General features: G+C 34.8%; 1 protein-coding gene across 1 annotated transcript; it reads right to left on the bottom strand.

The window, feature by feature from the left end:
* Positions 1-26,029: 26,029 nt before the first annotated feature.
* On the bottom strand, positions 26,030-138,418 carry LOC309859795 (uncharacterized protein; the record flags this gene model as incomplete). Its single annotated transcript, XM_082720908.1, has 4 exons — positions 26,030-26,168; positions 38,205-38,267; positions 137,898-138,127; positions 138,371-138,418. 4 exons carry the CDS (start codon positions 138,416-138,418, stop codon positions 26,030-26,032), a joined length of 480 nt encoding a protein of 159 aa, XP_082577034.1.
* Positions 138,419-144,179: the final 5,761 nt, after the last annotated feature.

Below are 144,179 nucleotides of genomic sequence, written 5' to 3'. Positions count from 1 at the left end.
CTAACATTTATTTATAACAATTTACAATTTCTCAAATGAATATTCCTCTAAAATTGTGTGTTATTAAATCATATACTTGTTTTAAAAAAAAGAACACAACAGCAAAGAATAAGGTTTTTTAAACTCCCTATTACAGTTATTCCTAGTCAAATATGTTGTATTATATATACTAAAGCATCTAGACAACTTGATTTTTTTTATAAATCTGAACAGTTGTCTATCTAATCATAAGCTAACCTCTGCAATAGCCACCAAGAAAAATTTAAGCATTTTCCCTCAAGCTCTCTGTAATGTTTAATATCTGCTCAAATGTTTTTACAGTTTATGATAGTCATTTAAGACATCTCCAGTTGAAAAAATAAACCTGTCTCTCCAGATTAAAAGTACTATATTTTATTCTAACACATTGCAGAATGCCTTTGACTATAACAGTAAAGGCAGCAGCATAGAAATGAGAACATAATTATTTTTATTTTTCTTAGGATATAAAACAAGCTACCAATTAAACCTTTAGTTAATCATATTATATTTAATAAGTTCTCTTGAAAGGATGGCAGCAAAGGTATTAAGCAATCAACAAAATCGCAAAATGGCTATACTCCCTGAGGGTTTAAACTTAAAATTAGTAAAGAAATATAATGCAATTAAATAAAGAAACTTCAGCTTAAGTGTTATGCATTTGCAGGTATATACATGAATATAAACTATCTTAAACTATGTGTATATGGTATGCATAATTTGTAAATAGAAATATTTAGATATTTCTTCCATTTCTCATGTTTATATCTTAATGTTAATGGAACCCAAAAGAATTCTATCAATAATCTATCAGTGATCTAACTCAAAAGCAAATACATCCATAAAATCAAAATCATTCACATAATTTTCTTTCTTAGTACTTATTTCCAAGTTTTATAATATTTTATTTGTATATCTGCTTCTTTAATTTCCACCTATTTTACTAAACAATGAGTATCTAGCATTGAATGATGGTTATTTCAACACTTTAAACCCACTGCCTATCTCTGTGCTTAGCACACAATTGGCAAAAAATAAATATGAATTAAGGATTGAATGAGTAAGTGACTCCATGCTGAAATACATACCCAACTTTTTTGTGTGCACTATCTCCCTCCAAAAAGAAAGAAATAGGAAAAGAAAAGAAAAAAAGGAAACGAAACAAAAAGAAACTACACAGCTTGGTTTGCTTTTAAGTTTTTTTGTTTTGTTTTGTTTTGTTTTTTCGTTTTATTTTATAAAGCATGTTTACTTTCCTGAAGAGCGTCTGAGCTTATCAATTCTGTCAAAGTATAAGGTTGCTCTCCTAAAAATGGTAATGTGTTTGTATCCATTTTCATGATACTAGAAATAGAGAAAAGTTGAAAAAAAAAAAAACAGAATGCATATGAAAACACTGTATAAGTGATACAATTTTATACAACATTATGGATGCAATAAAAATTTATCAAATTCATATGAAATTATTTTAAATTCCCTTCATTTGGAATTTCTTTTAAAAAGCTTGTTAGAAGGTGTCTAATGCAACTCAGAAAAATATCAATTGACACAACTTAGTTTGAAGATGAAAAGAAATTATGTAGAAGAAACTACCTAAGCAAACATGGAAATAATTCAAAATTTATAACTCAAAAGTGATTATACATCCTCCAAAAAAGTACTTTATTTCACAAAGATAATTAACTGTCATAAATTCTAAGCCTTGTGATTTACTGGGTCCAGCTTGCATTATTAGCTCACAAGACCTGACTGCGCTCATTTCTCCCCAATCCTGTGTTCAGTGATGTCACATTGGTAGCTTGAAATTAGCCAGGCAGGAATGTTTAAACCATGGAAATCAGCAAATGTTACAAAAGTGACTCCAGACTATAACATGACAAATTAGAAACCTACCAAGCAAGAGGTCTCACAGATTTGAAGAAACAGAAAATAGTGTTTGGGGAAGATAGGAAAAATAGAATTTGAAGGCAGAGTAATAGTTGATGGAGCTACACAGAGAAAAAACCCTATGAAACTGCACAGGGAGCATCTGACTCATTTGTTCAATAATAAGCTGTGCACATATAGGTGAAACTCTATGTGGCTGAGCAAAGAACAAGCAAGGCAAGCTGTTGGCAGAACAATTCCCAAAGTTCTAACTAGTCAGAATATAGAGATATCTTTGAAAACCTCAGGCATTCAGTTGAGAACCCAAAAATATCATACCATAGCAGTAGAGGTAAAGCAGCCTAGAATAAACTATACTTTAAACCTGTTTAATACCACTTATCTAATTTAACTGCCTGACAGACAAAATTCAACAATTTTTAAAACCACAAAACTTGAATTAAGCAGTGTAACACAATCACTTAATCAAGTTACTAAACATGCAAAGAGGTAGAGAAATGCCCTCCATCACCAGGAGAAAAATCAGACAATAGAAATCCTGAAACAATCCTGAAATGACAGATATGATATTAGTAGACAAGGATTATAAAACAACTACTGTAAATATGTGATAATAATTACAAGGATACACATATTGTCACAATTCATTGAACTGCACACTTAGAATGGGAATATATAATTTATTCTTCAAATAGGTGATTTTTTAAATTTGGTCATGTATATTTTTTAATTTCTATACTAACAAAATTATTAATTTCACACATTTAATGATTCTGCTTGGACCAATACCTGTTTCTTATTAAAAGGAGTATTTCTTATAGAAAATTATATACAAATAAAATTACTCTTCACAAATATAATGTGCAGGTAATGTGTACTTTTCTGCAATTTTTGATAGCAAATATTACAATCCTTTCATTTTTTTACTATAATTTGTAACACTCATGAACTGTATATGAGTAAATAATGGTGGCATATATTTTGATGACTAAAATTGTAAAAAATTCATCATTAGGAAATAGAGATAATTTACATTCCCATATATAACTGAGAGTGTATGAGAAGGAGAAGGTGAGAAGCATGCAGTGGGTGATTATTTTTTATAAGCAAGATGTTGAAAACGTTTCAGTATAGATTTAATTATAGTATAATTTAAAAGTATCCTATATTAAGACTAATTCAGTTATATCTTGGAAAATACCCTTTTTTTTGGCATTTAAAATTTTTCTTTTCTTTTTTTTTTTTTAATTTTTTATTTTTTATAAACATATATTTTTATCCCCAGGGGTACAGGTCTGTGAATCACCAGGTTTACATACTTCACAGCACTCACCAAAGCACATACCCTCCCCAATGTCCATAATCCCACCCCCTTCTCCCAAACCCCCTCCCCCCAGCAACCCTCAGTTTGTTTTGTGAGATTAAGAGTCACTTATGGTTTGTCTCCCTCCCAATCCCATCTTGTTTCACTGATTCTTCTCCTACCCACTTAAGCCCCCATGTTGCATCACCACTTCCTCATATCAGGGAGATCATATGATAGTTGTCTTTCTCTGCTTGACTTACTTCGCTAAGCATGATACGCTCTAGTTCCATCCATGTTGTCGCAAATGGCAAGATTTCATTTCTTTTGATGGCTGCATAGTATTCCATTATGTATTTTTAAAAAAGAAATAATTATAATGATGATTAAGCCCACAAGCACTTTCAGCAATTGTGCCCAATGTTACATCTTATGGGAATACAGAAAAATAAAAATCATAGTTCCCACCCACATGAGCTTACAGCCTAAATGAGATGACAAGACATATCCTAGAACAGATGTATTCTAGAAATATAGATACATGACAGAGCTAATAAAGTCACAGAACAAGTTACAGTTTTGCTCTTGGAATTGCTAAAGCATGATTTTCTACATGCCTCATCTGTCAATTAATCAAGTATTTTCCTGCCACAATCCTTTCCCACTATCTTCTCTAGTTTTGAACTTTCATTATATCACTTATTATAACTAAACTTTTCCTATATACATTAAATGTCAGCACAGAGACCATGTTTCATGACAGGCGATGTGGTATGGCAAAAAATTCCATCACTGATTTTTTAAAAAAATGAGTTTAAATCTATGCTATTCTACTAACAAAACTTTCTTGAACCTCTAAAAATGATGCCTTCTAGTAACTCCTAACACCTAAGCTGGTGATCTTTGAAGAGCATGTATTCAATTCAAATGTGCATCATTAACTAAGTTATTAACTTGGTGTGCCAGTAAGTAGAACTTAGTAGTGATGGAGAACATAAAAAATATAAATTAGTCTGTTTCTGAACATTAGAACAAATGAATCTATTTGTTTTCCAAAAGAAGAAATGGAGGCTCCTAATAACATAAACACTAAAATGCACTCACAGGTAGACACTACCTACACGTCATAATTCCAATATTACATAAAGTCATACTTGAAAATGGCTATAAACCCCTATACTCAACCCAGAGAAATAATACCAAACAAACATAGTGGGAATTTTCACTTTATAGTTCACATCATATAGTACAGTTTATGTAAACTTCAAAGGAAAATATACTCAGAGGATGCAAAAATCTTGCAAGTTTCCATTTACTAATAATAATGATAATAAAATTATCACAAGTTCCATTTCTTGGAAAAAATATTTGGCAATAGGAACTATGTAAGATTCTTTTCTTTAATATTTACAGAAATACAATTATCCTCATCTTATAAGTGACAAAATTGGCATTCAAAAAGATTAAACAGTTGACATATGGTCATATAGTTTATTTGTTTATCTTTAGGCAGAAATATGATTTAAAACTGCCTGAGTCATTTGACTACATCAGATTGTCTGCTGATATTATTGTCAAGTTTGATAACTCATTTAGTATTACTGCATCAAGTACTTAAGATTCTGGAAATAAATGCAAGTAAAGGTAATACTTGGAATGTATCAGAAGTAAAACGTAGTGAAATTTGCAATTTAATTAAGCATAAACAAGATAGACTAGGGAAACTGCTCTAATCAGATGTTCAGTGCCTGATGTCTTAGTATAATAAAAAAATTGACATTATGTACTCTATAAGAAATAATACATATCTATTTTTTAATTGCTACAATAACTGTTTAAAAATGTCATGCAAGGAAACCACACATTCATTTTAAGTTAATGATTCTTTAAACTTATTTAACTCCTTACTTTAAAAATACATACAATATAAATCTTTGTATGATTTTATATTTTGAACTTTACCAAAAATATAATAAAAATCTTAATAACATATAAACTGTCATAGCTCAGGTCAAACCAGAATAGTATCAAATTATTTGTGTCATAACCTATCCTAAATACATATATTTCTGCCATGCCAATCTTTCATTCTGCCATGATGGCCAAAGGAAATATAGTATGTACTAGTATGACATGCTCAGTTCTCAAAACACTGGAAATCAGATGGCTACTGGAAGTTGCATTAACTTGTCAGCATCTTATATGTACCTATGAGAGTGGATTTCAGGGAGGGTAAATCCTACTGTCAATAAAACATGCCCTTCGTTTTGTTGTTTTGTTAAAATTAATAACTATTGAACACTATAACAGACTCTCCATTTCATTTCAGACTTGAAATGAAACCAAACAGAACTTCTAGAAATTAAAATACAATAGTTAAAAATAAAACAAGAAGGATGTGTCAACAACAGATTACACAGAACTAAATAAAGAATCAGTGAAAATGAAGACAGAATTGAAGAAACAAAAAGCAAACAAGATTAAAAAGAAAAGACGGGGAAAATGAAAAGATATAGAAGACTGAAGGAGAAGACCTAAGATAATTTTAAACAGAGAACCAGGAGAGAGTGTAGAGGCTAAAGAATCTGTATTTGAAGAGGTAATAACTAAAAATGTCCAGATAGTAAAAGCAAGTAAATGAATCCACAATGAGGCACACTACATTGAAACTGGAGATAAACAGGCTAGGGAAGAGGTGAAAAAAGCAAGTCAAATCCTCAAAAAATGAATAGCAGTCATACTGGAGCAAAGTACTCTACATCAATAATGAAAGCAAGGAAACTATAAAATAAAATCTTCAACATGATAAAAAGTATATTATCACCAATACAGAACTATGTTTGAATAAACTTTCTGGAATTAATGTAAATAAATCCACATGAATACCATCTATATATAATGATAATTACAAAATTGCAGACATTTTAAAATCTAATTTAAAAAAATGAAAATTAGAAGTAAATCAGAAGGGTGATCATATCAAAGTGTTCTAAGATCCCAGTCCTTAATTATCATTTACTTTACATTTTAAATATACATGGTAAAGCTCAAGAATAACCACAAAATAAAAGTTCCCAACCAGAGAAGGAAGAAAATGGGATAAAAAAACAAACACACACTTCATCAATCCAACATAAAGCAAGAAAGAACATTCAATTGGCTAGAAATATATAACATATACAATTCTAAATTATTTGCACATAATTTAAAAGCTTCCAAATATACAAAACACAAGCTGAGAAAAACTAAATGAGAAATTAGCAAATCAACACTATTGAGAGAGACTGACATACCTCATTCAAATAGCAATAGGCTAATTAAAATTATTAGTGTCAGAAATTTGTAACAATAAAATTAGCAAAATTAATTTAATCAAACCATTGGACTCTACAATCAACAATTAGAGAATACACATTCTTCTCAAGCACACATGGAATATTAACAAATATTTACCACAGTCTAGACCCAAAAGTAAGTTTCAAGAAATTTCAAAACAGAGCACCTTCACAGATTGCAGTGAAATTAATTACAAGTTTGTAAAAACAAGCAAGACAACAAAAATAACATACATTCTGGAAACCACAATTGAGTAACTCATTGAGTAACTAAATCATAATGAAAAGTATACTGCATATAGTAACTTGTAGAACACAGCAGACTTATTATCAATAAGGACATCTGTAACCTTAAATGCTTATATTAATCTCAATTAAGTTTTAGTTAGGCACAGTTCCATAATTTAATCCAAATAAATCTTTCTAATATTCAAAAGAAAGCTTCCCAGATTCTTTGGAAATAAGATTTCCTTTATAAAATTATATTTGTATTTTTTATTAACATAATAATGTATTATTTGCCCCCAGGGGTACAGGTCTGTGAATCATCAGGTTTACACTATTCACAGCACTCACCATATCACATACCCTCCCCAATGCCCATAACCCCGCCACCTTATACGTACCCCCCCAACCCCCAGCAACCCTCAGTTTGTTTCATGAGTTAAGAATCTCTTATGACTGTCTCCCTCCTGATTCTGATAACATATTAGAATGTTTTAATTTTTAAACTATCATGAATTTTTAAGAGTATATCCTAAATTTATTACGAAAATTTTTCTTTTGAAATCTTTGCTATATTGCTGTAAAGTATATTCCATGTACCTACAAATATCTGGAAAGAAATAATAAGCATGCTAAAGATATGCTCTAGTGCACCAGAAAAAAATGTTATAACTTAAGCATTTATAAACAAGAAATTAATTGCAAATAGATAAAAGACTCGATATACAGACACACTTTCAAGTAAAACTTAAGGGGAAAACTAGAAAATTAACAAAATAATTTCAGCCAAAAAAATGTACTTATTTTATACATCTTGTTAAATCTGCTTTAAAAATTATTTAGTCATCATATAAATAAAGCCGTTCTATATTAAAGCATGAACTACTGAGTTATGCAGAGATGTGACTTAGTGCTTGTGTGTACAATTTAATTAAGTGTGAAGATAGATTAAGACACTTTGGAATTATCACCTAGCTTCAGAAGGGTCAAATGGTGAATATTTGTAATGAATACTATAAAATGACTTCATAACATGACTAAACTATATATGATCTTTAAGTGTGTCAACGTTACAGAAGGTCTCCTTCTATCCTTGATATTCTGTCATGAGATGCCAAACAAGACAGCATGTTCCCATCATCACTGCTTCCTCCTGCATAGATACAGCAGGCATTACTTATACAGACTCCAAAGAGAACAGCACCTCTGAGGTGTGCAATATTGTGGCCTTACCAACAGGCAACTATGCAAAAACACTACAAATATATTATTGATTTAAAATAATAAATAAAGTGGAAGCATAGAGGCCATAAATATAAATTTAAAATTAAAGTTCTACTCAAGGATGTCGGTCAAGATGGCAGAGAAGTAGCAGGCTGAGACTACTTCAGCTGGACGGAGATGAGCTAGATAGCTTATCTAAAGATTGCAAACACCTGAAAATCCATCGGCAGATTGAAGAGAAGAACAGCAATTCTGGAAACAGAAAAACAACCACTTTCTGAAAGGTAGGACCAGCGGAGAAGTGAATCCAAAGTGACGGGAAGATAGACGCTGGGGGGGGGGGGGGGCCGGCTCCTGGCAAGCGGCGGAGCAACAGCGCACAAAATCAGGACTTTTAAAAGTCTGTTCCGCTGAGGGACATTGCTCCAGAGGCTAAACCGGGGCGAAGCCCACGCAGGGTCACAGAAGGATCGGGGGTGTCTGAGTGCCACAGAGCTTGCGGGTATTGGAACGGGAAAGCGGGCTACAGAGATAGAGCTGAGAGTAAGCTCACAGCTCGGGGTTACCTTGAACCGGCCGCAGGCTCGGTGAGCTCGGAGCGGCCGGAGGTCAGGCAGACGGGAGTAACTGGGCGCTGTTCTCTGAGGGCACACTGAGGAGTGTGGCCCTGGGCTCTCGGCTCCGGGCCGGAGACCAGGAGGCCGCCATTTGTATTCCCGACCTCCGGAACTCTACAGAAAGCGCTCAGGGAACAAAAGCTCCTGAAAGCAAACCCGAGTGGATTACTCACCCCGGCCCCAGCTAAGGGCGGTGTAATTCCGTCTGGGGCAAAGACACTTGAGAATCACTACACCAGGCCCCTCCCCCAGAAGATCAACAAGAAATCCAGCCGAGACCAAGTTCACCTACCAAGGAGTGCGGTTTCAATACCAAGGACAGCAGAAGAATTCCAGAGGAGGAGGAAGCAAAGCACGGAACTCATGGCCTTTTCCCTGTGATTTTTTTTAGTTTTGCAGCTAATTTGATTTTTTTCTTTTTCATTTTTTGGTTTTTTTTCTCGCCTTCTGGTAAATTGGTTTTTTTTTTTTAACTTTTACCTTTTTCTTTTTTAACATTTTTTAAATAGTTTATCAAATATATATATTTTTTTGTTTTTATATTTTTCTTATTTGTTTTCCTTTTTTTAATTCTTTTCTTTTCTTTTTTTTTTTTCTTCCTTCCTTTCTGAACCTCTTTTTATCCCCTTTCTACCCCCTCACGATTTGGGATCCCTTCTAATTTGGTTAAAGCATATTTTCCTGGGGTTGTTGCCACCCTTTTAGTATTTTACTTGCTCCTTCATATACTCTTATCTGGACAAAATGACAAGAAGGAAAAAATTCAACACAAAAAAAAGAACAAGAGGCAGTACCGAAGGCTAGGGACCTAATCAATACAGACATTGGTAATATGTCAGATCTAGAGTTCAGAATGACAATTCTCAAGGTTCTAGCCGGGCTCGAAAAAGGCATGGAAGATACTAGAGAAACCCTCTCGAGAGATATAAAAGCCCTTTCTGGAGAAATGAAAGAACTAAAATCTAACCAAGTTGAAATCAAAAAAGCTATTAATGAGGTGTAATCAAAAATGGATGCTCTCACTGCTAGGATAAATGAGGCAGAAGAAAGAATTAGTGACATAGAAGACCAAATGACCTAAAATAAAGAAACTGAGCAAAAGAGGGACAAACAGCTACTGGACCACGAGGGGAGAATTCGAGAGATAAGTGACACCATAAGACGAAACAACATTAGAATAATTGGGATTCCAGAAGAAGAAGAAAGAGAGAGGGGAGCAGAAGGTATACTGGAGAGAATTATTGGGGAGAATTTCCCCAATATGGCAAAGGGAACGAGCATAGAAATTCAGGAGGTTCAGAGGACGCCCCTCAAAATCAATAAGAATAAGCCCACACCCCGTCACCTAATAGTAAAATTTACAAGTCACAGTGACAAAGAGAAAATCCTGAAAGCAGCCAGGGGAAAGAAGTCTGTAACATACAATGGTAAAAATATTAGATTGGCAGCTGACTTATCCACAGAGACCTGGCAAGCCAGAAAGAGCTGGCATGATATTTTCAGAGCACTAAATGAGAAAAACATGCAGCCAAGAATACTATATCCAGCTAGGCTATCATTGAAAATAGAAGGAGAGATTAAAAGCTTCCAAGATAAACAAAAACTGAAAGAATTTGCAAACACCAACCCAGCTCTACAGGAAATATTGAAAGGGGTCCTCTAAGCAAAGAGAGAGCCTACAAGTGGTAGATAAGAAAGGAACAGAGACCATATACAATAACAGTCACCTTACAGGCAATACAATGGCACTAAATTCATATCTCTCAATAGTTACCCTGAATGTGAATGGGCTAAATGCCCCTGTCAAAAGACACAGGGTATCAGAATGGATATGTTGCCTCCAAGAAACTCATTTTAAGCCCGAAGACACCTCCAGATTTAAAGTGAGGGGATGGAAAAGAATTTACCATGCTAATGGACATCAGAAGAAAGCAGGAGTGGCAATCCTTATATCAGATCAATTAGATTTTAAGCCAAAGACTATAATAAGAGATGAGGAAGGACACTATATCATACTCAAAGGGTCTGTCCAACAGGAAGATTTAACAATTTTAAATATCTATGCCCCCAACATGGGAACAGCCAACTATATAAACCAATTAATAACAAAATCAAAGAAACAAATCAACAATAATACAATAATAGTAGGGGACTTTAACACTCCCCTCACTGAAATGGACAGATCATCCAAGCAAAAGATCAGCAAGGAAATAAAGGCCTTAAATGACACACTGGACCAGATGGACATTACAGATATATTCAGAACATTTCATCCCAAAGCAACAGAATACACATTCTTCTCTAGTGCACATGGAACATTCTCCAGAACAGATCACATCCTCGGTCCTAAATCAGGACTCAACCGGTATCAAAAGATTGGGATCATTCCCTGCATATTTTCAGACCACAATGCTCTAAAGCTAGAACTCAACCACAAAAGGAAGTTTGAAAAGAACCCAAATACATGGAGACTAAACAGCATCCTTCTAAAGAATGAATGGGTCAACTGGGAAATTAAAGAAGAATTGAAAAAAATCATGGAAACAAATGATAATGAAAATACAACGGTTCAAAACCTGTGGGACACAACAAAGGCAGTCCTGAGAGGAAAATATATAGTGGTACAAGCCTTTCTCAAGAAACAAGAAAGGTCTCAGGTACACAACCTAACCGTACACCTAAAGGAGCTGGAGAAAGAACAAGAAAGAAACCCTAATCCAAGCAGGAGAAGAGAAATCATAAAGATCAGAGCAGAAATCAATGAAATAGAAACCAAAAAGACAATAGAGCAAATCAACGAAACTAGGAGCTGGTTCTTTGAAAGAATTAATAAAATTGATAAACCCCTGACCCGACTTCTCAAAAAGAAAAGAGAAAGGACCCAAATAAATAAAATCATGAATGAAAGAGGAGAGATCACAACTAACACCAAAGAAATACAAACTATTATAAGAACATACTATGAGCAACTATACGCCAACAAATTTGACAATCTGGAAGAAATGGATGCATTCCTAGAAACATATAAACTACCACAACTGAACCAGGAAGAAGTAGAAAGCCTGAACAGACCCATAACCAGTAAGGAGATTGAAACAGTCATTAAAAATCTCCAAACAAACAAAAGCCCAGGGCCAGACAGCTTCCCGGGGGAATTCTACCAAACATTTAAAGAAGAACTAATTCCTATTCTCCTGAAACTGTTCCAAAAAATAGAAATGGAAGGAAAACTTCCAAACTCATTTTATGAGGCCAGCATCACCTTGATCCCAAAACCAGACAAGGATCCCATCAAAAAAGAGAGCTATAGACCAATATCCTTGATGAACACAGATGCAAAAATACTCAACAAAATACTAGCCAATAGGATTCAACAGTACATTAAAAGGATTATTCACCACGACCAAGTGGGATTTATTCCAGGGCTGCAAGGTTGGTTCAATATCCGCAAATCAGTCAATGTGATACAACACATCAATAAAAGAAAGAACAAGAACCATATGATACTCTCAATAGATGTTGAAAAAGCATTTGACAAAGTTCAGCATCCCTTCCTGATCAAAACTCTTCAAAGTGTAGGGATAGAGGGCACATACCTCAATATCATCAAAGCCATCTATGAAAAAACCACCGCAAATATCATTCTCAATGGAGAAAAACTGAAAGCTTTTTCGCTAAGGTCAGGAACACGGCAGGGATGTCCATTATCACCACTGCTATTCAACATAGTACTAGAGGTCCTAGCCTCAGCAATCAGACAACAAAAGGAAATTAAAGGCATCCAAATCGGCAAAGAAGAAGTCAAATTATCACTCTTCGCAGATGATATGATACTATATGTGGAAAACCCAAAAGACTCCACTCCAAAACTGCTAGAACTTATACAGGAATTCAGTAAAGTGTCAGGATATAAAATCAACACCCAGAAATCAGTTGCATTTCTCTACACCAACAGCAAGACAGAAGAAAGAGAAATTAAGGAGTCAATCCCATTTACAATTGCACCCAAAACCATAAGATACCTAGGAATAAACCTAACCAAAGAGGCACAGAATCTATACTCAGAAAACTATAAAATACTCATGAAAGAAATTGAGGAAGACACAAAGAAATGGAAAAATATTCCATGCTCCTGGATTGGAAGAATAAATATTGTGAAAATGTCTATGCTACCTAAAGCAATCTACACATTTAATGCAATTCCTATCAAAGTACCATCCATCTTTTTCAAAGAAATGGAACAAACAATTCTAAAATTTATATGGAACCAGAAAAGACCTCGAATAGCCAAAGGGATATTGAAAAAGAAAGCCAACGTTGGTGGCATCACAATTCCGGATGTCAAGCTATTACAAAGCTGTCATCATCAAGACAGCATGGTACTGGCACAAAAACAGACACATAGATCAATGGAACAGAATAGAGAGCCCAGAAATAGACCCTCAACTCTACAGTCAACTAATCTTCGACAAAGCAGGAAAGAATGTCCAATAGAAAAAAGACAGCCTCTTCAATAAATGGTGCTGGGAAAATTGGACAGCCACATGCAGAAAAATGAAATTGGACCATTTCCTTACACCACACACAAAAATAGACTCAAAATGGATGAAGGACCTCAATGTGAGAAAGGAATCCATCTAAATCCTTGAGGAGAACACAGGCAGCAACCTCTTTTACCTCAGCCGCAGCAACATCTTCCTAGGAACAACGCCAAAGGCAAGGGAAGCAAGGAAAAAAATGAACTATTGGGATTTCATCAAGATCAAAAGCTTTTGCACAGCAAAGGAAACAGTTAACAAAATCAAAAGACAACTGACAGAATGGGAGAAGATATTTGCAAACGACATATCAGATAAAGGACTAGTGTCCAGAATCTATAAAGAATTTAGCAAACTCAACACCCAAAGAACAAATAATCCAATCAAGAAATGGGCAGAGGACATGAACAGACATCTCTGCAAAGAAGACATCCAGATGGCCAACAGACACATGAAAAAGTGCTCCATATCACTTGGCATCAGGGAAATACAAATCAAAACCACAATGAGGTATCACCTCACACCAGTCAGAATGGCTAAAATCAACAAGTCAGGAAATGACAGATGCTGGCGAGGATGCGGAGAAAGGGGAACCCTCCTACACTGTTGGTGGGAATGCAAGCTGGTGCAGCCACTCTGGAAAACAGCATGGAGGTTCCTCAAAATGTTGAAAATAGAACTGCCCTATGACCCAGCAATTGCACTATTGGGTATTTACCCTAAAGATACAAACGTAGTGATCCAAAGGGGCACGTGCACCCGAATGTTTATAGCAGCAATGTCCACAATAGCCAAACTATGGAAAGAACCTAGATGTCCATCCACAGATGAATGGATCAAGAAGAGGTGGTATATATACACAATGGAATACTATGCAGCCATCAAAAGAAATCACATCTTGCCATTTGCGACAACATGGATGGAACTAGAGCGTATCATGCTTAGTGAAATAAGTCAAGCAGAGAAAGACAACTATCATATGATCTCCCTGATATGAGGAAGTGGTGATGCAACATGGGGGCTTAAGTGGGTAGGAGAAGAATCAATGAAACAAGATGGGATTGGGAGGGAGACAAACCATAAGTGACTCTTAATCTCACAAAACAAACTGAGGGTTGCTGGGGGGAGGGGGTTTGGGAGAAGGGGGTGGGATTATGGACACTGGGGAGAGTATGTGCTTTGGTGAGTGCTGTGAAGTATGTAAACCTGGTGATTCACAGACCTGTACCCCTGGGGATAAAAATACATGTTTACAAAAAATTTTAAAAAAAAAGTTCTATTCAAGCCTAGGTATCTTACAGTGCTATTATGTCATTTGTTTCTATAGCTTCACTGGGAAATATGTCTTAAATTTCACAAATTTTTTTTTCCTGAGCCTTTTGTCTTAACTTACTGCTTCCAAATCTCTTAAATCTACTATTTCAAGTGATTCAAAAATATCACCATTTCAGTAGTATGACTGTAAGGCTACTTGTATTTTCAATTCCTAACTAATTAACATGTTCTTTCATAATCTCAAAGCACCAAATTTGTATGAATAGTTTTAATCATATAACTTCAAATTAGTGGTACGTAAAAATCCTCCTTTATAGCTAATAGTTGATAGCTAATAGTTAATAGTTAATAGTTGAGTTAAGTCGAGAATTATAAATGTAACGTGTTAAATATGGTACTGAAACGATAATGATATAATTCCAAAAGATAGAGTCTTGCTGTCAACATAAAATAGTCTCAGTATGGAATAGTTTTTCTATGCTCAATTAAATGCATCTTTTGAAATAATTTAGTAGGTACTTTTTCATACCAAAATTTCAGTTACAGTGCTTATTTTCCATGTAGCTTTATAAAAATATTTTCAAAACAGGAAAATTATTAAGGAAGAATTTTCCAAAATTGTAAAAGAAATTTGAACAAAATAAAAGTTTCTAAATGCATTTGAAGAGCTATGCTTTAAGTCCAACTAACTAAAAAGAAAAATGTCGGTACAGGATATATAAAGCATTAGAAGAAATAATACAATAGCACCATAATTCTCTTTCATTTACAAGAACAATTGAACACATTTTCCACCAGAGTGGTTACTGATCTTCACTGGAAATGGCAAATTGCTTTATTTTATTCTATCATACGTTTTTCTTTGAAATGGTGCTGTTTGGGAGCATCTATCTCAGTGATGGTTTGAACAGGGACAAAGGGAGATATTTCTCTGTTCTAGACCAGAATGGTATTTGAAAGTGGACCAGGAGACCAAGTGAAATTTATAATTTACCCTATAGCCTCCAGTAACCTGAGAAAGGCAGAAAGAGAAGAAACTGCTAGAAAAAGGCAGAAGCTAATGTCCTAAAGGAAAAGGATAAAATTTCTACAGCAAAAGCCAGGTCCCAGGGGAACTAGAGCACCAAAGCTAATTATAAAAAACATTAATCAAAACATAGTAGAATATTTGAATGGAGAAAGCTTTTGAGAACTATGTTCTCAAAAATGCTTGTTGAATGAGAGGATGATATTGCTTCAAGTTCATATAACTATTACCCTTCTAATATTTACTGAGCCATTCCTATGTTCTAGTCACTGAAAATACATGAGAAGAAATCAGTATTATGTCAGTCATGCTCAAATATATTTTTTTAAAGTAAGTATCTACCCTCAAAAATCATCCGGTTGAGTATTTAGAACCATATTCCATTAAGCTCTAGGATATGTTAGCTGTGCAGACATTTACAGATTAATTATTCCTTCTAAGTTACAGTGCCTTTCCTCTGTTAAATGGGAATTAAATACTTGTCCTGTCACCTTTCATATGTATTGTCTTTAAGACTATGCAGTCCATGACTTAATTTCTCCCTTTGAATTTATAACATTTAAGATACAACTTTACATTTACATGTGAAAATTATAAAAGTAGGAAAAATCAAAACAACGGAAGCCTCTAAACCTCGTCTATAATAAATCACCTTTGGGGGTCAGAGAAAAAAGCAATTAAAAAGGATCCCATTGATACATATAGACTAAGAAACAAATCTATATAAAACTCACTCTGCTCTATTCTATTTAAACTATTCTATATAAAACTATCCTAAATAAAGCTGATTCTAATAACTGGAGATTTAGGGATTATTTCTTAAATTACCTAGTGTATCTTGCTAGTTAAGAGAGAAGACATAGAGGGGCGCCTGGGTGGCTCAGTGGGTTAAAGCCTCTGCCTTTGGCTCAGGTCATGGTCCCAGGGTCCTGGGATTGAGCCCCGCATCAGCCTCTCTGCTCTGTAGGGAGCCTGCTTCCTCCTCTCTCTCTGCCTGCCTTTCTGCCTACTTGAAATCTCTCTCAAATAAATAAATAAAATCTTTAAAAAAAGAGAGAGAGAGAAGACAAAAAGGAAAACGGGTTTGCTCAAAGACATAATGTGTTAGTGGTACAGATGGAATGTGGATTTTAGGAGGGTTCCCACCATTCTCAGAACTAAAAACAATGTTCACTGTGCCTCAACTGTATAAATAATATAGTTTACGTGATTTCTCTGAGCAAATCATCAAACCAAGGGATGATAATGGCATCCTCCTGGCAAAAAGACAATTAAAAAAAAAAACACATAAAAATGGTGCCAACCGGTGGTGCAGATTCCTTCAGACTCCTACCACCTGATGTTAAGAGATTAGTTTGTGACTGGGAGAAAATGTTTCTCCATAAGAAAATATGACAAATGAGAAAAAAATCCATGGCATATTTACTGAAAACCTAATGAAGACGTACCTTCTAAAGAATTCTACTGTAATAAAAAAATTTACAACATAAAAAAGCAAATTAAGAAAGTGATCCCTAGAGTTTAAAAAGATACCTCACATTTTAACATAGAAATCCTACTTATATTAATCAAACACAAGAACAGCCTAATAAACCCTTGCGGTATTTAAATAAAATTCAGGAGATATTACATGAGAGGAAACTGCTAAAAATAATTTTCTTACATTCAATGTGGCAACATTCATAGCTGCTGAAAATAAACGTTGCATATTTTAAAAGTCAATACACAAGGTTTATGTTGCTTATAGATCTATAATTTCATGTTGGTCAACGATTAAGAAAATTGAGTTTCTGTCAGCAGGATAAAAAGGCCAAAACAAAACATAATTTGAAACATGTTTAAAGCATCGTTATTAATATTTAACACGCATAAAAATATGTGGCTTCAAAGGTTGTTTTTATAGTGTAATTAAAGATTGTTATAGAATCAAAATATATTTCAATAAAGTGCACTATAAATTTTAAAATCTGTGAAAATTATCCAATTGGTAGATTTTTGCTTTTCAAAAATAAATACTCGAAGAAAGTGCCTTTCATCAATATTACACTATCTTTAATATAAATTTTTTTTTAGAAGATTTATTTATTTATTTGAGGGGGGTGTTGGAGGAGTGGGTGAAGATAGAAACACAGAGAGAATCTCCAACAGCTTGTGTGCGAAGCGCCCAACACAGGGCTGGATCTCACTAGCCCTGAGAATATGACCTGAGCCGAAACCAAGAGTCAGAGAGGCTTAACCAACGGAGCCACCCAGGTGTCCCTATAAATTATTTCTTGAGAAAAAATTACACAATTGTGTAGTGATTTCCATATATTAAAACAGGTTAACTGTCAGATGTGAAAGTGAGATGATATTTTTAAATACTTCTTTTTTAACGATGGTAGTGCATTCTTTTTTATTTAAGACAGGAAAAAAAAATTTTTTTTAATAATGAGGAGCTACCAAAGAAAAAGGAAATGTTATCTATTTGTCTAATGATTTTAAATATTCAAATAAGAATACTGAATTGTAAGGAAAAAAGAACACAACTGTAATACCTGCTAAAGAAGTAAGAAAATTCATCATCAATCTCCTAAAATATTCAGATTCTTTTCTCATAGAAGGACAAAACACAGCAGCAGAGAGAAAACTCACGTAGGTGGTACATCATACCTTTAGCCTCAATTGCTACAGACTCCTTTTCCTGACACCCAAACTAAAATTGCTCACAATTCCATAATGAATGCAATCACCTATCGCCTTACATTTTATTATATTAAGAGAAGATCTAATTCAACAGTTACCTGATGACAAATGAGTTAAACTATCTGGAAGAAAGAGTGCTATAGAAGTGACAGAAAAAAGTGGTTACATACACTCTAGGAACATGAAGTGGATTGGGCTTAAATAAGAGAAGGCAGGAATTCTCTCTAGTTCCTTTTTATTTGCCTCTTGAGTTTTTCTATCAATCATCAAAGTCAATCCCTTCTTCAAGAAATCTCCTATTCAACCATACTTATTACAGTATTCAATCAGTGTAGCACACACTATCTCTCTCTCTCTCTCTCTTTTTTTTTTAAAGTATGTTTCCTGGTTAAGATAACAGGCATTGAAGCCATAGATACTTAGCTTTTGCCCCTATCCCTAAGTCTCAGTTTCTTTATCTGTAAAACAGGATAATCACTGTAGTCTCTGTATCATAAGTGACAATGCTTCTAAAACATGTAATTGGAAAGTGGTAAACCCTAAGCCTATGGTTAGCTGAGAACATTCTCATAGCCATTGTATTGTTAAAGAGCAGCCCAGAATAAATTCTATTTGCACCAAAGGGTAGAGACACAAGCTACAGCTATTGTGATAGCAATAGACATAGAGACAGAAATAGAGATAGAAACATAGAGCATCTTGTTTAGATGAAATCAAACCATTATGGTATTGGAAGGAAAAAATTATATATATAATATTATTAATATATATATCATATATAAATATATATTATATATATACACACACATATACACTTATATATATTTATATATATACACATATATGTATATACACACACACACAGTGAAGATGAGTCTTCTCTAACCATGTTACCAAAAGGAAATAACGTAAATGAAATATTAAGAGATTGACTATGTAAAAATAAAATTTTGAATTACAAAAAGCACCATAAATATAAGCATATAAATTGGTACAATCATTTTGGAGAAAAATGCAACAAGAGTTTAAACACCTTAAAAATGTACATATCTTTTGACTTCTTGACCCTGCTTCTAAGAAGTTAATGTAAATGAATGTGTTCATAGATTCTGCTGAAAAGATGTTTTATGATATTTTAATGGCAAAAAGAGAGAGAAAGAGAGAGAGAGGGAGAAGGAGAAAGGGGGGAGGAAAGGATAGAGGAGGGGTGAGGAGGAGAAGGAAAAGGAAGGGAAGGGAGGGGAAGGGCGAAAAAAGAGGGAGAGAAGAAGGGAAGAAAAGGAAGAAAGGAAAGAAGAACGGAGAGAAAAGAAAGCTTCAATGTTCAACAAAAAAGATTTTTTATTAATTTATATATTAAATTTATTCACAGTATATCAATTAGATTTCAAGTATTAAATTATGTTATAAAAGAATATTTAATAATATTAAAAGATATTAACAATATATTAACTGAGAGAGAAAACCATGAAAGATATGATATCATTTATACAGAGAGATGGTAGGATAAATAAGCATAATGGGTGGCAAAAGAATGGTTGATTTTTCATTTTTTCTTTAGTTTACTAGACAACATATAACTATTTTTAAAGTATTTGTAAATTAGGTAAACTAGAACATGATTGTTACATGCAGTTATAAAATTTCATGAACTATATCAGTTTACATTATTTTATAAGCACAGAGATTTCTACTTTACATGTAAAATATAGCAAGGTGGGACGCCTTGGTGGTTCAGTCCATTGAGCATCAGACTCTCGGTTTTGGCTCAAGTCCTAATCTCAGAGTCCTGGGATGGAGCCCTGCCTAGGGCTCTCTGCTCATCAGAGAGTATGCTTGAGATTCTCTCCCTCAGCCCCTACCCCTCCCATGCTCATGCATTTTCTCTATCTCAAATAAATATATAAATCTTATTAATAAATACATAAGTGGGGTGCTTGGGTAGTTCAATGGGTTAAAGCCTCTGCCTTTAGCTCAGGTCATGATCCCAGGGTCCTGGGATCGAGCCCCACATCAGGCTCTCTGCTCAGCAAGGGAGCCTGGTTCCTCTTCTCTCTCTGCCTGCCTCTCTGCTTACTTGTGATCTCTGTCTGTCAAATAAATAAATAAAATCTTTAAAAAAAATACATAAGTAAGTAAAACATAGCAAGGAGAACATTATTAGTTAAATTTAAATGAACAAATTTAATAAACAGTCTTCACTATTATTTGACAGAGAACTACTTAACACTTATCACTAACACCATTAAATGTAAAACAAACCAAAACAGGGACACCAGGGTGTCTCAGTGGGTTAAAGCCTCTGCCTTCGGCTCAGGTCACGATTCCAGGGTCCTGGGATCGAGCCCCACATCGGGCTCTCTGCTCTGCAGTGAGCCTGCTTCCTCCTCTCTGCCTGCCTCTCTGCCTACTTGTGATCTCTGTCTGTCAAATTAAAAAATAATAATAATAAAAAATTTTAAAAAAATAAAAATAAAAATCACCATTACTGAAAAGAATGTACTTAGACTATTCAGACTGCTAGTTTCCTGAATTAATCACAAGAAATAGAAAATGACTCTGGTTCCAAACCACAAGTTTTTCAGAAACAGATGAAAGCAAAGGAAGAATTTTATCCCTTTCTTAATGTACTACCTAAAGTAATATTGAGTTAAATGTCCTAGATGAAGATAATAACATCAAATTCAAAAATATTATTAAAACTAATTATTTCTAAATCACACCTAAACATAAGTGGAATGAAGTAAAATAGAACTAGGTTTTCCATTTTCTAAACTTAATGAATATATAAGCATTTCCATTAAGCACCAATAGGTAATTATATTATCTTAATAATTATTTCTTATCATAAATTTTGGCATATTGTAGAGTGCCCTCATTACAATCCATACTCCCTTTAAGAACAAAAATGCAGTTTTTCATAGCATTAGATTCTAAGAAAAATACGGTCACTTCTAGTTTTCTTCCACATAAACTGTAACACCTTTTAGGTTTCACTGACAAAATATACAATCTAAATTTGTTTTCTTTTGCTTTCTTCCATGTCCCACCATACTTGACTTATGTTTCCAATTATTTTAAAAATTATTTTTATAATTACTTTCCAATTATTTTAATAATACCTTCCATTTTGGCCATTTATATGCATTTTTGTCTTACTTCTACCCACATTTTAAAATCAATAAAAGCAAAGAGCTTGCCTAGTTTCTTTTTGCATTTCTAACAATATTTATCCTATACATTAACAGCTACTCAGTAAATGCCAAATAAAATAAAATTTAGGTCACTCATGTAAAACCTGATGTGCAAAATCTGTTACTTGAAGACACAAAATTCTATTCTTTACTACCAGTGTCACCTTCAGGAAAAAACAGTCTTTCAGGACCTCAGGTTCATCGTCTGTAACATCTATATTATAGATTCCCACCTGTCACTATGCGTGCGTAAGTGAGTTAAAGCGTGTGAAAACACTATGGAATTATAAATCACTGTGCAATTATAAGAATTATCCAGTTCTAACAGCTTTATATATTACTGATTTTTTTAAAGTTATTATTTATATTCCAGTTAATATACAGCATAATATAAGTTTCAGGTGTACAATACAGTGATTCCACACTTCATATAACACCCAGTGCTCATCACGTCTTCTTTATCCATTCATCAGTCAACAGACACTTGGGTTGTTTCCCATAATTTGGCTATTGTAAATGATTCTATAAATATTAGGGTCCATGTATTTCTTTGAACTAGTATTTTTATGTTCTTTGAGTAAATACCTAGCAGTGCAATTGCTGGATCATAAGGGAGTTTCCTTTTTAACTTTTTGAGGAACCTCCATACTGCTTTCCAGAGTGGCTGCACCAGTTTGCATTGCCACCAACAGTGCAAACTTGAAAAAGTAAAGCAAGGCTAGTGGCATCACAATTCTGGACTTTTAAGTTATATTATAAAGCTGAAGTGATCAAAACAGTACAGTATTGGCACAAAAATAGACACAAGATCAATGGAACAGAAAAGAAAACCCAGAAATGAACCCATACCTATATGGTTAATTAATCTTTGACAAAACAGGAAAGAATATCCAATAGAAAGTCTCTTTAACAAAAAGTGTTGGGAAAACTGGACGCCACATGCAAAAGAATGAAACTAGACCACTTCCTGATACCATACACAAAAATAAATACAAAATGGAGTAAAGACCTAAATGTGAAGAGATCACAAGCAGCAACCTCCTTTTTGACATCAGCTGGAGCAACTTCCTTTTACATAGGTCTCCTGAGGCAAGGGAAACAAAAGCAAAAATAAACTATTGGGACTGCATCAAAAAAAGAAGTTTCTACACAGAGAAGGAAACAACAAAACCGAAAGGCAACCCATGGAATGAGAGAAGATATTTGCAAATGATCTATCTGATAAAGAGTTGATATCTAAAATATATAAAGAACTTACCAAACTCAACACTCAAAAAACAATCCAATGATAAAATGGGCAGAAGACTTGAATAGACATTCTTCCAAAGAAGACACCCAGATATCCAAAAGACACATGAAAACATGCTCAACACCACTGACAGCCAGGGAAATACAAATGAAAACTACAATGAGATATCACCTCACATCCGTCAGACCGGCTAAAATCAATAACACAAGAAACAACAGGTGTTGAAGAGGGTGTAGAGAAGGGAACCCTCAGACATTATTGATTTTTAGTAAAAACTAATACCTGGTTCTGCTAAACATTTATTCATGTATCTATCTATCTTTCTAATAAAAACTTAAGGCCAAATAAAATACATTTATCACCCAGAATGTGAAGTTAGTAGTTATTAATAAGAAATTTATATTTTAGGGGTGCCTAGGTACCTCAGATGGTTAAGGGTCTGCCTTAGGCTCAGGTCATGATCTCAAGGTCCTAAGATTGAGCCCCACAAGGCCTCCCTGCTCAACCAGGAGTCTGCTTCTCTCTCCCTACTCCTGCTCTCTCTCTCTCTCACTCTCCCCTCAAATAAATAAATAAGTATTTAAAAAAATAAACTTAGGTTGCACCTGGGTGGCTCAGGTCATGATCCCAGGGTCCTGAGATCAAGCTCCCTGCTGAGCAGGGAGCCCGCTTCCACCTCTCTCTTTCTGCCTGCCTCTCTGCCTACTTGTGATCTCTGTCTGTCAAATAAATAACATAAAAACCTTTAAAACAATTTATGTTTTATAGTAAAAAGAACAGACAACTTGAAATTAGAAGTTTCAAGTATTCCACATCACTTGGCATCAGGGAAATACAAATCAAAACCATAATGAGATACCACCTCACACCAGTCAGAATGGCTAAAATTAGCAAGTCAGGAAATGACAGATGCTGGTGAGGATGAGGAGAAGGGGGAACCCTCCTACACTGTTGGTGGGAATGCAAGTTGTTGCAACCACTCTGGAAAACAGTATGGAGGTTCCTCAAAAAGTTAAAAATAGAGCTACCCTACAACCCAGCAATCGCACTACTGGGTATTTACCCTAAAGATACAAATGTAGTGATTCGAAGGGGCATGTGAGCCTGAATGTTTATAGCAGCAATGTCCACAATATCCAAACTGTGGAAAGAATCTAGATGTCCATCAACAGACGAATGGATAAAGAAGATGTGATACACACACACACACACACACACACACACACACACACACACTGGAATACTACGCAGCCATCAAAAGAAATGAAATCTTGCCTTTTGCAATGACATGGATAGAACTAGAGGGTATTATGCTGAGCAAAATAAGTTAATCAGAGAAAGACAATTATCATATGATCTCCCTGGTATGAAGAATTTGAGAGGCAACATGGGGGGTATGGGGGATTTGGGGGGTAGGGAACGAAAAAATGAAACAAGATGGGATCAGGATGGAGACAAACCATAAGAGACTCTCAATCTCACAAAATAAACTGAGGGTTGCTGGGGGGAGGGGGATAGGGAGGGGGATTGTGGTATGGACATTGGGGAGGGTATGTGTTAGGGTGAGTGCTGTGAAGTGTGTAAACCTGGCAATTCACAGACCTGTACCCCTGGGGCTAATAATATATTGTATCTTAATAAAAAATATTTTTTTTAAAAAAAGGAAATTAGAAGTTTAGATTCACATTTTTACTTCATCATTTATTAGCCATATCAATGAACCTTCCTGAGTTTTAACTCCCTCAGTTGAATATAGGAGATGCTAATAATAATAGTAAGATTTCTCTCAGAAATTTAGGATGAAAGATTAATTATGTTATATATGAAAGTGCTCCATCCTCTAGAAGGCATTAGAGAAAAGGTGGCATTATTAACCTTTACATAGTTAATCAATGTAGAATCAGTAATCATAATAGCCTTCACTAACATAGTGACTATAATGTGCAAGACACTAAAAAATTTTATGCATATTTTTTTAATTTTCAAAATAACTGTAAAAGATAAGTATTAGTGTTCTCATTTTACAAAGGAGAAAACTAAGGCTCAAAACACTTAAAAGACTGATCCAAGTATACATTATGTGGCAGTGGGAGAATCTGAACTGAGGATTATGGATACCAAAGCCTATGTCTTTTCCACCATCTGAGACTTTCAAAATAGACTTCACTGGATGTCAGTTAATACTAAGCTCCTGAAAATCAGACACGAAAAAGATAAGATTTTTTCCTGCTGCATTAAATAGGAAATATTAGTATGTGTTCCACATTAACCCCAATATGCAATATATTTCATAAAACACAGTAAAACTGTAAGTGGCAAGCTATCATAGTAGCATAAGAACCGCTTAAAACATTGATTCCTGATTTCCAGGTGATTAATACAACAGTTAGCAAACAGTTGATTTGGATGCAATATCATGGCTCCTGAGCATCAGCCACACCCAAGAAATACATCACTTCTGTTAGCATGTTTTGTGAAGGGAATAAACCTGATTCTGATATTCTAACAATTATATCCAGGCCTTTCTCAAAAATCATGTGTTAAGTTTAGATAAATATAAATTTTTCCTATGTAAACATAAGCTAAAAGTGTATTTGAAGGCTATGCAAAAGTCCTCAGCATCTAAGAGTTGATTAACCATGCACTACAGATACATTAAGCTGGGAAATATTTAACAAGGAGTGCCTTTTATGTCACACATCACTACACAAAGTCCGTTGTCATTAAGTAATGCACTAACAGAAAACTGAATGAACTTACTTCTGTTTAAAGTCAAGGGCAAAATGACACATTTAGACTTTTGTCAAAAATTAAGTATGTAACGTTTAAAACACAAACAGGCTATGAAATCCTGTATTATCCAAGTCATGGTTTCTATAAGCAACCGTAAGTTAATAGATAAAAAATAAAGACTGCCAAACAACATTCATGTTATCACATAAATTTTATGATGACTTAAAATGTTGTAAAGTATCTATTGGATTCTCTGCTTATTTAAGGAAAAAAGTAAATGTTTGCCCCAGAAAGATGAACAACATAATAAAATTTACTTTTTGAAAAAAAAATTGTTCAATTGGAAATGTTGCAAGCATACTTTATACACTTCTACCTCACAATTAAAGACTTGGTAGATGACTGCCTTTACCCTAGGTAACACAGATAATGATCTAAAGATTGTCAGTGTTTTTAATTGTCTTCTTTACATAAACTAAATTTCATTGAAATTAACTGTTTTTTTTTTCCTTTAACATGGTAAAAAAGAAAAAAGAAAAAGAAAAAGTACATACTTAACAAAGGGGATGAAGTATTTCAGCCAACAGAAAACAAGTCAGTGGCTTTAATAATTTATAACTTTTTTTAAACTCTGATGCAGGATGAGACCATTAGAAAAATTTCTTTCTTTGATAATGTAAACAAACTACACATGAGGCAGCATCACAACTGTGAGAAGATTACCAAATGGGGAAAATGGCATCACATATGGGATTTGGAAGGAACCAAAGTAGGTGATAGGTTTGAGGCAGATCAGGAGTTGAATTAAGAAAGTCATTCCTCACAATACTGAGGCCACTTACTTGGTCCATCTCATTCCTGTGAATAAAAGTGCAAAATCATCTAAGTGAAACCTAAAAAATTAAAGTCAAAAGCTCCCCTCCAAAATTATAAGCTAACAAACATAATTAATTATGAATCAGACCCAACATAAAATTCTTTAACTTATGGGGGCTGATAGAGTCAAAAATAGAAAACTGTATCATTTAATTTAATTTACCAGATTATATATCATTTAATTTACCAGATTATATAAAGGAAGCTGTGCTAAGGATGGTCGTTCTCTCTGTCCTTAAGCACTACTTTTACATTGCTGCTTAATAGCAGCAATCTGCCAAAATTTCATTATATTCTATAAAATATCAGCCAATAGGTTTTATAATTTCATTTTTAGTAAAATGAGGAAGACTCTAGTCCTTAGATTACTTAATAAATGTTTACACAGTGATTACAGAAAGAAAATACACATTTCACTTTTTGAATATTCAAGAACACAGTGTCTACTGCCTACTCTTATAAGAATTATTTAGCCAAATTACGTGTGCTTTGAATTTAAAAATACATTTTTAAATCACCAACCAAAAAAAGTTTGTCATTAAAACTGTCCACAGAACTGGTAATGCTGCTTATAACATTTCTATTCTAGAAGAATTTGGTATAGCTGAGATTCATAAATGTGCAAGCAATGTCTAGATCCAACCGTTTTCATTTCATTTCAACATCATGCATGTATTAATTGTTATTTCCTGAAGATTTTTATAGATTATGCAAAGGGAGCCCAGGTGTTTAAAATCACTGTAATTAGTAATTAAATTACATAAAATGACTGTTTACCTAAAAAATAGTTTAAAAGCTAGACCAGTATTAATTACAGGTAATCAGGATGATTTTCCCTTTACTGTTTATTCATAACACCCAGTTATACACCTTGAACTTTTCTCATACATAACATTTGTCACGAGGAAACCTTTAATAGGTTTTTTACAAATATTTCAGAAACCAGTTCCAATTTGCGTATGAATCATATTAAAATTACACTGTAAATAAAATTGTATAATAACTAGGAAATGTACATTGGTGACAAATCATATTTATGATAATCCAATGATGAATTGTTGAGGTATAGAAAATGGAAGAATATAGGTAAGAAAAACAAAAAAAGAATAAAAAGGACAGAGGTCAGCTCCTTCTCCTAAATTAGGAAATTCTTAAAGACAATCTAGTGCAGAAAACAGAAAACATTAGCACAATCCCCAGATGATGATATGATCATAGGGGAGAACCAAAGAAGCCTTAGCTTCACTCACCCTCAACAGCAAAAAGACCACAGAAAGTTTTTCGCTTTCCTTTAAGTGTTTTTACAGACTATACACTTTTATTATTACTAAAGTAATACATAGTTCATAGTTATTTTAGGATATCTGGAAATTACAGAGTAGCACCAATGAAAAAATGTAAATTGCCAATAATTCTAGAATCTAGAGACAAATACTGTGGGCACTTTGGTATATCTTCTTCCAGCCTTTTTTTCTATACATATGTACATGAATTTTAACCTACTCTGCACTGTACTTTGAGTACAATTTGGCATTCCACTTTTTCACTTAACACACCAGACATTTCCTTATGGTATTTTAAGTACCCTTTGAAAGCATCATGTTTCAGATCTAAATAATACTCCAAAATATCGCTTCCCCATAACTTATTTAAAAGTTCCCCCAGGGGCGCCTGGGTGGCTCAGTGGGTTAAGCCTCTGCCTTCAGCTCAGGTCATGATCTCAGGGTCCTGGGATCGAGCCCCACATCGGGCTCTCTGCTCAGCGGGGAGCCTGCTTTCTCCTCTCTCTCTCTGCCTGCTTCCCTCTCTCTCTCTCTCTGCCTGCCTTTCTGCCTGCTTGTGATCTCTCTCTCTCTCTCTGTGAAATAAATAAATAATATCTTAAAAAAAAAAAAAAGTTCCCCCATTGTAGGAATTTAGGTTGTTTTTAATTTTATGTTTACATATTTAATAATGGACATAATTTTGAAGATTTATCTATAGTTTTATCCATACCTCTATTCTCCTCCTATAGAAAAAATTTCTAAAATTAAAGGTCAAAGTCAGAGGCATCAACTTCTATTGATATGTATTACCAAACTACTTGCTCAAAAGACCAAAAAAATACATTTTTTTATTTGACTCTGCAATTTATGAAGGTAATTCCTTTTCCACTTCTAGCTTTATGCTTCAAGAATGTGGTGACTTCAGTACAAACTTGTGAAGCATTTCTAATTCCTTTATAATTTACTATTCTAATATTTTGTTTAACTGCTATGAACTGAAAAGCTTCAGAGAACATTTCAAAATGTACTTACACTCAAGTTAAATTAGTCGTAATCCACAGTTTAAAAAGTTGTGACTGTCTTCACCAAATTTTATCATAGTACCACCTGATTCAGAACTCAGAAAAGAAAAAAATTAGATTAAGCAATGATATCTTAGAAAGAGTGTGAGATTTTGAGCCATATAAACCTGACGAAGAAAAAGAATATTGCGCCTAATGAAATAGGTAACCTTGAAAAACTGTTTTATCCCATTTGACTCTGTTTCTTCAACTCTGAAAGTGGGAATCATATCTACTTTTCTGGGTTGCTACACCCTGTGTGTGTGTGTGAGAGAGAGAGAGAGAGAAGAGAGAGAAAGAGATTGGGTACTAAAAATGAAAAAGATTGCTTGTCACCATTTTACACATTCTATAGTGAAGCTCATCAGGAAACAAACTCCACCTAAGAAGCATACAGTTATTAGCGTTTAGTATCTCATTCTTAAAATAGTCCTTTAGAGATTATTAAATATGTGAGGAATGCTTCTAACATAAAGAAGAGTAAAACAAATAAACAAACAAATAAATAAATAAATAAAAATAAAATGAAGAAAGTGGGAATCAAAAGGAAACAGACTGTGCAGAGTAAAAAATATGTTGACAAAATATAGTGTTCCATAAAACAAGAACTGCATACCATAAAATAGGAATGATCACAGAATAAAAAGTTCTTAAAAGTTATAAAAATTATAATTAAAGACAAATTTTAAAAACCACCAGAAATGAAAAGAAATGGAAAGTAACAAGAAAAAAAAAGAAAAATATCAGAAAATTAATCCAGGATAACTAGCATTTTTTTTTCCAATACGAGTTGCCGAAATAGAGAGAAATAATAATATAACAAAGACAATAATAAAAAGAACAAAAAAATTACCAAACTTAAGACTTAAAGGCAAGTTTGAAAAAGCAAAAAGGGATCATAAAATTTCCTACGAATAGCAGCACCAACCATCAGAATGGCCTCTGACATCCCAACAGAAACACTACAAGATAACATAGGCTTGAAAATTCTGAGAGGAAGCTGCCTATGTTCACCAAAACTACCAATCAAGCATGAAAAGAGAGTAAAGATATTTCAGATAAGTGAACAGTCAAAAAATTTTCCCAAGCACCCTTTCTGAGAAAGCCACAGGAGGCAGGAACGAGATAAAGGTAACATAAGATCCTAAAATCAAAAGCAGGAGAGAAAAGTTGTAGGATTACAGTGTACAGGGCCCGGAAACAGCAGTGAAAACCGATGCAGGAGGATGAAGGGACACAACAGGAGTATTTCCAGGACAAAAACAAAAACAGTTTGGTGTAGCTAATAGATTATTTCATGAGTTCTGCCTAAATCCATTCCCTTCTTCACTCCCAACCTTTCTCTCTTACCATCAAGCTCAAAAGGAATTTACTTTGTTGGTGTTTCAGAAGAACACTTTTTCTAGTTTCCTCTGGGTTCTGTCACTACTCTCATTTCCTAAGGTAAGGACCAAATTCTTCACTTGGGCTTCTGCTTTCAATAATAAAGGCATTAAAGGGAACGCTTCCCTAAGAACAACAAAAAATCACTTTAAAATAGTATCGATAGGCATTTAATAGACCTGTCATAGAACACTGGGGTGAACAAATACCAACAGATATAAAGAAAACATAGAAAAAAAAATTGTGAGAAAGAAAAAAACAAAAAACAATCTTCATACATGTACTGGTTCAGAAATAAATGATACTCAGTAATTATAAAGGTAAAAACCAATAATTTAACAAACAACTGTGATGTAACTTTGTATTTAGAATGGAGGATAATTTGGATGGCTGGGATGTGATCTTAGAGAAATACAGTCTCAACTAACAAAACAAGAAGTCAATGGATAATAACAATTTATAAATTAAGTCAATGGATAATAACAATTTATAGATTGTTATTATAAGCATAGAACTATCAGAAGAAAAAATCATAACAGTAGAAACTCATCTCTTAGAGAAGTAGGAATGGAGAGAAGTATTAGAAGATAGATATTTTTCTTTCATTTTAAGCCTATATAATTTTTTAAAAGATTTTATTTATTTATTTGACACAGAGAGAGAGATCACAAGCAGGCAGAGAGGCAGGCAGAGAAAGAGGGGGGAAGCAGGCTCCCTGCTGAGCAGAGAGCCCGAAGCAGGACTTGATTCCAGGACCCTGAGATCATGACCTGAGCTGAAGGCAGAGGTTTAACCCATGGAGTCATCCAGGCGCCCCAAGCCTATATAATTTTAAGACTGTTTAGATAATACTTACATAAAATGATTAATTAAAAAAATAATTTAATTAAATTCACCCTAAAATTTTGTTCTTTTAGAAGGAAAACATGGAAAGAGATGACAGAGAAAGAGAGATAAGGGACAGAAAGAGAAAGGGAGAGGGAGAGAATGAAGTAAAAGCAAAAAACAGACATTGTATTGAGAGGACCTATAAAACACCTTGGAAAATAGCTTTCTCAAAATGTTTTTCATTAAATGCAAAAGAAGTAATCAAAGTAATTTAACCTGATTGCTAATTACTGTCTCTGGAATGTGTTAATTATTGTACTATATTTGTAAATAAGAAATAAGCATCAGTAAAATATAGTTTAATTACTTACACTGTATTTCTTCATTCACTCCCCCAACATACCCGCACACAGCCTACTCTTCTTGCACACAGATATCCACAACTCCCCTAGCCAACCATTCTGCCTCTAATCCCAGCCTAGGTTCCCTTCACAGAAGACCTGTCTTCATAATGACACTCCCAGCCCAAAAACTTGACAGGGTCCATTGTTTAGATTTAAAGGACGGTGCCTAGCTGTGAAGACCTTCACCCTACCTACTTCTCCTCAAATCCAGTAACTGTCCAGGACAAATCCTCTGTTCCAGTCACTAAGATCTGCTTCTTGCATTGCCATTCTCCCTAACCTTACCTGCAAAGGATTTTTGTAGTTCACACTGTTGGTCACCCCAGCAAGGTTTCTATTTACCTCTTTCATCTACTCAAATTCTCCCCATCTGTCACAGTCCAGTCAAGCCATATTGGCTCTAACATGCCTTCTCTGAAAATTCCACAGCACACATATTTAACCCTTCTCTAAGGACTTTGATAAACATGTTTTCACCTCAAATTAGCACTTATTTAAATATGCTCTTATTCCCTAATTGTATCCCTTTTTTTCAGTGCCAATTTTGTTTTCCTACAATTGTAGACAGTTCCGCAGCAGGAAACATATTTAACTCTACATTCCATAATACCTAAAATCATAAATAGAGTCCAGTACAGCTTTTTGAATGCTTAAAAATACATTTCATAGCACCCCATGCATTTTTATACACATGCCACATAATCAGGATATGCTAAATGGCTGATTGATTAACCCACTTTAAATTTACCAAGTAAACATATTTTACTTTTACAGTTGTCAAGTCCCTAAACTATTAACCTTCATGCTACTTAATTATTGCCTTTCATCTTTTTGACCTGAATCTCGGCTTTAGCATATATCAATCAATGTTGGCACACGTTCGAATTTTCTAATTTAGAAGAAATTAGACCAGTATGTTAAAATTTAACAAAAGATTATTCAGATATATGGTAATCAAAAATAATCTATTACAAAATTCTTCACTAAATCCTCTTCATAATTTTTAATTTACTTCATTCTGAGTTAAAATTAAATGGATTTTAAAACAAATGGAATGTGTAACATGGTGTACATGATATTGAGAAGAAGAAGCCTCTGAAAGTTTTCTTTGAAATTTATGGTACCTGAATTTTAATATTTTAGGAACAAATATTCAATAATATTTAAATAAAATTATAAATAAAACTAATAAGAGTTTGGAATTATAGCGATACAGTAAGAGAGAGCAATGTGAGAAAAGTTTCAGTTCTACTGTGTACAAAACCCTGCTTCCAGTAGAACAAATATGTGTCCCAGAAAAAAAAACACATTATTCCTGTTTTGAGAGAAGTTTTATTTTAATGCTCCCCTTCCATCTCCATATGGCACATAGATGGGTCACAATTACTTAAAAGAAGAAAATTCTATTGAATTTTCCATAGAAAAAAATCAAAACACCTATTATTAAGAAAACTCACATGTGAGATCCCTAGTATCCAGGCAACAAGTTGTCATGTGTCTTGCTGTATTGCTGGGAAAAGACTTTATCTTAATACACACACACACACACACACACACACACCTGCTTTTGTCTCAGTTCCTGAAAATCTGCATAGCTATATTAATGAAAAAGAGAAGCCAAATTGGGCATGTTAGCATGAACAGCCCTTCAATAAACAGCAATGGCATGGAGGAGATTTACAACCCTTTGTCGAGACAATTAAAAACAATTAAAGTTTTCCTTGTCAACAGCCGGCTTTTAATATCGTGTGTAAAATTCACAAGAGGTCTTCCTGCCAGTGGGATGTGTGACTATCAATAGCTTCCACAGAAGACTGTTTTGTTTTGTCCTGCTTGCTCTGCAAGGTTTTTTAACAATTGCCTTTGGTAACTTAAAGACAACATTTGGCACAGAGACTTTGTTAAAATGTACATAAGGCTGCCTGCCAAGGTAATGGGATAGAACAGGTGCTGTCGGAGTTGGAAGGTGGAAGTGAAAGAAGGAAACCAACAGACAAAGCGAGCTTAGGAAATGACCCGGAAACCCAGCCGCCTGGGCTTCGGGCTGTTACCCCAGCCTGGCCCTGCCAGAAGCCACCCTCTGGCCACAGGTCCAGCCTGTAGCTGTTCACCCATCCCCCTGGCAGGCCTGGCTACACCTTCTGCCTTTTTTTTTCCCCTGCTTAGTAGAAGAAATTCTATTTTTTGAACTTTGTATTTCATTCCCTATTCTGAATATATAAGGAGTTGGTTATTTTTCTGATTTGTTTGATCTCTTATTTTACAGCCAAGGAAATCATCATTTCTGTCTTATCAGAAATTCTTATTTGTTGTTAAAAGTGATATAGATATATATACATATCTCTCTCTATATAAAATAAGGTATTACGGATAGGGGGCTGACATCTTTGGGCTCTTTTTTACATTAAAGAAAGCACAGATTATCCCTGACCTACTACTAAGTCTCAACTTAAAATATTTCAACTTTAAGATGGTATGTGAAAGCAAGCCATACACTTTCAATAGAAACCATACTTCAAATTTTGATTTCTAATTTTCTTCCAGGCTAATGATATGCTGTATGCTACTCCCTTCTGATTCTGGGCAGGCACAGCAAGCCACAGCTTTTAGTCAGACACGCAATTGTGAAGGTAAACAATCCATACGCTTACAACCGTTTTCCACCCATATGGCCATTCTGTTTTTTACTTTCAGTATTTAATGAATTACATAAGACATTCGACACTTTATTATAGAATTTAGTTAGATTATTTCGCCCAAATATAGATTAATGTAAATGTTATGAGCACATTTAAAGCAGGCTAAGCTCAGCTACGATGTTTTAGGTAAGGTGTATTAAATACCTTTTGAACTTAGGATATTTTCAACTTATTGATGGGTTTGTTGGGATGTAAACCCATCCTAAGTAGAACCATAACTCAATCTTTATTTTATATATTAGAACCCTATAGCTGTTAAAGACAGAGGATCACTTTTGCTTAAAAAACAAAACAAAACAAAAACACATTTTAGAGGCATTATGAGGACATTTAGAATGCCTTTGTGGTTCACCATTAACTTCCTCATTGTTAGTATATTTCACTTGGACCAGGTTTAGACCAGAGGCAGGACTGCTAAATTGAGATCAGGTAACAAAAGTTACCTTAGATCAAGTGCTGACCTAGGAGGTATGGAGAAGAAATTCCTATGCTAAACACTCCTAAAGTGGAATCCGTAATACTTGTGTCTATGTGCTATGAAGCCCGAGGCTTCAACTGTAGGGCAGAAGTCTTTTGCCCTCTACATGTCTGAAGTTGGGGGCCAGGGCCCTGTAAATGAGGCTGACAAAAGAGAGATCAAGAAAAGAAAACCAAGAAAAGTCCTTTAGCATGTGCATTGGGTGTACACAAGGGAACACTCAGAGATGAGTAACTCAAAGGGGAGGTTAGAACTTGAGGTCTATGTACTTAACTCACGTAGGGAAAAGGAGAGGGAGAAAGGTCTGCTATGGAAAAGCAAATCATTTTTTGGAAAAATAAAAGGGCCTTGAGAAATATAAATGGAGGATATGATAGTATTGTGGTAATATCTGTTTGGGTGTGGTAAGCTTAGAGTTGCTTTGTAGAAAGGGATGTAATGACTTTTGAGTTCTTTCGGAAGGCTCTGCTTTTAGGCAGATAGGAGATTTCAGGAACTCAAATACCTTCAGCTCAAATTCTTATGCCAAAGAGGCAAATTTAGGGACAGCATATCCTGATCCCCTTCACAACATTCCCAGTTTTATTGTTCTCATTTGTTTCTTTTCTACTCATTTACTTTTTTCCTTTCAATTTCTACTCTTCATTTTATTTGTTTTAATGTGGCTCTTTTTAACGTGTATTTTGATTGATAGCAAGCCTGATGAATGCCCACTATTCCATAACACTAGGCAGCATTTCTTTGAGAACTGCCTCTTCTTCATTTTGTAAAATACTGCCATTACCTCATGGACAACAGATTATACTAAGGTTGACACTTTGTAAATGGAACCTGGTATCCTTGTTTATATTTTCTTTATTCCTTAAATATCCTATATAAAAAGGTTTTGTATTTTTTAAAGTTTTTTTTTCATTTTGGAAAAAAAAATAATTTAAATGTCATGCCAAAATTATTGGGTTTATTGAAACTACCAGTTTGTATTTCTTTATCCTTAGGACACCAAAAGACATGAAAGCTGATCTCCTAATCTGTGCAGCTTTGCGTGAGTGTTCATAGTCCTTGCAGAATTAGATGTGGTCACACACAAAAAAATTCTCAGGAATGCTTCACTGGTCACAAGGACAATCTAGCAGAAAAATGACCATAAGACCACACACTTAAAGGAATAATGCCAGAAAAGCTGGTCAAAGGAAAGTGTCTAAAAGTGGTAAGAATCTACTTTTATAACTGAATGCAAGATGTCCATACTATACAATAATATACAGTTGAGCCTTGAACAACATATGTTTGAAATGGCTCACTTATATGCAGTACTGTAAATATATTTTCTCTTCCTTATAATTTTAATAACCCTTTCTTTCATATAGTTTACTTTATTCTAAGAATATAGTACATAATACATATACAAAATATGTGGTAATAACAGATTTTACATTATCTGTAAGGCTTTCAGTCAATAGCAGGTTATTCGTAGTTAAGTTTTGGGAGAGTTTAAAGTTCACACACATATTTTCAACTGAGGTCTGACTCCCCTAGGCCAACTTCACACTATTAAAGTAATTGTGTGATTTGTTAATTGACATATTTTTTAAAATTATTTACATAAGTAATCTCTATACCCAACGTGGAGCTCAAACTCATGACCCTGAGATCAAGAGTTGCATGCTCTTCTCACCAGGCCAGCCAGGTGCCCTAATCACCATAATTTTTAAAGTCCCCTCATTAAATTATTTTGCTTACATAGGAAGTAAAATTTATCTTCTTGATACATTATCTTACAATATATGATTCATAAAATTGTAGTTACCATTCATCTCTCTCATTCCAAAAGAAAGCTTTTTTAATGTATTTGACTATGTATTTTCTAGAGTTAAAATATAAATAAATAAAAATTGGATATATTGTTATTTCTTTTACTAAAAATCATTCTCTTCACTTATTCTTACTTTCCTCCAAACCTTTTTTAAAGAGAATTTATTGACATATTTTTTACTTACAAGTTGACATGTTGTTTATTGTAAAAATTGTTTTTTATATTGATTTACTTTGATGGAGTCTCTTATTCTAAATCTAAAAATGAGGAGGAGATGTGGAAAAGAATTCTGCCATTTATGACAAGTGATCAGGGAAAGAAGAGGATATGATCATAAGTATTCAGTCTTTGCTGGAAGCCTCTGGTAGATCAACCTGTCCATTTTCCAGACTTTTACATTCAATTTTGTTATCCTACATCATAAATATTGACAGCCTACTATGTGAAAACCACTACAACAGATACCAAGAAAACAAGGTGAATTAACCCAGGTTCTCATTCATCAGACCTTCTATTCTAGGAAATATATCTTATTTATATAGGTGTGAAGGAGGAAGAATGGCCTGCCCTCCTTTATTATAAGTAATAAGCCAGTGCTGTGAGAACTTGACCAGCCTGATTTGAAAAGAAGATCTAATATGAGATGAAGTCTTTCTAGCCTAACTGCCACTATTCACAACTGTATTTAAATTCCTAAGTATGGGTCATGAGGACATTCATGATCCGCCTCTTTCATAATTCTTCAGACATAGCTCCCTATCTTTAACACTATACTTCAGACATCACAACTGCCCTGCAACTAAAATGTAAAACTCCGGGCGCCTGGGTGGCTCAGTGGGTTAAGCCGCTGCCTTCAGCTCAGGTCATGATCTCAGGGTCCTGGGATCGAGTCCCGTATCGGGCTCTCTGCTCAGCAGGGAGCCTGTTTCCTCCTCTCTCTCTCTGCCTGCCTCTCTGCCTACTTGTGATCTCTCTCTGTCAAATAAATAAATAAAATCTTAAAAAAAAAATAAATTAAAAAAAAAATAAAATAAAATAAAATGTAAAACTCCTCCATCTTCTACTGCCACATCACTCCCTGAAAATTCAGCCCTAGTCAGGCTTAGATGTTCATTTCATTTCTCCTACTGTACTTCATGCTTTTCCCTATTGTTTTCATTCATCACACTACATTGTACCTGTCTATTTTTTGACAGCCTCTACCTCTTAAAGTCTTGAGAACTACATACATATTCTTCACCATCATGTCTTCAATGTAAAGGGCACATAATAGGTGTTCGATAAATATTTGTTAAATGAATGATTACTTCAACTTCTGTTTTCCAAGAGAAACAGAATATTACTAATTGGTCCATTCCATGATCTTTCAAGTAGAAAGCTAAATAATCTCAAATGACGGCACAATCTATAACTAATTATACTGATTAAAATCTCTTAAAGTATAATTATATGAAGATTTACTTTCCTTTAATTTAATATCCATAATAAAAAATGCTGCTAGCAATTTCTAATTAGTTGCTTTTTTTTCCAAATCCATATTAACTTAGGATTCAAGTACCACTGATACATTTATATAAGATAATTTGTATAATTGCTTAGCACAGTATGTGGCTCAGAATAAGACCTCAGTGAGGTTAGCATGATGGCAGTAGTGTCAGTGGACTGTTTCATGGTGATGGCAATAATGAATGTATATCAAAAATGTTATATAAAAATCATATGAAGGACATACGTATCCAAGAGAATATAAAAATCTAGACATCTATTTCAAAATATGGGAAATGTATAACCATATATCTTCTTTAAAAGTAATCTGGTTATTAGCATTATTAGATAAACATGATAACAACAAACCATTGTACTGAAGAAGAGAATGTGAAATATAATTGCATAATTTTACAGTGCTTTGTAATGCATGGAATAATTCTCTGCAGTGTTCAAAAGTGTAAGTAAATGATATTGACATCTGAATACTTTTTGACAAAAACAGCAGTTACAGAGAGAAAGAGGGGGAGAGGTTTTTATATTCTCTAACTGTTCAAACAGTTTTACTAATATTTGTAAAAGGTCACCGATAGAGGGCTTACCTGGGGTCAAATGAGTGAAGACCTAAACCATCAAAAGTTATTTCCAATGTCCAGCTGGGAGATCTAAAACAGAGAATAACAAAGACAGTCTGTGACAAAGCTGACACACAGTATTCTAGAAGGAGTGAAATCAATTGTGACATTTTTCATTTATTTGTAAATGCCTCTTTGGCAGGACACTCACTCAAAACGACAGTTGCTTCTTATGGAATAGGGGAGGTGATGGTAAAATAGAGAAATCCTGACAGTTGCTTTAATGAGATTCTGCATTAGGGCTACTCTAACACTTTCCCCCAACAAGGAGCTTGCCCTTCATTTTCAGTATCATAATTCAGTAATTTGGAAAATGTTATCTCTATGAAAAACTAAACCAGCCCAGTTCTTAATAGCTACTGCCAAGTTTATTCTCCTCTTATCTTTCAATTAGAAAAAAAAAATTGCAAAGAAAGCATCTAAATAAATGTCAGCCATACAGACCAATTATGTCTTTTTATTAAAAGAGTATTGTTTTTATTAAAAACAGCATTATGGAGTATGACTGAACAAGTCAAGGTACACTCTCCAATAACTCAAAATTTGTTTGAAGATATTAGGGAGTGCCATTTAAGCTACATCTTAATAGTCTGCAATTTTAATATATAAGTTCTTTTTTTTTTTTTTTAAATTTTATAAACATATAATGTATTTTTATCCCCAGGGGAGTATTTTAAGTTCTTAAGAGAAAGGAAATTATCAGCAAAGTAGTTTCACTAGTCCTTATAATTTGAGCAACTCTAAACTAAGCAGTCTAAATTTTCCATTTCATTTATCCATTCAATTGTTCTTTGATCATATGCACAGTACTTAGCATAGCTACAAAGCAACTGGAAAAATACTTCTAAAAAATGCAAATTATAATGTGCAGGGAAAACTCAATCCAATCCAGGGCTACCCAGCATCTATTACCTACTAGTCAACTAACAGGTATTTACTGAACTGGGAAGCTGTAGAAAATCAAATCTCTGTGAACAGCAAAATAAAAAGAACATGCATTTTGGCATTTTATATGCCAATGCAACCCACGGCATCATGGATTCAAATTCTAGATTCCAGAGAAGTGAACTAATTAAGAGACACTGGAGAAGTAACAAGCTTTCATTTTCAATTTTGTTATCCCTAAAGTAGTTAATAATATTTATTGCATGTGATTATTGCTATGATTAACAAATGTTTGGGAAAGGGATAAAGCACTTAGCACAGTTCCTGGCTCACACATAGTAAGTTGTCAATAAGTGGTATACCTATTATAATGTAATTGTATCATACAAATGATACCTTTCTCAAATACAAGAACATAAGTAGCAACACTAAATAGGAGGAAACCCTGGCTATCAGGATACTACTGTAAGAACTTTAGTTCTACCTCTTCCACTAATAGCCTCTTGGCAACTCAGTTCTCTCATCACAAAAATGGGACTGACATTCCTAAATAAAATTAGCTTGGCTAGGAAAGCTATCTGGGTACTTTAAGTACCCAAACTGTATACATTATTGGAATATGGCCAGTGAATATGGCGGAGAGCCCCATTTAAGGTTGGCAAATTAACTGTGGTCTAAGATTTCGGAATGGTAATTTTACCCAGCTGGACAATGTTTAATTTTCAGATAATCTTCAAGAAAGCCGAAAAGCAGCTTGAGCAGATCAATGTATACACAGACTCATGAAAGTTTCTGTCTCCTTACTCCATCTTCAGTTTGCCTATAGCACAGGTTTCCAAACTTAGCTATACATTTAAATCACCAGGGGCATTTTTTGAATGCTAGTATCTATGTGTAACCCACACCAATTAATAAAAATATTTTTTAAAAGCTTCCTAGGTAATTCTAATGTGCACCCAGGATTTAGATGCACTGGCCTAGAGCTGGATACTGTTTCTCCAGTAGACTCTGTTAGCTTTTTACCCATTTTTCCTCTTTTTTGCTAAGCAAAGCCTTTGATTCACCTTAGGTGTCTTTTTCCTAAGAAACTCTGAAGAGGATGCTTATGCCCAGATTCAGCACAATCTTGATTTAGGCTCAGTGAATCACAGTAGTGCTAATTGCTTTGCCAGTGATTGATTTACAGGTATATATAAAATTATCCATATTGAGCCAAAGACAAAAAGAAAGGTGTTCTGGAACCTAGCAAAGTTACCATCCTCCTAACAAAATGTTTTTTTTCCCTGCTGCTATATATGGATATGATGCTTAGAACTGATGTAGTCATCTTGTAGGAACGAAGGAAGTTAGTCCGATGACAAAGCCAACATCTTGAGGATGGCAGAGCAGAAGGATAGAAAGAAACAGAGCCTATGATAATGTCATTCAGCTGCTGAATTAACTTGTTCCACTTCTGGACCTGTTATATGAAATAAATTCAAGTAGCATCAAAGCACTGTAAACTTACATAGCATCGCAAACAGTATTAAACAAACAAAAAGAGGCATATCCCAAGCCTAAATTTAGGTAAAAAATTTCTTTCATTGCTTATATTTTAAAATACTTTATGAGCTAAACCAACTGGTGAAGAACATCCCAATTTTTCTTACAAACTAGACAATTCTTAGTTTTATTTAAATAGCTTTATAACATTTATTTTTACTAAGAAATACTGTGTAACATGTGATATAAGAAATTTATTTTTCAGCGTAACAGAATTCATTGTTTTTGCACCACACCCAGTGCTTTGATATAAGAAATTTAATAGCAGATCCTGTCAAACACTTTTTTCAAAAGTATTAATTTGTTCTAGTTTTTTATACACAAACAATGTACAAAATTAAAATATATTTTTCTGCAGCACATATGTACAAATACGTGCATGTGTTTGCTTTTTTTAATTGTTGCCAACCATATGGTGTTTAAAGTGAAGAAAAAATGTTTTTTAATATCTAACCACAACAATCACATGATTTCCTAATAACTGTTTTTGCTTTTAATGGATTCTATATGTAGCTTTCTTTTTTTTTTTTTTAGCTTGTATTTTTTGAATGTAGTACATCTTATTATTAAATGTCCAGATCATAATTTTGGTTTCAAAATGTCCTCTCTTTTTCTAAAGTAGTAATTTCCTGACCCAGAAAAATACTAGGGATACTTTAGAATGATGCTTTACTGTCAACCACACAGTTGGAACAAGATTAAAAGGGATTTGTTCCAAAATCTACTATGAAGGTTTAAAGTGACATATACTGTAATCACTATGCTTCAATTTGACATTTTAAATCTGGATGCTTCCAAAATCTCTAAGTTCCTTTGTGTTGCTTCTCCCTCTCTTCATCCCATCTGCAATTTCTGTATTATTTATTCAACAATATGAAAAAATCACCAGCAATCTTGTGGGGAAGGGGGAAACCAGACTCTCCTTGATAGTCTTTGCTAGACAGAGAAGAAAACAACGTATTAGGAATTTGAACTTTGGGGAGCCGTCAGAAATAATGAGACAGCAGAAAACAGGAAGTGGAGCTGACAGAAGTCTCCATGATGTGATCTCTTCCCACATAACCCACCAAATCTTCAATTAATTTTAAATTTATAATTACCATGGCATGTATAATGTGATGAATTTCTTGCAAAAGCCAATGGGGGTTATAGTTTGGTGCAGGACCAAGTGTAAAAATGGTGAAACTAAGTGGGTTCAGTGAAAAAGGGAAAGAGTACTGGGGAAAAAAAAAAAAGGGAGAAATTCTGAGAACATTCCCTCCCCCAGAATAGATTACAGTGTGAAACGTGTTCAAGGCATTTTTCTCTCAGTACAGTCTGAGAAATCTTATTGTATAGTTTTGTCTCCCTCACAATTCTATGAGCTCCTAAGTACAATGCTATCTTGTACTGTCTGAATCATAATAGAGCTCAATAAATGACGAAATTTGATTCAAGTGGGAAAGCTCCACCAAAAAAAGGTATTTTTGCCTACTACCAAATTTAGGCAATCTTTATACCCAACTGTCCTTTCCTACAGAAAATTTTAATAAGACTAACTTCTCAATAGTGTTAAGAACTTGGCAGAACTGAAAAATCTCATGGGCAAGTTTGATTTGGGGTCATCCCCATATCACTTACTACTTAGCAGAGGCCCAAGAAGAGCAAGTACATATTGTTTAGTGTTTTTATTTCTATTATAACTATCCTTAGATAATAATTTCATTTACTTTTTGGACCACTAAAGGACAACCATTAGAATCAGACATTTCATTTCAGCAGTATAAAATTAGCATTGGTTTAAAAGTTTCTACAAATGTTGTAAAAGGAATTTAATATTTTGCAGTTTATTTCTGGAGGCAAGCCCTTATTTCTTGTGAATCCCATTTCATTCATAGAAATATATGAGATGTCTTAAGAACCATTGGTATTTCAATTGTAAATATTAAGGAAAGCTGCATTACAATGCAGACAGGTAATCCTGAGGCCCAGCAGAGCAATAATGATTAATAACACACTCTAGAGGGAGTATAAATTTTAATACTATCTCTCATAAAATCCATGTTTCAAAGGTTACAAAACAGAATCAAGTTTACCAAAAAGTAAATAAATCACCTTGCTTTGGGGTTTCTTCTTTTATCTCTGATTTTTAAATAATCAGCACCATCTCCCCAGAGCAGATAAACTATACTTACCTACAAATGAACTAGAAGAAGTTCTGAAATCCTTACAGAGGACTAACTCTCATCAGATTCTGCTTCTAGTAAATTCCATTCCCAGTGTTTATTCAAATTTACATTTAAAAAGAGAAAGGAGACTTTAGGGAAGTGGCCTTCATAAGGGTTTTATTTGCTGATTATAATGATGATGCACAATGCCTCTTCACAAGATTGCAGGGTTAGAGGGTAATCCCACTATCACTTGGGCACTGATGAGAGCTCTGTTTGAGTTCTGATCTCACATCTGGTCTCCAAACTAAGACAGAACTAAAAGAATCCAAAAACTATGCAGAGTCATAGAAATTATGACTAAAAACGCTAGAACTAAATGAGCAAAAGTGAAAGAATATGTGATGAAAATTGTGATGAATTCTGAGAACAAAGCAACCCAGCATACAAACATAAGGCCAAATAAGCACAAACATCAATAGCTTTATTTTTAATGATGCTATGGGGAACTAACTAGATGACGTTCATGATAGCTTGTTTATTTGTTTCATTGCTTCTTAATACCCATAATTTTATTCTTTTCATAAATTTACTTCTTTTCAAGTCACAAGAATTATCTAAGTCAATGTGCTTAACCTCAGTAAATTGCTTCAACAAATCAGTTAAAAGTTTCACAAAATAATATGATCATATGAGAGATGAATCAATTGTCCCATTCAATATATTAATAGCCACATTTCCTATTAACTATGTTTGTAGTATCTTATCTTCTATAAAGATATTCCTACAATGCTGAACATACTAAAGGAGTTTAAAATATAAATGAAAGGAAAAGAATAACAAATGAAACAATAGACACTTTCAGTCAACACAGCTGATGCTTTTAGTAAAGTCTAGTGAGGACAGGTCATCTTCCCCACAGAGAAAGTATGAAACTTCAAGCTGAAATAAACTCTCATGGGTATATTCAGATCTGCCTACTTTACAGATTAGCAAATTTTTTTTGCAAATGTTCGGATAGTAAATATTTTTGGCTTCGCCGGCCTTCTCTGTTACAACTATTCAGCTTTGCTGCTCCACTGTGAAACAGCCATAGACAATATGTAAGAGGACGGCTGTGTGTGTTCCAACAAAACTTTATGAGAACAGCTGGAGGGCTAGATGTGGGCTGCGGAACGTAGCTTGACAATCCCTAGTTAGTTCATCATTTTAAGAAGTGATGGAGCCCATTTTCCATATGAAATAGAAAGCAAGAAAAGAACTGAGATCAGTTAGAATTTTCACAGATACACCCTGAAATCCCTTATACTTCCAAATTTAGGAAGCATCAGAAACACTTATATTTAAATATAATTTTTTTAAAAAACCTAATGGGTGCTTTCATTGGCTATTGTTTTATATTAACCAAACAAATTTCTCCCACCAGTAGGACAGATTCCTTGGAAGCCACCAATAGATAAAACTCTTCCTGTTGTTGAATTTCCTTGGCAACCAAAATAACTTTGACAAGTCCACGCATCAAATTCTGACAATTAAAAGCTTAAGTACACTTAAAAAGATAAAAATAAAAGACGTTTTTGTATTACTCACATGTGCCCCAATTTTCTACCCCTTTCCTAGAAATCCAGATATTTCGCTACATCAGAAAGTAGAACAGAACAAAATTATTATTAATCAAGTACAAGTATCCTTAAGCATCATGACAATTTCTTCCTTTCAATACACCTTCAATCACAATACACTCAACTTCTGAACAGAAAATGTTAGTAATTATACTATAGTCCTCAATTATTCCAGGGATAAGCCGCTAATAAAAATGTCAATGTTATAAAATAACACTAATACACACTAGCTATTTAAAAACTCAGCCTACTAAGGGGCACCTGAGTGGCCCAGTGGGTTAAAGCCTCTGCCTTTGGCTCAGGTCATGATCTCAGGGTTCTGGGATCAAGCCCCGCATTGGGCTCTCTGGTCTGCGGGGAGCCTGCTTCCCCTCTCTCTCTGCCTGCCTCTCTGCCTACTTGTGATCTCTGTCAAATAAATAAGTAAAATCTTAAAAAAAAAAAAAAAACTCAGTCTACTCAGACTTACTTCACTATTGTTTCCTACAGAAAAGTTATAAAAAAAGATCATGACCCAGTTTTCACAAATAACAATAATAAATATTGATAAATTATTATAACCTAGGCAGTATTTCAAATACTATACACTTATTAAGTCATTTAATACTCAAAATCAATCCTCTAAAATGCAGATAGCATTATTATTCTCATTATAAAATAAAGAGAAACCTACCAAAGAGAAGTTCTATAGCTTGTCCAAAGTCATATGGCTTTATAGTCATAGTAGTCATGGCTACTAAGCAGCAAAGCTAGGATTTGAAAGCAAGTGATCTAGGCTCCAAATGCTAATGAGGTCAAGGCCATGATTCAGTGTCCAAAGGAAGGCACAGCCAGTATGCTCTACCCTCTAGAAAATGTCACTACTGGGAAAGATGATGAAACAAGAACTGGAGGTAAATGCAGGAAAGTATAAGCCAAAAGAGGTAGATGGTGAGAGAGAAAGAACCTCATGAAAGCTTTTAACTGGAGACACAAAATCATTTATCCAACAACTGCTATGGGTCAATAATTCTCCTTATAGACATGACAAACACATTTATTTCTGGCTTTAGAATCAGCCTGTTTAAATCCTAATTCCACACTACTTACTAGGCCATTTTTCCTTTTATTATTTATAATTTAGGAAACTCAGACTCCTCCTATGTAAAATAAGGATAAAAATCAGAATTGTTTCTCAGGGATGTTATGAAGATTAAATAAGCTAATAGGGGCCTGATATGCAGTTGGTGCCCCTGAAATGGTAGCTGTTATTATTAATCAGGGTTTTTGTTTGTTTTTAATTATAGAAGTGGCAAACAGTAGTTATGTTAAAAGATATCTGGGTAATCTGGATTATCTGGATAAAAAGATAAAAATAAATCCAAACATTTAAATGGCTTCTCTATATAACTTTGAGTTTCTCCTATGTGCTAGAAATCACATGTGAAAAAAATAAACCCAGTTATGATTAGTCATAAAAACAAACTCTCTAGAAGACTGAATTTTTCACTTTCAACTGAACATATTACTTGTATACAACTAGTAAGCTATTTCAATTCACAGAGCTTTCTACCTTGTCTGTGACTACAGTAAGTTTCCATAATCCCTTCAGTCTTCTGCAAGCCTTACAGGGCCAGGCAGGCTGAACACCCCTTCCCTCCCGCCATCTTCTTACTTCCAGTTAAAAGCAAGTTCCTTCTTCCATTTTTCCCAAAGTGCCATAGAAATTATTATCATTTATCACTATGTGTACACCAAAGATAGAAAAGAATTGTATTACTGAATGCCATCTGAGATATTTGTGATTAAATAAGGAGGTGGTGACAAACATATTTTAATGTAGCTAAATCATATGCTACTAAAATTTTTAACATATTAATGATGTAACATTGGACACAATCACAAAGAAGCCGATCATATTTCAAAGAACTTTGGTTAATTCAAAAGAGAGGAAAAAATAGAAAGACATGCATATGAACAAAAAAAGGAATAAAGAGACCAATCATATTCATAGAAACAAAGTCTTTTTGTTTTGTCATTTTCTCTTATCAGAATGTCCAAATAGATAATTTTCCAAAGAATATGTGCAAATGGCCATGGCCAACAAGCACATGACAAGAGGCTCAACATCACTAATCATTAAGAAATGCGAATCAAAACACAGTGAGATTATCACCCCAATCCTGTTAAAATGGCTATTATCTAAAAGACAATAAATATGTGTTGGTATTTGGAGAAATAGGGAGAAATAGTAAATGGAGAAAAGGGAACTCTTACACATTGCTGCTGAGAAGGAAAATTGGTGTAGCCACTATGGAAAGCAGTGTGGAAGTTCCTCAAAAAATTAAAAGTGGAACTATAATATAATAAACATTTTATCCAAAGAAAATGAAAACACTACTTTGAAAGGACATATGAAATGACATATGCACCCCCTACGTTCACTTTAGCATTTATTTATAATATCTAAGACCAGGAAACAACCGAAAAGTCCATACATAGATGACAAATGGATAAAGAAATATACATATATACACAGACACACAATGGAATATTTTTTAGCCATAAAAAAGAATGAAATCTTGCCATTTGCAACAACATGTATTGACCTTCAGGGCATTATGCCAACTGAATTAAGTCAGACAGAAAAAGATCAATGCCATTTGACCTCACTTATATACGGACTCTTAAACAAACAAAAATAAGGTTACAAATATAGAGAATAGATCAGTGGTTGCCTAAGGTAAGGAGTAGGAAAATGGGTGAAGGGGGTTAAAAGATACAAACTTCCACTTCTGAAATAAGTAAGTCATAGGGATGCAATTTACATCATGGTGACTGCAGTAAATAATACTGTATTGCATACTTGGAAGTAGCTAGGAGAGTGGATTGTGAAAGTTCTCATAACAAGAATAAAGAATTTTGTAACTATGTATGGTGATGGATGTTAACTGGATTTACTGTGGTGATCATTTTGCAATATACCAAAATGTCAAATCATTACCTTGTACATCTGAAACTAATATAAAGTTGTGCCAATTATATCTCAATACAGAGAGAACAAAGTACATATTGTTCTTTTTTTATTTTGTTCCCAAACTAACTTTGAAAAGAGAGAAAAGTAAAATAATGGTACAGAATCATACCATAATGATGACTAAAATAATAAGAAACATAATGATATTGTTATATTTAAGCCCAAGTTGGCAGTGATCTGTCAACATAAGAGTAGCAGAGTCATAAATAAAGAATATCCCATAGATGAGATAAATAGGCAGCATAAAGCCTCAGGTGGGTTAGAGTTAATGTGATTAGTTCCAGCGCACAGCAAAATCCCATAAGACAGAATTTGTCTTTCATCTGTTTTCAATTCATCCAGCTAGCACTAAGCAGTTATTCTTCCTGTCACTCCATTTTTGTCATCCTATTTTAGGTTCTGTTTTTAAACTCAAACCAACCTGTTACATATCTTTGTTACTGGACAGCTTAAACAAAGTACTTTTGCACAAGAGAGAGGTAGACAAAAATTCTAGAATACTTCATTAGGTGACCATCACTGATCTCCACCTTTAGGGAGGTTACTTTTGACATGCATTAAGCCAAAATTATACTAAAATGATGGAATATGAGTTATGACTATAAAAAATTGAATTTATTAGGTATAACCAGGATTTATGCATATGAATTATTTGTTTTCCTCATGGAGACTCTACATTGATCCCAATGGTACTGCTATTGTCAAAGCATTTTTTTTTTTTGCCAAAGCATTTTTAATAAAACAAATGAGTTTGTTAAATATCAATCTCATCACCTAACAGAGTTAGTTGCCTCTAAGTTCACAATTAGTGTGATATGACTAAATGGACAAAAGCAGTCCATTCAAACTCTGGCTTTATTAATATCAGGACAAAGTAGAGGACACATAATAATTCCACGGCATTCTATGGGACACACAGAATGCCACTGTACATGGCATTTTTTGAAAGGGACACTGAAAACAGGCAGGTAAGAGACAGACAATGAAAGAAAGACAGGAAACAGAAAAAGAAACAAACAAAACCTGTCTTAAATTCACAAAATTTCAACAACTTGCCAAGGGCTAATCTTGATCTTAATGTTGAAAATTCTGGATGATCTTGTTTCAATAATTTATAAGGAAATTATTTGCTTTGAAAATGTTATTCTTATGTTTAAAAATATACAATCTCTAAGCTCTCTCTCCAAATGTTGGGGTAAGCCATGATTACTGATCCTAATCAAACTCTCATTAATCTATCTTTGTTTGTCAATTTGTTGGTGGGTTGTGTGGCATGTGTGAAAGAGACAGAAACAGAGAGAACAAAGAGAAGAAGAGAGCTACCTTGCTAACTCAAAGATTATGATATGCCTTTGTGGAGTCAGAGATTTTCCTACTCTAGATAATTCAAATCACTAAGACTTTGCCTTAAAAAAACCAGAATACGGGACGCCTGGGTGGCTCAGTTGGTTAAGCAGCTGCCTTCGGCCCGGGTCGTGATCCCAGCGTCCTGGGATTGAGTCCCACATCGGGCTCCTTGCTCAGCAGGGAGCCTGCTTCTCCCTCTGCCTCTGCCTGCCATTCTGCCTGCCATTCTGTCTGCCTGTGCTCGCTCTTTCCCCCTCTCTCTCTCTCTGATAAATAAATAAATAAATAAACCCAGAATACAGAGAGACTTGTCATGTAAGGACAGCATTTCTTAAAATGTGTGCTTTCTTGAAATGTCTGCTTCTTAAAAAGATGTCCTGTTCAGCGTCTGGTCTTTGAAAGAGCAACTGGAACAATCTTTTGTCACCTTTTTTAATCAACTTTTTTTAATCAAGTGCTCAACTTTTTTAATGTTTTATCTATCCTCTCCCTTTGCACATCAATTTGCTGCAGAATGGGTACAGAAAAGAGGCCTAGGTTAGAAAACTACATTTATAAAGACCTATTAACAAAAGAAAACATAAATATTGATGGAATTCAATCTGTTTGAAACATGGAATATTGAAGAGGAACGGCAAGAGATGAAGTTAGACATGTAATCAAAAATCAGAAAATAAAGGGCCCTGCAAGTCTTAAGTTAAGATGATTAAATTTATGCAGAGGTCAATGGAGAATACTTGAAAGATCTGAAGTAGGACTGTGATTTACTTTATAGTTAGGCCATTTCTCTGTTTCAAGTGTGAAGAATGGATCTGGAAAGACTACAAGCAGAGACAACAGTTAGGAAACAGTGGCATCAAACAGATGAAATAGGATGGTGGGCTTAACAAAAGTAGCTGAGATGGATGTGGGGATGGATGTCAGCTCTGGAAATGGATAACAGAGCAAACAGATATGAAAGATATTAAGAAGACAGAATTAGCTAGATATGTTGATTAACTAGTTTTGAGGAATAAGGATGGCACAACACATTAGAGGCACAAAAAAGGAAATGGACTTGTAGATGTTGAAGGAAGAGAGAGATGGTCTCTAACTGGCCGGCCATCCAACCTACCAAACTTGGGCCTGGTTTATATTTAGATAAGTTTTAAAAGTTGGTAATCAAATGTGTTTTTAGGGGAGGCTGAGTGGCTCCGTCGTTAGGCATCTGCCTTCAGCACACGTTGTGGTCCCAGAGTCCTGGGATCCAGCACCGTCGGGCTCCCTGCTCTGTAGGAGGCATGCTTCTCCCTCTCCCACTCCCTGTGCTTGTATTGCCTCTCTCATGGTCTCTCTCTGTCAAATAAATAGGGTGTTTAAAAAAAAATGTTTTTAAAAAATCACTTTGCATGAAAAAAAATAAAACTAAGCGTAAACCATTATTAGATGGAAAGTCTTATTATTTTTTTAAAGATTTATTTATTTAATTATTGACAGGCAGACATCACAAGTAGGCAGAGAGGCAGACAGAGAGAGAGAGAGAGGAAGAAGCAGGCTCCCCGCTAAGCAGAGAGCCCTCTGTGGGGCTCGATCCCAGCACCCTGGGATCATGACCTGGGCTACAGGCAGAGGCTTTAACCCACTGAGCCACCCAGGCACCCTCGGAAGTCTTATTTTTAAAGACAAATCTTTAAATGAGAGATTCAAAAGCAATTAGTTCATAGGTAGTTGAAGTGCCAAACAGCATTTGTACATAGAGTATTTTTTGAAAATGATCTGCCAAAATTTAAAAATCAGGAAATTACACACACACACACACACACACACACACACACACAAACAAACACGGAGAGAGATTTTTAGCTTCTCTATTTAATTGGAAGATTTGACAACTGTCTACCCATACAATAAACCCTGGCTGAAGCTTGTTAGTGATTACTTCCCCTAAATAGAGCATCTATTCTCCAGTTTTCTAGAGATTCCCCACAACTCCTCACTTACTCACCAGCGTGAGGTTACATGTTAGTTACCAGAGATCATCTTTACACTTCATCTATTTTAATTCCATGGCTTCTGAGTTTAGTTATTTTTTAAATGATAATTCTAGTTTCAGGAGGAAATCGGTGAGTGACAGAAACCTACTGGAAAGTTCTAAAAAGAAACATGTAATTTATTTTTTTTATTTTCAGCATAACAGTATTCATTATTTTTCACCACAACCAGTGCTCCATGCAATTCGTGCCCTTTATAATACCCACCACCTAGTACCCCAACCTCCCACCCCCCACCCCTTCAAAACCCTCAGATTGTTTTTCAGAGTCCATAGTCTCTCATGGTTCACCTCCCCTTAAAAAAAAAAAAAAAAAAAAAGAAACATGTATAAGGATGTGAGCAAGAAAATGGAATAATAATCCACTGGACCATCAATTAAAGTATAATCAAAAAGCATTTATTTTAGCTTGGTGCCACATATTACTTTGTGCCAATCTGGTCTTATAACCAAATCAAGTTTCCCTTCAAGAAAGAAAAAACAATTCAAAAAATTTCAACTGGAATTTAAAGCTTCTCAAAAGTAATCAAAAGCAAAATCAGCTATTCATTAGCTAAGTAGCTTATCTAGATTTTCTTTAGGTATAATGTTTTAAAACTGAGAAAAAAGAAAGAATGTCCAACATAAAAGTAGAAACACTTGCCATATTATATTCCCTTACTAGAAAAAAAAAAATCCTAATATATGTATCAACACTTATTTTCAATTAAATTTAGAAGCAAACATAATTTCAAGAATATGAAAAGGAACTGCTAGGATAATTGTTTCAGAAGTACTGCAATTAAAGATGAAAATCATGTTGCTTTTTTTTAAAGATTTATTTATTTATTTGACAGAGAGAGACACAGCAAGAGGGAACACAAACAGTGGGACTAGAAGAGGGAGAAGCAGGCTTCACACTGAGCAGGGAGCCTAATGCAGGGCTCTATCCCAGGATCCTGGGACCATGACCTGAGCTGAAGGCAGACGCTTAACCACTGAGCCACCCAGGTACCCCATATTGGTTCTTTTTGACAAAATGTTTCACTGGCATATGAGCAGTCCCTTTTGTAATATATACTAATCAGCAAATGACAAGCTCCCCCCAAAAAAGAACAAAAATCCAAGTCTTACTTGGAATGTGAAATTTTGTTCATTTTCTCTAATAGAACACTAAGTAAAATAGCAATCTTCAGGTTGAAAAGACTCCACGTCATAATCAACATTGAAAGCATATGCACTTTACTATAGGAAAGCTACATTAATTTAAAAATAAATTTTAAGGGGCACCTGGGTGGCTTAGTGGGTTAAAGCCTCTGCCTTCAGCTCAGGTCATGATCCCAGAGTCCTGGGTTTGAAACCCGCATTGGGCTCTCTGCTCAGCGGGAAGCCTGCTTCCCTTCTTCTCTCACTGCCTGACTCTCTGCCTACTTGTGATCTCTGTCTGTCAAATAAATAAATAAAAATCTTTTAAAATTAATTAATAATTAATTAATTTTCAAAGTAACCACAGCAAGGGAGCTTTTTCACAATTCTTAGCTAATATGTACATTTTAAAATATACATTTAAAAAAGCCTACAGAATAATTTAGGAGTTGTAATACTATTATCAAATATTAGGTTTTTAAATTCATTCATTTCTTGTTATTTTTTCAAATTTTGTGACTTTTTTTCAAATTTCAAAAAGAAGTTACTATTCTTTAAGTATATAACATTTATAAAAACGACTTAAGTTTGAATTTCATTCTCATTAAGTATAAAAAAACTGTTTCATAAATTTTCTCCTTTCATCAAGTGAAAAATTAGTAGAAATACAGCAAAAAGAGAACTCTGTATCATAGGGGTTGTTCTCAAACTATACATACCCATGATTTAAAAGAAAGGTAATACAAAAATAAACCACTTTTATTAGACAACAGTACACAGATCAATTTTAATCATTTTTGTTCAATAAATAGTTTCCTAGGAAGTCTTTCAAATTAATCCGAATGAATTCTATTAAGATATATATTGAGTGAGGTGGTTCTCCTAGGGCAACTGTAAGAAATGAGTTGTTTGTTCCAGTCATTCTGTAAAGGACTGATAGACCCTAACTCTTGGTTAGTAAAGTAGAATTATCACGTAGGACTCAAGTGTCTGCAAACTGAAGGGGAGCTAATATGTTCTGATGTCAAAGTAGTAATTTCCTTTCTCCACAGGAAGAAAAAATAGAGTCTGAGGGTGGGTAGTATTCCCTTTGATATATGTAGCAGTGGCGGAAATGGAGAGATTCATAACTGATGTCTGAATACATGCAATTTTCAAAATATATTAACAGCCTATAACTAAGATTGCTATCAGAATACTGACAAGAAGCATGGGGGTGGGGGAAGACAATATTTTAAAAGTACTTGCTCCTGGAATGTAACATTTACAAAGTTCCAAGAGAAAACAAACGGAGACAATGAATAAAGCATGATCACAAATATATTTTCATTTGTCAATACTGCAGATTAGTATGAAATCAATAATAAATGTTCTATGGTATTTTGATAACAAAAGTGGTACTTGGATCAACCTGTCTTTTTTTGTTAAATTTTTTTATTTGACTATAGTTGACACACAATATTACATAAGTTTCAGGTGCACCACACTGATTCAACTTCTCCATAGAGCATGCTAGGCACACCACAGTGTGACTACCATCTGTCACCACACAAAGCTATTACCAAACATTAACTATATTCTTTTTGCTGTGCCTTTCATTTCTGTGACTTATTCATTCCATAACTGGAGGTCTCTATCTTCCCTACCCCTTCACCTATTTTGTTTATCCCCTACACTCTCCCCTCTGGCAAACATCAGTTTGTTCTCTTTATATATAGTTCTGGTCTGCTTTTTTATTCATTTGTTTTATAGATTCCACAAGCGTAAAATCATATGGTATTTGTCTTTCTCAGTCTCACTTATTTTACTTAGCATAATACCCTCTCGGTCCATCCATGTTGCTACAAATGGCAAAAATCCCATCCTTTATTTATGGCTGCATAATACTTGTGTGTAGATGTGTGTGTGTATGTGTGTGTGTGTGTGTGTGTGTGTATTTCTTCTTTATCTGTTCATCTATTGATGGGATTGCTTCTACATCTTAACCATTATAAATAATGCTGCAATAAGCATATAGGTGTATATATCTCTTCAAAATAGTGGTTTTGTTTTCTTTGGGTAAATATCCAGTAGTGGAACTATCGGATCATATGGAATTCTGGTTTTTAATTTTTTGAGAAATTGCCATATTGTTTTCCACAGGAGCTGTACCAATTTACATTTCCACCCACAGTGCATGAGTCCTTTTTCTCCACATCCTGGTCAACACATTATTTCTTGTGTTCTGTTTTGTTTTGTTTTGTTTTGTTTTGTTTTGTTTTGTTTTAGCCATATCTTATTGTGGTTTTGATTTGCATTACTTGATGATTAGCGATGTTGAGCATCATTTTATGTGCCTGTTGGTCATCTGTATTTCTTCTTTGGAAAAATGTCTTTTCGGGTCCCCTGCCTATTTTTTAATTGGGTTGCTCATTTTTTGTGTTAAGTTATATAAGTTCTTTATATATTTTGGATATTAACCCCATATTGAATATGGCATTTGCAAATATCTTCTCCCATTCAGTAAAATGTCTTTGCATTTTGTCATTTCCTTCAATGCTTCAGTTCCAAAATCTATCTAGAGTATTAAGTTTGAACTCATTTGTAAACATTATTTCTAATAATTTCTAAGTAATTTTACAGGTGAATATTTTATGACCTCAGCTAGATACTAACATTCTTGGAAATAGGAAACCACTATTTCTTCTGACTAATGGTACCTAGTATAGCAATTTACAAATGAGAACATACAGGCAATTATTTGGAGAGTAAAAATCCACACAATAGTAATATTACTGAATAAAAAGGAGTACTGTTATTTTCCAAACTGTAATTTATTCTGTCCAGCAGTTGATAATAAAACATAATATAATCAAATAAAAAATAAAATTTATATAATTTTGAAAAAACAATAAGCAATAAGGTGATAGCAAACATCTCTCTTATGAAAAAAGAGCCCAATTTGAAACTGTTTCAATGAATAATATATAGACAATATAACCTCTTTATGCATACAACTCATTGTAATCTCCCTAAAAAAGATTACTGAATAACAACTTAGTAACTAACCAATTGTATTAATAATCAAACAAATAAAAATGTAGGTAATCCTCAATTAAATCCATGGGTATAAATGAATATATGCATTTCATATTAGATGCTTTGAATCAAACTTTATGTTGCAACTGGCTATATGCTGGAGATATTTTTCATATGGCTCTTCGCATGATTAATTATTTTCTTATGAAACACACAAGACTATGATTAAGGTAGAAGCATCTGGAGTGCCACCATATCCATCAAATCTCCTAGGAATAATATACAACTTCAATTTTAAAAAATTAAAATAGAAATATAAAGCATCATTTTACAAATGCAGTGAGATGAAAAATTCATTATCTTAACAGTGGGCACCAGAATTTAGAAATAAATAATTGATGATTCACTTTGGGTAAAAGCAACCAAAGGGTCTAGTACAGTACATTCTAATACAGCTAAAAAGAAAGCTTAACATTTTTGCAACACATTAGAATTTTAAAGGTGGGTGCATAGAGACACAAGAGCTGAGAAAAGAAGACATTAACAAGACTTAATTAGACATAGATGGGGCATGGGGTTAAAAACAGTGGTAAAATAAAATTCTGATGTTGAGGTAATAGACTTTTAAAAACAGCGATGTCTCATATTTTATGTGAAATTGTTTGGATTATGAAATCACAATGCTGGTCCTCCAAATCCAGACATCCAATAAAATGTAATCTCATATGCCGTATGTGAATGGATTTTGTAAATGAAATTGAGTCTCACATCTGGGTCAATACAGCAGAGCATAAACTAGGAGGCACAAGATGACAAGAAGGTCTCTGGACCGATTTTATTCAATAAAAGCAGGAGCTCATAGAAAACAGTAGTGACAATATGAAACACAGCTTTTACTCTACCTCTGCAAGGGATTATGGGCTTCCACAGGACATGATTTAGGGCTCCAGCTGATCTTACCAATATTTAAAAAAAAAAAAAAAAAAGAAAGAAAGATAAAAACAAGATATATCCTAAGAAACATCAGAAATTAAATGATGTTAGAAGCATGCTAATTGCATAATTTTAAAACTAAATATAACTGAAATATAGATTCATTAAAAGCAGATAAAATAATTAAATTGATGAGGCATTGGTGACAAATAAATAAATCTGAAGGTAGATACTTGTAACAGAATGAATAATCCAGTAACAGAAAGAGGTATATATATCAACACATCGCTGGAATTCAAGTTCATATTTTGGCACTATATACTCTGTTCAAAATAAATTCTAGGCATCCACTTCAGTAAAGATGAAGTAACAAAAACCAGACTTACACTTTAAACAAACAAACAAAAAAAACAGAATAAATATATGAAAACACTGTTTTCAGATATGAACAACAGTAACACTGAACTATGACTTCTAAGAGAGAGGGAAGGGAACAAGAATGATGAGTCTTAGGTTTGCCCCAGTTGTTATTTGAAAGCAGTTTCCAAGAAGTAGCTTGGAAAAAAAAGGCCAAATACACGGCAACTGTTTCACTGTGTTAAGGAAATAGATTGGAGTTTGGGAAGGCCAAGGCAGCTAATCTGTGGGAAAGACCACCAAGGATACTGACACTGCACAGATAGAGAAAGCTCTAAAAATCTGCATGGAGGTCTCCCTCAGGAGTTAGGTGGCTATTGATCTGCCTTATGTGAGCAGCAATCACTTGAGGCCGGGGAACGAATCACTGGAAAACAGTAGAATAAACAATTCTCAGAGCTCACAGCATTTGGGAGAAAGATTTCCACCATTTATAAATGAGAAACTTCAAAGAATACTGAAGGACATTCAAAAGGAACTCCAAAAAGTCTGGCTTTGGTGAAAGCAGTCGGGGGTGCGAGGTGGGAAGACATCCTTAACTACAGAACAAAGATGAGAATTATAGCCAACTTCTCATCAGAAACTGGCAGAACACAATGGCAGATACTTCCAAGCACTGAAATAAAAAACAAAACAAAACAAAACAAAACAACCCACAAACAATAAAATCATCAATTTTGAAATCTAAGCCTAATAAAAATGTTTCTCAATAATTAAACTGAATAAATACTTTTTCAAATAAAAATGAAAGAATTACTCACCAGGACTTAAGAAACACAAAAGGAAGTTCTTGAGGTAGAAGTAAAATGATATAAGTGGAAATGTACATCTACATAAAAGATGAAGAGTTATGAAATGGTAAATTTTACTATTTACTATAGGGGTAGAGTATAATATTTCCTATTTTAATCATTTTAAAAGATAATCATTTAAGGCAAAAATAATAGTGCATTATTAAAAAGTTTATAACATATGGAGAGGTAACATTATAAAAGCAAAAAAAACAAGAAGGAATGGGGAAATGGAAGTTTATTTTTACATGGTTCTTACATTTTACATGAAGCAACACAATATTTGATAGTGAACCAGTAAGTTAAAAATAATGCAGACTTTGGAGTAACCTCTAAACAAATAAAACAAAAAGGTACAGATGGGAAAAACAGTAAACACAAAATGGAATCATAAAATATATTCACTTTATTTTAAAAAAGGAGGAAAGAGGGGGAAAAGTACCAAAGAACAGATAACAAGTAGAAAACAGGGGCGCCTGGGTGGCTCAGTGGGTTAAAACCTCTGCCTTCAGCTCAGGTCATGATCCCAGGGTCCTGGGATCGAACCCCAGATCGGGCTCTCTGCTCAGCAGGGAGACTGCTTCCCCCTCTCTCTCTCTGCCTGCCTCTCTGCCTACTTGTGATCTCTGTCAAATAAATAAATAAAATCTTAAAAAAAAAGAAGAAGAAGAAGAAGAAGAAGAAGAAGAAGAAGAAGAAGAAGAAGAAAACAAATATCAAGATGGCTGATTTAAAAAAAAAAAAAAAAAAAAGGACAGTTGATCTAAACCAAACACAGGAGGGGCCTGGGTGGCTCAGTCAGTTAGGCATCTACCTAGGGTTCAGGTCATGATCTGTGGGTCCTGGGATTGGGCCCCACGTCCTCAGGCTCCCAGCTGACCCAGGAGTCTGCTTCTCCCTCTCCCTCTGTCTCTCCCGCTATTTGAGTTCTCTTTCTCTCTCAAATAAATTTTAAAATCTTTTTAAAACATAAAGTAAATCCAAACATAGAATAATAACTTAGAATGTTCTGAAAGTGGTCTGAAAAGTCTAAAAGGTAGAGATTGGACAGTAACTATATACCACATACCAACAAAAATTACCCTAAATATGAAAACACATGGATTAAAATTTAAAAGATAGAAAAAGAAGTAACATGCGAACACTAATCAAAAAAAAGCTAGAATGACTAAATCAACACCAGAAAAGAAGATATGAAAGCAATGGATTAAAATTAGGATGAAAAGGATAATTACATAGTGTTAAATGGCTAAATTCAACGAGAGGACATACATTCCTAAAGGTTTATGCATTTAATAGAAGCTTTTTAAAAACATGAAATAAAAACTGATGGAACTTAGAGATAACTTAGAAAAATACCAATTATAGAATATATTTCAAAATGTCTTTCCCAATAATTGATAGAACAAATACAGAAAAAAGTAAGTATAGAGACTTGAGTAATAGTATCAACTGACTTGACCTAATTAACATTTGTAGAACGTTTCATATTTTTTAAAGTGCATGTAGAATGATCACCATAAAGAACCATATTCTAGGTCGTAAGACAAATCTTAGTAAGTTAAAAAAACTGAAATCATACAAAGTATGATACCACAATGGAATTAAATGAGAAATGAGTAACAAAAATGTATCAAGAAGTTCCAAAATATCAGACACTAGTATTACTCTAATAATAATGCACAACACATAGGTCAAAAGGGAAAAAAATCATAATAGTTAAGAAATATATGAGTTGCAAGAAAATGAAACACCCTATACCATAATTTGTAGATACAACTACAATAGTGCTTAGAAGGAAGCGTGCAGCATCAAATACTTATATTAGAAAAGAAGGAAACTGTTAAATCATTTTCCTTAAGCTTCTACCTTAAGAAACTAAAAAAAGAATAAAAAAAGAAAATTAAACACAAAATAAACAGAAGGAAGAAAATAATAAAGGTAAAAGTAGATATTTATAAAATAGAAGATATACAAACAATAGAAAAAAATCAATGGAACCAAAAGCTAGTTATTTGAAAGAATCAATAAAATAGACAAAACTCCAGGAGCCCTGGGTGGCTCAGTCAGTTAAGCTCTGACTCTTGATTTCAGCTCAGGTCATGATCTCAAGACAAGGCCCCATATCAGGCACCATGCTCAGTGTGGAGTCTGCTTGTCCCTCTCCTTCTACTCCTCCCCCAACTTGCATTCTCTCTCTTTCTCAAAAAAATAAATAAATAAATAAATTTTTAAAAAGTTGATAAAGCTCCAAACAGACTGATCAAGGGAAAGAGAGAAATGACACAAATTGCCAATATTAGGGATGAAAGAAAGGACATTACTCAGATTATACACAAATCAAGTCTATAAGGAAATAAAATTATGAACAATCATATGGCAATAGATTCAAAAACTTAGATGAAAACAAAATCCTTGAAAGATATGACTCAGCATGAAACAGATAACTCAAATAGTCCTTATCAAAGAAACACATTAAATTCAAATTTTAAAACTTTTCCAAATGAAAATTTCAGGCCAAGACAGCATCACTAGGAATTCTATCAAATATTTAGGTAAAAAATAGTACCAATTCTACGTAAATTCTTTCATAAAATAGAAGATGAAGGAAAATCTCCCAATTCACATGATGAGGCCAATATTATCTTAATCCAAAACCAAACAGACATTATAAGAAAACTACACATCAGTATCTTTTATGATCACAGACATGAAAATAAATCCCTAACAAAATTTAAGCAAAGTTAGTTCTTTAATATTTAAAATATATAATATGTAAATTAGACATAAATGCATATAATAAATAAAAGTCCTAAAGAGCAATATATGAAAGGCATACAAAATGTGACGAAGTAATGCAAAGCAGGTTTAACATTCAAAAAATGAATTACATGATTTCTCCATACTAACGTATTTTAAAAAAGGAAAACATATGATCATCCCAAGGATGCCAAAAAGCATTTCACAAAATTCAGCACCTATTCATGATAAACATTTTAAGCTAATTAGAAATAAAAGGGAAGCATCAGGTGCCTGGGTGTCTCAGTTGGTTAAGCGACTGCCTTCAGCTCAGGTCATGATTTTGCAGTCCCAGGAGACAGAGTCCCGCATGGGGCTCCCTGCTCAGCAGGGAGCCTGCTTCTCCGTCTGACCTTCTCCCCTCTCATGCTCTCTCTCTCTCCCATTCTCTCTCAAATAAATAAATAAAATCTTTTTTAAAAAGGGGGGAACCTCTCAATCTGATACAGGATCTATGTTATGGTCTCAACTGTGTTTCCCCAAAATTCATTTGTTGAAGCTCCAACCCCTAATATGACTGTATTTGGAGACAGGACCTTTAATGAGATAATTAAGATTAAATGAAGTCATGAGAGGAGCCCTAATCCAATTAAGACTAGCTACATATTTCTCTCTTTTTCCCTTCCCCTCCTCACTCCCTCCTTCTATTCATTCCTCCTCCCTTCCCTCTCTGTCTCTCTGCCTGGCCCCTTGGACAGAGACGAGGCCAAGTGAGGACACAGCAAGAAAACAGCCATCTGCAAGCCAGGAAAAGAGCCCTCACCAGAAATCAAATCTAACAGCACCTTGATGTTGGACTCCTATCCTGCAGATCTATGAGAAAATACATTTCTGCTGTTTGAGCCATCCAGTCTGTGGTATTTGATTATGGCAGTCCAAGCAGACTAATATGGCATCTTTGAAAAACCTATAGCTAATATCATTCTTATATGGTGAAATAATGAAAACGTTGAATGCTTTCCCTTTAAGATCAAAAACAAAAAAGTGGCAACTGCTTTTACCATGTATACATCAATATTGTACTGAACATCTAAACTAACAAAATAAAGCAAAAACAAGAAATAAATGCATACAATTTGAAAAGAAAGAAGAAAAAATTTTTTTTCCCCAAAACAAAAAAAGGGGGGCACCTGGTTTGTTCATTGGGTTAAGCCATTGCCTTCAGCTCAGGTCATGATCCCAGGGTCCTGGGATCCAGCCCCACATCAGGCTCTCTGCTCAGCAGGGAGTCTGCTTCCCCTTCTCTCTCTGCCTGCTTGTGATCTCTCTCTCCGTCAAATAAATAAAATCTTTTAAAAAAAGTTCATGTAGAAAATCCTGAGAAATCTACACAAAACTATTAGAACTAATAAATGAGTTAACAAATATATAGGATAAAGTAAATATACAAAAGTTGATTTTATTTTTACACGAGCAATAAAAATTAGAGATTTAAATTTTAGTGTGTCTGCAAAAAACATCAAAATATGAAACATGTACGGATAATATTTTCAATTTTGTAAAACATACTCTGCCAACTATAAAACTTTGTTGAAACAAATTAAAGACTAAAATTAATAAAAACATAAACCATATTCATAAACAGGTTCAATGTTATTCATTGTCAACTATATCCAAATTTATTCAACAAAATCAAAATTAAGATTTTAGCAGGTTTTTTTGTAGAATTGGTAAACTGCTTCTATAAAGTTCTATTGAAATGCAAAGGACATTAACCATTAAAGAAATGCAAACTAAAACCACAAATGAGATACCACTACTCACCCAGTGGAATGGCAAAATTAAAGAGACTGATCCTACTAAGTACTGGCAAGCATATAAAACAATTACAATTCTCATATATTGCTCATGTGAAAGAAAAATGGTACAGACACTTAAGAAAACCATTTTGCAGTTTCTTATAAAAATCACATACACACAATTCAACCCAGTAATCCCAGTCTTAGGTATTTATTCTAGAGAGATAAAACTTATGTCTATACATGGACCTGTATAAGAATGTTCATAGTAACTATACTGATGATAGCCAGAAACTCAGCTATATCCATGATGCCCAGATATTTGTAAGTGGATAAACAAATTGTAGTATATCTATATAATTGAATACTACACATGATTAAAAAGGAATAAACTACTCAAGCACAAACAACATGGATGAATCTCACAAATAAAATGCTGAGTGGAAAAAACAGACATAAAAGACTACCTGTTACACTGCTTGATTTATATAAACTCTTAGAAAAAACTATGTGTAGAAAGCAGACCAATAGTTGTCAGAGGCCAGCAGTAGAGAAAAAGGATCAACTACAAAGGCCAGATGGAGGTTTGTTGTGTAAGGGAAACATTCTCTATCTTGAATGTAGTCATGGCATAAACAAATTTATTGATTATATATATTATACAGTACGTACACTTATTGTACTTCAATAAAGTTCATATTCAAAAATTAAGAAGAAACTGCACATCTGTAACTACATATGATAATGGATTTTAACTAGAGTTAGTGTGATAATTCTACAATATTTACAAATATCAAATCACTATAGGTCAACTGTATCTCAGTAAAAAAAAGAAACTGCATTAAAATATGGAAAGAATTAGAAAAAATTCACAGATATTTCAATGAAGATATAAGGAAGGTAAGAAGAGAATGCCAGTTACTTAGTTTTCCAGATCTTGAACAACATTCCCTAAGAGCACATCATGGAATGCCTAAAACACCTCAGAAGGCAGTGATAAACATGCATTATGACAACTGAGGCATTCTAAATAAATAGGGAAGGCTGGGCTATTCATGAAGTGGTATTATGTCAATAGCCTAGCTATCTGGGAATAAAATAAGCAAGACTCTTGTCTCAAATCATACCTAAGATCAAATTCCTTATGGATTAAACATTAAACATAAAAAAGTAACAGAGGAAAATTTTAAGTAATTAGTCATATAGCTTCATCTTGGACAAGCTTTTGTAAGCATGGCTCTACAGACAGAAGATACTGGAGGAAATACAAATAAAATTAGAATTGACAATATAGAAAAAAAATTAAATAGTTGAGATAAGACTAATAATATCCTTTAAAAATATATTTATTATTAAACAGTCATAAGAAAAAGATTATACTAATGGGGGAGAAGGCAAGAAATGAACAAGAAATTCACAAAAAGTGCAATGGCTACTAAATATTTGAAAATATACTCAACATCACTAATAAACATACAAAAACAATACTGAGATATCAAAGTTCACCTACCTAACTAAAGAATACCCTTGTAACAATGAAGTGCTACTGGAAGAACATACTTCCATTTTTCTAGAGAGCATTTTGCAGTAAGCGTCATATGTCTACATCATCATTTCAGTTTTAAATCAGATCAATCTTTTTATTTTTTTAATTTTGTGTGTGTGTGTGTTCCAAAATTCATTGTTTATGCACCATACCCAGTGCTCCATGCAATACGTGCCCTCCTTAATACCCACCACCAGGCTCACCCAACCCCCTCACCTCCCGCCCCTCCAAAACCCTCAGTTTGTTTCTCAGAGTCCACAGTCTCTCATGGGTTGTCTCTGATCTAACAAATCAGATTATTTTATAATCTAATATATATAAGAAGTTGTATTTATTTCAGATTTATTTATATGGTAGAAAGCTATTCTAAATGTCCATCAATATTAGATGATACAAACGCAATCTGAAGCCATCAAAAATAAAAATGCAACCAATAATTTATTGACATAGAAAGATACCCAGGGTGAGGTGCTAGGTAAAATATGAGTATGCCTTCTTTGTGAGCTCATTTAAAACAAAAAAATCTATCTTCTAGGATACATGCAAGGCTCAGTTGGTTAAGCGTCTGCCTTTGGCTCAGGTCCTTGCTCAGCAAGAAGCCTGCTTTTCCCTCTACCTGCCACTCCCCCGGCTTGTGCGCTCTCTCTCTCTCTCACACACAAATAAATAAAATCTTAAAAAAGAAAAAAAGAAAAGAAAAAAAAACCCTATCGGGCGCCTGTGTGGCTCAGTGGGTTAAAGCCTCTGCCTTCGGCTCAGGTCATGATCCTAGGGTCTGGGGATCGAGTCCCGCATCGGGCTCTCTGCTCAGCAGGAAGCCTGCTTCCTCCTCTCTCTCTGCCTGCCTCTCTGCCTACTTGTCATTTCTGTCTGTCAAATAAATAAAATCTTAAAAAAAAAAAAACAACCTATCTTCTTACTCATCTGTTTCTCTCCTTACCTACACACAGAGATATACAGGTCTGGAAAGTTACGCTAAAAATCAATAAAAGTTATCAGTGATTAGCAAAATTAAAGGAAAACTTTCTTTTTTATATCTGTCTATAATATCTGAATTATTTATGTGTAAAAAAATAAGACTTTAAATGATTATAATGTAACTTCAAATTTCAAAATGAGCAAGAAAAAGTAATGAAAATTTTCTGCAAATTTCTAGACATGTAAATCAATGTTTACACAAAATACAATCCACGGTAGGTTGTTTTTTTAAGCATTAGACTAAAAATCCTAGGAAAATATCTTGAGGATTACTTTGCCACATGAAATTCTACCTAAGGATCTACTAAATAGTGTCCTTCTGCTATCCTTACCCCTCATGTTTTACATTGTGACTTTGTATCTCCAATAAAAGATCTTATAAGGTTCTTTTCTTTGAAAATTATTTTCTACTGGGTCTTAAGAAAATAAAGTGGAACTGTGGTTTGCATCTTATTTGAGAAAGACAGATAACCTTGAGTCTTAAACCTTCTCTGGCATTTTCTTGATCTTCACTAACCATGACCAAGGTAGAATGGTCTCATCTGCAAATTACTAAAAATAATCAGCTCTGGGAAGTGACCTTGGATGAAGCAATGTTAAATTGGCCAGGAAATTTTTTTGAGGCATCACTGTTATTAACTCACAATTTTTTCATTTCACTCTGCCACTGATGCTTGGCAGGTTATAATTTTTCATTTTCGCACTTGGATGAAACTCAGTGAAGTAGAGATTATGGAGATAGTAGTGGAGAATTTTTACAAAGGGATTTCCCCCCTCACTCCATAATATTAGGTTACAAAATGGATCTCAATTGGAGACAACTTATCAGCTGAAGATACGTAATCAGACTGTTTGGATAACAGTAATGACCTATACTATATTTTAAAAATTTTTTAAGTGCTGGCTTCTGTATATAGAGTTGATGTTATGACCAATTTATACACTTGGAAACATTTCCTGAGTGGAGATGGTTTGAACTGATTCTTCTTTGACAACTTCATGCCTTTATGAGACTGTTTGCTGGGATTAAAGAAAATATTTGTGAGAACAGAAAACACTTCTTTATACAGAGATGTCCAGTGACGGGTTGGAAATAAACTTGTACTACTATTAATGAATTAAGAGCTAATCTTAGGTAGATGGCAACTATTTTTGATGCATCTTTCCTCCTTTTTTACCTCCATAAAACCAATGCCAGTAGTCTGATGATGACCACTTCTATCCATACTCTTTCTGAATCTCTTTTCAGCATGTTATTCACTAATGAACTTATAGTGAGCACTAAATAGGTAAGCTGTTATTCCCTCAAGTAAAAGAGGAAAGAAAATTCATTTTAAACATTAAGAATATTATATGGAATTATATGGAATATAGGAAATATATGGAATATAGGAAATCACAGAACAAATCTGAGTTTGGAAATACTCCTTAAATCAAAAGACAATGTTTAAATGGGTAGCTGGAGTGGGGACTTAATAGACAAGTCAACTCTAATCTGAAAAAACTAAGAAATGCCTACTTCAATCACCAATTCCCCTAACTTATTTTGATTAGGTCATTAGTATCCAGTTGCACCTAGGGTAGTATCAAGCTGGAATACCAAACTAGGGCAACTATTTGCTAGGATAACCATTAAGTTCTTCCCTAAATTCTTTATGTGTGTCATTAACATATTATTTAAAAGGAAAATTAAATTGCTACTCTCCCCCAGAACATCTGAATTTGGGGTCTTGTAAAATTGTGTAGTAAAATATTTTGTTCCCCTAAACAAAACTGAGTTATACACTATTTCACCATAGAACATTATATTTACCTCACAATATAATTTTGATATAAATGAGACTGTTTACTGATTTTTTTGGTCTAGCCACTGGCAAAATATGCAAATTGACTGAAGAGCTGCCTGGCAAAGAGCTTCCTTTAACTGACTACAGTATTCTAGTGTTAAGCATCTTGTGATGATCCCAGGTCCTGGGATGGAGACCTGAAGAGTCTCCCTCTCCCTCTACCGCCTTCCTCGTGCTTGCTCTCACTCTCTAGTGTTATCTCTCAAATAAATAAATAAAATCTTTAAAAAAAAAAAAAAGAGGTGAAGTTTCTAATCTAAACTTTTTAAGAAAGAGGACTGGTAAAATGATAAAATCAAATATCCATCTTTATTAATCTGTGCAATATATAGTATAGGCTGAAGTTTTAAGAAGATTAAGATAAAATAAGTTATTTTAATACAAATAATAAAGGCAAAATAACAAAGATGGTAAAATCATTTTAAATATAATGAATTAATTAATGAATTTTTAGATGTTTTAATAAGCACATTTAATAAGGGGTGCCTTAATAAATGTCCACCTCTTGATTTCATCTCAGGTCATGATCTCAGGGTCATGAAATCGAACCCTGCGTCAGGCTCTGTGCTGGGTGGAGAGACTGCTTAAGATTCTCTCTCCCCTTCTCCCTTGGGTCCTTCCTGCGCCCCTCACACATGCGCATGCAAGTACACTCATGCATGCGTGCACTCAAAAAATTAAATAAATAAATAGATAGATAGATAATAAAAATGTTTAACAAAATGTTTTTCTGTGATAAATACTAATAGCGAAAAGACTATCAAATAGCAAATAGTTGATAATAAGAACCTTGTTTTTTCTACCAGCTACTGAAGTGGAAATAAAAAGGGAAAAAAAAAAAGTAGAAGGAAATGGGAGAAGAGGAAGAGACTTCTCCTTTCCTTTCTTTATTTCTTTAAAGCTCTAGAGACATAAATAACAAGGTACCAAAGATTAAAAGTAGGTCTACTCTTGTCCTACCAGGCAGGCCCCATTTCAAGCAAAAAGTGAAACAGTCTGGCTTGCTCTTCTATAAAAGCCAGTAACACTGAAAAAGAAAGACCAGATTTGCTATGCATTAAGGTAACAGCTTTTGGTGCAAAAGTTACAGAGAAACCTACCTCTAAAATTTCCTATCTTTGAAAAATAACATCAAAATTCATTATTTATATTTTGAAAATTGCTGATTTGACTCTTCCAAAGAAAATACTGAAAACTGAAAGACAAAATAGCATACAATCATTCATCCCAGCAGTAAGTAATAGGAAACATAGATGGCACACACTCTATTAGAAGGCCTACTACAAGAGAAGTACTTTATATTCTAATAATAAAAGGAAAATGCTGAGTCAAAACTTGGAAATCTTTTTATTCCTATAAAACTATTAAATTTTTGAAGGCAGTTTTGTTGTTCTTATATTACAAGACAATCCATAAATATTCATCAATTCAAAATAATTTCGTTTGTTCAAAACTGCATTCTTTTTAAAATAGCATTTTCAGTATTAAGGGAAATAAGCATAAATCTTGTTTTTTTTTATTTTAAGTAGTCTAATTATTAAATTAAAATTCCAAAAAGGCATTTTTGAAGCAAAAGTAATTTGGACAATTACATTTCTTATCAATAAGGTAAACGGAACCAAATAAAAAATTAATATTACCTATCCCTTAGGATAAATGTTGGTTTTAGTAACTAATTTTTGTTTGTTTGTATCATTGACTGAGGTAAGGGAAAGGAAAACATAAATAGTTAAGTTATGGTTAGATTTCCTTAAGAAAAACATATCAAGGATTATTCACAGCATCTGAAAAGTCCTTATGTGGATAGAATATATCAGACCTCCTTGGTACTGCTATAGAACGGAGGCATACCACCTGAGGGGTCAGAGTCAATGCCTCATGCCCTACATGTCCTCAATGCCCTACAACTCTTATCATCAATTTTTAGAAATCGGACAGATTAGGCGTGCTAAATACTTCCTTATTCCCTTGTACTCCACCTTTTTCTTTTTTTAAGAAAAGCATCTAGGTGTCTTGTTTTATTCATGAGACTATGCCAGAAATCATTAGCAGAAATAAAGTTAGGAAATCTCACCCAAGGCCAAAGATTTCTCTGGACTTCAGTCTTCCCTCTTGAATGTAGCTCTATCATGTAACCCTCACTTTATAATGCAGACAAGCTCAATGCTAAAATGACTATATTAACGGAAACTAAGTCACAGCACTCTGCCTCTGAATATAACGATGGCAATGAAGATTTGTGAAATGGACAAGAGTGCTTACATTTAAGTAGCACCAGAATTAAATAGCATAGAAAGAGGTGATCAGGCTCAAGAAACTTCTGTCACAGCTGCTTTGGCATTCATTTTCCCTTAATTTCCTTTGCTTTTCAATGACCATACCACCCCTAATACACTGTCAAAGTTTTCTGAACATATGAAAAATACCAAAATTATTTATTTATATTAAGTCTGTTGAGTGCCTCAGACTTGTGTACAACACTTAGAAAAGCATAACATGCTACTGAGACGTTGGAAAAATTATTATTCTCCCCAATTAACAGGTTCCCTTATTCAAAACAATAAAATATACTATATATACATAGTAATAGCTAGTAATAGGCATGGAAATTATTTACTAATGAAAAATGGAGCTAAGAAAAAAGATTTGGGATATGACCAAATGACCATAAATAATGGTGTATCAAAAATGCTATATAAGTTATCATAATACATTTACTAAATGTATACAATGGCATTTCAAGAAGAAGTGCCTCAGGTAGTCAGGGTAGCAGGAAAAAATTTGAGCAGTTAAAAAGAAAAAAGATTTTTGTCTTTGAACAAGTCACAAGTGAAGCTGATATTGCTGTATGAATTACACTTAAGAATCACTGACTTGGGGATTCCTCTATGTTCAAAATTGTTCAGCATAGATGAGGTGGACACTCATGCTGCAGAAGACCTGAGGCAGAAGAATATGTGAAAATAGAGATTTTAGAGATTTTATGCCAAAGGTACATGGCATAAATGAATCATGACCAAATGCAACCTAGCATCTTTCCAGGTGTCACATGTGTGAGAAGAAGGGTATGGAAGGAGTCCTTGTGTTCATGAAATTTATAAGCATAAGGACCTGAAGGAAGTAACCATAAAGACCTGGTCACTGGTTTTGCTGTGGCTCTCACCCACTCAACTTAAGACCTGAGTAGAACAAAGAAGATCAGCCTCCCAGATCAAGAAGGAATTCAGCAGACTGCCTTCAGGCTTTATCTGCAGCATTAGTTCTCCTGGGCTTCAAGCCTGCTGGCCCAGATTTGGACCTGCGAAGCTCCATAATCACACCCACCCATCCTCTGCCGTCTGTCCTTAGCCACATTCCTTTATCTCTGCCCTTGACATGTGAATGATTCTGCATGAATTTTGAATATGAACATCCTTCAGAGATCCCTTGCCATAAACGGGAATTAAAAAAAAAATCAGCAAGGGTGCCTAGGCAACTCAGTTGGTTAAGTGTCTGACTCTTGATTTCGGCTCATGTCATGATCTCAGGGTTGTGAAATCAAGCCCTATACTGGGTTCTACACTGGGCATGGAGCCTGTTTGTCTCTCTCCCTCTCTTAAAAAAAAAAAAAAATATATATATATATATATATGTACATATATATATATATATATGAGCAAAGGGAAAGGAGCAAAGTATAATTTATCCATATTTTGTTTAATTCCATTATGTTTAAAAACAAAAAAAATATATATGTTTATAAAAAATTAAAAATTAAAAAAAAAAAAACAAAAAAGCTCTAATCATATATCTGCTTGGTTCTTAGGCCAAAGAATAGTTTATAGCATGTTTTTTATCTTGGTTTGGCTATAACACATTTTTGGATAGGCCTATTTCTAGTAAGGAGACTGGCTCAATATTGAAAAACCTCCAATGAACAAAAGCCCAGGACCAGAAGGTTTCACTGGTGAATGACACTGAAGATTCAAGGAAGAATTAATCCCTGTCCTTCTTAAACTCTTCCAAAACACTGGAGAGGAGAGAATGCTTCCAAACTCATTTTATAAGGCCAGCATTATCCTAATATCAAAACCAGACAAGGATACAAAAAAAAGAAAGAAGGGAAGGGGAGACGAGAGGAGGGGAGGGGTGGGAAAGAGGGAAGAGAGCAAGATCTTTGATGAACATAGATGCAAAAGTCTTCAACAAAATATTAGCAGAACAAGTTCAACAATACATTAAAAGAATCATACGCCATGATCAAGTGGCATTTTTAGATTTATTTGTCTCACCTACTGAAAACAACCCTACTGAGAACAACCATGGACATTTCTGCATAGCAACATTGTTGATTAAATAATACTTAACAGGCCAAAGTTAAAAAAGAGATATTCACCAATGTGATCCCACCAACACTTTTGCTGAGTTGTGGGAAGAAACAAACCCCCATGGCTCTGAATAAATAAAAAATTCATTTAAAAAGTAATTTTAGCTTAAGTTACAGCTCTAAATATTTGTAAGACATCTCAACTCTGAGCTTCTTATCTTCAGCAGCCTGAACATTTGATCATCTTCAGCCAGTCCATTCCCAGGGTCACAGCCTGGCCACCATCCCCGGAAACAGCTTAAATTCCCAAGTGATTACAGCCCTCCTCATTCCAAAAATCTCACTCCATTCCTCCTGATACATTTGATCTTGAGACTCACTGAAGTTTCTGATGCTCTGACCATCTCTACTTTCTTGGGGGTCATCACCCCCACACGCACCCCCAGCCCTACCATGTCCCTGTCGAAATTCCTTCTGATCTAATCTAGACTTTATGGTACATCATTTCAACAAAATTCTTGTCAGAATCCATTCCCTCTGCTCCAGCCCTGCTAACTGAAAACCTTTCTCAGAACTTTATTTGCCCCCTATGCTCATGTGCCCAGATTCCTAAAGATTAATGAAGAACATCATGCTAAAAATACACTGCCTCTCACCTGAGCTAAGCTCCCATGGCCACTGAGCTACCCTTTGATTAGGCTACCTTTTCTACTGCCTTTAGTGACTCTCCCTAATGTCCTTTACACTCTCCAGGCATCGTATCCTTTCCCTAACCTCTTCTCCTTCAGCAGATAGTTCCTCATAGTTCTATCAGGGAGAATCTTTCTCACCCTCATTTCCCCGGAGATAGATTTATCTATAATTGTGCCATTTTTTCCTCATGCCCTAAAGGAAAAAACTTCTACCTTAGGCTGGTCTCCCATCTGTTCTTTAAATACCATTTGCTCTCAATCACTCAAGGTCTTTATATTCTCAATGATCTTTTCTTTCCTGCCTCATCAACTTCCTCTCAACTGGATCCATCCTACAGCATCACACAAATATGTTCACATTTCTCCCTTTGTAATAAAAATCCTACCTTTAACTTGTGCTTACTTCTTCCCTTCCTACGAATTGCCTCCTATAAGAGTTGTTCATGCTTCCTGTTTCCACATTCCCTTTTGCATCCTGGGACCTTTTACAATTTGTTGCTACTTCAACTACACTATTGAAATTACTCTTGCTAAGATCATTTAAATGACTTCTAAGTTTCTAAGTTTAAAGGCCAGGTTTTCATTGTCTTACTTGACCTCCTACAGTATTTAATGCTCCTGGTCAATCCCACCTCTTCTACAGCTCTTTCCTGGTTTTAGAATAACTTTTTCTCTTTCTCCTCTTACCTCTCTAACCAGTTTTTCCCAGTCTGTTTCCTAGACTCTTCTACCTATACATATCCAAAAAAAAAAAAAAAAAAAATGTTTACAAACAAACTGACTGGCACCCTAGTGGAATTTCTGGGCTGAGCCACACATAGCAAGGCTCTGTCATGACAATATCATAAGGGTTGTGACTGCCAGCGCTCACAGGCCTTAGAGTTTTAACAGCCTAAACACATTAGTAATGAAGTTTGGTGGCAATGGTACTTTACACCAAGTCCCATATGGTGCTATCAGCTGTCCTGAGAAAGAGAAAGGGGGCCTCTCTGCTATGCCAGAGAACAGCTAGATTTGGGGAAGTATATACTTTCATACACCTAAGGGAATAAGTATTCCCTAGATAGGTGAATGGCCTGTACTTTTCCTTTACTCATAAAGCATTGTGCACTTGTACCTGAAGTTGACAAACATTTCCATCAATGAGCAAGATGACTACAGAATTGCTGACTGGTTGCTGGAAGATCTGCTGTTTCCAGAGACTCCTTACCATCTAGACAGCACATACATCCACCCAACCCCAGAGTTCCTGAGAAACCATAATGCCCGGAGCTGACATCTATTCTTTTGTTATCACTGTCCAGCAAATGGCTACCAAAGAAGTAGGTGCCTTACTCAGGGAAGCTATACAATGTAGTGGCTTATAATCTTCATCCATCTCGTTCAGCAGCTGTCTTCACTGACACTATCTTTGGGAAAAGAAAAGATCAACTGCTACTGCTAAGTGCAGAACTTTTGGTTGACTTTGGCTAATTTTAAACCAGTTGTATTAAGGTAAGTTTATGTCTTAATTTCTATTTGTTTTTAAAGAGAATATTTTAAAAAAAATTGTAAGACAGGTTTTTAAAAAACAATCTTATTAAAAACTCAAAAACAGGAAGAAAAAAGAATTGCCAGACTATAAATTTGACATCAATTGTAAGTATTAAATTTTTATAACAAAAATAATAAATAATAATTTAGAACAATGCTCTTTCGGCATGATAAACTTGAAATTAACGCATATATACTTTGCAAATCAGACAGTGCATTTCAGTTACATATGTCTACTTTCAAGATGGCATGGAGGGGCGCCTGGGTGGCTCAGTGGTTAAGCCGCTGCCTTCGGCTCAGGTCATGATCCCAGGACCCTGGGATTGAGCCCCGCATCGGGCTCTCTGCTCAGCAGGGAGCCTGCTTCCTCCTCTCTCTCTCGGCCTGCCTCTCTGCCTGCTTGTGATCTCTGTCTGTCCAGTAAATAAATAAAATCTTTAAAAAAAAAAAAAAAAAGGTAAACTAGCCAGTTTGTTTAAAAAAAAAAAAAAAAAAGATGGCATGGAAAATGAATGGAGAGGAAAACACTGATCTTAAGCATGCAGTAAAGTCTTCCACACTGCTCCAGAGGAGAAACAAGCAACCTTCTCTTAAGCTTTTCTAATTTTCTTCTTAAGCTGTAATACGAAACTAAACCAAATTAATTAAACTCAGCATGATCACAAAATATCTGTCCTATAGGAGTAACCTTTAATTTAAAAATGTAATAACTCCTTCAAAAAAGAAAAGGAAGTTAAAACTAAATTAAGTAAAAGAAATGAAAGAATACAGTAAAAATCAATAAAGCAGAAAACGACAGAATTCAATGAAATCATAAACTGATTCTCTGAAATAAGAAAAAAAAAAGACTGAGGGAAAAAGAAGACACAAATTCACTATCAGGAATCAGAGATACAGCACACTCCAAATGCTACGGTTAATAATTAAGAGAATATCATGAAAAACTTTATGGCAATAAATTCTACAACTTAGATAAAACAGAAAAAAATAATTTCAAACTGTCAAAATTCACTCAAGAAATAGCCATTTAGGGGCCACTGGGTGGCTCAGTTGATTAAGCATTTGACTTTTGATTTTAGCTCAGGTCATGGTCTCAGGATTGTAAAATCGAGCCCCATGTCAGGCTCCACACTGAGCATGGAGCCTGCTTAAGATTCTCTCTCTCCCTCTGCCAACCCCCAACCCCATCTCACCCTTCCTTAAATAACAAAAAGAAATAGACGGAGGAGGAAGAGGGGGGAGGAGGGGGGATGGGAAAGAGGAGGATGGATGGAGGAGGAGGAGGAGGAGAAATAGCCATTTAAATTAACTTTTAGAGAAACTGAATTTGTAGCTAACACCTACCCTCAAGTAAAAATCCAGATCCAGATGGCTTCATTAGAAAAGTCCCCTAGGGACGCCTGGGTGGCTCAGCTGGTTAAGCAGCTGCCTTCGGCTCAGGTCATGATCCCAGCATCCTGGGATGGAGTCCCACATGGGGCTCCTTGCTCCGCAGGGAGCCTGCTTCTCCCTCTGCCTCTGCCTGCCACTCTGTCTGCCCGTGCTCGCTCTCACCCTCTCTCTCTCTCTGACAAATAAATAAATAAAATCTTAAAAAAATAAGAAAAAGAGAAAAGTCCCCTAAATACTTAAGGAAGAAATAATCTCAACCCCAAACAAAACCTTACAGAAAAGTGAGGAGAAGGAATATTTCCCAGCTCATTCTATTCTTTTTTTTTAAGATTTTATTTATTTATTTGACAGACAGAGATCACAGGTAGGCAGAGAGGCAGGCAGAGAGAGGGAGGGGGAAGCAGGCTCCCCACTGAGCAGAGAGCCCAATACAGGGCTCGATTCCAGGACCCTGAGATCATGACCTGAGCTGAAGGCAGAGGCTTAATCCACTGAGCCACCCAGACACCCCTTACCCAGCTCATTCTATAAGGCTATCATTACTCTACTATTTTTATGCTGCAAGAAAAAGATAATCAAGGCCAATATGCCCTCAGGTAAATAAATGCAAAAATTCAAAACAAAATTTAGGCCAACAAAATCCAACAATATATGACGATCAAGTTGGGGTTCATTCATTTATCCCAGAAATACACTGCTGGCTTAACATTTAAACAGTAATTAATACAATTCATAATATTTCAGACTGGAAAAAGAAACAGATGATCATTTCAATGGACACAAAAAAATCACATGACAAAATTCCTTATCCACTCACGCTAAAAATTCTTAGCACATGGGAATAGAAGAGGATTGTTGGCATTTACCAAAAACAAACAAACAAACAAACAAACCTCCATTTAACAGTATACTTAGTGCTGAAAGAATGAACATTTTCTTCCTAACATCAGGAAAAACATAAAGATATTTGTCATCACTTATATACAACTAGAGATTTTAGCAAGAGCAGGTATGTGTATGTGTGTGTATGTGTGCATGTGTGTAGTATGTAGAGAGGGATGAGGAGTTTAAAATAAATAAAAGGCATCAGATTAGAAAGGAAGAATTAAAACTGCCTTTGCAAATAATCTTACAGGATATGAAAATCTATATAGATAATCCAATGAGATCTACAACAAAAAACTAGAAATAATGAGGTTATTAGAATGTTATAAGATCTGAGACCAACATAAAATATATAAAAATAAATTATATTTCTATAAACTAGCAATGAATCATCAGAAATACAAATTTATAAAATAATGCCTTAAAACACATAAAAATATGAAATATTTAGAAAATTAATGACAAAAAGTGTAAGACTTATGAAATAAAAACTTAAAATAGTGCATAAATTAAAGAAGATATCTGTAAACAAAGAGGCATACCTTGTTCATAGGTCAGAAAACATAATTGTGTTAAGATGTCAATTTTCCCCAAATTGATATAATTCAACATATCCCAAACAAGATCCTAGCCAGATTTTTGTATTAAATTGAAAGCTGAGTCGAAAACGCATGTAGAAATGTGAAGGGCCTAATTTAAGCAAAACAATTTTGAAAAAGAACAAAGTTGTAGGTCTGGCTCAGACAGAGATAGGCAAATAGATCAACGGAACAAAATAGATATTCCAAAAAGACACACATATATATGGACAATTGATTTTTTTATAAGGAAAAAAGATAATTCAGTTTTTAACAATTGGTGCCAGATTGTTGTGATGAGTACTGGGTGTTGTATGTAAGGGATAAAATACTAAATTTTGAACATGAAACCAATTTACCATATACATTAATGAACTTGAATTTAAATAAAACCTTGAAATTTAAAAAAACTGATGCTGGAACAATTGAAAATCAATATACAAACAAACAAAAGACAGTTGATCCATGCTTTAATCCACATATAAAAATTACTCGTAATGGATCATAGACCTAAATTCTAAAATATTAAAACTTTTAGAATAATGCATAAAAGAAAACTTCTGTGAGCTTGGTATAAACAAAGACTTCTTAGTATGATACTGATAAAGCATAATCCACAAAAGAACAAAATGACAAATTCAATTTCATCAAAATTTAAAACTTCTATTAAAAAGACCCTGTCAAAAAGAATGAAAAGACAAGCCACAGGGGCGCCTGGGTGGCTCAGTGGGTTAAGCCGCTGCCTTCGGCTCAGGTCATGATCTCAGGGTCCTGGAATGGAGTCCCGCATCGGGCTCTCTGCTCAGCGGGGACCCTGCTTCCTCCTCTCTCTCTCTCTGCCTGCCTCTCCGACTACTTGTGATTTCTCTCTGTCAAATAAATAAATAAAAGCTTTAAAAAAAAAAAGAAAAAAGAAAAGACAAGCCACAGACTAGGAAAATATATCTGCAAGTCACTGCTGATTGAAATGTAAATGATACAATCACTTTGGAAAACAGTTTGGCAGTTTCTTAAAAAGTTATACATATACCTCCCATATAGTCCAGACATTCCACATCTAGATATTCCCCAAAAGAAATGAAGGCATAAGTCCAGATATAATCTTGTATATGAATGTTCACAGCAGCTTTATTTATAAGAGCCAAAAACTAGATCTCAAATGTTTATCAATAGGGAAGTAAATTGTAGCACATTCATATAATGGAATATTCTCGACAAAGAAGAAACTGAACTATTAATACACACAATACAAACGAATCCCTAAACTACGCTTAAAGAAGCAAAGATAGCACATACCATATGACCTATTTACATAAAATTATAGAAAATGAAAACTAATATATAATAATAGAAAGGAGATCAGTGCTTTCCCAGAAAATGAAGGCAGGGGTAGGGGCAGGGGCAGGAAGGAGGTATTATAAACAAGCACAAGGAAACTTTGGGGCCTAATGGATATGTTCCCTGTAATGTAGTGATGACTCCACTGGTATATTTACATGTCAAAACTTTACAAACTTATATCAAGCATACTTGATATATATATACCTTATTGTAAGTCAATTATACCTCAATAATGCTCTAAAAGATAAAAAAGAAAAAAAGCCTCTAAAATGTTAGTATTCAGTGATTTTTCACTTGAACCACTAAACACATGTACATTGAAAATGTTCATTTTCAGGCACCTGAGAGGCTCAGTCAGCTAGAGGGCCAACTCTTGATTTGGCTCAGGTCATGATCTTGGGGTCATGAGATTGAGCCCCAAGTCAGGCTCTGTGCTAAACTGGGAGTCTGCTTGAGGATTTTTTTTCTGCCCATCCCCCTGCTTGCATACTCTCTTTCTCAAATAAATAAATCTTTTTTAAAAAATGTTCATTTTCATTCCAAAGATACTTTTTGCCAAGCTCATCTTTCAGATTTTGACATAAAAGACTCTAGCACTGAAAAATGTTAGAATCCCATACATTGTCATTTATTTTAACTGAAGTCCTCTAGTTTTCATAATCATCACAAGCAATCAGCAAGGAATGGAACTATTATTTATTCATTCGAAAAATACTTATTGAGTGTTACAGTCTGTGCCAGGTACTAAGATAACAAGATAAATAAAAATGAGTCACCAACATCAAGGACATCATGGTCTCGTAGGGAAGACAGGCATTTTGAAGCTGACGTTCAAAAGATGTGGCAGGTACAATAATAAAGATATGCAGAGGTGTGTTCAAGGCATACTGTGACCAAGGAGGAGGCATACCTAATGAGTTGTGGGTAAGAAACAATGCAGGGTAAGGGAAAAATAGCTTTCCAAAGGAAGAAACTTCTAAACTACATGTGAACAGTAACATTAAGAAAACAAGATAGGGATGCCTCTGTGGCTCAAGATGGTTAAGCATCTGCCTTCAGCTCAAGTCATGATCCCAGGGTCCTGGGATGGAGACCCACAACAGACTCCCTGTTCAGTGGGAAGCCTGCTTCTCCCTCTCCCTGTGCCTGCAGTCCCTTTTGCTGTGCTCTTGCTCTGTCAAATAAACAAAATCTTTAAAATAAATAAATAAATATGATAAAAATAAAATAAAATGATAATTCAGTTACAAAGAAAAATCTTCTCCTTTTAGGACCTACTGACAAACGTTCAAGGACTGGACAGATGTCAATATAAATATAAGGTGAATATATAGTAATGATATGCCCCTTCAAAAGTAAAGAGAAGGAAATGATTCTGAAAGGTATTACCTGTGTGCATATCATCTACACTTCCAAAATATTAAAATATTTTGGCAAAATGATAAAATGTTAAGAAAAGACTCTAGAAAAGAATCTGAAAGTATAGGTTTTTATAAATAGCTTTAATAAATAATTCACTTTTTTATTCATGAGAAAGTAAGAGAATAGTTAAATAATGGGGCTAGGACAGAGAGTGCATCTGTATGCTGGTCTCATTATTTTGATTACTTAGGATAATTAATTCATTAAAGACATATTCAGTCTAAATTTTACTACCAACAGACTCATGCTTAACTTTTTACAATTATTATAGCCCTTGAGGAGTTCCACAAGAATTGGAACTTTATGAAGGTAAAGAAGAACAGTAATGGAAGTATTTTAACACAATTTGGATTGCATGTAATTTAATTATTCTATTATTACAGTATCCATCAAAATAACAGAACTGTAGCTGATCTCATCAAGGTCAACCACAGGAATAAGCTGAGATGAAAACTAGAATTTAACACTGTTTTAACAGAGGACATTTAAAACATTAATAATTCCAACCTTGAATACTGAAAAGATCCCATCTAAATATACAGATGGCCAAATAATCCTTTCCTTTACCCAATTTTAAGATGTGCCTGTATTGAGCGCCTGGGTGGCTCAGTCGTTGGGCGTCTGCCTTTGGCTCGGGTCATGATCCCGGGATTCTGGGATCGAGACCCGCATCGGGCTCCCTGCTCAGCTGGAAGCCTGCTTCTCCCTCTCCCACTTCCCTTGCTTGTGTTCCCTCTCTCACTGTCTGTCTCTCTCTCTCTCTCTGTTAAATAAATAAATAAAATCTTAAAAAAAAAAAAAAGATTTACCTATATTGATATATATAATAAATATACACACATACATACATACACACACATATGCACACACACAGTATAAGTTGGCATCAATGAATATGTACATGTGTTGGGGTATATGTTTATATATGTATATATTTATATTTATATATGTATATATAATATACATAATCAGCTGAGATCAATGAATACATACCTTTAACATGAAGAGAGAAATCTCTGTCCCACAATCAAGGCAAAGGAAAAATAAATCTTTACAGTTTGATGATCATGCAAATAGCCAAGAAATGAGTCAAATATTATCAACATCTAATGTCAATATGGAGAAAGCCAAATTGCTAATGGAAGTTACATTTTCTTCTTGGCATTTTTAGTGCTTCAAGAGTGTTCAATATTTTTATACTATATCAAATGAGAAAATTTCAGGTAGTAGAGACAGTAGGCACAGACACTGAGCTGAGAAACACTGAGAGATATCTAATGAGGTTATGGAACAAATCAACAGCTTGCCTGCTGACTATTCATTAGCCACCTTAAAAGAGCCAGAGGGGCCACGTCTTCCTGCCAACAGCTGCTGAACCAAAAGAAAGTCTCACATCATACAATCAGAAAATGTCAGAGCTGGAAAGGCCCGAAGAAGTCACACAGTAACTATGCTCACAAATCTGTAGACCGTGGTTACACCTCAGTGATTCTATGAACTTCTTGAAATTGTAAGCAGAGTTTTGTGCTTACATAGAGAAGAACCACTTATCATCTAGTTCAATCACTTCATTTAATGGATGGGGAAACAGTTCCATTGACACTGAATCACAGCTCACAAGTACTAAATTGGAGACGGGATCTCTCAAGTCCCAGCTATTTGTTTTTGCTATCACACCAAGTTGTCTCTTATTAAGTATTAAAAAATATTAACTGCAGCAGAAAAAGACAGACAGCTGCAATCCCTAATCCCAGATTTTCTAAAATATTCAATATCCCCTGTGTAACCACTCAATAAACTCTCCGTCAGTCCATTTATACTGCCCTTCCTGTCAAAGTGCCAAACACAACCTGTGTGATATCTGCGTTCTGGCAGCCCTTGCAAGCGGATCGATATCTGACACCAGTAGCTCATGCCCTACTGGCATCTCAGAAACTGAACAGTCTGCCAGAACACTCAAGGAAGAAATTAGAAGATACAGAAGGTTTTGAGAATATAAGTGTTTCAAGGACAAAGCTATGCAGTAACTTATACTGTCTTGTATATACTTGATGCTCAGCAAATGTTTGTTGAACTGAACTGATGTATAGAACTATCTAACAAATGGCCACCCTGACCATTCCCAAATGAAAAATTCATACTTAAGAATCGTCTCTCTTGTGAATATACTAAGGCAATTTTTTTTAATCTAGCTTTCCTTGAGAAACTCCATATATACTGATCAATCTTCCAGTTATTCCAAAATAGCTCTGAATTTAAAAGTAGATGCCAGGGTTTTACAAATTCAATAAATTAATAAGACTTTCTCTCAGTGTTGCTGCCATATATATACAGATAGATACATAGATAGATAGACAGATATAGATATATAAACATAGATACAGATATCACTTATCTATATAAGATATTTTGGCTAACTAATAAGAATCTCTCAAATTAATAACACTAGTACATTAACTTTTAGCATTTTAAATGATTTACCAGTAGTCTTTGGGGTCTAATAACATACTGCTGACTGAGGCAAGCTGCCACTGGAGTGAACGTGAGTTTGTACAAAGTAAATTCTCCATCTCAAATCTAAATAAAGTGTTTTCCCTGCAAAACCTGCTTCTTTCCCTATATTAACTATTGGGATTAGGAGCAAGATAATTTATCTAGTCCCCAATCCAGAAAGTTTACTAAACTTTCCTCTCCCTTACTTAAAAGATCTACTGAATAAGAATACCCAAATACATCTCATAAACATCTCAAATTTACATCATCCTTATTCCTACTGTCATTCCGTTCTTACAGGCCCTTATCCGTTGGAGCCAGAACTCACAGCTCTCCCTACCTTTAACTGTTCCCATTCTAGTTGTTCCTTCATTTGACATCAGAATTAGTTTTCTAAAAAGTAAATCTAATCATTTCTCACTCTTGCTTGAAACCTATTAGTAGCTTCCTACATTCAAGTAAACTCAAATTTTTACCTTAAAATATAAGGTTTTTGGTAATTAAAACTTGGTGTCCTTTCCATTCTCGTGTGCAGCAACCCATTACATCTCCTATAGGCTCTTTTAAATCCCCTGCTTAGAGACTTTGTCAAGTTCTCCATGTCAGCCTGTTTTTTTTTTTTTTAATTCTCTCAAATTTTAGCATATACTGTACCCATACTCCATAAAACACTCTCCCTGACACATTTTCCATTTGGAATAGAAGCTACCACTCCTTCATGGCTTAGGCAAAAACTGCAAAAAAAACCCTTACTTGTCTCCCCTCCCCCAATTATTTCCTTTCCAATTAAGTATATTTTGTCCATATTTCTAGCAATACATTTAAAACAATATTTAATGAAACATACAGACTGAAGCTAAACATATAACCTGAACATAACACAAATGATTTAAAAATCAGTACCAAAAAGACATCTAGAATCTCCAAAATATGCATACTTCTAATTTCCCCATGGCTCAGTGGAGGAGTAACAGGGAAATTAGGAAACATGCTGCATTAAAAGATATTAAATACATGTTACATGAAATTCATGAAATGGTGTGACATCAGTGAAAATCAGAGTAAGAACATCTAAAAACTCTCTCTTACATAAAACCAACGAGAGCTGGCAAAATTGTTAGAATCAACTTTTTCAAAACTCAGAAAACCAAAGGCTGGCAGCATTTTGAGGAGTGTTTATTCAAGAAAAATAACGGATTTCAGTAAAAACAGTGATCCTTGTGGAATCTGAATTTGCCCTACTCCTTTCTCCCATTAGTTGAAAACTAAGAGCCCACATTTGTGGTGAATACCAGAAGACAGGCCACCTCTAAAAAAAGCAGCATGGGTCTGGAGTATCTTCAAACTCTCATTCCCAGGGCAATGTCATGATATGACCCATTTTGTGGTTCCTAGAAGACCCACTTCAAGCTCCTCGGTATTTGACCTAAATCATATCTCACCCAGTGGGAAAAGCCTTTTTCCCAAAGGCATTTGTTGAAAACAATTACAAGAACTTTAACTTTACAGTTGTCTAAAGCCTCTCTCCTTGGCTTACAGATGGCTATCTTCTCTGTCTTGACATGGTCTTTCTTCTGTCTATGTCCAACTTTATAAGGATGTCAGTCATATTGGATTAGGGCCCACCCTAATGACCACCGTTTTAATCTAATCACCTCTGTGAAGATGCTATACCAAATAAGGACATGTTCTATGGTACTGGGGGTTACACCTTCAACGGAATCTTTTTTTTTTTTTTTGCGGGGGCAGGGCACATACAATTCAGTGCATAGTATCTATCTTCACACATAAAAAGTTGTGTTTCAGTTATGTTTTCAGCCTTTTGTTTCTAAATAATGAGCCATATTTTTTCAGAGTAGTTTTTATTACCTTTAAAACATTTTATTAAGGAAAAATCCCTAAGGTGTCTAACTATGCTTTTGAAACTCAACTGTTACAGCAAAGTCTAAAGAACAAATGGACTGATTTTAGTCCTGGCTCAGCCATTAACCATTGAATTTGCCCTGTACTTAGTACTTAAATAATGCATACTTCAATTCTTCACCTGGGAAAGGAAGTGGTTGGATTCAATCCCTCTGCAACTCCACAAGCCCAAAGACTCTGATTCTACCTTGTCTTATTTTGCTGCAATTGGCACTGCCAAAGGTGGCCTAGAAATAACACAAGAACATTTATTTAAATGAAGAGATTAATGTAAATTCAGTTTGAGTTTGGAAATGTTTGTACAGCTGAAAACCATGAACCTTCCAGACTTCTTAGACAAATTTCACCCATTCTCTGAAGACAGACTGCTTTTGGATTTGTGAATGCACATGAATGTTGCTTTCAGCACACAAAAATACCTATGTTAGGTATCCCTCATGCCCTTTGCTACTCCAAAATTACTTTCAGCAATGCTGAATATTCCAGCAGTCTTTATTTTCTTGAAAATTAGTTCTAGAAAATTCAAACTTACCAAAACAGGTTATAGGACTTATATGTTAATTTATGAAAATTGCCTTGGATACAGATTCAATGACAAAACTCAAAACATGTAATTTTTCATTTACTAAATGGTGTCCAGGTATTCTGAACTAGTAAATTTAAAAAAGTAAACGTCATTATATCTGTATTTTAAATACACCAAGTAACAACAGACTCAAGACAATTAGATGGTCTTTGAAGAAACATGCATTTGAAAAAGAGTTCTTTGGGCTGCCTAGGTGGCACATTCAGTTAAGCACCTCACTCTTGGTTTCATCTCAGGTCCTGATCTCAGGGTGGTGAGATCAATCTGATGGGCTCCATGCTCAGCATGGAGTCTACCTGAGATTCTCTCTCCTCCTCCCCATCCCCTGCATGCGCTCTCTCTCTCTCTCAAATGAATAAGCCTTTAAATATATTTATATATAAGAATATGTATTAATATATTTACATATACTAATAAAAAAAGAAAAAAGTACATTTCTTCTGATAAAAGTGCTTTTATACATTTGATACAGAGTTTAATGATCAAAAGTTTTGGGAAAATATGTTGAAAGACAATGACTCATATAAACATTCCCTTTGAGAAATAATCATGGACTATTATAACACAAGACTATAGGATATGGTAGGACAATATGAAGGACAAAAAGAATCATTTAGAAGGGACATCTATGTAAAATTACCAGATGAGACTAATTCTTGAGGATATCGGCTATACATTAAATTGACATTAATTTATTTAAACATAGTATACATGAAGAAAAACAAATGAGGTGACATCAAAAAACAACTGTCAATATGCAACAGTTTACAATTATCATGATAAATTATTTAAAGAGTACCGTCAATATGAAATATTTAAGAGTATAAAGTACACATTTGGGTTTTGGTTTTTTTTTTTACATAACTATGTTAATGAACAGCTTAAGTCTAAGAGTGTACTTTGACTACTGGAAGCTTCTAAGATTTACAACTTCTGCTCCAACTGCTACTGTTACATAGTCAAAAGGTACTGGAGAGCACAGTAGAGCATGGGGCAGATGGCTATATAATCATGGACAACAGATACAAGATTCGGTAATTGATATAATGGTGAAAAATGATACAGAGTTGAAAAAAGAACACCAGCAATATTAACACAGGTTATGGTGATCAGAGGTTCATAATATGCTTTCTGAGAGTATACCAATCACACAAAACTGATAAAAATAATTCTTCTATCTAAGCAAAACCCCATTCTACAAGTAATTTCTTACAAGACAGTGTCTCAATGTTCTTATATGGTTGATTCATCTTTTATGCCTAAGTGCTCCCAGAGAATGGTTTACTCATTCTGGTTGACAATAGCCCTGGGAAATATAAGTATTTTACATACCTATAAGATACTTTTAAAGTACATAACTCTCCTTTTCCTTTCATAATGCAAAACCCATTTCAAATTTTAATTAAGTCTGGAGGTGGGGAAAAAAGGATTAGAGGTTGCACTAACTATTTTATAAGCATAAGTGTAAAGTATGAAGAGATTAACTGGCCAGTTAATAAATAAACTGGCCAGCTTATTTTTACTAATAATGAAATAAAAACCCAACTTCCACTTTACTCACTGAGAAACTCAAAAAAGGATTCTCAAAGGTGTTTTCTCTGAACAGAAAGGCTCTCCACCCATCAGACAGGAGCTAACATTCCCCCCTTACTTATTTAATTCATTCGATTATTTTCAATTTGTCTAAGCTTTCCTCCTCTATACTCTCCACATTATTGAAAATTATAGACTGCCCCTTTCCTCCAAACTTGAAACCAAGGATTCTTGACTTTTTTTAAAAAGATCATCAAGACAATTCACATAAAGTAAAATTACCCACTTGAAGTATATGATTCAATGGATTTTAGGAAATACACAGAATTATACAACAATCATAACAGTCATTTGAGAACATTTCCATCCTTCCCAAAAGAACTCATATTCCTTTTCTTCCCATTCTCCCCCTCTCCCAGCCCTAGTAAACCAATAATCTGTTTTCTGTCTCTATAGAGAATTACCAATTCTGAACATTTCATATAAATGAAATCACACAGTATGTGTTCTTTTGTGACTGACTGGCTTCTTTGACTTACTATAAAATTTTCAAGGTTCATCCATGTAGTAGAATAGATCATAAACTTCATTTTTTTAATGCCAAATAATATTACAATGTATACACAAGATTTTATTTATCCATTCATCAGCTGATAAACAAGGGGATTATTTCTACTTTTAGTCTATTAGAAATAATACTGCTATGAACATTCTTGTACAAGTCTTTGTGTAGATGGACATGTTTTCATTTCTCTTAAATATACTGTTAGCATGTGAATTCCCAGGTCATATGGAAAGATAATATTGAATAACTGAAGGAAATGCCAAACTGTTTCCGAAACAGCTGTACCCGTTTGTATTCCCCTTATCAGCCTTTGAGGATTCCAATTTCTCTACAACCTCATCAACACATTTTGTTTATCTGACTTTTTAATTAGTCATTCTAGTGGGTATAAAGTAGTATGTTACTTGATTTTGAATTGCATTTTCCTAATGTCTAATGATGTTGAGCATCTTTTCATACGCTTACTGGCTACTTGTATATCTTTTCTGGTGAACTGTTTATTCAGACTTTTTGCCCATTTTTAGTTGTCTTTTTTTAGTACTGAGTTATAGGAATTATTTATATATTCTAGATATGTCCCATTTTGAATATATAATTTGAAAACATATTCTCCCTTAACATGGATTTTTTTTTTTCAGTATTTTGATGGTATAATTGCTAGCCAAAAGTTTTAAATATTGGGGCACCTAAATGGTCCAGTCAGTTAAGCAACTGCCTTTGGCTCAGGTAATGATCTCAGGGTCCTGGGATCAAGCCCCCTGTCAGCCTCCCTGCTCAACTGGGAGTCTGTTTCTCTCTCCCCAGTCCTGTTTCTCCCTCTCCCTCTGCCACTCCCCTGCATATGGTCTCTCTCTCTGTAAAATAAATAAAATCTTTTTTTTTTATTTTTTTAAATGATTTTATTTATTTATTTGAGAGAGAGATAGAGCACGAAAGGAGAGAGGTCAGCCGGAGAAGCAGACTCCCTGCCGAGTAGGGAGCCCGATGTGGGACTTGATCCCGGACTCCAGGATCATGACCTGAGCCGAAGGCAGTCACTTAAACAACTGAGCCACCCAGGCGCCCCAATAAATAAAATCTTTTTAAAAAATTTAAATGTTGATGTAACCTATCTATTCTTTCTTTTGTTGTTTGTGCTTTCCGTGTCATATCTCAAAAAACACTGCAGATCTCAAAATTATTATTTTTACGTGTTTTTTCTAAGAGTTCTGTGGTTTTAGCTCTTTTATTTAGGTATCTAATCTATTTTAAATTAAGTTTTGTATATAGTGTGAGGTAGGGCTATCCAAATCACCTGAAATTTTTTAAGTAAATAATACGAGATTTAGCCAGTAACCATCAATGAAAGCCTCTTTCATTGGCTTTCATTGAAGTCAATGAAAGATAAATGGCTGGTCAACATCCTGATGACAGATACAGTGTATCAATGAAACACTGACCCTATTTACATCAATATCAATAAAAAAGGTGATAATGGACTAGGAGATGAAAAAGCTAAAATCTCACAGGTAGACAATGATATCAAGTGTTTGTAAACCATAATAATGACGAAGTCAAGTTAGTTAGCTATGGAAGGATTTTATATAATCAATCTAGTTTGAAGAGGTATGAAAAGCAGCCTCAAAGGATGAGATGGAGTGTCTGTGAATGTCAATGACAGTTAAGTAAACAGGTATAGAAACCAGCTGCTTACCCTGATTCAGAATAGGGTTTAGAGACAGTGGAGAATATGAATCAAGATACAAAGGTAGAAACCAAGTTATACAGACAAGGCAAAAGTGACAGAAGTTTGAGGACTGCCATGACATTAAAAAAAAAGGAAAAAAAAAAAAAAAAGGAAGCCAGAAATGCACTCCAAATACCCTAGATAAAAATTGAGAATACTTGGGGTGCCTGGGTGGCTCAGTGGGTTAAGTCTTTGCCTCTGGCTCAGATCATGGTCCCGGGGTCCCAGGACTGAGCCCCACATCGGGCTCTCTGCTCAAGGAGCCTGCTTCCGCCTCTTTATTGCCTGCCACTCTGCCTACTTGTGATCTCTCTCTCTCTCTCTCTCTCTCTCTGTGTCAAATAAATAAATAAAATCTTAACAAAAAAAAAAGAAAGAAAGAAATTGAGAATAGTTTCCACTTTTTGTTTAGAAAGAGGCTTTTCACACACTGCATCTTTATTAAGGAGTGACTTATGGATTTGTAAAGACTTAGGAGCACATCAATGCCTATGGCAAAGTGTTTACTGAATCCTTCTATATCCCAGGCACTCTCTCAGTTGTTTCACATGTATTACCTTGCCTAATTTTCATGAGTAACATAACAGGTTAACCCTATTATATTCATATTAGAGGTAACAAAATCGAGATTTTTAAAAAGTTAAATATCTAAGTCTCACAGCTATAAAACAGCAGTCTAGACTTAAAACCAAAGCCAGCTGACTCCAAATTATTTGGTCTTCTGATTATACAGGTAAAGATAAAGAAAAACTGCATCAGGATCTAAAAGCTTAGTTCTTTACTTAAAGTAATATATAAGTGGTATATGTGGCTTGAGTACTAAAGCTTAGAAGTTGGCAGGGTTTCTAATCTTCATTGGCTATTAGTTTTACCACCAAACTAATCACCTGTATCAGAAACTTCCGAGCTTTGGGGTGTCTGAGTGGCTCAGTCATTAAGCATCCACCTTTGGCCTCAGGTCATGATCCCAGGGTCCTATAATCAAGCCCCACATCAGACTCCCTGCTCAGTGGGAAGCCTACTTCTCCCTCTTCCTTTCCGCTTCCCACTCTCCCTGCCTGTGTTCCTGCCCTCTCTCTCTCTCTGTCAAATAAATAAATAAAATATTTTTTTAAAAAAGAAACTTCTGAGGTTCCTTTGATTTCTTCTTCACCCAACATATTTCTACCTGACATCCCTCTCATGTCCATGCTACTTTCACAGATATACTGCAGATCATCATCACTCCTAAGACTGATAATTATAGTATCCACCAAGCTCATTTATATGATGTCTCTCCTTACATAAATCCAGGTGATTCACTATTGCAAGACTGATTGTGAAATGTAGCTCTGATAATGGCATATGTACACTCAAAACTATTCAATACTCTCTCCCCCATGTCCACCAAATCAAAAATAAAGCAAATTGACCTTCACATCCCAGGCCTCTACATATAGCCATGTCTTCCCCATCCAGCCTAGACATCTTAGCCGCCTACAGCCAAACTGTATCATTTATTATCACTGAAAAATATTCCTTGCTTCCAAACTTAATGCATTTCTTCATTCTTTCCTCTGGGCATGAAATGCCTCCTCCACATCTGCCAACAGAAATCCAATCTACCTCAAATGCCACGTTGTACAAGAAACCCCCTGAAAACCAACTCCCTCAACGTAACGATTGCTTCCTCTTTTAATTATATTTTTCTTGTATGGTTCATATGACTCTAAATTATTCCAGCTTTGTGGATTTTCGTAATCTTCCTTTCTAGACTTCGATGAAAGAAAAGCCTATGTATTATTCTTCTCTGAATTCCATAAACACTTAGATTATTTGAAGTTATGGGCATTAGAAATAATTGTTAAACTATTATTAAAGTTGAAAAAATATAGTAATGTACTAATCAGAAGTATCTTGGCTGCAAATGACAGGTGTTCCATCTAGCTGAGACCAAAGCGGGAATTGTTTTTGGTTCATGTGAACTATGAAAAATAAATGATGGAGCTGGCTTCCACATGACACAGATACTGACAGGACTGTGTACTATGCCACTGTGTTTCTCCTTTGGGTTGACTCTGTTCCCACCTCTTATGGACTGACCTTGCCTACATTCTCAGAGACACCGGCACCAGCAGCTTCCTAGCTTCCCTTCTCTAAGCTTCAGGGACAGAAAGAAAAGGAATATTCTACCACACTCATCCCTATCCCTGAAACTGTTTTAAAAATAACAGGTAAGGGGCGCCTAAGTGGCTCAGTCAGTTAAGTGTCTGCCTTAAGCTCAGGTTATGATCCCGGCATCCTGAGATCTAGTCCCTTATCAGGCTCCCTGTTCAGGGGAATCTGATTTTCCCTCCCCCTGGTCTTATGCTCTCTCTCTTTCCCCTTTTCAAATAAATATATAAAATCTTTAAAAATTAATAAAATAAAATAAAATATACCAGAAAAAAAGTTTTCTTACTGGCCCAGCCTGGATCACTGAATTAATGACTATGGCCAAAAGTCAAGCATAAGAGGTATCAACTACTGTTCAGGCCTCATGGATAAAGTGAAGTATTCATATGTGTGTACGTTTTTTGGAAAGCTGACTTTCTCAGAAAATGAGGGAAGATGTAGTACATGGAAAAAATATTTGATGCCCACTTTATGTAAGCTATTTTTATATAAGCTAAAAGTTTCAATGGTAATAAATGATTAACTGATAGAGTTGAGTTTTTTTTTTTTTTTTTAAAGGAATGAAAGGAAAATGTTAGCTATCAATCTATATACAACATTTTGGAACACTTAATGAAAAAGAAAAAGATATACATCGCATCATTTGCTTTCCCATTCCTCCTATTATTGTTCTTTGTCCAACATTCTTATGAGGGCAGGTTCAGATTTTGGACATAGTTTTATAGTTAAGGCTGTGCACAACTGTTCATAAATATGGAAAAGGAAATGGCTGCTTAGCATAACTATTTGGGAATCTAGTATTCTGTAATAGCTAAACAATGTTACTAAAAGGTTTTTAGCCTTTCTTACATAGCTTATCATTTTCTTCCTTGCATGACATTTATCTCCTCTAATATTATTGTTGGAAACACCCATCATGTATCTCTCAGAGGATCATACACACAGAACATCAAGGATCACAGTCTCAAATGGCTATCATAGCCAGCAAAACAACATAAATGAGTAAGAAATACAGTGATTTAAGAAGTGCCTACTCAAAGTGGGCAGCTGCTATGCTGCTCCAGCCAACTGTTCCATTGAAAGAAGGCAAACTAGTGTGGTAAAATCATATGGTTCTTTTTATTTAAAAATTCCAGAAAGTCAGTGTTAAATATGAAATCACCTGAACTTTAAATGTGAGCCACAAACTCAAATATTTTTTTCAAGTGCTGTACAGGCCAAAGAGACCAAATCTGCAGATTGAATTTGACCTCCAATTCATATCCTATGTAGATATATTCAAAAGTTACTCACTGAATGAATGCTAATGTACAAAACTAATGATTTGCAAATCAAATCATAGTTTTCTATTAATTATGTTCTAATTGTAGAGATTACTTTCTCCAGTAGAAAATGTTGGCCTTAGCCCATTAAAACACTATTTAAAATTTTAACATTTACATTAGGAACTATTTTTCTTTTGTTAATGGGAAGTGTTAGGTAAATGTAACTCTAGAAATGATCTCTGAAGAAGTTAGTCAAATGGAAAATCAATTCATTTCTTATAGATGCTCTCTCATATAATATTAAAAGTTATCACACAGGCAGCATTTATTGTCATTCTCATTTATTCCTTATTACTTAAATGTTTAATCTGCTCAATTTAATCCCCTTTATGAAGGCATTTAAAACTACTAGCCATACTGAAACCTTTCTGAATTTCTACATTCCTCATTTGTTGCTATTTAATAATATGCTTCCAGGCTTCAAGGAGCTCTGTAACTCATCAGTGGAAAAACGGAAAAAAGAATAATAAACTTGTTATTAGAGGAGATCCAGTTGGAATCAAATTTATTAGTTATAAGAGCCTGGGGAAAGGGAATAAATAGTCTGCCATGTACTACAGCAATAACTCTATAGCACTAGTCAACTGAGTTAGGAACAAAACAGAAGGAAATCATGCATTTAGTTGTCCAGGTAACTGTCAACTGTCAGTTTCTGTCAAAAAAAAAAAAAAGGAGATATGAGAATCAGAAGGGTAGTACTGATAGAAACAACTATGAATAGATATTAGGAGAAAAGAAAGAGAATAAAAATGGATGACAAGGTATGTGGGTAAAAGATACTTTATCATTTAATAATCTACTTAAAATATAACTGAGATCTAAAGCAACCCAATAATATAACATGGGTTCTAAACAATGTAAAAATAAGATCTATGAAAAAAAGCCCAAATGAGCTGATGAGGGAAATAGAAATACATTTTATATTAGAAAATAAAAGGAAAGAAACCTCACCTTAAGCATTAAGAAAAACAGAAAACATTAAAAACAAACAACTCATACTATAAAGATGAATTGTATAATGCCTGAAAAGTACACATCAGTTTATCAGCAGATTACATAAATTAAAAAAAAAAATTGGTGAATTTGAAAACAAAGTAATGGTAACTATGCAAAAGGAAACTGAGAAGAAAGAGAACCAAAAAGAGAAGACAAGGCAAGGAAAGGGAAGGGAAGGGGTGGAAAGCAAAGGAGAAAGAGAAAAGAAGAAGGTATTGTGGAGAATATAATGTATATAAGTAAAATATATGACAACAACAGCATAAAGAATTGGAGGAGAAAAATAACAGAATACTTCAAAGTTCTTATACTACATATGCAGTGATATAATATCATTTGAAGGTAGACTCTGACAAGTTGAAAAAAGTATGCTGTAAATTCTAAAGTAACTAGTAAAATTAAAAAATGAAGAATTATAGCTCATGATAATAAGCCAATTTAGATAGTATAAATAAATAGTATAAAATAATTTTTTAAAAAATACTCAATCCAAAAGAAGAAAGATAAAGGAAAGAAGGATATCAAAATAAGGATGGAAAGAATAAAAAACAAATAATAAGGTGATAAATTTAAGCCCTTCCTCATATCAACAATTGCACAATATGTAAACTATTTATAAACAAACAAAAAAAAGACAGTAGTAAAATTTAATGGTATTTTTAAGTGAAATGGAAAAATCTCCCAAGAAGAGCAACTCCTAGAGCTCCTCCAAGAAACATAGAAAACCCTGCATAGACTTTTATCTATTAAAGGGATTATGTATTTAAAAATCTTCTCACAAAGAAGATAAGATCAGGGATCCTGGGTGGCTTAGTGGGTTAAAGCCTCTGTCTTGGCTCTGGCCTTCCTCCCAGGGTTCTGGGATCTAGCCCCATGTCAGGCTCTCTGCTCAGCAGGGAGCCTGCTTCCTCTCTCTCTCTGTCTGCCTCTCTGCCTACTTGTGATCTCTGTCAAATAAATAAATAAAATATTTTTTAAAAAAAAGAAGATAAGATCAAAGATCTAAGTAAGTGGATAGGAAGACTCAATGTTATCAATATGTCAGTTTTTCCCTACTTAATCTATAGACTCAACTCAATCCCAATCAAAATACCAAAAAGTTATTTTGTGGATACCACCAAACTGATTCTGAAGTTTATATGGAAAGGTAAAAGACCCAGAATAGCCAACACAATATTGAAGGACAGGAACAAAATTGGAGGAGTAAGATGGTATACTACCCAACTTCAAGGCTTATTATAAAGCTACAGTAGTAACAACTGTGTGGTACTGGCAAAAGAATAGACAAATATATCAATGGAACAAAGTAGAGAACCCATCAATAGATGCAGATAAATAAAATCAACTCATCTTTGATAAAGATGAAAGGCAATACAATGGAGCAAAGAGAGTCTTTTCAACAAAATGTGCTGGAACAACTGGTCATCCACATACCAAAAAAAAAAAAAAAAAAAAAAAAAAAATTCTAGTCACAGACTTTAAACACTTCACACAAATTGAAAGAAAATGGATCATAGCTATAACCCTAAAAGTAAAACTATTATATCTGTAGAAGAAAACAGGAGAAAACAAAAGAAAAGAAAACACCCAGCCCAGATGGCTTAACTAGCAAATTCTACCACATATTTAAAGTAGAAATAAAATCAATTATACACAAACCTATCTAAAAAAGTGAAAAAGGGAATATATTCCAACAGAGTCTATGAGGCCAACATTACACTGATCTCAAAATCAAACAAAGCCTTAAAATAAAACTATAGACCAATAATCCTTAGGAGCACAGGTGAACAAATTTTAATAATTGTAATAATGTTTAACAATTTTTAAATTAATATTTTATTTATATTTTATATAAAACTGCTTAATAATTATTAAACTATAGTTTTAATTAACAATCATTTATTAAATATTTATCATATTTAAAATATTAATATTTTTATTTATCCATGAGAATTCTAAACAAAATTTTAGCAATCCAACATCATTTCTCCTTTCTAATAAAAATTTTCACAAACTAGTAATAGAAATTAATTTCTTCAATCTGATAAGGCATATCTACAAAATAGTCTACATTTAACATCATATTTAACAGTACAAGCCTAATGAAAGTCTGAATGATCACCACAAAAGAAGAATATCCACTCTCACCATTTCTATTCAACAAGTTCCATCCAGTGAAATAAGACAAGAAAAATAAATAAAAGACATTTAGATTAGATGACACAGTAACAATATCTTTGTTTACTAAAAACATGATCATCTATTTTGGAAACCTGCTAGAATCTATAAAAAAGCCACTAGCACCAAAAAATGAGTTTAGGTTTCAGGATACAATTTAATATTTAAAAATCTATTTTATTTACATGCACTAGAAATAAATAACAGAAATTGAAATAAAACAGAATAGCATTTACAATCATATCAAAAATATAAATATTTAGGGAAAAATCTGGTAAAATATGGGCAAGACCTGTATACTGAAAACTCTGTTTATTAAAGAAGACCTAACTATGTAGAGATAAAATTGTTCATGGGTTAAAAGACTCAATAGCTTTAAGATATCAATTCTTGTTCATGGGTCAAAAGACTCAACAGTAGAAAGATATCAGTTCTCCCCAATTAATGTGTATATTCAATATAATCCTAACCAAAATTCCAATAGGCTTTTTAATAGAAATTGAAAAACTGATTCTAAAATTCATGTGGAAACTCAGAGAACTCAGAATAGCCAAAACAATGTCAACAAAAGCAATAAGGTTAAGTCACTCCTTCCTGATTTCCCGTCTTGTCAGAAAGCTACATTACAATTGTATAGTATAGGCACAAAAATAAGCAAATCAATCAAATAGTTTAGATTATAAAAATAATATATGGACAAAATATTTTTGACAAATTTGCAAAAGTAATTGATTCAGTAAAGAATAGACTTTAAAGTATATGGTGCTACAAAATGTGTAAATTCATATGCAAACAAAAAAAGGTTCTAATCTATACTCTGTAACATATACAAAAGTTTGCTCTAAGTAAATCATATCCCTAAGCAAAAACTCTTGGCCCAAAATCTTGGTAAGAAGTGGAGGGGAAAGGAGAAAATCTCTGTGACCTTAGGTTAGGTTAGATATGACACTAAAGCCAAAACTCAAAAAGAACAAAATAATAATATCTTCTATTATATCTTCTATTATTCAAAATTAATATCTTCTATTATTCAAAAGACACACAAAAAAAGACAAACCACAGACCAGGAGAAAAAATTTCCAAATCATATATCTGATGAAGGACTCATATACAGAACACATAAAGAATTTCTAAAACTTTTTAATAAGAAACTCTTAAGTTATTTAATAAGAATACACACAACCCAATAAATGTGGCAAAAGATGTGAACAGACTCTTCACCAAGGAAGATACGTGGATGGCAAATAAGCAAATGAAGACATGCTAAATATCATTAGACATTAGAAAAATACACATTAAAATCACAATGACACCACCACTATAAAACAATTAGAATGATTAAAGTTTAAAAGACTAATCACAGGAATGTTGAAAAAGAAAACCAAAACTGGTGGCATCACAATTCTGGACTTCAAGCTCTATTACAAAGCTATAATTATCAAGACACTATGGTACTGGCACAAAAACAGACACATAAATCAATGGAAAAGAATAGAAAACCAAGAAACAGACCCTCAACTCTATGGTCAATTAATCTTCAACAAAGCAGGAAAGAATGTCCAATGGAAAAAATACAGTCTCTTCAACAGTGGTGTTGGGAAAACTGAACAGCCACATGCAGAAGAATGAAACTGGACCATTTCCTTACACCATACACAAAAAAACAGACTCAAAATGGATGAAAGACCTAAATGTGGTTATAGAAATCCATCAAAATCCTAGAGGAGAACACAGGCAGCAACCTTTTCAACCTCAGCCACAGCAACTTCTTGCTAGACACATCTCCAAAGGCAAGGGAAACAAAGGCAAAAATGAAACACTGAGACTTCATCAAGATTAAAAGCTTTTGCAAAGGAAACAGTCAGCAAAACCAAAAGACAACTGAGTGAATGGGAGAAGATACTTGCAAATGCCTTAGCAGATAAAAGGCTGGTATCCAAAATCTTTAAAAAAACTTATCAAACTCAACACCCAAAGAACAAATAACCCAATCAAGAAATGGGCAGAAGACATGAACAGAATTTCTTCAAAGAAGACATACAGGGTTTCTGGGTGGCTCAATGGGTTACACCTTTGCATTCAGCTCAGGTCATGGTCTCAGAGCCCTGGGATCGAGGCCCACATCGGGCTCTCTGCTCAGCAGAGAGCCTGCTTCCCCTCTCTCTCTGCCTGCCTCTCTGCCTACTTACGATCTCTCTCTTTCTGTGTCAATTTAATAAATAAAATCTTTAAAAAAAAAAAAAAAAGATGACATCCAAGTGGCCAACAGACACATGAAAAACTGCTCAAAATCACTCAGCATCAGTGAAATAAAAATCAAAAGTTCAATGAGATACCACTTCACACCAGTCAGAATGGCTGGAAATAACAAGTCAGGAAACAACAGATGTTGGCAAGGATGCAGAGAAAGGAGAACCTGCTTAAACTCTTGGTGGGAATGCAAGCGGGGGCAGCCACCCTGAAAAACGTATGGAGGTTCCTCAAAAAGTTGAAAATAGAGCTACTCTACGACCCAGCAATCGCACTACTGGGTATTTACTCTAAAGATACAAATGTAGTGACCTAAAGGGGCACATGCACCTGAATGTTTGTGTAGCAGGAATATCCATAAGAGCCAAACTATGGAAAGAGCCTAGATGTTCATCAACAGATGAATGGCTAAAGAAGACATAGTATATATATACAAAGATTATGCAATGATCAAAGAAAAGAAAGAAAGAAATCTTGCCATTTGCAAGGACATGGATGAACCTAGACGGTATTATGCTAATCAAAATAAATCAACCAGAGAAAGACAATTATCATATGATCTCACTGATATAAGGAATTTGAGAAACAAGAGGATCATAGGGGAAGAGAGGAAAAAACGAAACAAGACAAACCAGAAAGGGAGACAAACCATAAAAGACTCTTAATCTCAGGAAACAAACTGAGGGTTGCTGGAGAGGAGGTGGGTGGGAGGGATGGGGTAGCTGGGAGACAGACATTGGGGAGGGTATGTGCTATGGTGAGCACTGTGAATTGTGTAACACCGATGAATCACAGACCTGTTGTACCCCTGAAAGAAACAATGCATTACATGTTAATAATAAAATAAAAATAAAATAAATAAAAAATAAAGAGGGCATGTGATATAATAAGCCCTTGTGTTATATAAGTCTGATGAATCACAGGCCTGTATCTCTGAAACCAGTAATACATTGTATGTTAATTAAATGAATTTAAATAAAAAATTTTTAAAGATGGGGGTGGGGGAAACAAGAGATTAGTCTCTTGTTTTCTTTCCTGCTGGCAAGAATGTAGTGGGACTGGAACTCTCGCATACACTGCTAATTGGAATGTGAAATGGTCAATCACTTTGAAAACCAGTCTGGCACGTTCTTTAAAAAGTTAAGTATGGAACATTTTTCCATTTCTTTGTGTCTTCCTCAATTTCTTTCATGAGTACTTTATAGTTTTCTGAGTATAGATACTGTGTCTCTTTGGTTAGGTTTATTCCTAGGTATCTTATGGTTTTGGGTGCAATTGTAAATGGGATTGACTCCTTAATTTCCGTTTCTTCTGTCTTGCTGTTGGTGTAGAGAAATGCAACTGATTTCTGTGCATTGATTTTATATCCTGACACTTTACTGAATTCCTGTATAAGTTCTAGCAGTTTTGGAGTGGAGTCTTTTGGGTTTTCCACATATAGTATCATATCATCTGCGAAGAGTGATAATTTGACTTCTTCTTTGCCAATTTGGATGCAACATGGGAGCTTAAGTGGGTACGAGAAGAATAAATGAAACAAGATGGGATTGGGAGGGAGACAAACCATAAGTGACTCTTAATCTCACAAAACAAACTGAGGGTTGCTGGGGGGAGGGGGTTTGGGAGAAGGGTGTGGGATTATGGACATTGGGGAGGGTATGTGCTTTGGTGAGTGCTGTGAAGTGTGTAAACCTGGTGATTCACAGACCTGTACCCCTGGGGATAAAAATATATGTTTATAAAAAATAAAAATTATATTAAAAAAAAAAAAAAAGTTAAGTATGTACCTACAATAACATCCAGTCATTTTAATCCTAGGTATTTACCACCCCCCTCAAAAAAAAATCACATAACAATATAAAGATCTGTACACAAACATTCATAGAGTGTTATTTAGGATAACAACAACAACAAAAAAAAACTAGTAATAACTATAAGACCAAACATGAATGAAATTGTTACTGTTGTCGCAAATTACAACATGGATGAATTTCAAGAGTGCATACAATAAGATTCCATCTATGTAAAACTATAGAAAATACAAACTAATATAAATATATATATATATATATATATATATATATATATATATATATTATTTATAGTGACAGAAGGCAGAGCAGTAGCCATTTGATGATGTGAAGAAAAGGGTCAAGAAAAGTGAGGGTGGGGGACTAATAAGAGGCATGGAGAAATGTCCGGAGAGGATGGGTATGTTTACTATCCTGATTGTTGTGATGTTTGACAATGCATAAACAAATCCAAACCTTTCAAAATACATTTTAAGTAGGTGTTGTATATTGTATATTATATATTATATGCAATTATATCTGAATAAACTCTTAAGGGAAATGTATCAATCCATGAACAATGCGATAGAAAATTTTGAAAGAGATTTCTCTCTTGATTACCTTAACCAAAAGTAAATGCCAAATCTAAAACAAAGCAACCACCCACAACTCTCCAAGCCATCCATCCTTCACCAAATTCCCCAATGCAAACAGCAGAAAAACAACATTTAAAATGTTAAATAAGTCTGAACATCCGGAGACTGATGACAATGGATAAACTTTCTCATGAAATCTCTTCAATACTGAATAATACAAATAAAACTAGTTCTCCATCTGAAATGATATGTTTCTGAAACATTCTTAAGTTTTTGATCGTGTTATCTTCCCAGCCAAGAATTCTTGCCATACTGCTTCTACTCCATCCAAATGCCTTTCACTCCTTCATAACATACCCCCCATAACCTCTATTAAAGTAGTCTTTGATGAACATAATCTTCATTTCAGGAGTGGGCAAACTACAGTCCTGCCAGCTACCTGTTTATATAAATAAAGTTTGACTAGAACACAGCCATACCCATCCATTTAGGTGTTGTCTATGTTTCTATGTGATACCAATACAGAGTTGAGTAATTATGACACAGTCTATTTGGTCCAAAAAACCACATATTTACTATCTGGCCCTTTACAGATGAAATTGTCCAATCTCGGGAAAATCATTGAAAGGGCAATTATTCCTTTTAATCCCCACACTTCATATCTCTCTTAAGCATTCATTTTATTACTCATCTTTTAAACTTACATTTTACAATCCTTAAGGGCAAGGACCCAACTTTATAAGCACTACACGGTGCTTTGCACTTCTTCGGTACTCAATAAACATCTATTTAATCAGATTAAGCACAATTTATGAATGCAAAAGAGTTCAATCAATAGCAAACACTAATTATGGTAAGCTCTATAATTGCAGAATAGTAAGAGTACACTGCTTTCATCAAGTTGACTGTGATATTACAATAACCTTTGCCTGCAGCTCAAGGAATATTAGTGCTAGAACAGACTTTAGAGGTCATTAGATTTCAATATATTCATCTATAGATAAAAATTGAAGGTCAGAGAGTTTAAGTGATTAAGAAAGATAAAATAAGTAGTATCAGAACAAATACTTAAAGTCATGCACGCTAGATAGAACAGAACCATATCAGTCAATGGGCAAGCTTCAAGACATTTGCTAACTCCCACAAATTTTATACCATGCAAAATTATGTGTATGTACATGTGGACATCTTCTTGGGAAGTTTTATATTCTCATCATAATCAAAAAGGAGCTCATAATCCCATAATCAAAAAGGAGCTCATAATCCCAAAATGATTAAGGAAAAAAAAAAAAAACTGTGGAAAGATACTGTTGAAGAATCACTGATTATACCATCTAGTAAGTAGCAAAGCCATGACCAGCCCACATGTCTAACTATCTGTGTTCTTCATTATGTCCAAGGCAGAAGTGTCAATACATATTCTGCCAATGAAAAGAACCACTGTGAACAGCCCTTCAAGCAATGCAGGCACCCCTCTTTATTTTCTCGTAAGGATCCTTTAGTGTATAAGTATTTCTGCGGCACTGATCACACCAAGATTATGGAGGGAGAGGCAAGAGTGGTTAATGTGAGGGGAAAAATATGTGTATTTCCTATTTTAAGTAATATTCCAAGAAGGTTATGGGCTATGGGTGAAGAAAAATAATCAGATGTCAAATAATTTATTTTTGATACTTTTCATTCTATTTGTTAATCTACACATAAAAAAATCTTCCAATAAAATGATACAATGAGATTGATGAGAAAGTACAAGTACATACGTTGCTGATCTCAAACTTGCCTGTACACCTGAGCAGCAAGCCAATGTCGCAGACACAGGGTTTGAGGCAAAAGAGGCTCTCTCAGAAGGACAGCCCAATCAGAAGGCAGAGGACTGTTCCCAAAGCTGCCTTGCCCTGTTGAGCCTAAGGACAGCTAACATATGTTTGGGGAATGAGGTGAATACAAGAGAAGTGACAGGTCTCTTGAAACCTTTTGGTGGGGGGAGACGAAACAATCTGGAGGTACACATTCTTCTGGACATCATTTAGGATGTCATATGACTAGATAATTTCAGATCATTTCAAGCTAATGTTACCATTTGAGGTTTCTACAATTAGTAGGTAAACAGGGAGTAGGGATGAAAAAGGCGAAATTAATGATTGATCATACATGAGGTTAAGAGATGCATAAAATATAACTAGGTAGGGAACAAAACATAATGTGGAACTAAGTTAATAATATAACTAATACAACTATAATTTTGCCTATGCTTGCAAAACCAGTCCAGTAACCAAGTGTCTCACCTCAAATACTCTTTGTGAATTAAAGCTTCTATTCTGAATAATGGGTGATCCCACCAAGTAGTATAAATCCTAATGTGCACTCCCTCCAAACGGTAGCATTACTATTGCCAAACATATCAGACCACATATAAAATGGAACAAGAAAACCTCACACTACTTAAAAAGAAAAAAAAAAAAAAATTAGGGGTGCCTGGGTGGCTCAGTGGGTTGAAACCTCTGCCTTCAGCTCAGGTCACAATTGCAGGGTCCTGGGATCAAGCCCCGCATCAGGCTCTCTGCTCGGCAAGGAGCCTGCTTCCCTTCCTCTCTCTTTCTGCCTGCCTCTCTGCCTACTTGTGATCTCTGTCTGTCAAATAAATAAAATCTTCAAAAAAAAAAAAGAAAAGAAAAAAAAAATTTTAAGTAAAGTAAAAAACCACTTAATTGAAAGTTCTAGTGGAAGGAAATTACCAGAATAAAAATTAGTTAAGAAGGCTGAAAACAGTATAAAAATAAAAAAATTCACTCGTAGTACTCAAAATAAATAAATAAATAAAATACTTAGGACTAATTTCAGTAAGAATGATCATAGAATGTTTATAGGGGAAACACTAAAATCTTATTAGAGGATATAAAGACATTTCCAAAAAGGAACAGTTATTTAATGCTTTTGAATAAGAATTCCTAGTATTTAAAAATTTGCTTCTCAACATTACTATGTATATTTTTTAAAAATCCAAATTAGAATCCCAATTTTTGTCCCTAGTGGATAAAATTTTCTTAAATGTGTATTGCAGATGCCCAAAATTTGAAGAAAAAAAATGTGAGAAGGTATATGCATGTACATATCAAAATTTACTGAAAAAAGCCTCTATTATCAAATCATGGAACTAACATAAAAAGACAAAGAGCAGAAGATAATATGATTATTATCAGATAGATAATCTCACTAATAAGGAGAAAAGAGTGAATAGCTTAATAAAAAGTGGCAACTGGCAAAACTAAATATACAGATATATATATATCTATATATATATTTACATATATAAAACTAAATATATTGATATATATTTATTATTTATATATTTGGAATATATATAAATAATATATATAGTAGATATATATATGGAAGAAAATATAATTAGATGATAATTTTATACCATATCTTTAAAAATTTAGGATTAAAAACTTAAATAGAAAAGAATAAAACAACAAAAATTCTGTTAAAAATACAGCATATTGGGCACTTGGGTGGCTCAGTAGGTTAAAGCCTCTGCCTTTGGCTCAGGTCATGATCTCAGAGTCCTGGGATTGAGCCCCACATCAGGCTCTCTGCTCAGCAGGGAACCTGCTTCCTCTCTGCCTGCCTCTCTGCCTCCTTGTGATGTCTGTAAAATGAATAAATAAGATCTTAAAAAAAGAAAATACAGCATATTGTATGCATAACGTAGAGTCTTAGAAGACTTTCATAATCAAAAGTGACTATATTATAAAATTATAAAATATATTCAACTATATAAAACTTTAAAACTTGCATAAGGCAAAAGACATTATGAACAAAATCAGCAAAGTATATATTTTGGAAAACCATTAAAGAGCACAATTAAACTCTATGGTATAAGAGTCCTTAAAACTTGATAAGGTAGATATAAACAACTCAACAGAAAAAAGGGCAACCAAGTAGAAATTTACAAAAGGGAAAATTCAAATTTGCGGGGAAACATTAAACAGAAGCTCAAACTCAGAGATTTGTACATTAAGATAACAATGAGTTATCCCTTCATACCTGTAAGACTGGCAAACACTTAAAAAGACAGATCATTGCTATTATTAGCACAGGTGAGCCAAAAAGTGTATTCTCCTACATTGCTGGGATAAATAGTATAAAAGATTATATTTAAGACAAAAATTGGCAATTTTGTAAAAAAAAGATATATCTGTGGTAAAAATATATGTATTACTAAATACCCAAGAATACTACCACTGAATATCTTCTCAACTGATATCTAATACATATTTGTTAACATATTTTAATAAGGTTACAGATGAGTACTATATTTTTTGTAGAATTAGAGGGGAAAATGATACCCCAAATTACATCTGATTTCTATAACTGACTCATTTTTTACCACAGTTTGAATAAATGATATGGTAGACATTATTTTTTCCATATCTACTATGGATAGTTTAATTAGTGATCTGCATAGACTCTAGGTATTTGTGTAACTTCACAGTACATAAGATAATACTGTTTTTCTAATGCTTAGATCCTTAGAAACACTGTTAGAGATTGTCACTAGGGGGAAGTCTTGTTTTCCAGAGTCTAAATTTAATTGCCATAAATCTTACAATTGCAGCACATGTCTATATGTAAAAATAAATCAGAAGACACAGCCCAAAACATGAGACCATATTTCCCCTTTTAAATTAGTCACAAGCTTCTGAAAACAAAACCAATCAATATTTGTAAAACAGATTGTTAAAGGCAATTTTAGGTTTCACATCATAAATAGATCACAAAATTGTCACAGGTAAAATGGAAAATAATAAATTATATTTTACTTTAAACAATCAATAATTGAAGTAAGTGAGCATTTTTCTTTTCAGCTAAATGTAATATACACTCCTCGTTACACTCTTCCTGCATAGATTACAGCTAATGACTTTTCTCCATTAATCTATGAAACCCCTTTTCCTTCTTACCACCTTCACACTACAGTTGTTCCTTACCAGTTCCCATAGAGATACTCATGGATAACAGTGAAAGAATAATACCTGTATACCTCCTTAGAAGAATTATTCTCTTACTCTATGATGTTTATAAACCAAGAATGCTAAATCTCTTCTGCTCACTGACTTTCCAGATTAATCCTTCCCCAGAGGAAATCCACGTGTGGATAATTTTTGCTCTAGGGCACTTGCAGACCGGTTCCTAATAAGAACTAAACAGCAAAACTACAGCATGCAAATCCCTGCTCTGGAAGGATGTTTTTTAATGCTGTAACTGCTATTATTTCAAAAACAAATTAAACAAGGGAGTTCTGTAGAAAGCCAATTAACCAATTTAGGCAGCAACTTAATGCAAATCACTGCCCCTTACTTACACCCAACATGATGTTTTGTGATTCTAAGATGTCAATCTCTAAGTATACATCTACAGCAAGTGACTGCTGAAAAGTGACTCAAGGTGCCTATACAAGCATTCCAATGGGATGTGCATGTTAAGTATGAGTTTTGATTTTTTTCACTTCCCACCTCTGCCATGTGGTTTTATTCCTTCAGTGTTCTCTATTATAAACAAAACTGGAAAAATGTGTAGGAAGAGCACAGAGCTATGAACCATCAGAATGAGATTCTAACCCAAGCTCTATATCAAGAAAACCATATTTGGTCCAAACACCGAATACATGACAGAATGGCCATAAGGAAGATTTCATAAATTCAAGACTTTATGCACATTTTGTAACAAAGTTACATGTGAGTAATTTTGCTCTTTCATTTTTATAGAACTTTAGTCCTGATTATAAGCCATTAGGGATCAATTTCCACAAGAAGTATTTAGAGAGACCTACTTTAAAAAGACTTCTGGTCCCTGAGGCTTCCATTCCTTCCCTAGATTAATACTTCTAGGTATTAATACTTCTAGGTATTAATACTTCTAGGTAACACCTTCTCAGTAATTCCCATTTAAAAATATTTAAGCTAGGGATGCCTGGGTGGCTCAGTGGGTTAAGCTGCTGCCTTCGGCTTGGGTCCTGGGATTGAGTCCCACATTGGGCTCCTTGCTCAGCGGGGAGCCTGCTTCTCTTTCTGCCTCTGCCTGCCTCTCTGCCTACCTGTGTGCGCTCGCTCTCTCTCTCTCTCTCTCTCTCTGACAAATAAATAAAATATTTAAATAAAATAAAATAAAAATATTTAAGCTAGTTAATACAAAATTCAATTGGGTAAAATTCATGAAATCACTTCAGTCAATGCAAGTAATGGATTATACAAATTAACCAATTATTGGGGGACCTGGGTGGCTTAGCTGGTTAAGCAGCTGCCTTTGGCTCACGTCATGATCCTGGAGTCCCAGGACTGGGTCCCACATCAGACTCCCTGCTCAGTAGGGAGTCTGCTTCTCTCCCTGATCTCTCTCCTCTTAATCTCTCTCTCTCTTTCTCATTCTCTCTCTCTCTCAAATAAATTTAAAAAAAAAATCTTTTTAAAAAAGTTAACCAATTATTGAGCATTTATTTTAAATATATTTTATTAAATATATGTTAAACATATTATTCAAATACATTTAATCATTAAAAACTAACCTTAGTATTTCTCTGACATGCAAGATGCAGAGTTTATTTCAAAATTTATATAGTATACAAACATGTTTTAAGAATCATATTCATTTATGAGTACTTACATGTGTAGGGGAAAAAATATTTTTAAAAATTGTATTTATTTGAGGCGCCTGGGTGGCTCAGTGGGTTGGGCCGCTGCCTTCGGCTCAGGTCATGATCTCAGGGTCCTGGGATCCAATCCCGCATCAGGCTCTCTGCTCAGCAGGGAGCCTGCTTCCTCCTCTCTCTTTGCCTGCCTCTCTGCCTATTTATGATCTCTCTCTGTCAAATAAATTAATAAAATCTTTAAAAAAAATTGTATTTATTTATTTGACAGACACACTGCCACAGCGAGAGAGGGAACACAAACAGGGGGAGTGGGAGAGGGAGAAGCAGGCTTCCTGCCCAGCAGAGAGCCGGACATGGGACTTGATCCTAGGATCATGACCTGAGCTGAAGGCAGACTTAATGACTGAGTTACCCAGGCCTCCATAGGAAAAAATTTTTAAAGTGTAAAGTGAATGGACCACTTGAATAAACTTCGAGAAAAATTAGGATATTATAATCAAAACACTGGAGGAGTGATCAAATTAACTACAAGACAGAAACAACACCAAAGGAAAGAAAACAAACTTGGAAGAGCAAAATACCTTAGGTCAGTAAAAAATATTACATGAAAATAGGCCTTCATAGGAAAAATACATCATAACTGATCTCTATAAAGTTCTCAGACATTGTGCTCCTCTCCTGCTCCACACACTTCATTCTATCAGTAATAATTGTGTCATGTCAAAAAGAAGACTGTTTCTCTATTTTTAGCCTTTGAATAACAATTAACAAATCACAAGGATAGATATTTGGCAAAACCTGCTTATACCTTAATAAACTCACATAGGGTCTTTGACAAGTAATGATGTTCTCACAAGGATTTGACTATTTCATTCAAATTAACTACAAGACAGAAACAACAGTATTATATTTGGAAAGAATAATATATTTTAATTATGTTAAAAGTACAGAATCTGAATAAATAAAATGTATTAGTATCTTGGTGTTCACTTGTAAGATACGCCAACAGAGTGTAAGTGTTCCCTTCAAGAGAGAGATCTCTATTCTCTGGAACGCTATCTCTGGCACTGTTTCCTCTGCCCATCTCCTTGACTAAACTCCTTAATGACAAAGTCCCACTTTTTATCTTAATATCCCTGTACCTACTATAAGGTCCTATACCTTCCAGAAATTCATTAGCCATTTTTTGTATGGACAGGTGAGTGTCTGGGTTGATGGACTAGCCTTACCAAGTGAAGAGAAGAAAGGGGGTAAAGAAGTGTTCTATCCCTAGGCTATGAATTCCTTGATAAGGAGCTCTTTATTATTCATATTTATCATTTAAGCAGTTAGTGCAGTATCTGACACATTAAATCTTCAAATAATGTTTGCAGAATGAATGAGTTTCTGATTTATGCTGAAATTTCATTGAGTATATGATTCTTATAACAGTGTATCATTAATTAGAAATTTAGTCAATCCTTTCATAAATTACTATTTTATTCTAACTTTTGTGTCTGTAACTATTTTTCTATGAGACTAAAAGAAACTAATTTCACAAATATAGAAAGTATATTTATTTTTATGATCATCCTTTATATATCTTACTCATTCCAGAAATTAATATTTTCTCTAAATGTATTTTATATTTACTGCAACATCAATACTGTCCACTTTGTTTTCTACAGTTCTCTTTTAATGATTTTACATAAAATAATATTAATTTAATCAAACCAGTCCATCTTCTCCTTAATGTCATGTTTCCTTGCTTTCAGATTTTGAAATTCCTTTCCCCCCGATATTTAATATTCAATTTTACTTCTTCATGAGTGGCTTTTTTTTTTAAATTTTACTACTATCCAGTTAGAATTTATTTTGCCATGAACTTTTAGGTGACAATCTAATCATTTCTCTAATCCCGATGAAAAAGTCCAAACCATGTATTAAATATTATTTCTCTCTTCATAAATTTGAGCTCTCTTTGATAATATATAAACACATATATAACCTATATATATATAGGTTATATATGTGTGTGTGTGTGTATATATATGTATAACCAATTCTTATAAGAGCAATGTCTGTATCAGATTGTGATAACAGGGAGCAATGAGCACCTATGTAACACCCTGTGTGTGCATAAATGCTTTCCCTATTTTTTTTTTAAAGATTTTATTTATTTATTTGTCAAAGAGAGATACAGGGAGAGAGCGAACATAAGCAGAGGAAGTGGGAGAGAGGGAGAAGCACGCTTCTCGCTGATCAGGAAGCCCAATGCAGGGCTCCATCCTGGACCCTGGGATCACAACCTGAGCTGGGCTCAGGACCTGAGCAAAGGCAGATGCCACTCAGGCACCCACAAATAAATACTATTAACAAAATTCTCAGGTATTTTACCATTCTGAGATTGAAATATAATAATAAAAATGCATATGTCATTCTCCCACAGAGTACTAGAAGACCCTTTAAAGCAAAACACCCGTCTCACTCGTTTTCAGATCTCACATGCTTAGTATAGTGCCTAACAAAGAGACTCAACAAGCATTTGCTGAAGTGAACCCAATTATGGCAAAACTAACATGGAGTCTCATGAGAAGAAAGATGGTTTAAAACCAATGCAAGAAGATGGGAGATTTTTTCCAAGTAAATGGAAGGAATTAAGAAATAGCAAAATTTTATAAGAAACACAAAACTACAAAGCACAGATTTTACCAACTCACTATTCATACCAATTACTATGTAAATATTACTGATTTTCAAATAACACCCTTTATAGGTTAGATTGTTGGTTCACGCTTTCTGTAATGACAAAAATTGTTCTGGCAAAACACACTTTAATTCTCATTCCTTATTAACTAGTACATATTAATTCTTCAATCAAAAATCTCATTTCTAATACAACTTGAGAATGTTCCATTTATAAATGGAAACCTGTGACCTTAATTTTCAAAGTCTGAAACCTCATGACTACATTCAGTGTTTTTATAGGAATCTTAATTTCAACTTTGTTAATTAAAATTTGTGAATCAATGGCCTGAGGAAATTTTCACTAGAAATACACTAAACTCAGTGAGGCATTATTTAGAGAACATACGTAATTTCCATTAAGCTGAGTTGTGAAAGGATGAGATACTATATTACACTAGCCTCTAAATATGAATTTATCAGAAAAACATTCTTCAAATAACATCTAATACTGAATTTCAAAACAAATGGAAATATTATATCTTTCTCCTCTCTACCCCTCCCACCCCACAAAAACTTCTGCCAACTTTTATATCATTCTCATGAGGTAAGGCAATCTCTTAATTATGAATCTAATGTATAATGACTCTTAAATATGTCTAAACACATTATTGCCTTTTCAGTAAAAACAACAGGTTAGTGGGAACCTGGGTGTCTCAGTGGGTTAAGTCTCTGCCTTCAGCAGTCCTGGGATCGAGTCCCATATCAGGCTCTCTGCTCGGCAGGGAGCCTGCTTCCTCCTCTGTCTCTCTGCCTGCCTCTCTGCCTACTTGTGATCTCTCTCTGTCAAATAAATAAATAAAAATCTTAATTAAAAAAAAATAACAGGTTAGCAAGTAAACAGAGTAATCATAAAAGGGAAAGGATCCAAGTCTCCCATTTTGAAACTAAATTCCACTGACACAGAAAATAAGGAGAGTTCCTAGGAAGAAATAAAGTTTCATTAAGATTAGAGGATTCATGGGTGCCTGGGTGGCTCAGTTGGTTAAGCGACTGCCTCCGGCTCAGGTCATGATCCTGGAGTCCTGGGTCTGAGTCCCGTGTCGGGCTCTCAGCTCCATGGGGAGTCTGCATCTCCTTCTGACCTTCTCCCCTCTCACACTCTCTCTCTTCTTCTCTCTCTCTTCCTCTCAAAAAAAAAAAAAATAATAATAATAATAATAATAATTAAAAAAAAAAAACAAAAAAGATTAGAGGACTCCTGTTATTAGCCAGGAGGAAGAAAGATGTGGTAGTGGCTAGCACACTGAAAAGTAAGACTAGAGATGAATGATCCCCTGTAGTTTTGACTTAATTAAGCAAAAAGTGGTATTTTCTTAAGTCAAATCATCTCAGATTGCTAGAGAGGCTTTCAAAACACAATAAACCGATTGCTTCTTGGCATTCTGGCTGAGATCACAAGTAGTAGCAACCCTCAACCACTAACCAGGTCTACTGCTTCAAGCTGGCAGCATGACAGAGTGGGGTGAAGAGTAGGAGATAACTAACAGTCATCAAGATAAATATTATTAGCCCCTTCCCACATATTTGTAAATTTAGGTTTGAAATTTGTAAGAAACACAGAGAAAATCACAATGTTAACTGGAGGGGGTATCAGGGTTTGATCACAAGTTTCTCTGATTCCAAAGATGATGCTCTTTCCACTGTACCACATTCACAAGATTCTGTCAGGAGAACTCTATAAAGTCCTAAATAGAAAGTTACAGAACATTGAAATCTAGGTATTTTCATCTCTCTGAAAGTAGTGATATTGGAAAATAAACACAAATATGGAAAAGGAATAGCTGGTTGTATAAATGGCTTTATCTGGTTCTGAACAATATTTGGGATTCATTCCACTATGAGCTGCAACCTATACCTAGTGGAATAGACCAAGAAAACATGGTTGGCAAAGAAAAATAATTCTGTCCTCAAGTTTAATGAAATGATGAATACAACAAAGCACAGAAACAGAGGCCCTGAAATTTTAAAAAACAAAGAGAAATATCATAAATGGAATTTTGTGATCCTTCCTTCTTCCCCTGATGCTCACTGATTCTCCCCTATACACACTCATACATACACACACTCATACACACACACACACACACACACTCACACTGGTACCCTCTGAGGATAAGTCTTATATCCAGGGCCTTGATTCTCAAGCACTAGGAGCAATCCTATGTACTCAGCTGCTCAATAAATACTTGCCAAATGAATGGAAACAAATGATAGAGAAAGTGAAACTATTTGATTCCTATTTAGTTCTATTAAGGAGAATGATCTTCACACTGGAAAAGGTATAATAAACATGGTTAACAGCTAACTGAAGGCTGATAAATGAAGAGACAGAGTACCTGGCTGTCTTAAATTAATGATTTTAACTCTTCAGTTCCAAATAAATTCTAATTCAAAATTTTCTCATAAGGTACAGATCTGATCACTGAGTGTGCCAGAAAATTAAGACTATAAAATAAATCCTGATTCTCAAAGAGCATAGGATAGCAATTACAGAGAATGGAGACTATTGTACAATCCCTAGCAAACTTTTAGAATATACATTTTAAAGATTTATTTATATATTTGAGAGAGAGAGCAGGGGAGAGAGGCAGAGGAAAACAGAGTGAGAGAATCTCAGACTCCCCACTGAGCAAGGAGCCTGATGAGGGGCTCAATCTCTCAACCCTGAGATGATGACCTGGGCTAATATCAAGAGTCAGATGCTTAACTGACTAAGCCACCCAGGCACCCCAAAAATAACATCTTTTAAAAATAATTATTTAATAGATGATTTGTGAGCTCTTATAAAATGAAGCACTTGATCAAGAGTTATCATGAGTTCATTAAAAGATCATGCCAGATATAAATAATTTTCTATTAGGATTACTAACCTGGAAAATTAAAGACACGCTAAAGTTATTAACAGTGATATCAACACTCATTGAACTTAATTTTTTAATTCAGTATTTTCTCATTTGACCCTTATAATAACCCTATGAGTAAAAACATTATTACCACCATTCTAAGAATGAAGAAACTGAGTCATTAACTGATAAAGGGAACAACCCAAAAACATGGAGTTAGTTGATTGTGGGCACAGGATTCAACCCTGGAACACTCTTCTACTAAAGGATTTGTTCTTACAACCACTGTGTATGTTACCTCATATAAGATCTATGGGGAAAAAAAAATGATACAGTCTTTCATGGAATTCTTGTGGAAATGAAAGAAAACAGTGGGCTGGACGATCTTTTAATTAGGTAGTTTCAAAGTTGGCTGAACATCTGCCAAGATGGATGGTGAGAAAGAATGAAATGAAAAAGAAAGAAAAGAAGGAAAGGGGGAAAAAAGGACAGTTTATCCACTGATAAACTTTTTTTTCCCAATGTGATCAACTCCAACAAACATCTTGTATATCTTGGTCCATTGCACAGATGCATATATAAAAGTACCTAATTAAAATATTTTTATGGAACAGTATTTACTCTTTCTCTGTAAATGCTATACAATATTTTCCATTTTATATGATTCTATTTCTTTTTTCAAATGCTAATTGTAACTCACTAAATTGACTTCATAGCTGACTACTGGGTAGCATCCTAGAGTTTAAAACCCACCATTCTAGGGGCGCCTGAAAGGCTCAGAGGGGTAAGGCCTCTGCCTTCAGCTCAGGTCATGATCCCAGAATCCTGGGATCGAGCCCCACATCAGGGTTTCTGCTCAGCAGGGAGCCTGCTTCCCACCCCCCTCTCTGCCTGCCTCTCTGCGTAATTGTGATCTGTCTGTCAAATAAAGAAATAAAACCTTAAAAAAAAAAAAAAACACTATTCTAGAAAATCCCTTCAAGGATAGCCAATTCTGTATTAATAGAGGCTATAATGAGTACAACTTGGAACTTTCTTCTTGCTTTTCTAAATTTTTAAAAGAATTTTTCAATGATGAACAAAAGAAAATTATAAGAATAGTTTATATAAAAAATAAGAAGTATTGAAGAGACAGTAACTGTACAGGCAATAATTAATAGCAATTCATATGAAAAATATCTGGTATTCCAATGGACCTCAAACTCAAAATAAGACAACAATGTGCCCTAGGGTGCCAAAAGAACTAATAAACTCTTGGTCAGCATTAAAACAAACACATACACACATCTAAAACAAGGCATATCCTTTGTATATTGACCTATTTTTTTCTTTAAAGATTTTATTTATTTATTTGACAGATGGAGATCACTGAGAAGCAGGCAGAGAGGAGGAAGCAGGCTCCCTACTGAGCAGAGAGCCCAATGCAGGCCTCGATCCCAGGACCCTGGGATCATGACCTGAGCTGAAGACAGAGGCTTTCACCCACTGAGCCACCTAGGCGTCCCAGTATACTGACATTTTATCTAGAAACTTATGTCTACTTTTGCAACATTTCCACTGAGGAATGTTCACAGGAGAAAGAGGATAATAAAATCTGGAAATTATATAATATGAAGAATAGTCAAAAGAACAAAGGATCTTTAATGTCTCTTTTCAAATATCTGAAAGGCTTTTATTTAAATAATAGTCGTAAAAAAGAGTTAAGATCCAATAAATGTAAGTCATGCAAGAGGTAAATCTGGGTAGATTTTAGCCTCACATAAAAAGGAATTCTAACACTATTTAGCAAGAGAATTCACTGTCTCAAACACGAATAGACACTCCTACAATAAGATGCCTTATAACAATCTGATCCCTTATTTTCAAGAAATGAATTTGAATTTTTCAGTAACTTCAGATTAGTAATATCCAGTTCTCAGATCTCTGTCCGACCCCAGACAGACCTTTTCTCACCGTAGCTAAATAAACAGAACTCGCTACCTTAGAAAGTTAATAGAGTCCTATCAATGGCAGTATTCAGAAACATGAGGGATAACCAGTTAGGGGAGATACTATAGAAGAGAACTGCTGCATCAGAGAGAATTGAACTAGCCAATCAGTACCGTATTTTTCTAAAATGAACACTTCAATTTTTATCTTAAGAAAAATCCCCTTCACTGTGTCAAAATAGATATAATTTCATTAGAATAAAATTAGGATTCCTAAGAGGGTATTTATGGTGTAATTTTTAAATTTATATATATTGGTTCTACCATACACATTTTTAATTCTGGAAGATATTTTATGTGCTTACAAACATATTTGAGTATGTATCATTTTATTCCTTTCTTTTCACACCGGAGTCTTATCACATATACTGTTCTATACTGTTACACTATTGTTTTTTTTTTCCCCCACATAATAAATCTTAGAGAGTTTTTCATTTCAGTAAGTAAGCGGCTTCAACATTTTATGTAGCTACATAGTATTCCATTTTATAAAAGTACATGTTTTTTTTAACTAGTCCCTAACTGATAGCGACCCAGAATACTTCCTATCTTTGCTGTTACAATGTTGTAACAAATAACCCTATAAATACATCATGCCACATGTGTAAGTGTATCTGTAGAAACAGAACTGCTTTATTAAAGGGGATATGTCTTAGGAATTTTCATAAATATTAACAAATAGCTCTCCAAAGGACTGATATTTTAGACTTCCACCAGCAATATATGAGGGTCCTTGAATTCCCTCAGCTTTGATGATGCAGCATATTCCAGTGTTTTAATGTGAAAAGTTTTACATCTGAAGGTAGAACTACAAACCATTAAAAAAAAAAATGTTCTGATAGGTCTTACACCCCTTAAAGCTAAGAGAACGGACAATATATTAAAAGCAACATTGGGAATTATGACTTCACCAAAGTGCTGTGGAAAAAAAAAAAAAAAGGAAATTGTAACAGTATCATTAACATAAAGAAGCAGTATATTTAATGATGGACACCCAGATGTCCTGTGTATGAAACCCAATTTCCCTTAATAAAAACCCTCAAACCCCAAATTATGCTAAGGTTGATACTGAAGGGAAAGTCCTTACATGAGGTCATTCAGGCCTTGAGCACACTAAGATTCAATTTTCTCACTGGAAGACCTAATAACACTTAACATAAAATGCTTTTAGGTCACTGTCGACACATTGCAAAAAGCCAGAAATAACTCTCTTCTTCCTTGATCTTTTCCTTAAAAGCATAAATGAAACACCATCAGGATACAATTTAAGTGCATTGTGGCAACTTATAGTGGTCATCAAGTCCATTTTTCCTTTGCTGTATAGTAACAGAGTTTTAACTGAATGAGTGCCTACCCCACACACACACCACCACCAATAGAGAGAGTGAACTTTCCAGCTTTCCATTGTAGCCATGGGACAATTTGCCATGGAATGTGAAAATTTTGGATTACTTTCTTAAAGGATATCATTTTCCTTCTGCTCTTCTGCTTCAGCTCTTTCCCTCTTTTCTTTAAATAGAATACAGATATGGCAATGACCCAGATTTAACCTTGCAAACAAGAACAATGCCCTATCAGTCTGCAGAACAATAAAATGTACTGCATTGGGGACTGGTAACTTTGTGAAGCTAACCATGTTGACAAGCCTGGATTACCCTACCACCATTATGTGAAGGAGAAATAAGCTTCCATTTTATTTAAGTCAATGTAAACATTGGGTCAAATGTAAACATTTGTTATAGTATCTTATCACTATAGATATACACATAGACAGACACACAAACAAACATGGGCCTATATGCACCCTTAAGACTGGACTGTGGAGGTATTAAAGTAAAAACCTGAAGTAAAATTAAAAGGAAATAGTGTGTTTTGTTTTTAGGAATCCGGTATAAGAATACAATTAAGAAATAAAAATACAGCAAAATTAAACAATAAGAAAATATTAGAGAACTGACCAAAACAGAAGACTGATGTCAGAAACACCTTTTCTATAATCAGAAAATTGATTTAAAAAAAAATTGCAAAACCATTTTTGAAAAAAGAAAACTACATTATTGTTTATGATGTAGAAAATGCTGGGGTTCAGAGCCAGTGGCCAAGAAGGTATTCTTGAGACATCCTGAGCCCAAAAAGTTGGTTTTATTATGCACAGGGACTGGACTAGTGGGCAGAAAGAGCTGCACTGTGATTTTATACTGTATACATTATATACTTTCAATTTGGGAGGGGTTAGGGACACCACAAGCCTCCAGGGTGTTCTGGAAACAAGGTTTCCAGAAGCTTGAGAGGTCTATCTACTGTTAGGAAAAGGTCATTCATTACTGTTTAGTAAAGACTTACTCATGAGATCCTTCAGATGTTTATCAGTTGGCCATATGCTTGTAGGATGATTGCTAACATTATATGGGGGGGGGGGGCAGAGATAAAGTTTCCAGAAGAATTTTTAGATGTTGAAGTAGACTCACAGAACTGTAAGGAGTCAGGAGAAGACTGCCTTTTGCCCTTAGCAAAGTGTCAACACAGAGAAAGCTGAGCTCCCAGAGGAAGGTCACTCTGACTGTTTCAAGGACTTGTCAATGGGCTTCAGACAGTAAGGAAATTTAATTTTTCTCTTTTGCCTTTGTTTACTACATCAGTTCAGACACCTTGTTGTTCTACTCAAAAGATTACTCCTGGGGCGCCTGGGTGGCTCAGTGGGTTAAAGCCTCTGCCTTCGGCTCAGGTCATGATCCCAGGGTCCTGGGATTGAGCCCCGCATCGGGCTGTCTGCTCTGCAGAGAGCCTGCTTCCTCCTCTCTCTCTGCCTGCCTCTCTGCCTACTTGTGATCCCTGTCAAATAAATAAATAAAATCTTTAAAAAAAAACAAAAAAGATTACTCCTCACAGCAGAAATGCATGGTAATTCAAATACAATTAACAAGTGGATTTAGAAACATTTAAATTCATTGAAACTTTCAGTGAATTATATAACAAATGTGGTATCTCAGTTTGATTAAACAAATGTGGTATCTCAGCTTGGTGAAAAATAAGACCTCATGAGAAAAGATACTGAAACACATTCAGTAAACACTACTGAATATGTGCTCTATGCTAGATGACACAGTCCTGAATGTAGAGATCTCAAATAAAACATAGTTTCTGGGGTGCCTGGGTGACTCAGTGGGTTAAAGCCTCTGCCTTCAGCTCAGGTCATGATCCCAGAATCTTGAGATAGAGCCCCACATCTGGCTGTCTGTTCAGCAGGGAGCCTGCTTCCTCCTCTCTCTGCCTGCTCCTCTGCCTAATTGTGAACTCTGTCTGTCAAATAAATAAATAAAATCTTTAAAAAAAAATAGTTTATGTTTTGGAAAAGATCACTAGCAATTTTCATTAACTGCATTGATATATAAAGATAAAACTTCAGTATAATTGTGTCAAAATTACTTTTCAATATCAATTACTTGAACAGTTGTTTTTTTTAAAAGTACACCTACACAGAGAATCATACATATATACCCAATCTCTTTAGTACAAGGACCATTCAACAAAAAGTCTTCATTGTGCATAAAAATAAGTTTTAAAATAAAAAAAATTATTTTGAACTATAATGAAAATTTATATTACACATACTTTAAAATGATCAATAGCTTTTCATCACTTAAGCATTACTCCTGAAGTAAGATACCAAAGATTCTTAGTCCTTGTCATATAAACCAACTGCTCAGTAAAAATTGTAAAATGCTTAAAAGTAACAGCATGGTCACTAATTTCTTCCTTTCTAATCTACCTTATTTATTCTAATTACTAGAGGAAGAAAAATATTGGCAAACACTGAAATATCTTAAAAAGTTATCTACTTGAAAATGACAAATGTTTCGTTCAATTAAAAGTAACAAATATATTAATCTAATTTAACATTCATTTGGAATTTTGTCAAAATCAATCATTTCATTTGTTCTCACTTTAATGCATTAAAATCCTGGAGCAACTATTATTTTAGACCAATTCTGTTACATGAAAACAGTTTTATTTTTTTTTAATTGCAAAAATTTTATTCATTTTTATAAAAATTGGTTAAGCATCTTCCTTCGACTCAGGTCATGATCCTGGGGTCTTGGGATCGAGCCCCACACTGGGCTTCTTATTCAATAGGGAGCCTGCTTCTCCCTCTCCCTCTGCCTCCAGTGCCTCCTGCTTGTGCTCTCTCTCTCTCTCACTGTCAAATAAATAAGTAAAATCTTACATAAATAAATAAAGAAATAAAAATTGTTTGAAGCTTACAAACTACCCTACCACTGTTGTATGAAGGAGAAATAAGCTTTTATTTTAAAACAATGTAAATGGTTTATTGATAAGATGGCATCCTACCTCTTGAAAAGTGCCAGAAATTACAATAAGTAAATATAAGAAACGAGGATAAAATTAAACACAAAAAAATGAATCTAACAACTACCTTTAAAATGAATATTTTACAGCTCAACTTAAAAAGGTTTTCTACTACAAAACCTATTACTGTTTAACTTATTTCTTAAAATAAAAGACCTTGTGCAGAATCATATTAGCTTATCTAACCACCTTTCAACCTGACTCCCAGTATTCTTGTCAAGCTTGGCTATAAAGGTTCTTCTCATTTAGTTGGTATTTTTCATTTTTTTTTAATCCTTTTCTCTCAGTGTTAAGACACTCTTACTGTTTCCAGCAAATGGGAAGCTTTTTACATAGTAGGACAAAAGTATATACAGCAGAGATAGTTGAGAACCATAAGCAGTCCTGCTGGTTCTTCCCCACAGGAGATAATGTGCAGTAATGCAGATTTTGCTTGACTCTCTGCAGGATCTCACAAAATTTGCAAATCCCTCCCAGCAGACCCAGCAACAAAACTATGTTTTCCTATCTCCTCTATACAATGGTTTGTTTTATGTAGCATTCTTTTAAAGGTGATTCACTGCGTGCAAGTTATCAGAGGCTGAGCAATTACTTTTACTTTTAAACTCTGCGTGTTCCCATGCCTAATTAAAGCCCAGAGATATATAGACTTTTCCCAAGTATCTTTGTAATGATATGAGAGAACACTGACAATGAAGCAAATAGGATTACTGAATTGCCATTTTTTTTAAAACTACACAGTTCTAGCACCTCTAACATTATAAACCAATCAATCAGTTAAAAAGAAAACAAACAAACCCTTAATTTTCTAAGACCCTTCCTTATTATAACTCTGAAATATTAACTGGCTTATTTTAGCTAACTTCATTTCATGTTAACACTGGTTCTAAACAGGCCTTTTGCTTTTCCTTTCACTTCAAAAATATGTAGGGAAATGGGGACACCTGGGTGGCTCAGTCGTTAAGGGTCTGCCTTCCACTCAGGTCATGATCTCAGGGTCCTGGGATAGAGCTCCACATTGGGCTCTCTGCTGGGTGGGAAGCCTGCTTCTCCCTCTCCCACTCCTCCTGCTTGTGTTCTCTCTCTCGCTGTCTCTCTCTGTCAAATAAATAAATAAAATCTTCACACAGACACACACACACACACACACACACACACTCTGTGGATTGGGGTGCCTGGGTGGCTCAGACAATTAAGTGCCCAACTCTTTATTTCACCTTGGGTCATGATTTCGTGGTCATGAGACTGAACCCCACATCAGGCTTCCCGTTGGGCATGTAGCCTGCTTAAGATTCTCTCTCTCCTTCTCCTTCTGCCCCACCCCCCCAAAACAAACAAACAAACAAAAAAAGCAGCAAAGAAATTTTACTTCTGATTTCAATAGATTTGTGGAAAAAAATGGTTATATATTCTGATATTCTTAACATTTAGAAAGATAGTGGCTGCATCATTTTATCTAATTATTCATTAAAGCTGTCTTTATGCTGAGTTCAGAAGGATTTTGCAACATACAAGAACAAATGCTCTAATAATAACCTATCCTTTATGGAAATAAGGAATAAAATTCAAGAAGAAATATTTAAGGAGAAAATACCAGGGTTCTTTGTGTGCAAACTAATATTTTTCTCATGCCTTCTAAGTAGAACAATGGTATTAAATAGAGTATTAAAAATCAGAGCTATTTTTGCAATAAAAACCTCAGAAGGAAGAAATCATATCTCATCCTATGATACATTCCTAAAATAATCTAAGTGAAATGCAATCATAAAACATACAATTCATTATTACCATCTCAACTAAAATGATAAAGTGAAATGCAATCATAAAACATATAATTTATTATTACCACTTTAAATTATTCTTTCAATGAGATGTGAAATTCATAGTATATAATGCCGGATGAGCTATTTATTCTTTAAAATAATCTAAACATAAATATAAGAATAATAAACTCACACATATACACATACACACACACACACATAAACACACATACAGAGTGCTGTGTTAAATAAAAATGCAGACCTTGGCTTTTATTACATTTTGTGACTATTTTCAGAAATAATGCCAACATTTAATTAAATTTAACTTCACAAGCTTATTTTTAAAATAAATTTGAATCAAGTTAAAGAAAAGGAATGTTGACAAAATTTCCCCAGAAACATACATTATTTTGACTAGAAATGTACTTTTGCATAGAGTGGTAGTATTTTTTTCCAATATGAATAAAAAGATCTTAAACCAGGGAAAAATTCACATAGCCTTACCAAGGAATCTAAAGACTAAGCATTTTGTTGAAAAATCTCATCCATAACACATCTTTTCCTACAAAATGACAAATTTTATTGAAAAGAATATAATTATTAAATTCAGATATGCCCCTTACAGCCAATAGAATGTTTATAACACAGTACTGACAAACTGTTGCTGCACTCCCCAGATCAATAAAAAGTAAATTATACATAAAAAATCAATAGTTAATTCATGCAACCAACAGTATTAATATTGGTATAAAACACTTTTTATATACAACTAAGGTAAACACTTTATACTAGAAAAAAATTAAAACTGTACAGTAAATAAGTAATACTTCATTCCTTATATTCTATTTAACATCTTTGTATATATTCTCTCCAAGTATACTTATAGCTCTCAAACTGCATAAGGACCACCAGTTGAGGTTCATGGTAACTTTAAGAACGGAGCCATATACACTTTACCTATGTACAATCTTAATACTTCAACCACAGCGTAACTGAAGTTGCCATACCAGTAGCAGAAAACATGGAGTTCTTCAGATTACAAAGAACAGGGAGGAAAAAGCCCAGGAATTAGCTAGCATGTAACTGCGGGAATGAAAGGAGGAAAGGAATATCTAATCCCAAGAAGAGTTTTATCAATTAAGTTACTCAATTGAAGAGGAAAGCCTCAAAAAAAACCAAACGTGCATTAATTTAAGGATTTAATATTTATTCAAGGAATGTAACTGTCCAACAACAGAGAAAAATTTATTGTGTCCAAGCCAGATAATGCATCATGTAGTAATCAATAATTATGTTTACAATGTTTAAAATAGTATCTAAAATGCTCTCTTTATAATATATATATTTCATATATTCTATATATGTTGTAATATACTCTCCATATATAATACATATTATGTTGAAAAAGCAGGATGTTAAAATATTTGGTATGATCCCAAAAATGTAAAGAAAAAAATAAAAGAGAAAAAAAAAATCAGAAAAAAAAAAAAAAATGCCGAGATTTTAAGAGCGTATCTGGGTAGTTACCAATAGGTGATTTTTTTTTTCCTTTCTTTATATATTTCCAGGCTTTCTGAATGTTCTGCAATGATTCCGTATTATTTTGATCATCAAAAAAAAATTTATAAACATAAAATGTTTTTCAAAGAAAATAACTCTTAAAGTCAATTTGAAATTAATATAATAAATCAGAGTAACACTCTGTTTTTATTTTATTTTATTTTTTTAAAGATTTTATTTATTTGACAGACAAATCACAAGGAGGCAGAGAGGCATACAGAGAGAGAGAGGGGAAAGCAGGCTCCCGGCTGAGCAGAGAGCCCCACATGGGGCGTGATCTCAGGACCCTGAGATCATGACCCGAGCTGAAGGCAGAGGCATTAACCCACTGAGCCACCCAGGTGCCCCGACACTCTGTTTTTAAATAGTTTTACAGCTGACTCTTGAACATGAGGAATTTACGTGTACTGACCCTCACATGGTCAAAAATCTCAAAAATCTACATATAACTTTTGGTTCCCCAAAAACTTAACTACTAATAAGAAGCTTATACAATGAACAGTTGATTAACACACAGTTTGTATATTATACAATACGTATATTATACAATACTTATAATACGTATATTATACATATTATATACTGTATTCTTACAATAAAGATAGCTAAAGAAAATGACATTAATAAAATTGTTAAAATACATTTACCACACTATACTAAAAAAAAAAAAAAAAAAAAAATGCATAAGCGGACCCAGGCAGTTCAAACCCATGTTATTAGGGTCAACTGCACTTTGCTTTCAGAAAATTACACAATAAGTACACAAGGCTTTTTTTTTTCTTTTTCCAAGATTTTATTTATTTATTTGAGAGACAGACAGTGAGAGAGAGCTTGAGGGAGGAGAAGGTCAGAGGGAGAAGCAGACTCCCTATGAGCTGGGAGCCCGATGCGGGACTCGATCCCGGGACTCCAGGATTATGACCTGAGCTGAAGGCAGTCGTCCAACCAACTGAGCCCCCCAGGCGCCCCATAAGTAAACACGTCTTAAATACATGATTTATCCTTCTATTCAAACTTTAAGAAGGAATAAAAGTTAAATGTTTTCATTTTTCTCACCCATGTTTTTATACATGAACATAAAAGCTAACCAAATATAAAATTGATCTTTGGGGGCGGCTGGGTGGCTCAATGGGTTAAAGCCTCTGCCTTCAGCTGGGGTCGTGATCCCAGGGTCCTGGGATTGAGCCCTGCATCGGGCTCTTTGCTCAGCAGGGAGCCTGCTTCCCTTTCTCTCTCTGCCTGCCTCTCTGCCTATTTGTGATTTCTGACTATCAAATAAATAAATGAAATCTTTGGAAAAAAAAAAATTCATCTTTGAATTCCTCTTCCTGATCCAAGAGGAAAACACATTTAGAGCTTATATGATATGAAGAAGAAAAAAAATCAGAAACAATTCTTAGTATGCTTCATTTCATATGTTGATTCCAGATGACATGACTTTCAGTGCACCCTAGTATATCACCTTTTTGATGTGGATTGTTTATAGGTAATATCGGTAGAGGAGAAGGAGGATCATTTTCGTGTTTTTTGTGGTGGTTTTTTGCTTTTTCATTTTGCTTTAGCAGCATGCACTTATGTCCTATAAAGTCACAGCTCTGCAAAGCAGTTTGCATTTTTAATCTTAGTAATGTTGCCAGTGTTCCATTAACATGTTAAGGCAACTTTCCAAAAAATAATTTTTTCACATCACTTCATAATTACAGAGCACGTACAATATAACATGCAGGTGAGTTTTGAAAACATGGACAAAAGGCAAGACTGCTGTCACTAGGAACCCTAGTACTACTTTGTAAAACTTCTGTTGAATCCCATTTCAAAGACTATCTAAGTGAACAAACTATCTTTGAAGCTAGTGGTGGTACACTTTATTTGAAGATCCTAAAGTGCTTTAAAAATCAGCATTTTTAGTTCCCATTTTGATGGTGAAACACTCAGTAACTCTATAATTAGGTTAAGATTATGGAATGAATCCAACACAGACACCAAGAATTCCAAATAAGCATGCTTTCAATTCACTGTCCCCTACATGTTCTTCATATACAAACCTCATTTAACACCGACATTGAGAGCCAACTAAATAACCTTCATTTTCAATTTCCCCACCACCCCACTAACCTCAAATTTGACATACTGTTCATTTTAAAGATTTATTTATTTATTGGAAAGAGAGAGAGAGTGCATGAGCCAGAGAAGGGAAGGGCGGGTAGAGGGAAAGGAAGAGAGAGAATCCCAAGCAGACTATCCACTGAGCGTTGAGCCCAACTCAGGGCTCCATCCCACAACCCAGAGATCGAAACCTGAACTGAAACCAAAAGTCGGACCCTTGACCCACCAAGCCACCCAGGCATCCCGGTCATCCATTTTAAAATGTGCCGGTCTCTCGGCTTCTTTCTCACCATAGGTATCCAGTCCCTCATATCATCCAGTTTCTACCCAGACCTCTTCTCCCCAAACAGCACTGCAGATTCTGGATGAGTGTCTCCCACACTTTTGGGGCTACATGGACTCAAAGTTTTTTAAAAAACAAAACAAAACAAAACAAAAAAAATAGAGCATTAGTATAGTTATCAACTTTTTATTTCGTCATCACTACATAATTCTTATTTTCTCATTTTGTCAAAGAATAGTGGGAATTCCCTAAAAAACTTGGGAACCATTCCTCTGGACCGCCCCCCTTCCTTCCAAACCCTGACCATTCCCTGAGGTTTCTCTCTGCCCTGAAAGAGTGCTGGATTGCTACTCTGATCTTTAGAGCCCCCAAAACATTAGAGAGACTTGAAAAAATATATTGCTAAATTAGGAAGGAATCCTGAGTGCCTGAGTAGCTCCAGAAGAATAATGCAGAATACTGACAGTACATTTGAGCCCACCTGCCATCTTAGTGAAAAGAACGGGAAGACCATTACTTTAAAAAAAGCCTTTTCTTTAATATCAATACATGGATAGCAGCAGAGACCTGTATTATGGGCCAGAACACCAAATTCTAATCCCAACTTGGTCTCATTTGAGTAAAACCTTTGTGAGTCTGAGCAGGTCATTTAAAGTGTCTTTATAAAATGAAAAGGGATAAACTAGATGATCACTTAAGGTAAATTATACTTTAAGAATATAATGTTCTCTAGAGAATAAAATATAAAAATACTGATTTTTATATTCCAACATTTGTATTTATAAGTTTTATATAATTAAAACCTTCAAAGAAGAATGTAATGTGGCTTCAATGAAGGACACATAAAATAAGGCTGTTATATCAAAAAGCTGATTTTCTAAAAAATAATACATTTTTCAAGTTACCAACCTCATTTTTCACACTCACATGTTCAATATCAACAGAAGAAACAAAGAGCAATCTGAAAACAGAGTAAGCACAATAAACTTTTGAAAAAGCAAATCCTAAAAATATGTTATAAGGTACTACTATTGAATAATATCAGCATCAAATAAATGATCTCTCCAATCTATGTCATAAAATCAGTGTTTTAGATAAAACCATAGTTTTTTGAATTTTTAAAAAATAGCAAAACAAAACACTATTTTACCTTTAAGTAATTATTTTCTTACTCTTCTAATTACAACACAAACTCTGTGAAGGGCAAATCAGAATATTCTTTTGTTTTTCTCAGTCAAGAATAACTCTTAGTGTTTACTGAAGTTAACTGAGCTGAACCAAATCCTAGGCCCAAATGGTCTGCACATATCTATTATCACTATAAAAACCCCAGATTTCAGAGCCCCTGGGTGGCTCAGTTTTTAAGTGTCTGCCTTTGGCTCGAACCCTGCTCCACAGGAGGCCTGCTTCTCTCTCTCCTACTCCCCTTGTGTTACCTCTCTCACTGTGTCTGTGTCAAATAAACAAAATCTTTTAAAAAAGAAAAAAAAATATTTCTTAGATCTGTCCACATACTATATTTCAGGCCATAATCCCAATATTCATTTAGGGGAAAACACAAAAAAACTGATTTAGTCTTTCTGTACCTCTACTTTTCCCCATGCCTCCTTACTGTGTAATGTAACTTGGGGACAGTAAATATCCCAAAGATGAACATGGGCCCAGTAGGTGGCATTCCTGAGGCCCACTTATAATTTCAACTCCAATTCTATTACTGACCCTCATGCATTCCATTCTGTTAGCTCTACCTTAAACATCTTTTATACTCTCAAGCTTCCTGATTCTTGCTCACAAAGTTATTCTTACCTACTTATTTCAAGTACCTCTGAGAACTACTTAGAAACAGACTTCCCCTGTATGACCCTAGGATTCATTATCTTTGTCGTTCTGCTCCACTTTCCCACCCACCCATCTATTCCACACCACCACCACCCCGCCAACACACATAGTGTGCTATCCTCCTTCATAAGCTTGCAAATGGGCAAAACCTGGCACTACTGGATATTCTCAGACACTTTTGGACAAGCTGTTTCTATGTATAAATTTATGTTCTCCTATTTTCTATCTATAATTTCCCTACCTATAAATCTATCTCCTTCTTTCAGTACACCAAATTTGCTTAAGCAGTAAAAAGCAGTGGAATGACATAATAAAGTTATATTTTCACCCACCAACCCGATCAGCCTATTAGCCTAGGTATATTCTGTGTGGCTGACAAGGTTAAGTATAGAGTACACTTATGAGATTATAATCTACTTGTGGAAGAACATCTTCATGTAGGGAGTGGGGGTGGAATTTAGGAGTAGTTCTGGTTTGGCCTGCTATGTGTGTTACAGCACATTACAGAGCACTTAGCTTTTGTCATGAAGATAAAGTCATTTAAAAAGTTTAGCAAGTGTGCTCTAGCAATGTAATGATAAACAAATAAGGAGGCAAAGGTGAAAAGACACTGTGTCAGCCCATGGTGGCAAATAGAACATGATGATAAGAGGAAGATACATGAAAATTGTGCCAATAAAGCCAGCCATATATACAAGAGAACACAGGACCACAGTGGAGGGAATGTGACCAGCTCTGGGGATGGGGCTGTAGCCATTTACAAAAAGATACTTTAACTGGGGACTCCTGGGTGGCTCAGTTGGTTGGACGACTGCCTTCGGCTCAGGTCATGATCCCGGAGTCCCAGGATCGAGTCCCGCATAGGGCTCCCAGCTCCACGGGGAGTCTGCTTCTCTCTCTGACCTTCTCCTCGCTCATGTTCTCTCTCACTGTCTCTCTTCAAATAAATAAATAAAATCTTTAAAAAAAAAAAAAAGATACTTTAACTGGCTACTGCTGGATATGTAATCTATCTATCTTTTACAGAAAGGAGAAAAGCATTCCTGGTAGAGTATCCACAAAAAACACAAGTGGGCACGAAAGAGTGCCAACACATCCCCCAAGTATATTGGATACACTTCTCCCTTCGCCATCTTCAGGCCAGAGTGCCCTGTTCTCCATACACACATGTAAGCATGGGGTGGGGGTGGAGGAATTATAATCAAAAACTATGTTTCAGATAAGGGACAGGGAATTAAGGTGGAATCTATAATGGAGGCCAGATTACAATGGGTCTTATTCAGTGGGCTAAGTTTAGTTTCACCCAAAGGCAGTGAGATGTCAGAGACTTTTAAGCAGAGAAGTGGCAGTAACAGATATCAGACAACTGTTGGTAGATGGTGACTTGTAAAATCTCCCCAGTCTTTCATCCACAAGGAAACTCCCTCACTAAACTCAACAAAGACTTTCCTTAGGGAAAGGAAAGCCCCTTCTTTGAGGCTTGGCAAAGAACACAGAAAACGTTTTCATACCCTATATCTGATCTCACCAGATGCCCTTCCCCAAAACTGTTGGAGAATGAGAAAATGGAGAAAAGGGAAGGAAGAAAAAAAAAAGAGAAATAACATTTATTAAGTACTAGGCAGCAGGCAATGTACTAGGTGCTTCACATACGTTATTATCAGATCTAACTTCAAAACAACCTTCTGAGTAGATAAAATAATTCCCATTTTAAAGAAGCAAATCAAGTTGTCAGGTATCACAAAGTAGCAGAACACTGAGGTGGAAAATGGATTTAAATCCAGACTTGACTAACTCCAAAGATATTCATGTATGTAAGGATAAAGTAGTTTCCCCACATACCATCTTAATTTATTCTTACAATAATCTTTGTACAGTAGACTACTATTAGTATCATAATACTAAATTAAGAAATTAAAATTCCAGAAGTTGGTCATTCATATCATAAATGAGTCAAGGAGAAAATGACATAAGGAGAAATAAAGAATTTAGATAAATAAAGAATTTATTCAACCTGGACCTAATATGTAAATAAAGAAATTAAAATCTGAAAATTAGTCATTCATATCATAAATGAGTCAAGGAGGAAATGACATAAGGCAGGTGCCCTAGAAGTGTGCAGTAACTGCATTAAAAAGTAGCTAGTGAAATATAGATACCAAATCGACAAAGCCCTTCCTTAATCCTTCCACTAGCCTTAGCATAGCACTGCATTAATAAACAATGTTTTATTGGTTTCAATGTTTTGGGTTTTGCTTTTTTTTTTTTTTTTTAAGATATATTAGAGCACGTGGGCACACATAAGCAGGGGGAAGGGCAGAGGGAGAGAATCGCAAGCAGGCTCCCCCCTGAGCCCAGAGACAGACCTCAGGACCCTGATGTCATGACCTGAACTGAAATCAAGAGTCCCATGCTTAACCATCTGAGCTTCTCAGGCACCCTGCTGTTCCTGTTTTAATATCAAAGTGAAGGAATAGTGATGCAGACAAAATATGTTGTAAAAAAAATGGGTGATTTCTTTCCCACCACCCCCAAAAATATGTAAACCAAAAAGACATGAGAAACAGCAATTCCTTAATCAGAAATGGAAACTAGTAAAATGGCAGTCCTTCTTTATCAAACATTAATTTATAGGTTTTATAACTACTTTGTCCTGAACACATTGTGATTTTTTTTATCATAAAAATGCTTAGAGGAGTTCAAATTGGATAAATACTAAGAAAATGTCTACATTATAATACAAACACATTAAGCTTCTATTATGTAGTTTTCTGCTTGCTTCACAAAATTAGATTTTTATATTTGATACTGAACAAATAAGAGAATAGCTGTTTTTTTATAGATATATACCAGGCAGCAATGAAGTAAAGAGCAACTTCAAGGAAAGAACTGGTAATTATGAGTCACTTGAATCTCACCAATGTCACTATCTATAATATTTACAATAAAGTACGCCCTCAGTACTAGCAGAATCCACACCAACATTCCCAAATTAGGGTTGATACAGAAGTTAGAGACAGATGGCAACATACCATGTCATCCTTGGTAAATGCAGAAACAAAGCCACCTTTTCTTTCTATACATACACAGTATCAGTTTTTACTAACTTAAAAAAAGTGTTCAGCATTTAATAACCATTAAAATGTGTTTTTTTCATTCTGAGTGAAATTAAAGATTTGGGGGGAAATTACATCATTTCAACTGGTGGAAAAGAAGAAAATACATTTGACAAGGTGAACATGCTCACTTTCTTGTCCTTTCTATGCCCCCAACTCAAAATTAATAAAGCAAGTGGGGGGAAAAAAAGAAGGTTTTAACCTTGGAAAATTGATAAGGAACATAATGAAGATTACAGTAACCTGGACCTAATATGTAAATATCACTGCAAAATATATATATATATATCACTGCAATAACAAAATTATGATATACATTCAGATAACAAGGCAAAAACTGAGAAAAGAGATAGGAATTCTTTGCCTTATTCTGATAACCTAAAAAGAATGGTTTATGATAATACAAAATTTCAACAGTACCACCAAAACTCCAAAAAGACTTTAATTTAGTGCATTATAGCTGAAAACCAGACAGAAGATAGCTATTTTAAATATTTAAAATAATATATTTTCAAAAAAATAAAGCTAAAAATATCTTTAAAGCTATTAAAATAATATATATGACAACTGTACTTTAACAATAGATTTACACTATTCATATGACAATATGTGACACTAAAATCCCAGATCATGATTTTCTGGAAATACTTCTAAGAAAATCTATCAAGAAAAATTTCTGTGGCCCTAGTAATAGAATAATTATCCTAATAGAATGTGGTTAAACAAAGTAAGTAAGCGGCTTCATGTAGTTGTTGTAGACATTCGTACCTATAAAAAAATCAAATGAGGCAGAATGTCATTTAAGAGTGCTTTTTGATAATGGTAAAAAGTTATTTTCCTCCAACTCTGGTTCCACGGGAAAAGAGAAGGCTGGTTGGGTACTTAAGACTTTCAACAAGGACCCCTCTTTTGATGTGTTTCCTCCTTTTCTGTTTTAAGTTACACCTGGTCAATTCCAGAACACAAAAAAGGATTAGTCATAGAGACAGAAAGAGATCATAGTACCTATCTTCAGGCATATGAATGTCTAATGTCTGGCCTTCCAAAACACAAGTTTTGGAAAACAAACTTTAGATTAAGCCTTCAAAATCTTTCATAAATAACTCTATCTCTATCTTTATTTATGACTATTTTAACTATTTAAAGCTCTCCTGAAGTATCTTTTTCTTACATGGCCCCGAAGTCAAAATAACCTACCATGTACATTAAAATACCTCAAAAATTAGAAAAAAGAATGTGAATAACTCTTTAAGTTAAATATCTCTGAGTCTTTTAGTATCTCTTTTGCAGGGTGCTCTAAGGGTGATCTTGTGGTAATGGAATACTTCTACACCTTGACTGTGGTGACAAACTGCATAAATCTACACTTGAGATAAAATGATAAAATTTTACACACGTGTTATACCAAAGCCTCTTTCCTAGTTTTAATACTGTACTATAGGGAAACCATAAAGAGAACAGGACCTTTCTGTTCTATTTGTCCATGTTCCTATATATCTACAGTTCAAAATAAAAAGTAAAAAAAAAGGGAGGGAAACCTATCAGAAATCATAATATCTCAATGCCAGGAGCGTGGGGAAAAAATAGAAGAGTAAGAAAGAACATTATTTCCACAAATCTAAGATATCAGTGTGGGCAAATACCAGGAAAGCAAGTAAACCAAAGCAGGCAGACAATGGCAAATAATCTGAATGTTTGATAGTATATAATAAGCTTAATGGGACTAAACAAGATGTGAACATGACAACCAAACTATCTATCTGTATGTCAACCTATATCCTTTACTGAGATCTGAAAATGTATTTGAGAGACTTATATAAATAAGAAATTATTTTAATGTCTGAATTTTTTTTAAAAATCACGTATTTTACACTGATGTCATAGTCACATTCATTTGTTTTTAAACATTTAATTTACCAGTTAATTTACTTAACCACTGTGAAAATTAATAAAGGGTCAGTCATTTAAAATGGAGTCAGGGAGCCCCAAAGGGAGAGCGCTCATGCACAAACTTGCCATCAAAGCTCACCTTACATTCCTGGGCAGAAAGTAGTTCACTTTACAACCCCAGCAAGAAGAAGTAAGATTTCCTCTTTGTCCAGCAACAGCCTAGCTGATGACAAATTGCCACAACTCAGCCAATGAGAAACCATCACTATCCTGAACTCTTCCTCCAAAAGATTTTTGTTCACAGCAGCCCCTCCCAACTGCCTCCATTTTCTCTATAAAATAAGTTACTCTACCTATGTCCTCCAGACCTGCCTATCGTTTGCCATCGCTTATGTGTCCCAATTTGTAATTCCTCTGCTATTCCCAAATAAATTCATTTTGCTGGTAAAATAAGTGGCCATTTTATTTTATTTTTTATTAACATATAATGTATTATTTTCCCCAGGGGTACAGGTCTGTGAATCATCAGGCTTACACATTTCATAGCACTCACCATAGCACTTATCCTCCCCAATGTCTATAACCCAGCCACCCTATCCCTAACCCTCCTACCTCCCAGCAACCCTAAATTTGTTTCATGAGATTAAGAGTTTCTAACGGTTTGTCTCCCTCCCAATCCCATCTGGTTTCACTTTTCCCCCTCTACCTTCACGACCCCCTGTCCTACTTCTCAAATTCCTCATATCAGAGAGATTATATGATAATTGTCTTTCTCTGATTGACTTAGTTTGCTTAGCATGATACCCTCTAGTTCCATCCATGTTATTGCAAATGATGGCCATTTTATTTTTAAGATTAACACTTTTTCCCCCAAAAAACCTTTTTTAGTAAATCTAACATTCATAGAATATGACCATATTTATCTATGGCTTGAAACCCTCCAACACAACTCAGAGCATAACTGGAGAATCATCATTTTACTTTTCAGTTACAAGGTGGTGATTTACAAATCATTTTGTCTGGCCAATACCGGAACAGCCATTAGACCTTTGTTGACTAAGTTATCTTCAGGAAAATTCTTAGAAGAGGAATAACTGCTAGGGATCTATCATTTCGGCTATGACTTCCTAAAAACAGGCTTACCCTTGGAACCATGTACCCCTGTACACAGAGCTTCCCCAAGAAAACGTCATTCACACACTCTTATTTTAACAAGAGACAGTAAAGCCTTGAGGCATTTTTCACAAACATACATACATAAGGCTTCCTGCATAATTAGCTTAAAAATACCTAGATCTTATTTTTAAAGTTTTCTGGGAATGTAGCAAAATTAAATCTAGGAAAAGAGTCCAAGACTGTGAGGCTCCTTTAGTCATTCCCAATCAGATTCACATCACTTGAGAAGGCTGGATAAAGGAAGCAGTTATCACTTAAATGTAATTAAAAATCTCAAACTGATTTCTACAACCAGCATTTCAAAAAAAAAAAAGTATTACAGTGCACCAGAAGGTTTGAACACACTCTAAGAGTTCTGAAGCCTAGTAGAAAATACGTTTCAGGTTTGGTTTAAAAAAAACCTGAATGGTCCCCTCTGGGAACTAAGATGTAAGTGCTTCTTAAAACTAGGAGATGCCCCAAAAATTGTCAAAACATTGACTAATGTGTTAAATTGACAATTAAAACAAAACAAAGTAAGAAAAAAAAAAAACAATTACTTAGAGAGTATGATTTGTTTAAAAGTGTTTCTACTTTGTTTGTTTTCTCATTTCTAAGTGTAAAAAGATAAACAAATTCAAAGTACATTTAAGAATGGACTCTGTGGGGGACACCTGCGTGGCTCAGTGGGTTAAGCCTCTGCCTTCGGCTCAGGTCATGATCCCAGGGTTCTGGGATCAAGCCCCACATCAGGCTCTCTGCTCAGCAGGGAGCCTGCTTCTCCCTCTCTTTCTGCCTGCCTCTGCCTATTTCTGCCTACTTGTGATTTCTCTGTCAAATATAATAAATAAATATCTTAAAAAAAAAAAGGCATGCATTATTTGAGGTTATTTTATCACCAATGATAATTGGACTCAATGCACAAGAACAAGACTCATGCAGAGTATAAATTTACCAATAAATGAGGCTGGAGCAATATAATAAATAAAGTCCTAAAACTGAAGAAGTTAATGAATACTTATATGCCAAGGTTGTAAAAAAGCAAAATGCCACTTCTAATACAGAAAATATTCATAGGTGGTATTACATGCAATGAAAAAAGTCAAAAGTATAGAATTTTCATTATCTGTTTTTAAAGGATTCATCCTCTTCTAAAGTTTTTCATGACTAAACATCTAAAAATATCTGTAATACATCCTAAACAAACCATATTTTGGTAATTAATATTGACAGCATCAACTCTCATTATGATTAAAACTTTTTTTAAACATTGAAACCACATTTACAGACAAGTAGGAAAATCACGCTGAGCTCAAAATACTAGGTTTCTATGCAAGACAAATCACCTTTCTTATCTGAACTGCTCAGATCAAAATGTCAAAACAATTAAATTACAATTTCGTCTGACATCAATATCCTATGCAACAGTGCAAAACAGACAAGCCTGATTTCAAGCACACCATTTGCTTTTAAATGGCAAACAAACTGAGCAATGAATCAAATTTTGCAAAAGAAAACATGAGACAATATGCCAGATCATAGAGGTCAAAGGATTCATCAAGACACACTTTTTATGTAACCCTATGTTTTTGGCTCAGGGGGAAAAATTATCTATTCCTTCATACAAAAACAAAAATAGACAAACATAAGGACAGATATTTAACTGCCTACACACCAAATATGACTATAAATCACATATTTTTTAAAATCATATTGATTTTATAGCTATATGTAACTGCTTATATTTATATGTATACATATCTATATATGTTTGTGTGTATGTGTAGTAAGGAAAAAAGAACTAAAATTTTTATCTTAACAAACCTCATTCTTCCATGTTGCTATCATATTTCTTTGAATGTATCATGTAAAAAGTTATATAATCATATTTTTGAGCTGTAAGAGGCACTAAAATGATCCTGAGCTACCTCTTCACTTCTCAGTTAAAAAAAAAAAAAAAAAAAAACTGAAGGTGAAAGAAGACACAGGCACAAAAGCTATCCAGGAACAGAATTGGGACTAGAATTCTTGGCCCTTAACTTCTAATTTTTTGCACCAAACAATCATGTCATATAATAAAGGTTAAAACTCCCAAAAACTGATATTATCAGGAGAAACAATAATAGATTCCTATTGTTATATTTTATATTTACTTAATTTTTAAAGTATTCTTTCAAAGATAAGGCCTCATGAGAAAATGATGACAAACTAGAATTTTCTATCAAGGCATATTTAAGATTTCATACCTCTTCAACTGTAATATACATTAAGGATTAATCAGAATCTTACAGACTTTATACATATAAAGCATAGGACTTTAACTGCAAAGCATTGATTTATGAATTATCGTACTCTCATTGGCTAAAATTCTTTTCATATAAATTTTTCCTATGTATCTAAAAAGAATGTAGCATTATAGTTAAGGATATAGATGCTGTAATATTACTACCTGGTGCACTACTTATTACTATATAGCCATGAGCAAGTTACTTACCCATTTGTGGCTTTCATTTTTGAAATATTACCTGATAGGGTTTTGGTGAAAATTAAATGTTAATACATACAAACCAAAACAACAATGCTAGCTCTTAGTAAATGCTCAAAAAATATTAGCTATTATTGCTAATTTGGGTTTGGCAAACATTTTGTAGAAGACCAGAGAATAAATATTTGAGTCTTCTCCAGCCATAGCATCTCTGTCTCAATGACTCAATGCTATGGTCTATGACAAATGCAGACACAGATAATAAACTAATAGATGTAGTTCTGATCCAGAAAACCTGATTTACAGAAACAGGTGGCAAGCTGGGTTTGGCCTGAGGGCTATAGTTTGCAGCCCCTTGATAAAGAATAACACCACACTCTACCAAGAAAATGAACAGATCAAACAAGTAACAGAAATTGGCCCAGCAGGTACAGAACTAGAACCAACTACCATGCAGTTCAACTATCTTTTTACCTATTCATTTAGGAAAGGCTCTATAAAGTCTTCATATTCTGACCTACAAACAGAAACAATCTCTGCATTTTCTACTCTCCCACAACATACAAGATCAACAGAGAACTGAGAGATTTTAAAGGATGATGAATACACTGGGATTCATTATACTATTCTACTTTGGAGTTGTCTGATAATTTCCATAATATTTTTTTAAACATCTCAAGGTATTTATCAATTTTCTCAGAATACTTGTGTAACATTCTTTTGGTTTTGTTCTCTACTAGATATAGTAATATGAAGGCAGGGCTTATGTCATTTGCATCTTGGTATCACCATCTACTGCCAAGACCTCAGACAGAACCCTGTTTTATAATTAGAATCAATAAACAAATGATCCGTAAATAAGTGACAGAAATTCATCTCGAACAAGTCCTATTTCCAACGTCAACAGTTCTCTCCATCTTGTCAAACTGCTGGATATCCATTAGTAATGTTGTCAAAAGGTTCTTTCCCTACACCCAATTTGTTGCCAATCCAGTCTCATTATATCATTTTCAAAATCCAACCTGAAATCTATTTCTAGCTAACATCTCTTTCCAGGTCTAATACAATCTATCCATAAGTAGATTTCACCACTCTCCATTAGATCACACTTGGCACTTAAAACTTAAGGCATCTGTTTGATATGAAGATAATATCCTTAGAACTTTACTGTAGTTATCTAACAGCATTAGAGAAATTCAATGTTTTTACCTTCTTCATAACAGCCTTTCCCAAATTTCATGATATGATTTTGCTTACCTTATTTCATCCTTCACCTATAGCTCACTTTTATTCTATAATTTCAACTTTCTTTTCGAGACTCCTCCCAAAGAGAACCCAAGGCTGGAATTCCTCAACAAACACTTATTTCTTTGCTTCAGGAAATTTTCAGAATCTTTAAGTATATTCTCACCAAATATATTCACTAACCAAATGGGAAGAAAAGGTATTTCCCACAAATTTCTAATGTATCACAACTGTCACTTGTCACAATGAGAAAAGTGAAGTGATCCAAAAAGAACATCCACACACAACCCCACCTGCATCTGTGTCCACAGTTTTCCTTCTCTCTTACCACTACCAATAAGCAGCCCATCCTAGTAATAGATAACCTCTCCTGTTGCATCCTCTCTAACATGAAAACAATCCCTCCTTCTTCTTCATCATTAACTTCCCAGGTCTAAGGGCTCTTTGTCATTAGCAAACAGCATACCATTGTTTCACACATCTTTAAAACTCTCTGTCATTTAGCCTTCCAACAAATCCTCCATTTCTCTATCTTTTCCATATAAATCTTCAAAGGACATACTCCATTACCCTCTTCAATTTTCTCTTCTATTTTTCAAACATTCCAAACAAGCTTTCATCACCCATCACTGCATGGAAATTGCTATCATTAAGTCATCAATGCTTTCCTTTGCTGAGTCAATTCTCAATCTTCATCTTTAGAACAGTGGGTGAGTCTCCTACTTCTTCAAATGCTTCCTTCATTTGGTTTCCAGGACCCTACACTCTCCAACTCTTTTTATTACCAAGCATGCAGCTCATTTTTAGAATCCTTTGATTGTTCTTTCTCATCTCATAATGTAGGAGTGCCCCAAGGCTCAATTCTTGGTCTTCTTCAGTTTTCCAGCCCTACACATGTTTTTTTAAAGAATTCACCCAATCTCTTCACTTTTAAAATCAGTTAGTTGTTGAAAAATCCCAAATGTGTATCATTAGTCTGGCTTTCAGACTGCCTGCTGGACATCCTCACTTGGATATTTAAAATGCATCTAACCCTTAACGTGTTCAAATCCAAATTTTTAATACTTGCCATACTTTTCTCCTGCTATTTTCCCATCTCAGTATAAGTTCTCCCAAGTTTCTTTTGCTTTCATACTCCAGACGCAATCTGTTAGCAAATCCTGCGTATTGAACCATCAAAATACATCCAGAATCTGAACTTTTCACCATCTCCACTGTTACCATCCTGGTCTAACCTAATATCATCTATCACATGGATTATTATAAAAGCCTATCTGGCACCCCTGCTTCTACCCTTGCCTTCTTCCTTCAATCTGTTCTTAACATAGCAGCCAGAGTAAGGGTGTTAAATAGTTGTCAGTTCTGATGCAAACACTCCAAAGGCTTCTATATCACTTCAAGAAAAATCTAGAGTCACTATAATAGCTTACTAGACCAGTAATACAATCTAGCCTCTACTTCATTTAAGACCACATATCCTACATCCCTCCTTCCTCCACACTACTCCATCCACAGTGGCTTCTTGGCTGTTATCTGAACACACCCATATGTGGGGTCTCTGCATTTTCTGTTCTGTGCACCTAGAAAACTCTTGGCCTAATTATCACACGGCTGACTCCTTCACCTGCTCTAAGTCTACTGAAACGTCACCTTCTCTGGAGGCCTTTCCTTACAATCCTATTTTAAACCACTAAACACAAACACCACACACACCATTTCTCCATAGCACTTACTACATATTTTTCTATTTCATATATATAGATAGATAGATAGATAGATATAGATATATCTATGAAATATATATATATTTATATTTATATTTATATATATTTATATATTTATATATATTTATTTATATATATTTATATATTTCATAGATATATATATATTTTTCTATTCAATATATGGAGGGAAACAGTATATATATATATACTGTCTCCCTCCACTAGCATGTATATTCCAAGAAGGCAGAGCTTTATTCCAGTGCCAAAAACAATGCTTGGCACACATCAAGCATTTGATAAGTTTAGTGACTAAACAAATAAATATTAAGGTCTCTGTGAATCTGTTAGTGCTTTTATAATTAATAAATTTATCACTTCATTCTTGTTGGTCCTAAAATAAAAGTTTATAATATTTGTATGGTACGAGGAATACATTGGATCACTCTTGTGAACTGAAGTTACTTTCGTTTTTCCCAGAAGTCCTGAGATCCGAAATTACTACCAATTATAGGGGAGAAAAAGCTCTGAGTAGTTTCAGGTGAAAAGTACTGCTGAATGATATCCTCTTCCTGTTAAGAATGGTTAGGAGAGTTTAAAGAAATGGGCAAATACTACTGAAACATCAAAGCCCAGTTTAAAACCCAACCCTTTCCTTATTCTCCTTCCCCCCATACACCTAGAGCACTTCGTACCACTAGTGCAGTACTCATTATGGTCCCTCCTCCTGGATACAGAGTCTCCGTAGGACAAGAACTGAATTTCGTTTCTCTCTTAACCTGCACGGTTAGTCGCTATCCATGACTGGCATTCAAAGAACTGTTACTGGATTCTACTAAATGGAGTGAAAACCACAGGAACCCATGACATAGCTGCTTATGTTTGTCAAGATGTAGTCCATCAACAAGCAATACCATTTATCTAGGTTCCTAAGGTCAGTTTTTAACCAACCCAAGTCTTCTGTTCCGCAGAGCTAAATGAAGTAGTAGGACATACATGTACAGGTCCAGGACCTATTACTCTGCCGGATACACAAGCACACAAGCAACAGTAAGGAAAGGGACGACAGAAAAGTAAACGATGCTGTACGTGTACTTGTTATTCTAACAGCGAAGGACAAAAGAACACAGACACCAAAAGATGAGAGACCCAATAAAGGAGGGAAAGGGGGTTGGGGGGATGTAAAGAACGTGTTAAACAAAGGGGTCAGGGGGCTAGAGGTTGGCGCTACGGAAGAAGGAGACGACAGGGCAAATGTGTACTACGGCAGACACTGAGAAGCCAGCGCAGACGCTAATCATAGGCTGCTCGTTCAACACTTCTCATAAACTTCCTTGAGAAAGCCATCCTGCGCGTCCTCTGTAGCGGCATTCCACACGCGGGGCGTCACTCTGGGCGAGCCATCCCCCAAACACCGGTCCGCAGCGCCGCTTGTCTTTACCTGCGTCCCGCTAGGGTGCCGCGTCCGGCAGCCCAGCTGGCGTGCGTGCATGTGTGAACGTGTCATAAAAGGGCACTCGGGAGATCCTGGGCTCCGCTCTCAGGACAATCGGATTCGGGAGGTTGGCGGGGGGCTCGAGGAGAGGATGGGGGCTCCTTCGGCCCGCGAGTGCCGGAGTTGAGAGGGGGCAGCCGGAGCCAGGTGCCCCGCGTACCGCCCCCTCGAGGTTGCCCCCGCCCCGCCGCCGGAGCGCCCCTCCGCCCGGGTCCCGACGCTGGGTTGGCGTCCCGGGACCCACGCAGGGGTGCGGCCAGCGCCGCAGCCGCGCCAGTCTGGGCGAGAGGGAGGGCCGGACGGCTCGGCCCGGACCGCGCCGCCTCAGAGCGCCGAGCTCGTTTTGACAAAACTTTGAAAACAGAAGGACTCCGATTACCTGAGCGGCGCGGGCGCGGGCGCGGGCTCGTCTGCGGTACGGCTGCCGGGCGCGGGCCGGGTTTTCAGCAGCCGTAAAGCGGGAGGAGAGCGCGCGAGCCGCGGCGCGAGCCCTCGCCCCCGAGCTGCGGCCCCGGCGCCTCCGCCGCGAGCGTCAGCCGCTTGGCAAAGAGCGGGCTGGGCTGAGTCATAATAAAAGACACGTTTGCCGAGCGAAGTGGGATGAGGGGCCTCGAGGAGCCGTGTTAAATGGCAAGAGGCTCAAAAATAGGAAACGGATTTTTTTTAAGTGGCCCAAACTTAAAAACTTGTCTCATGGTGGGACAGATACGAGGTTTTTTGTTTTTTTTTTTTTTTTGGTTTGGTTTGGTTTGGTTTTTGTTTTGTTTTGTTTTTAATTTGCACATAGTTGACAAATACTCTCTGTGTCTAATAAAACTTTATAAAGATTTTTTTTTTCTATGCGTGCATTACCTCTGGAGCCAATGGCTGGGTATAATGCTCAGCTTCAGTTTCAGCCATGGGACCTCATGCCAGTTACTTGGATTCCGTGCCTTTGTTTCTCATCTGTCGAACAGATAATAAAGGTGTCTTTCTCCAGAGAAAATGGTGGGAGGGTACTTGGCATAGTGCCCGCACTAAACATTAATAATCACGATATTTTTTAAAAGTGGGGATAAATACAGACGAGCTTATAGATGAACAGCTTTACAAGGAAAATGTAAAAATAAAACAAGAACTTTAGCAAGTGGTGTAAATTAGACAAATGTTTCAATGGAGGGAAATACATTGGAGCCTCTAAAAAATAAAGCTAAGAGATGTAGCTGAGGTACAAAAACGGAAGAAAAAGAAGAAGAAAAACTGGGCGCAGTGACCAAAAATCTGAAGCTTCATGGCGGAAAGAAGGCAGAGTATGTTTACTTGCTGTTTAGAAAGTCATGACAAACTCCCTCTGCTGAGAGAGATTTAAAAAAAAAAAAAAAAAAAACATTTTTTTTTTTTTAACAGATAAACAACTGTCTAAAAATGAGCCCCAAATGAGGATCCTTCACTCCAATGAATGAGATTTGGCAGTTCTGCAAAATGAGGAAATTCTTCCTGGTGCTGCATCTTAGGGGGTTGAGTCATCAAACCCATAGCAAAACTTAGTGGGCTGGATTCCTGAAAGGCATGCCAGATGGATGTATTCTGCTTCGTTTTAATAACTGTATGATGTTCCCTCTGTCCTGTCAATTTTGGAAGAAAGGAATCTGAATAAAGATTTAAGAAGTGAACTTGAAAATAAAAGCCGAACTAGTTACTTAATACATGAGTATCCACCCACAATGAGCATGCAGTTAAAGATTACAAAGTAAGTAACCATTTCTTCCAACTCACTCTCCCTCTGCTTTGTTTCTGCTTTCACTGTATTTCTTTTTATCTACTTTTATTTTATCATTTTTTATACAATGGAACTGCCTAGAGGAAACATGGTTTTAATTAATACCAAGGCATGGAAAGAATTTTTGCTAGGCCTCTCTAAGTAGGGTCAAACTTTTTGAAAGAAAGGTTTTTCAGTTGAAGTTTTAATGAGAACAAGGGTAAATTGGCAGATGTGAAACCAGAAGTTGTTCTAGACGAACAGGAAAATAGACTAAAGAGAAAGAATGAAATAGAAATCAGAAACAGTTCTACTCCCTAATTACTGTAAGCACCAAAGACTAGAGAAAGCTTTTTCTCCATCAGATAAAGAAAAATGGTTTACTGCCCAGCCTTTCAAATAGAAACAAAAGAAAGAAAACAGAGAAGTTTAAAACAAAACAAAACAAAACAAAAAACAAACAAACAAAAACCTCTTATCAGATTCTTGAAATGATTTCTTAGGAAGTCTCCTGCAGGGTAAAAGATTTGGAAGTGCCTCTTTCAGAGAGAAACACCAGCAAAATATTTAAGGGGATTAGTTTTTGTGGAATTGGGGAAAACCTTAAGTAAGATAAGAATCCCACTCTGTTTCAGTTTTCCTAAACCTTTAGGCTGAAGCAAACAGATTATCATTAAACCTTTATTAATATAAAACAAAGAGATAGAACCTTAAATGGTGTGAAGGTCATAAACAAAAAGAAGCAAAAAAAAAAAAAAAGAAAAAGAAAAAAAAAAAAAACAAGACCAAGGGCCAAAAAACAGAGAAAGATACAAAGAGATTAGAAAGCTTTTCTAAGGGGAACCTTTGAACTTTTGGCTAAAATATGAATGCTTGTGACTTGCTTTAGACAAATAGTAGATACAAACTGAAGCTGGGAATCAAAAAGATCAGTTTATCTGAACTGTTTATCAGTTCAGATAAAAAAATCTTACCTTGCCTGAAATGTTTGGGTCTGAGATGATAATTACATTTATTTTATGTAGAGATAAAAACTCGCCACCTGATTTTGTATGCCCATTAACAATACCTCAATCATCAGAATCTACTTGAATGCACTTTTTAGTAGAACTCTTGGCTCTTTGTGAACTAAACCTTGGCTCATGGGTTTTTGAACATGAATTTATCCAAAGAAGAATTTTGACTAAAAAGTGTTTGCTTTTAAAACTCTTAAAACCATCATTAATTAATGTTAATAATGTAAAGCACAGGAAGACCTGCTTTTTAAGGTATTTTGTAGATAAACTATAGGAATCATATCAATTGATGACATTACAAGTTCCTTTTACACAACTGAATTTAACCTTGCTGTGCTAATATGATTTTCATTTAAGATTTCACATAAGATTATATTGGAAAGGATTGTTTGGATTGCAAAGACAATATTGTTGTAACTTAAAACTTCGGTGTAGTAAGTATTTCATGCCACATTCCAAACACTGTTTCGACATTACCTCTTGCTAAACCACTACGTAACAGAAGCAATAGTTAAATAGTCTCAGCAAGTTTAATTTTGTGAAAACTAATTTCAGAAATGCTGCTAAAGACTATATCAAAGCTGAAGTGATACTCTCCAACCAAAATTAAGCGTTAGCAGAGAACCTTGTATTACAAGATTTCTAGCTAATCCAGCTCAATAAGAGAGGAAGATCTTAAAGATACAGATCCTGGTCCTCCTCCAACAACAACATATAGGTACTTATGAAATCCATTGCAGATAGTTTAGAAGAGGTCTACTTAAAGTTATTCAAATCTTAGCACTCTGATCTTTTTCAGACATTTGAAGTGGGTTGAAGAATGATTACTTATCATTTTGGTTTTGGAAAATGTCACAAGTACAGATTCTCAGGTAAGTAAAATTTTCATTGGAAAAATAACCAATTGTAGGAAATAAGCATTCTCATACATTTCTTATTGGAGTGCAAATTATTACAACCCCCTACAGAGAATAATTTAATAACAAAATTAAAACAAAATTATATTCTCCTGGAACCATCAAATTACTTTTGAGAATTGATTCTACAGAAATAACACATGTAAAACCTTATAAGGTCCATCTATGGGAGAGTAGTTAAATTTGCTATAGAACATTCATCCAATAGAATGTACTACATGCAACTGTAGTTGTCAGGGAAGAAAAATAGAATGAGCTTTTCTGTAAACAGTTTTGGGAAATATAAGATACATAAAGTGGGGAAAAAATACGAAACAATGTGTAAAATAACCTTTGTCTATACAAAGAGGAGATATGTTTATATTTATGTGTACATGCATGAATTCTTTAGGGGAAAAGAAACTAACAGCAGTAGCTACTTTTGTAAATGGGGGTCAAATGTATTGATTGGACTGAGGAACAGGTGCAAAGGAGACTTCACTGCATGTTTTTTTGTTTGTTTTCCTTCGGAGGGCCATATGAATATATTACCTGTTCAAAAATTAATTTGATTTTTATTAATTTTTAAAGTAATCTCTATACACAATATGGGGCTCAAACTCATGACCCCAAGATCAAGAGTCACATGCTTTTCTGACTGAGCCAGACAAGCACCCCTGAAAATTAATTGTTACAAAAGAAAACAAATGCCAAATAGTATCCACTAGGTGCAAAAAGTTAAAGTTGGAAAACTTATTCTGAAGTTGAATAAGCTCCTTGTCATAACTCCAAAAGTACTGAAGTTTACTATTAAAAATTCCTGCTATCCAAACTATGAATTCTGTCTATAACTGTTTTGACTCTAAAGATCCATAGTATTTGAAAATAGCAGATAAACAGACACACAGAGAGATGAAATTCATTTTCATTTCTCTCTAAGGACTTTAAAGTCCCCAATAATAAAGAAATTGATACATAAGGCACAATGTATTTATGCTAATAAATTGTCCAGAATTTCTACAATTCACTATTCTTTTGCTGAAAATACTGTATAGTAGCAACTACTAATATTTTAATTCTGTAACAACTTAAGATCTTTCTTATATAAATATCCTTGAATCACAGATTTTCTTTAACTGTTACCTGTATAAAGTTCCAGCTATTTCCAATGCCTTAGAGAAATTAATAGCCTCAATGTGAGAAACTTAATGAAAATAAAGAAAAAAAAAAAAACAGACTCATTCTGCTTACAGAGTGTTTTGATTTTCTGCAGAAATTTGTGTAGAAAAAGTTACTTAGCCAAGAAAGTGGAATCCAGGAGGTGTTGACAATGTGTGTATGACTTCTTGAAAATGAAGCAGCGTGACAGAAACTGCTAATCTCACTAATATCAGTGTACTCTGTACATTTCTCAGCCTCTCTCACAGTTATATTTGTCACATGACTGGGTTTTGACCAATGGAGTGTGGACAAAAGTATGGCATGCTCTCTTTCCTTGTTGAACTGGGTGGTTGGAGAAATTCTGGCAGAGGACTCTAAGAACTGTATCCCTCAGTATCAAGTCAGGAACAATAAACCACATTATTTAAAGATAGGAGATTTAATATTAAGGCAAAAATTGTACAGTGTGTAATCTGTGAAACCAAAGAAACAGAAAGAGAATATTTAGGTAACTCAGAAAAAATTGCAGGCAACTACTACCACTTCTAGGACTGAATGTTACAAAGATTTTATAAAATGGCCTCCATAATTTCCACTGCCTGGTATTCATGCCCTGCACAATAACTTCCCTTTGAAAATGGGCTAGACTTAGTGATACTTACAATGAACATAATAAATCAAAAATAATGAAATGTCACTTCCAATTTGAGGGTATAAAAACACTATGGTTTTGCTCTTGGCATGCTTTTATCCATTCTTTCTTGGATTACTCACCTGGGGAACGCCAGCTGCCAAGTCATGAGATGGTCTTTTGGGAGAGAAATGTTCAGGTGGCAAGGATACAAAACCTGTGAAACCATATAGGAGATCTTGGAAACTGATTTTTCCTCCTCCCAGTCAAGCCTTCAGATGAGACCACAGTGCGTGCCAACAGTTTGAATGCAACCTTGTGAAAGACTTTGATGCAGAGGCATCCAGTTATTTGTGTCCACATTGCTAATCCTCAGAAACTGTGATATAGTAGGTGTTTGCTGTTAAGCATTAGTTTTGGGTGATTTGTAATGTAATAATGACAAATATAGTAGGGAAACAAAAGGGAAAAGATGAGTTACCAAAACCTAGGAGCCCAGAGTGACCATAGGTAATTTGGTTGTTAGTCCTCTGAGGGGGGAATATATTTATGGTTACTTCTTAAAGGTACTCCCTCCCAATTATAGGTAAGATAAAAAATCTGGTGACACTCCACACAAGAGAATTTGAGAAAAAGTATATTACCAACACAAGGACTGCTGGGGGAAAGAACAGCATGCACAAGTAAGTCTGTGCTGACTTGAGTGAGGCAGATAGAGTGGGTTGGGCCTTTATATTGGCTCCTCTATTGGGACTGGGAAAAATTCCTGTGCATGAGATAGAGATTGGCAAGGTTTAAATTTCTCCCTGGTGCCAAAGGAAGAGGCACACTAAGACCTTCTTTTTAGCTTGTTCAAATGTGGGAACAAATGGGAAAGTGAGGGCAAGACTTAAAAAAAAAGTCAGAAATCAAATATCAAAAAATGAAATCAGACTTTATTACAACACATCTCCCAGCTACTGATTGTATCTTAGGAGCTCAGAGGAAGGATTTCAGGAGATGGTACTCTGACCTCTTAATAAGGTATACACTGATACCCCTGAAAGAGCACAAGTCCAGCTTTGAGGATGACAAAACATATTTGAAAAGGTGTCTGAATGGGGCACCTGGGTGGCTCACTTGGTTAAGTGGCTGCCTTTGGCTCCGGTCATGATCGCAGAGTCCTGGGATTGAGCCCCACATCAGGCTCCCTGCTCAGCAGAGAGTCCGCTTCTTCCTC

This window comes from Mustela nivalis (genome assembly GCF_964662115.1).
Source record: "Mustela nivalis genome assembly, chromosome: 1".
In the NCBI taxonomy this organism is placed as follows: Eukaryota; Metazoa; Chordata; class Mammalia; order Carnivora; family Mustelidae; genus Mustela; species Mustela nivalis.
This window is presented reverse-complemented; position numbering and strand designations above follow the sequence as displayed.